The following is a 144,179-nucleotide window of genomic DNA, read 5'->3' on the forward strand; positions in this document are numbered from 1 at the left end:
ACTATCAATCCAGCCTGACTTAGCACTGGTGCCACCTTGGGTCTGGGAACCATCATGCGTATCGTGGATTTTCAGGAGCCAGCCGGCAACTCCCTGCCACAGTACGTAAAACACAAACCACAACCCCATTCTCTGCCAAAAAAAAGTCACCTGCACCGTTTCTGGATGGCAGATTTCAGGACCCACTCCCTGCCACAGGCCCCCAAAAAGAAACAAAGGTCCTTTTCCCTAGCAAACAAAACTCAGCAGCCCCGCTTCTGGATGGAAGATTGCAGGAGCCACTCGTTACTACAGAACCAGTTTGATTTGGCACTGGTGCGACCTTGGGTCCTGGAACCATCCTGAGTATCGTGGATTTTCAGGAGCCAGGCGGAAATTCCCCTACACAGGCCCCCAAACACAAACCACTGCCTTTTTCCCTGGAAAAAACAACTCAGCTGCCCTGCCTCTGGATGGCATATTGCAGGATCCACTTGGCACTGTCAAACCAGCCCGACTTGGCACTGGTGCCACGTTGGGTCTGGGAAAACTCCTGCGTATCGTGGAGCCAGCCGGGCGCTCCCAGCCACAGGCCCCCAAACACAAACCACGGCGCCTTTCTCTGGAAACAAAACTTAGCTTCCCAGCTTCTGCGTTGCAGATTGCAGGAGCCTCTGGATACTATCAAACCAGCCCAACATGGCAGTCGTGCAAACTTGGGTCTGGCAAACATCCAGCCTCTCGTAGATTTTCAGAAGCCAGCCGAGCGACCAAGCTATAGGCCCCCAGACACAAACCTGGGCACGTTTCCCTGGCAAGCAAAATTCACCTGCCCCCTTCTGGATGGCAGATTGCAGGAGACACTTGGTACTATCAAACCAGCCTGACTTGGCACTGGTGCCACCTTGGGTCTGGGAACCATCCTGTGTATCGTGGATTTTCAGGAGCTAGCCGGCCACGCCCAGCCACAGACCTGTAAACACAAACCTCGGCAATATTCTCTGGCAAACAAAACTCACCTGCCCCGCTTCTGGTTGGCAGATTTCAGGCCCCACTTGGTACTATCAAAAAAGGCTGACTTGACACTGGTGCCACCTCGGGTCTGGGAACCATCCTGCGTATCATGGATTTTCAGAGGCCAGCCGGCCACTCCCAGCCACAGGCCCTCCAACACAAACCTCGGCCCTTTTCTGTGGCAAAGAAAACTCACCTGACCTGCTTCTGGATGGCAGATTTCAGGCCCCACTTGGTACTATCAATTGAAGACTGACTTGGCACGGGTGCCATCTGGGGACTGGGGACTGTCCTACGTATCGTGGATTTTCAGGGGACAGCGGGCCACTCCGGGCCATAGGCCCCCAACCACAAACCACGGCCCTATACCCTTGCAAACAAAACTCAACTGCCCCCTTCTGAATGGCAGACTGCAGGAGCCACTTGGTACTATCAAACCAGCCCGACTTGGCACAGGTGCCACCTTGCGTCTGGCAACTGTTCTGCATATCATGGTTTTTAAGGAGCCAGCCGGCCACTGCCACCCACAGTCAACCCAAAAAAATACCACGGTCCTTTTGCATTGCAAACATAAGTCAGCTGCCCTGCATCTGCATGGCAGATTGCAGGAGCCACTTGGTACTATCAAACCAGCCCGACTGGGCCCTGGTGCCCCCTTGGGTCTGGGAACCATCCTTAGTATCGTGGATTTTCAGGAGCCATCCGGCCACTCCCATCCACAGGCCACGGAACACAAACAACGGCCCTTTTCCCTGGCAAACAAAACTCACCTGCCCCGCTTCTGGTTGGCAGATTGCAGGAGCCACTTGGTACTATCAAACCAGCCTGATTTGGCACTGGTGCCACCTTGGGTCTGGGAACCATCCTGCGTATCGTGGATTGAGATGGGCCAGCCGGCCACTCCCGGCCACAGGCCAGCAAACACAATCCACGGCCATTTGCCCTGGCAAACAAAACTCACCTGCCCCACTTGTGCGTGGCGGATTGCACAAGACTCTTGGTACTATCAAACCAGCCTGACTTGGCGGTGTTGCCACCTTGGGTCTGGGAACCATCCTGCGTATCGTGGAATTTTAGGGGTCAGCCGGCCACTCCCAGCCACAGGCCGCAAAAAACAAACCTCGGCCAGTTTCCCTTGCAAACAAAACTCAGCTGCCCCGCTTCTGGATGGTAGATTTCTGGAGCCACTTGGAAATGTCAAATCAGCCTGACTAGACAGTTTTGCCACCTTGGCTCTGGGAGCCATCTTGCATATCAAAGATTTTAAGGAGCCAGCCGGCCACTCTCAGCCACAGGCCCCCAAACACAAACCTCGGCCCTATTCCCTTGCTAAAAAAACCCACCTCTTCCACATCTAGATGGTAGATTTCAGGAGCAACTTGGTACTATCAAACCAGCCTGACTCGGCACTGGTGGCACCTTTTGTTAGGAAACCATCCTGCGTATCGTGGATTTTCAGGGGCCAGCCGGACACTCCCGGCCACAGGCACCCAAAAACAAACCTCGGACATTTTGCCTTGAAAACAAAACTCAGGTGCCCCGCCTCTGGATGGCAGATTGCTGGAGCCACTTTGTACTATGAAACCAGCCAGACTTGTCACTGGTGCCACCTTGGGTCTGGCAACAATCCTGGGTATCGTGGATATTTGGGAGCTAGCCGGACACTCCCAGCCACAGGCCCCAAAACACAAACCACAGCCCTTTTCCCTGGCAAACAAAACTGACCAGCCCCGCTTCAGGATGGCAGATTGCAGGAGCCACTTGGTACTATCAAACCAGCCCGACTTGGCACTGGTTCCACCTTGGGTCTGGCAACCATCCTGTGTATCGTGAATTTTCAGGAGCCAGCCAGCCTCTCCATTCCACAGGCCACCAAACACAAACCACGACCATTTTGTCTGGCAAACAAAACTCAGCTGCCCCGCTTCTGGATGGCAGATTGCAGGAGCCACTTGGTACTATCAAACCATTCCGACTTGGCTGTTTTGCCACCATGGGTCTGGGAACCATCCAGCGTATCAAAGAATATGAGGAGCCAGCTGTCCCCTCCAGGCCCCTGAACACCCACCTCAGCACGTTTCCCTGGCAAACAAAACTCACCTGCAGTGCTTCTGGATGGCAGATGAAAGAAGCCACTTTTCATTGTCAAACCTGCCCGACAGGGTACTGGTGTCACCTTGGGTCTGGACGCATCCTGCGTATCGTGGATTTTCAGGAGGCAGGCGGCCACTCCCAGCCACAAACCCCCCAAACACAAACCTTGGCCATTTTTCCTTGCAAACAAAACTCACCTGCAAAGCTTCTGGATTGCAGACTGCAGGAGCCACTTGCCACTGTCAAACCAGCCCGACTTGGCACTGGTGCCACCTTGGATCTGGGAATCATCCAGCGTATGGTGGATTTTCAGGAGCAAGATGGCCACTCCCGGCCAGAGTCCCCCAAACAAAAACCTCGGCCGTTTTCCCAGGGAAACAAAACTCACCTGCCCAGCTTCTGGATGGCAGATTGCAGGAGCCAATTGCTACTATCAAAAAGCCCGATTTGGCAGCGATGCCCATTTGGGTCCAGGAACCATCCTGCGTATCGTGGATTTTCAGGAGCCAGCCGTCCACTCTCAGCCACAGGCCCTCAAACACAAACCACGGCCCTTTTCCCTGGCAAACAAAACTCACCTGCATCGCTTCTGGATGGCAGATAGCAGGAGTCACATGGTACTATGAAACCAACCCGACCTGGCAGTGTGGCCACCATGGCTCTTGGAACCATCCTGCTTATCGTAGATTTTCAGGAGCCAGCCGGTCTCTCCCTGCCAGAGGTCCCCAAAACCAACCTCGACTCTTTTCCCTGGCAAACAAAACTCACCGGCCCTGCGACTGGATGGCAGATTGCAGGAGCCACTTGGTACTATCAAACAAGCCCGACTTGGCACTGGTGCCACCATGGGTCTGGGAACCATCCTGCATATCAATGATTTTCAGGAGCCAGCCAGCCACCATTACACACGGTTGTTGAATGAAAAACCACGGCCCTTTTCTCTGGCAAACAAAACTCAGCTTCCACGCTCCTGGATGGCAGATTGCAGGAGCCAATTGCTACTATCAAAAAAGCCTGACTTGGCACTGGTGCCACCTGAGGTCTGTGAAACCGTCTTGCGTATCGTGGATTTTCAGGGGCCAGCAGGCTACTCCCAGCCATAGATGCCCAAACACAAACCACGGCCCTTTTCCCTGGCAATCAAAACTCACCTGCCCCTCTTCTGGACGGCAGATTGCAGGAGCCATTTGGTAATATCAATCCAGCCCGACTTGGAACTGGTGCCACCTTGGGTCTGGGAACCATCCTGCCTATCATGGATTTTCAGGAGCCAGCTGGCCTCTCCCGGCCACAGAACTGAAACCATAACCACGGCCCTATTCCCTCGCAAACTAAACTCAGCTGTCTTGCTTCTGGATGGCAGATTGCAGGAGCCACTTGTTACTATCAATCCAGCCTGACTTGGCACTGGTGCCACCTTGGCTCTGGGGACCATCCTGCGTATCGTGGATTTTCAGGAGCTAGCTGGCCACTACAGGCCATAGGCCCCCAAACAAAAACCTCGGCCCGTTTCCCTGGCAAGCAACAGTCATCTGCCCCGCTTCTGGATGGGAGATTTCAGGCGCCACGTGGTACTATCAAACCAGCCCCACTTGGCAATGGTGCCCCCATGCGTCTGGCAACTGTTCAGCATATCATGGTTTTTAAGGAGCCAGCCAGCCACTGCCACCCACAGCCAACCCAAAAAAATGCCACGGTCCTTTTGCATTGCAAACATAAGTCAGCTGCCCTGCATCTGCATGGCAGATTGCAGGAGCCACTTGGTACTATCAAACCAGCCCGACTGGGCCCTGGTGCCCCCTTGGGTCTGGGAACCATCCTTAGTATCGTAGATTTTCAGGAGCCATCCGGCCACTCCCATCCACAGGCCACGGAACACAAACAACGGCCCTTTTCCCTGGCAAACAAAACTCACCTGCCCCGCTTCTGGTTGGCAGATTGCAGGAGCCACTTGGTACTATCAAACCAGCCTGATTTGGCACTGGTGCCACCTTGGGTCTGGGAACCATCCTGCGTATCGTGGATTGAGATGGGCCAGCCGGCCACTCCCGGCCACAGGCCAGCAAACACAATCCACGGCCATTTGCCCTGGCAAACAAAACTCACCTGCCCCACTTGTGCGTGGCGGATTGCACAAGACTCTTGGTACTATCAAACCAGCCCGACTTGGCGGTGTTGCCACCTTGGGTCTGGGAACCATCCTGCGTATCGTGGATTTTTAGGGGTCAGCCGGCCACTCCCAGCCACAGGCTGCAAAAAACAAACCTCGGCCAGTTTCCCTTGCAAACAAAACTCAGCTGCCCCGCTTCTGGATGGTAGATTTCCAGAGCCACATGGAAATGTCAAATCAGCCTGACTAGACAGTTTTGCCACCTTGGCTCTGGGAGCCATCTTGCATATCAAAGATTTTAAGGAGCCAGCCGGCCACTCTCAGCCACAGGCCCCCAAACACAAACCTCGGCCCTATTCCCTTGCTAAAGAAACTCACCTCTTCCACATCTAGATGGTAGATTTCAGGAGCAACTTGGTACTATCAAACCAGCCTGACTCGGCACTGGTGGCACCTTTTGTTAGGAAACCATCCTGCGTATCGTGGATTTTCAGGGGCCAGCCGGACACTCCCGGCCACAGGCCCCCAAAAACAAACCTCGGACATTTTGCCTTGAAAACAAAACTCAGGTGCCCCGCCTCTGGATGGCAGATTGCTGGAGCCACTTTGTACTATCAAACCAGCCAGACTTGTCACTGGTGCCACCTTGGGTCTGGCAACAATCCTGGGTATCGTGGATATTTGGGAGCTAGCCGGACACTCCCAGCCACAGGCCCCAAAACACAAACCACGGCCCTTTTCCCTGGCAAACAAAACTGACCAGCCCCGCTTCTGGATGGCAGATTGCAGGAGCCACTTGGTACTATCAAACCAGCCCGACTTGGCACTGGTTCCACCTTGGGTCTGGCAACCATCCTGCGTATCGTGGATTTTCAGGAGCCAGCCAGCCTCTCCATTCCACAGGCCACCAAACACAAACCACGACCATTTTGTCTGGCAAACAAAACTCAGCTGCCCCGCTTCTGGATGGCAGATTGCAGGAGCCACTTGGTACTATCAAACCATTCCGACTTGGCTGTTTTGCCACCATGGGTCTGGGAACCATCCAGCGTATCGAAGAATATGAGGAGCCAGCTGTCCCCTCCAGGCCCCTGAAAACCCACCTCAGCACGTTTCCCTGGCAAACAAAACTCACCTGCAGTGCTTCTGGATGGCAGATGAAAGAAGCCACTTTTCACTGTCAAACCTGCCCGACAGGGTACTGGTGTCACCTTGGGTCTGGACGCATCCTGCGTATCGTGGATTTTCAGGAGGCAGGCGGCCACTCCCAGCCACAAACCCCCCAAACACAAACCTTGGCCATTTTTCCTTGCAAACAAAACTCACCTGCAAAGCTTCTGGATTGCAGACTGCAGGAGCCACTTGCCACTGTCAAACCAGCCCGACTTGGCACTGGTGCCACCTTGGATCTGGGAATCATCCAGCGTATCGTGGATTTTCAGGAGCAAGATGGCCACTCCCGGCCAGAGTCCCCCAAACAAAAACCTCGGCGGTTTTCCCAGGGAAACAAAATTCACTTGGCCAGCTTCAGGATGACAGATTGCAGGAACAACTTGGTACTATCAAACCAGCCCTACTTGGCACTGGTGCCACCTTTTGTCTAGGAACCATCCCGCATATCAAGGATTTTCAGGAGCCAGCCGGCCACTCTCAGCCACAGGCCCCCAAACACAAACCTCAGCGCGTGTCCCTGAAAAAAAAAACTCAGCTACCCCACTTCTGGATGGCAGATTGCAGGAGTCACTTGGTACTATCAAACCAGCCCGACTTGGCAGCGGTGCCCATTTGGGTCCGGAAACCATCCTGCCTATCGTGGATTTTCAGGAGCTAGCCGGTCACTCCCTGCTAGAGGTCCCCAAAAACAAACCTCGACTCTTTTCCCTGCCAAACAAAACTCACCGGCCCCGCGACTGGATGGCAGATTGCAGGAGGCACTTGGTACTATCAAACCAGCCCGACTTGGCACTGGTGCCACCTTTGGTCTGGGAACCATCCTGCTTATCAATGATTTTCAGGAGCCAGCCGGCCACCCTTAGACACAGTTGTTGAAACAAAAACCATGGCCCTTTTCTCTGGCAAACAAAACTTACCTGCCCAGCTTCTGGATGGCAGATTGCAGGAGCCAATTGCTAATATCATAAAAGCCCGACTTGGCAGCGATGCCCATTTGGGTCCGGGAACCATCCTGCGTATCGTGGATTTTCAGGAGCCAGCCGTCCACTCTCAGCCACAGGCCCTCAAACACAAACCACGGCCCTTTTCCCTGGCAAACCAAACTCACCTGTCCTGCTTCTGGATGGCATATTGCAGGAGTCACATGGTACTATGAAACCAACCCGACCTGGCAGTGTGGCCACCATGGCTCTTGGAACCATCCTGCGTATCGTAGATTTTCAGGAGCTAGCCGGTTACTCCCTGCTAGAGGTCCCCAAAAACAAACCTCGACTCTTTTCCCTGCCAAACAAAACTCACCGGCCCCGCGACTGGATGGCAGATTGCAGGAGGCACTTGGTACTATCAAACCAGCCAGACTTGCCACTGGTGCCACCTTGGGTCTGGCAACAATCCTGGGTATCGTGGATATTTGGGAGCTAGCCGGCCACTCTCAGCCACAGGCCCCCAAACACAAACCTCGGCACGTTTCCCTGGCAAACAAAACTCACCTGCCCCGCTTCTGAATGGCAGATTGCAGGAGTCACTTGGTATTATCAAACCAGCCCGAATTGGCAGCGGTGCCCATTTGGCTGCGGGAACCATCCTGCCTATCGTGGATTTTCAGGGGCTAGCCAGTCACTCCCTGCCAGAGGTCCCCAAAAACAAACCTCGACTCTTTTCCCTGGCAAACAAAACTCACCGGCCCCGCGACTGGATGGCAGATTGCAGGAGGCACTTGGTACTATCAGACCAGCCCGACTTGGCACTGGTGCCACCTTGGGTCTGGGAACCATCCTGCTTATCAATGATTTTCAGGAGCCAGCCGGCCACCCTTAGACACAGTTGTTGAAACAAAAACCACGGCCCTTTCCTGTGGCAAACAAAACTGACCAGCCCCGCTTCTGGATGGCAGATTGCAGGAGCCACTTGGTACTATCAAACCAGCCCGACTGTTCAGCGGTGCCCATTTGGGTCTGGGAACCATCCTGCGTATCGTGGATTTTCAGGAGCCAGCCGTCCACTCTCAGCCACAGGCCGTCAAACACAAACCACGGCTCTTTTCCCTGGCAAACAAAACTCACCTGCCCCGCTTCTGAATGGCAGGTTGCAGGAGCCACTTGGTACTATCAAACCATTCCGACTTGGCTGTTTTGCCACCATGGGTCTGGGAACCATCCAGCGTATCAAAGAATATGAGGAGCCAGCTGTCCCCTCCAGGCCCCTGAACACCCACCTCAGCACGTTTCCCTGGCAAACAAAACTCACCTGCAGTGCTTCTGGATGGCAGATCTAAGAAACCACTTTTCACTGTCAAACCTGCCCGACAGGGTACTGGTGTCACCTTGGGTCTGGACGCATCCTGCGTATCGTGGATTTTCAGGAGGCAGGCGGCCACTCCCAGCCACAAACCCCCCAAACACAAACCTTGGCCATTTTTCCTTGCAAACAAAACTCACCTGCAAAGCTTCTGGATTGCAGACTGCAGGAGCCCCTTGCCACTGTCAAACCAGCCCGACTTGGCACTGGTGCCACCTTGGGTCTGGGAATCATCCAGCATATTGTGGATTTTCAGGAGCAAGACGGCCACTCCCGGCCAGAGTCCCCCAAAGAAAAACCTCGGCCGTTTTCCCAGGGAAAAAAAAATCACCTGCCCTGCTTCAGGATGACAGATTGCAGGAACCACTTGGTACTATCAAACCAGCCGGCCACCCTTAGAAACAGTTGTTGAAACAAAAACCACGGCCCTTTTCTCTGGCAAACAAAACTCAGCTTCCACGCTCCTGGATGGCAGATTGCAGGAGCCAATTGCTACTATCAAAAAAGCCCGACTTGGCACTGGTGCCACCTTGGGTCTGCGAAACCGTCTTGCGTATTGTGGATTTTCAGGGGCCAGCAGGCTACTCCCAGCCATAGATGCCCAAACACAAACCACGGCCCTTTTCCCTGGCAATCAAAACTCACCTGCCCCTCTTCTGGACGGCAGATTGCAGGAGCCATTTGGTAATATCAATCCAGCCCGACTTGGAACTGGTGCCACCTTGGGTCTGGGAACCATCCTGCCTATCGTGGATTTTCAGGAGCCAGCCGGCCTCTCCCGGCCACAGAACTGAAACCATAACCACGGCCCTATTCCCTCGCAAACTAAACTCAGCTGTCCCGCTTCTGGATGGCAGATTGCAGGAGCCACTTGTTACTATCAATCCAGCCTGACTTAGCACTGGTGCCACCTTGGGTCTGGGAACCATCATGCGTATCGTGGATTTTCAGGAGCCAGCCGGCAACTCCCTGCCACAGTACGTAAAACACAAACCACGACCCCATTCTCTGCCAAAAAAAAGTCACCTGCACCGTTTCTGGATGGCAGATTTCAGGACCCACTCCCTGCCACAGGCCCCCAAAAAGAAACAAAGGTCCTTTTCCCTAGCAAACAAAACTCAGCAGCCCCGCTTCTGGATGGAAGATTGCAGGAGCCACTCGTTACTACAGAACCAGTTTGATTTGGCACTGGTGCGACCTTGGGTCCTGGAACCATCCTGAGTATCGTGGATTTTCAGGAGCCAGGCGGAAATTCCCCTACACAGGCCCCCAAACACAAACCACTGCCTTTTTCCCTGGAAAAAACAACTCAGCTGCCCTGCCTCTGGATGGCATATTGCAGGATCCACTTGGCACTGTCAAACCAGCCCGACTTGGCACTGGTGCCACGTTGGGTCTGGGAAAACTCCTGCGTATCGTGGAGCCAGCCGGGCGCTCCCAGCCACAGGCCCCCAAGCTCAAACCACGGCGCCTTTCTCTGGAAACAAAACTTAGCTTCCCAGCTTCTGCGTTGCAGATTGCAGGAGCCTCTGGATACTATCAAACCAGCCCAACATGGCAGTCGTGCAAACTTGGGTCTGGCAAACATCCAGCCTCTCGTAGATTTTCAGAAGCCAGCCAAGCGACCAAGCTATAGGCCCCCAGACACAAACCTGGGCACGTTTCCCTGGCAAGCAAAATTCACCTGCCCCCTTCTGGATGGCAGATTGCAGGAGACACTTGGTACTATCAAACCAGCCTGACTTGGCACTGGTGCCACCTTGGGTCTGGGAACCATCCTGTGTATCGTGGATTTTCAGGAGCTAGCCGGCCACGCCCAGCCACAGACCTGTAAACACAAACCTCGGCAATATTCTCTGGCAAACAAAACTCACCTGCCCCGCTTCTGGTTGGCAGATTTCAGGCCCCACTTGGTACTATCAAAAAAGGCTGACTTGACACTGGTGCCACCTCGGGTCTGGGAACCATCCTGCGTATCATGGATTTTCAGAGGCCAGCCGGCCACTCCCAGCCACAGGCCCTCCAACACAAACCTCGGCCCTTTTCTGTGGCAAAGAAAACTCACCTGACCTGCTTCTGGATGGCAGATTTCAGGCCCCACTTGGGACTATCAATTGAAGACTGACTTGGCACGGGTGCCATCTTGAGACTGGGGACCGTCCTACGTATCGTGGATTTTCAGGGGACAGCGGGCCACTCCTGGCCATAGGCCCCCAACCACAAACCACGGCCCTATACCCTTGCAAACAAAACTCAACTGCCCCCTTCTGGATGGCAGACTGCAGGAGCCACTTGGTACTATCAAACCAGCCCGACTTGGCACAGGTGCCACCTTGCGTCTGGCAACTGTTCTGCATATCATGGTTTTTAAGGAGCCAGCCGGCCACTGCCACCCACAGCCAACCCAAAAAAATACCACGGTCCTTTTGCATTGCAAACATAAGTCAGCTGCCCTGCATCTGCATGGCAGATTGCAGGAGCCACTTGGTACTATCAAACCAGCCCGACTGGGCCCTGGTGCCCCCTTGGGTCTGGGAACCATCCTTAGTATCGTGGATTTTCAGGAGCCATCCGGCCACTCCCATCCACAGGCCACGGAACACAAACAACGGCCCTTTTCCCTGGCAAACAAAACTCACCTGCCCCGCTTCTGGTTGGCAGATTGCAGGAGCCACTTGGTACTATCAAACCAGCCTGATTTGGCACTGGTGCCACCTTGGGTCTGGGAACCATCCTGCGTATCGTGGATTGAGATGGGCCAGCCGGCCACTCCCGGCCACAGGCTCCCAAACACAAACCTCGGCCCTATTCCCTTGCTAAAAAAACTCACCTCTTCCACATCTAGATGGTAGATTTCAGGAGCAACTTGGTACTATCAAACCAGCCTGACTCGGCACTGGTGGCACCTTTTGTTAGGAAACCATCCTGCGTATCGTGGATTTTCAGGGGCCAGCCGGACACTCCCGGCCACAGGCCCCCAAAAACAAACCTCGGACATTTTGCCTTGAAAACAAAACTCAGGTGCCCCGCCTCTGGATGGCAGATTGCTGGAGCCACTTTGTACTATCAAACCAGCCAGACTTGTCACTGGTGCCACCTTGGGTCTGGCAACAATCCTGGGTATCGTGGATATTTGGGAGCTAGCCGGACACTCCCAGCCACAGGCCCCAAAACACAAACCACGGCCCTTTTCCCTGGCAAACAAAACTGACCAGCCCCGCTTCTGGATGGCAGATTGCAGGAGCCACTTGGTACTATCAAACCAGCCCGACTTGGCACTGGTTCCACCTTGGGTCTGGCAACCATCCTGCGTATCGTGGATTTTCAGGAGCCAGCCAGCCTCTCCATTCCACAGGCCACCAAACACAAACCACGACCATTTTGTCTGGCAAACAAAACTCAGCTGCCCCGCTTCTGGATGGCAGATTGCAGGAGCCACTTGGTACTATCAAACCATTCCGACTTGGCTGTTTTGCCACCATGGGTCTGGGAACCATCCAGCGTATCAAAGAATATGAGGAGCCAGCTGTCTCCTCCAGGCCCCTGACCACGCAACTCAGCACGTTTCCCTGGCAAACAAAACTCACCTGCAGTGCTTCTGGATGGCAGAAGAAAGAAGCCACTTTTCACTGTCAAACCTGCCCGACAGGGTACTGGTGTCACCTTGGGTCTGGACGCATCCTGCGTATCGTGGATTTTCAGGAGGCAGGCGGCCACTCCCAGCCACAAACCCCCCAAACACAAACCTTGGCCATTTTTCCTTGCAAACAAAACTCACCTGCAAAGCTTCTGGATTGCAGACTGCAGGAGCCACTTGCCACTGTCAAACCAGCCCGACTTGGCACTGGTGCCACCTTGGGTCTGGGAATCATCCAGCATATTGTGGATTTTCAGGAGCAAGACGGCCACTCCCAGCCAGAGTCCCCCAAACAAAAACCTCGGCCGTTTTCCCAGGGAAAAAAAAATCACCTGCCCTGCTTCAGGATGACAGATTGCAGGAACCACTTGGTACTATCAAACCAGCCCGACTTGGCACTGGTGCCACCTTTTGTCTGGGAACCATCCCGCATATCAATGATTTTCAGGAGCCAGCCGGCCACCCTTAGAAACAGTTGTTGAAACAAAAACCACGGCCCTTTTCTCTGGCAAACAAAACTCAGCTTCCACGCTCCTGGATGGCAGATTGCAGGAGCCAATTGCTACTATCAAAAAAGCCTGACTTGGCACTGGTGCCACCTTGGGTCTGTGAAACCGTCTTGCGTATCGTGGATTTTCAGGGGCCAGCAGGCTACTCCCAGCCATAGATGCCCAAACACAAACCACGGCCCTTTTCCCTGGCAATCAAAACTCACCTGCCCCTCTTCTGGACGGCAGATTGCAGGAGCCATTTGGTAATATCAATCCAGCCCGACTTGGAACTGGTGCCACCTTGGGTCTGGGAACCATCCTGCCTATCGTGGATTTTCAGGAGCTAGCCGGCCTCTCCCGGCCACAGAACTGAAACCATAACCACGGCCCTATTCCCTCGCAAACTAAACTCAGCTGTCCCGCTTCTGGATGGCAGATTGCAGGAGCCACTTGTTACAATCAATCCAGCCTGACTTAGCACTGGTGCCACCTTGGGTCTGGGAACCATCCTGCGTATCATGGATTTTCAGAGGCCAGCCGGCCACTGCCAGCCACAGGCCCTCCAACACAAACCTCGCCCCTTTTCTCTGGCAAAGAAAACTCACCTGACCTGCTTCTGGATGGCAGATTGAAGGGGCCACTTGGTACAATCAATTGAAGACTGACTTGGCACGGGTGCCATCTTGGGACTGGGGACCGTCCTACGTATCGTGGATTTTCAGGGGACAGCGGGCCACTCCTGGCCATAGGCCCTCAACCACAAACCACGGCCCTATACCCTTGCAAACAAAACTCAACTGCCCCGCTTCTGGATGGCAGATTGCAGGAGCCACTTGGTACTATCAAACCAGCCCGACTTGGCACAGGTGCCACCTTGCGTCTGGCAACTGTTCTGCATATCATGGTTTTTAAGGAGCCAGCCGGCCACTGCCACCCACAGCCAACCCAAAAAAATACCACGGTCCTTTTGCATTGCAAACATAAGTCAGCTGCCCTGCATCTGCATGGCAGATTGCAGGAGCCACTTGGTACTATCAAACCAGCCCGACTGGGCCCTGGTGCCCCCTTGGGTCTGGGAACCATCCTTAGTATCGTAGATTTTCAGGAGCCATCCGGCCACTCCCATCCACAGGCCACGGAACACAAACAACGGCCCTTTTCCCTGGCAAACAAAACTCACCTGCCCCGCTTCTGGTTGGCAGATTGCAGGAGCCACTTGGTACTATCAAACCAGCCTGATTTGGCACTGGTGCCACCTTGGGTCTGGGAACCATCCTGCGTATCGTGGATTGAGATGGGCCAGCCGGCCACTCCCAGCCACAGGCCAGCAAACCCAATCCACGGCCATTTGCCCTGGCAAACAAAACTCACCTGCCCCACTTGTGCGTGGCGGATTGCACAAGACTCTTGGTACTATCAAACCAGCCCGACTTGGCGGTGTTGCCACCTTGGGTCTGGGAACCATCCTGCGTATCGTGGATTTTTAGGGGTCAGCCGGCCACTCCCAGCCACAGGCCGCAAAAAACAAACCTCGGCCAGTTTCCCTTGCAAACAAAACTCAGCTGCCCCGCTTCTGGATGGTAGATTTCTGGAGCCACTTGGAAATGTCAAGTCAGCCTGACTAGACAGTTTTGCCACCTTGGCTCTGGGAGCCATCTTGCATATCAAAGATTTTAAGGAGCCAGCCGGCCACTCTCAGCCACAGGCCCCCAAACACAAACCTCGGCCCTATTCCCTTGCTAAAGAAACTCACCTCTTCCACATCTAGATGGTAGATTTCAGGAGCAACTTGGTACTATCAAACCAGCCTGACTCGGCACTGGTGGCACCTTTTGTTAGGAAACCATCCTGCGTATCGTGGATTTTCAGGGGCCAGCCGGACACTCCCGGCCACAGGCCCCCAAAAACAAACCTCGGACATTTTGCCTTGAAAACAAAACTCAGGTGCCCCGCCTCTGGATGGCAGATTGCTGGAGCCACTTTGTACTATCAAACCAGCCAGACTTGTCACTGGTGCCACCTTGGGTCTGGCAACAATCCTGGGTATCGTGGATATTTGGGAGCTAGCCGGACACTCCCAGCCACAGGCCCCAAAACACAAACCACGGCCCTTTTCCCTGGCAAACAAAACTGACCAGCCCCGCTTCTGGATGGCAGATTGCAGGAGCCACTTGGTACTATCAAACCAGCCCGACTTGGCACTGGTTCCACCTTGGGTCTGGCAACCATCCTGCGTATCGTGGATTTTCAGGAGCCAGCCAGCCTCTCCATTCCACAGGCCACCAAACACAAACCACGACCATTTTGTCTGGCAAACAAAACTCAGCTGCCCCGCTTCTGGATGGCAGATTGCAGGAGCCACTTGGTACTATCAAACCATTCCGACTTGGCTGTTTTGCCACCATGGGTCTGGGAACCATCCAGCGTATCAAAGAATATGAGGAGCCAGCTGTCCCCTCCAGGCCCCTGAACACCCACCTCAGCACGTTTCCCTGGCAAACAAAACTCACCTGCAGTGCTTCTGGATGGCAGATGAAAGAAGCCACTTTTCACTGTCAAACCTGCCCGACAGGGTACTGGTGTCACCTTGGGTCTGGACGCATCCTGCGTATCGTGGATTTTCAGGAGGCAGGCGGCCACTCCCAGCCACAAACCCCCCAAACACAAACCTTGGCCATTTTTCCTTGCAAACAAAACTCACCTGCAAAGCTTCTGGATTGCAGACTGCAGGAGCCACTTGCCACTGTCAAACCAGCCCGACTTGGCACTGGTGCCACCTTGGGTCTGGGAATCATCCAGCATATTGTGGATTTTCAGGAGCAAGACGGCCACTCCCGGCCAGAGTCCCCCAAACAAAAACCTCGTCCGTTTTCCCAGGGAAAAAAAAATCACCTGCCCTGCTTCAGGATGACAGATTGCAGGAACCACTTGGTACTATCAAACCAGCCCGACTTGGCACTGGTGCCACCTTTTGTCTGGGAACCATCCCGCATATCAATGATTTTCAGGAGCCAGCCGGCCACCCTTAGAAACAGTTGTTGAAACAAAAACCACGGCCCTTTTCTCTGGCAAACAAAACTCAGCTTCCACGCTCCTGGATGGCAGATTGCAGGAGCCAATTGCTACTATCAAAAAAGCCTGACTTGGCACTGGTGCCACCTTGGGTCTGTGAAACCGTCTTGCGTATCGTGGATTTTCAGGGGCCAGCAGGCTACTCCCAGCCATAGATGCCCAAACACAAACCACGGCCCTTTTCCCTGGCAATCAAAACTCACCTGCCCCTCTTCTGGACGGCAGATTGCAGGAGCCATTTGGTAATATCAATCCAGCCCGACTTGGAACTGGTGCCACCTTGGGTCTGGGAACCATCCTGCCTATCGTGGATTTTCAGGAGCTAGCCGGCCTCTCCCGGCCACAGAACTGAAACCATAACCACGGCCCTATTCCCTCGCAAACTAAACTCAGCTGTCCCGCTTCTGGATGGCAGATTGCAGGAGCCACTTGTTACAATCAATCCAGCCTGACTTAGCACTGGTGCCACCTTGGGTCTGGGAACCATCCTGCGTATCATGGATTTTCAGAGGCCAGCCGGCCACTGCCAGCCACAGGCCCTCCAACACAAACCTCGCCCCTTTTCTCTGGCAAAGAAAACTCACCTGACCTGCTTCTGGATGGCAGATTGAAGGGGCCACTTGGTACAATCAATTGAAGACTGACTTGGCACGGGTGCCATCTTGGGACTGGGGACCGTCCTACGTATCGTGGATTTTCAGGGGACAGCGGGCCACTCCTGGCCATAGGCCCTCAACCACAAACCACGGCCCTATACCCTTGCAAACAAAACTCAACTGCCCCGCTTCTGGATGGCAGATTGCAGGAGCCACTTGGTACTATCAAACCAGCCCGACTTGGCACAGGTGCCACCTTGCGTCTGGCAACTGTTCTGCATATCATGGTTTTTAAGGAGCCAGCCGGCCACTGCCACCCACAGCCAACCCAAAAAAATACCACGGTCCTTTTGCATTGCAAACATAAGTCAGCTGCCCTGCATCTGCATGGCAGATTGCAGGAGCCACTTGGTACTATCAAACCAGCCCGACTGGGCCCTGGTGCCCCCTTGGGTCTGGGAACCATCCTTAGTATCGTAGATTTTCAGGAGCCATCCGGCCACTCCCATCCACAGGCCACGGAACACAAACAACGGCCCTTTTCCCTGGCAAACAAAACTCACCTGCCCCGCTTCTGGTTGGCAGATTGCAGGAGCCACTTGGTACTATCAAACCAGCCTGATTTGGCACTGGTGCCACCTTGGGTCTGGGAACCATCCTGCGTATCGTGGATTGAGATGGGCCAGCCGGCCACTCCCGGCCACAGGCCAGCAAACCCAATCCACGGCCATTTGCCCTGGCAAACAAAACTCACCTGCCCCACTTGTGCGTGGCGGATTGCACAAGACTCTTGGTACTATCAAACCAGCCCGACTTGGCGGTGTTGCCACCTTGGGTCTGGGAACCATCCTGCGTATCGTGGATTTTTAGGGGTCAGCCGGCCACTCCCAGCCACAGGCCGCAAAAAACAAACCTCGGCCAGTTTCCCTTGCAAACAAAACTCAGCTGCCCCGCTTCTGGATGGTAGATTTCTGGAGCCACTTGGAAATGTCAAGTCAGCCTGACTAGACAGTTTTGCCACCTTGGCTCTGGGAGCCATCTTGCATATCAAAGATTTTAAGGAGCCAGCCGGCCACTCTCAGCCACAGGCCCCCAAACACAAACCTCGGCCCTATTCCCTTGCTAAAGAAACTCACCTCTTCCACATCTAGATGGTAGATTTCAGGAGCAACTTGGTACTATCAAACCAGCCTGACTCGGCACTGGTGGCACCTTTTGTTAGGAAACCATCCTGCGTATCGTGGATTTTCAGGGGCCAGCCGGACACTCCCGGCCACAGGCCCCCAAAAACAAACCTCGGACATTTTGCCTTGAAAACAAAACTCAGGTGCCCCGCCTCTGGATGGCAGATTGCTGGAGCCACTTTGTACTATCAAACCAGCCAGACTTGTCACTGGTGCCACCTTGGGTCTGGCAACAATCCTGGGTATCGTGGATATTTGGGAGCTAGCCGGACACTCCCAGCCACAGGCCCCAAAACACAAACCACGGCCCTTTTCCCTGGCAAACAAAACTGACCAGCCCCGCTTCTGGATGGCAGATTGCAGGAGCCACTTGGTACTATCAAACCAGCCCGACTTGGCACTGGTTCCACCTTGGGTCTGGCAACCATCCTGCGTATCGTGGATTTTCAGGAGCCAGCCAGCCTCTCCATTCCACAGGCCACCAAACACAAACCACGACCATTTTGTCTGGCAAACAAAACTCAGCTGCCCCGCTTCTGGATGGCAGATTGCAGGAGCCACTTGGTACTATCAAACCATTCCGACTTGGCTGTTTTGCCACCATGGGTCTGGGAACCATCCAGCGTATCAAAGAATATGAGGAGCCAGCTGTCCCCTCCAGGCCCCTGAACACCCACCTCAGCACGTTTCCCTGGCAAACAAAACTCACCTGCAGTGCTTCTGGATGGCAGATGAAAGAAGCCACTTTTCACTGTCAAACCTGCCCGACAGGGTACTGGTGTCACCTTGGGTCTGGACGCATCCTGCGTATCGTGGATTTTCAGGAGGCAGGCGGCCACTCCCAGCCACAAACCCCCCAAACACAAACCTTGGCCATTTTTCCTTGCAAACAAAACTCACCTGCAAAGCTTCTGGATTGCAGACTGCAGGAGCCACTTGCCACTGTCAAACCAGCCCGACTTGGCACTGGTGCCACCTTGGATCTGGGAATCATCCAGCGTATGGTGGATTTTCAAGAGCAAGATGGCCACTCCCGGCCAGAGTCCCCCAAACAAAAACCTCGGCGGTTTTCCCAGGGAAACAAAACTCACCTGCCCAGCTTCTGGATGGCAGATTGCAGGAGCCAATTGCTACTATCAAAAAAGCCCGATTTGGCAGCGATGCCCATTTGGGTCCGGGAACCATCCTGCGTATCGTGGATTTTCAGGAGCCAGCCGTCCACTCTCAGCCACAGGCCCTCAAACACAAACCACAGCCCTTTTCCCTGGCAAACACAACTCACCTGCCTCGCTTCTAGATGGCAGATAGCAGGAGTCACATGGTACTATGAAACCAACCCGACCTGGCAGTGTGGCCACCATGGCTCTTGGAACCATCCTGCGTATCGTAGATTTTCAGGAGCCAGCCGGTCACTCCCTGCCAGAGTTCCCCAAAAACAACCTCGACTCTTTTCCCTGGCAAACAAAACTCACCTGCCCCGCTTCTGGTTGGCAGATTGCAGGAGCCACTTGGTACTATCAAACCAGCCCGACTTGGCACTGGTGCCACCATGGGTCTGGGAACCATCCTGCATATCAATGATTTTCAGGAGCCAGCCGGCCACCATAACACACGGTTGTTGAATGAAAAACCACGGCCCTTTTCTCTGGCAAACAAAACTCAGCTTCCACGCTCCTGGATGGCAGATTGCAGGAGCCAATTGCTACTATCAAAAAAGCCTGACTTGGCACTGGTGCCACCTGAGGTCTGCGAAACCGTCTTGCGTATCGTGGATTTTCAGGGGCCAGCAGGCTACTCCCAGCCATAGATGCCCAAACACAAACCACAGCCCTTTTCTCTGGCAAACAAAACTCACCTGCCCCTCTTCTGGACGGCAGATTGCAGGAGCCATTTGGTAATATCAATCCAGCCCGACTTGGAACTGGTGCCACCTTGGGTCTGGGAACCATCCTGCCTATCATGGATTTTCAGGGGCCAGCTGGCCTCTCCCGGCCACAGAACTGAAACCATAACCACGGCCCTATTCCCTCGCAAACTAAACTCAGCTGTCCCGCTTCTGGATGGCAGATTGCAGGAGCCACTTGTTACTATCAATCCAGCCTGACTTAGCACTGGTGCCACCTTGGGTCTGGGAACCATCATGCGTATCGTGGATTTTCAGGAGCCAGGCGGAAATTCCCCTACACAGGCCCCCAAACACAAACCACTGCCTTTTTCCCTGGAAAAAAAAACTCAGCTGCCCTGCCTCTGGATGGCATATTGCAGGATCCACTTGGCACTGTCAAACCAGCCCGACTTGGCACTGGTGCCACCTTGGGTCTGGGAAAACTCCCGCGTATCATGGAATTTCAGGAGCCAGCCGTGCGCTCACAGCCACAGGCCCCCAAACACAAACCACGGCGCCTTTCTCTGGAAACAAAACTTAGCTTCCCAGCTTCTGCGTTGCAGATTGCAGGAGCCTCTGGATACTATCAAACCAGCCCAACATGGCAGTCGTGCAAACTTGGGTCTGGCAAACATCCAGCCTCTCGTAGATTTTCAGAAGCCAGCCGAGCGACCAAGCTATAGGCCCCCAGACACAAACCTGGGCACGTTTCCCTGGCAAGCAAAATTCACCTGCCCCCTTCTGGATGGCAGATTGCAGGAGACACTTGGTACTATCAAACCAGCCTGACTTGGCACTGGTGCCACCTTGGGTCTGGGAACCATCCTGTGTATCGTGGATTTTCAGGAGCTAGCCGGCCACGCCCAGCCACAGACCTGTAAACACAAACCTCGGCAATATTCTCTGGCAAACAAAACTCACCTGCCCCGCTTCTGGTTGGCAGATTTCAGGCCCCACTTGGTACTATCAAAAAAGGCTGACTTGACACTGGTGCCACCTCGGGTCTGGGAACCATCCTGCGTATCATGGATTTTCAGAGGCCAGCCGGCCACTCCCAGCCACAGGCCCTCCAACACAAACCTCGGCCCTTTTCTGTGGCAAAGAAAACTCACCTGACCTGCTTCTGGATGGCAGATTGAAGGAGCCACTGGTACTATCAATTGAAGACTGACTTGGCACGGGTGCCATCTTGGGACTGGGGACTGTCCTACGTATCGTGGATTTTCAGGGGACAGCGGGCCACTCCTGGCCATAGGCCCCCACCCACAAACCACGGCTCTATACCCTTGCAAACAAAACTCAACTGCCCCGCTTCTGGATGGCAGATTGCAGGAGCCTCTTGGTACTATCAAACCAGCCCGACTTGGCACAGGTGCCACCTTGCATCTGGCAACTGTTCTGCATATCATGGTTTTTAAGGAGCCAGCCGGCCACTGCCACCCACAGCCAACCCAAAAAAATACCACGGTCCTTTTGCATTGCAAACATAAGTCAGCTGCCCTGCATCTGCATGGCAGATTGCAGGAGCCACTTGGTACTATCAAACCAGCCCGACTGGGCCCTGGTGCCCCCTTGGGTCTGGGAACCATCCTTTGTATCGTAGATTTTCAGGAGCCATCCAGCCACTCCCATCCACAGGCCACGGAACACAAACAACGGCCCTTTTCCCTGGCAAACAAAACTCACCTGCCCCGCTTCTGGTTGGCAGATTGCAGGAGCCACTTGGTACTATCAAACCAGCCTGATTTGGCACTGGTGCCACCTTGGGTCTGGGAACCATCCTGCGTATCATGGATTGAGATGGGTCAGCCGGCCACTCCCGGCCACAGGCCCGCAAACACAATCCACGGCCATTTGCCCTGGCAAACAAAACTCACCTGCCCCGCTTCTGGATGGCAGATTGCAGGAGTCACTTGGTACTATCAAACCAGCCCGACTTGGCAGCGGTGCCCATTTCGGTCCGGGAACCATCCTGCCTATCGTGGATTTTCAGGAGCTAGCCGGTCACTCCCTGCTAGAGGTCCCCAAAAACAAACCTCGACTCTTTTCCCTGGCAAACAAAACTCACCGGCCCCGCGACTGGATGGCAGATTGCAGGTGGCACTTGGTACTATCAAACCAGCCTGACTTGGAACTGGTGCCACCTTGGGTCTGGGAACCATCCTGCTTATCAATGATTTTCAGGAGCCAGCCGGCCACCCTTAGACACAGTTGTTGAAACAAAAACCATGGCCCTTTTCTCTGGCAAACAAAACTCACCTGCCCCTCTTCTGGACGGCAGATTGCAGGAGCCATTTGGTAATATCAATCCAGCCCGACTTGGAACTGGTGCCACCTTGGGTCTGGGAACCATCCTGCCTATCGTGGATTTTCAGGAGCTAGCCGGCCTCTCCCGGCCACAGAACCGAAACCATAACCACGGCCCTATTCCCTCGCAAACTAAACTCAGCTGTCCCGCTTCTGGATGGCAGATTGCAGGAGCCACTTGTTACTATCAATCCAGCCTGACTTAGCACTGGTGCCACCTTGGGTCTGGGAACCATCATGCGTATCGTGGATTTTCAGGAGCCAGCCGGCAACTCCCTGCCACAGTACGTAAAACACAAACCACGACCCCATTCTCTGCCAAAAAAAAGTCACCTGCACCATTTCTGGATGGCAGATTTCAGGACCCACTCCCTGCCACAGGCCCCCAAAAAGAAACAAAGGTCCTTTTCCCTAGCAAACAAAACTCAGCAGCCCCGCTTCTGGATGGAAGATTGCAGGAGCCACTCGTTACTATAGAACCAGTTTGATTTGGCACTGGTGCGACCTTGGGTCTGGGAACCATCCTGCGTATCGTGCATTTTAAGGAGTCAGCCGGCCACTCCCAGCCACAGGCCCCCAAACACAAACCACGGCCATTTACTTTGCCAAACGAAACTCAACTGCCCCTCTTCTGGATGGGAAATTGCAGGAGGCACTTGGTACTATCAAACCAGCCCGACCTCGCACTGATGCCACCTTGAGTCTGGGAACGATCCTGCGTATCGTGGATTTTCAGGAGCCAGGCGGCCAGTCCCAGACAGAGGGCCTCAAACACAAACCACGGCCCATTTCCCTGGCAAACAAAACTCAGCTTGCAACTTTTGGATGGCAGATTGCTGGAGCCACTTGGTACTATCAAACCAGCCTGACTTGGCACTGGTGCCACCTTTGCTCTGGGGACCATCCTGCGTATCGTGGATTTTCAGGAGCTAGCTGGCCACTACCGGCCATAGGCCCCCAAACACAAACCTCGGCCCATTTCCCTGGCAAGCAACAGTCATCTGCCCGGCTTCTGGATGGCAGATTTCAGGCGCCACGTGGTACTATGAAACCAGCCCCACTTGGCAATGGTGCCACCTTGCGTCTGGCAACTGTTCAGCATATCATGGTTTTTAAGGAGCCAGCCGGCCACTGCCACCCACAGCCAACCCAAAAAAATACCACGGTCCTTTTGCATTGCAAACATAAGTCAGCTGCCCTGCATCTGCATGGCAGATTGCAGGAGCCACTTGGTACTATCAAACCAGCCCGACTGGGCCCTGTGGCCCCCTTGGGTCTGGGAACCATCCTTAGTATCGTAGATTTTCAGGAGCCATCCGGCCACTCCCATCCACAGGCCACGGAACACAAACAACGGCCCTTTTCCCTGGCAAACAAAACTCACCTGCCCCGCTTCTGGTTGGCAGATTGCAGGAGCCACTTAGTACTATCAAACCAGCCTGATTTGGCACTGGTGCCACCTTGGGTCTGGGAACCATCCTGCGTATCGTGGATTGAGATGGGCCAGCCGGCCACTCCCTGCCACAGGCCCCCAAACACAAACCTCGGCCCTTTTCCCCGGCAAACAAAACTCACCTGCCCCACTTCTTCATAGCAGATTGCAGGAGTCACTTGGTACTATCAAGCCAGCCCGACTTGGCACTGGTGCCACCTTGGGTCTGGGAACCATACAGAATATGAAAGAATTTCAGGAGCTAGCTGGCCCCTCCCGGGCCACAGGCCCCCAAAAACAAACCTCGGCCCGTTACCCTGGCAAACAAAACTCACCTGCCCCGTTTCTGCATGGAAGATTGAAGGAGCCTCTAGACAAGTTCAAGCCAGCCCGACTTGGCAGTGGTGCCAGCTTGGGTCTGGGAGCAATCCTGTGTATGGTGGAATATCAGAAGCCAGACGGCTCCTCCCAGACCTACGTCCCCGAATGAAATAATTGGTCCTCTTCCCTGGCAAAGAAAACTCACCTGTCTCGATTATGGATGGAAATTTACAGGAGCCACTAGCCACTGTAAAACCAGCCCAACATGGCACTGGTTCCAGCTTAGGTTTCGGAACCATGAGGCGTATCGTGGAATTTCAGGAGCCAGCTGGCCACTTGGCGCCCGAACACAAACCTCTGCCTTTTTCCCTGGCAACGAAAATTCAGCTGTCCCGCTTCTGGATGGCAGATTGCAGGAGCCACTTGGCACTGTCAAACCATCCCGACATAGCACTGGTGCCTGCTTGGGTCTGGGAACCATCCTGCTTATCATGGACCTTCAGGAGCCAGCCGGCCACTCCATGCCACATACTCCCAAATGAAATAATCAGTCTTCTTCTCTGTAAAACAAAATTCACCTGCCCCACTTGTGGAGGGCACAATAATGGAGCCACATGGCATCGTAAAACCAGCCCGACTTGGCAGTGGTTGCAGCTTGCGTCAGGGATTCATCCTGCGTATTGTGGAATTTAGGGAGCATGTCGGCCACTCATTGGCAAAGGTATTCGAGCACAAACCTCGGACCTTTTCCCAGGGAAACAAAACTCATCGGCCCCGCTTCTGAATGGCAGATTGCAGGAGCCACTTGGTACTGTAAACCCGGCCGACATGGCACTGGTGCCAGCGTGGGTCTGGGAACCATCCTGCGTATCGTGGAATTTCAGGAGCCAGTTGGCCATTTCCGGACACTGTTTCCTAAAGAAAATAACCGGTCCTCTTCCCTGGCCAAGAAAATTCACCTGCCCCGCTTCTGGATGGCAGATTGCAGGAGCAACTTGGTACTATCAAACCAGCCCAACTTGGCACTGGTGCCAGCTTGAGTCTGGAAACCATCCTGCGTATCATGGACCTTCAGGAGCCAGCCGGCCACTCCACGCCACAGGATCCATTATAAAATATTCAGTCCTATTCCCTGGCAAACAAAACTCACCTGCCCCGCTTCGGGATGGCAGACTTCAGGAGACAATTGGCACTGTCAAACCAGCGCGTCTTGGCAGTGGTTGCAGCTTGGGTCTGGGAATCATACTGCGTATCATGGAATTCCAGGAGCCAGCCGGCCACTCATGGCCACAGGCCCCCGAACAAAAACCTAAGCCCTTTTCCCTGGCAAACAAAACTCATCTGCCCCGCTTCTGGATGGCAGATTGAAGCAGCCACTTGGCATTGTAAAACCATCCCGACTTGGTAGTGATTGCAGCTTGGGTCAGGGAATCATCCTGCGTGTCGTTCAATTTCAGGAGCTAGCCAGGCCACTCCGGGCCACAAGCCCCCAAACACAAACCTCGGCCCTTTTCCCTGGCAAAACAAATTCACCTGCACCGCTTCCGGATGGCAGATTGCAGGAACCACTTGGCACTGTCAAACCAGCCCAAATTTACATTGGTGCAAGCTGGAGTCTGGGATCCATCCTGAGTATGGGTGGAATTGCAGGAGCCATCCGGCCATTACCGCCCACAGGCACCAAAACACAGACTTCTTGTCTTTATCCTGTCAAACAAAAATCACCCGCCCTGGTTCTGAATGGCAGATTGCAGGAGCCACTTGGTAATGTAAACCAGCCCAACATGGCACTGGTGCCGGCATGGGTCTGGGAACCATCCTGCGTACCATGGAATTTCAGGAGCCACCTGGCCATTATAAGACTCAGGTTCCCAAAGTAAATAATCGGTCCTCTTCCCTGGCCAAGAAAATTCATCTGCCCTGCTTCTGCATGACTGATTGCAGGAGCAACTTGGCACTGTCAAACCAGCCTGACTTGGAACTGTATCACCTTGAGTCTGGGAACCATCCTGCGTATCATGGAATTTCAGTAGCGAGCTGGCCACTCATTGCCACAGGTGTTCGAACACAAACCTTGGCCCTTTTCCCTGGGGAAAAAAACTCATCTGCCCTGCTTCTGGATGGCAGGTGCAGGACCACTTGGTACTGTCAAACCAGCCCGACTTGGCATTGGTGCCAGCTTGGGTCTGGGAACCATGAGGCGTATCATAGAATTTCAGAAGCCAGCCGGCCGCTTCCGTCCTAGGCGCCCGAACACAAACCTCAGCCATTTTCCCTGGAAAAGAAAATTCAACTTTCCTGCTTCTGGATGGCAGATTGCAGGAGCCACTTGGCACCATATAACCAGCCCGACTTGGCAGTGGTTGCATGTGGGATCTCAGCACCTCAGGACTGAGGTGCAGAGTGACCGAGAGCACCCTTGGGGGGCTCGGGAGTCCTGGAATGTTGCCAGAAGTGTCTGGTGGCAGGACTTTGATCCTACACAGGAGATGACACCTGTATGAGGACTGGGAGGATTTCACTGGGTGAATGGTGAAGGGATAAGTTAATTAAGGTGTAGAACACAGGGTTTAGGATTTCTGTACAGGGGGGTCTAAAGAAGTAAGATGGAGGAATTGGGGCGTGTCCTGTCCTTCTTCTTCTTGGCCTCCATCTTCTGTGGTGATGGTGGCACTTTGGGATTGGTCTTTACTAGAAGTGCACCGGTTAATAAGAGTAGAAGGTATTGGAGAAAAATCATAAATATTGTACACGTAACTTCGGGTATAAAGATAAGTGACCGCCCCAGGGGCTGCGGGAGTGTGCCCATGGCTGACTTGCTGTGCAGACCTCTGTCGGGCTGAAAGAAAATCTTTTAGATAAACAATTAATAAACACTGAGACCGAAACAAGATCAGAAGTCTCTCCTCGTCCTTTGAAGCGCGGGCTGTCCAAGGCCACTCTGAGAATTCCAGGTCTTTGAAACAGCCGAGAAACCGAGCAAGTGGCATCCCTGAGAATCTCCGGACATAAATCAGCCAGCAGGAGAAACAGAAAACCAACAAGCATAAATCAACCATAAAACAGAAGAGAAAGAGAAAAATGGGATCCGACAGTTGCAGATTAGGTCTGGGAATCTTCCTGCATATCGTGGAATTTCAGGAGCTAGCCAGGCCACTCCCGGCCACAGGCACCCGAACACAATCCTCGGCCATTTTCCCGCGCAAAACAAACTCACCTGCTGCGCTTCTGGATGGCAGATTGCAGGAGCCCCTTGGCACTGTAAAACCAGCGTGAATTTACAGTGGTGCCAGCTTGGGTCTTGGAACAATCCTTAGAAGAGTGCAATTTCAGGAGCCAGCAAGCCATTCCCGCCCACAGGCCACAAAACAAAGGCTTCTTGTCTTTACCCTGGCAAACAAAACTCACCAGCACTTGTTTTAAATGGCAGACTTTAGGAGACAATTGACACTGTCAAACCAGCCCTATATGGCACTGGTGCCAGCTTGGGTCTGGGAATCATCCTGTGTATGGTGGAATTTCAGAAGCGCGATGGCCCCTCTCAGACCAATGTCCCCTAATAAAAAAGTTGGTCCTCTTCCCTGGCAAAGAAAACTCACCTGTCCCGCTTCTGGATGGCAGACAGCAGGAGCCACGTGGCACTGTCAAACCAGCCCAACTTGGCACTGGTGCCACCTTGGGTCTGGGAACCATCCTGCGTATCATGGACCTTCAGGAGCCAGCCGGCCACTCCAGGCCACAGGCTCCCAAATAAAAATATCAGTGCTATTCCCTGGCAAACAAAACTCACCTGCCCACTTCTGGATGGCAGATTGCAGGAGCCACTTGGAACTGTCAAACCAGCCCGACTTGGCACTGGTGCCAGCTTGGGTGTGGGAACCATCCTGCCTATCGTGGAATTTCAGGAGCCAGCCGGCCACTCATGGACACAGGCCCCCGAACACAAACTTCGGCCCTTTTCCCTGGCAAACAAAACTCACCTGCCGCGTGTCTGAATGGCACATTGAAGCAGCGACTTGGAATTGTCAAACCAGCCCGACTTGGCAGTGGTGCAAGCTTGGGTCTGGGAACCATTATGCGTATCCTGAAATTTCAGGAGCAAGCCGGCCACTCATTGCCACAGATGTTTGAACACAAACCTCTGCCCTTGCCCCTGGCAAAGACAATTCATCTGCCCCGCTTCTGGATGGCAGATTGCAGGAGCCACATGGCACTGTCAAACCAGCCCGACTTGGCACTGGTTCCAGCCTGCGTCTGGGAATCATCCTGCGTATCGTGGAATTTCATGAGCCAGCCAGGCCACTCCGGGCCACAGGCCCCCGAACACAAACCTCGAGCCTTTTCCCTGGCAAAGCAAACCTACCTGCCCCGCTTCAGGATGGCAGGTTGCAGGAGCCACTTGGCACTTTCAAATCAGCCCAAATTTAAAGTGGTGCTAGCTTGGGTCTGGGAACAATCCTTAGTAGAATGGAATTTCAGGAGCCAGCCGGCCATTCCTGCCCACAGGACCCCGAACACAAACCTCGGTCCTGTCGCAGACATTTCTTCAAAGAAATCCTTTCTTTCAGATTTCTGTGTTTTCTGGAGGCCAGAGTCCTCGGAAGACAAGGTAAACAATTATTATCAGCTGCTGTGGAATGTAATGGGACGCACCTTTATTGGCTCATTTTCTTCGTTTATAATTAAGGGCCAATCACAAAGTGTAAGCCAGGGACTCAGTCCTTGGACACAATTTTGTTATGGATTCTTTCTATCGATTGTTAGCCTAGCCTAGCTGCTCTGCAAAACGTCTCTCTATATTCTATTAGTATAGTAATAATGTATTATATATGATATCTTAAAAAACCAAGCCTTCTGATCAAGAAACCAGGTTCACCGTCTATCTCACACCAGCTGCAACCCACTGAGACACAGTAATACAGTCTTTTTCCCTGGCAAAAACCACTCACCTGCCGCGCTTCTGGATGGCAGATTGCACGAGCCACTTGGCATTGTCAAACCAGCCCGACTTGGCAGTGGTTGCAGCTTGGGTCTGGGAATCATCCTGCGTATCGTGGAATTTCAGGAGCCAGCCGGCCACTCATGGACACATACCTCGGCCCTTTTCCTGGGAAACAAAAATCATCTGCCCCGCTTCTGGATGGCAGGTTGCAGGAGCCACTTGGCACTGTCAAACCAGCCCAAATTTAAACTGGTGCCAACTTGGGTCTGGGAACAATCCTTAGTAGAGTGGAATTTCAGGAGCCAGCCGGCCATTCCCGCACACAGGCCTCAAAACACAGACTTCTAATCTTTACCCTGGCAAACAAAACTCGCCTGCCCTGGTTCTGAATGGCAGATTGCAGGAGCCACTTGGCACTGTAAACCAGCCCGACATGTCACAGGTGCCAGCGTGGGTCTGGGAACCATCCTGCATATCGTGGAATTTCAGGAGCCAGTCAGCCACTCCCACCCACAGGCCCCCGAACACAAACCTCGGTATTTTTCCCTGGCAAAATACACTCACCTGCCCTGCTACTGAAAGGCAGATTGCATGAGCAACTTGGCACTGTCAAACCAGCCCAACATAGCACTGGTGCCCGCTTGGGTCTGGGAATCATCCTGCGTATCGTGGAATTTTAGGAGCAAGCCAGCCACTCATTGCCACAGGTGTTCGAACACAAACTTTGGCACTTTTCCCAGGGAAACAAAACTCATCTGCCCCTCTTCTGAGTGGCAGATTGCAGGAGCCACTTGGTACTGTCAAACCAGCCCTACTTGGCACTGGTGCCAGCGTGGGTCTGGAAACCATCCTGCATATCATGGAATTTCAGGAGCCAGCTGGCCATTTCCGGACTCTGGTTCCTGAAGAAAACAATCGGTCCTCTTCCCTGGCCAAGAAAATTCACCTGCCCCGCCTCTGGATGGCAGATTGCAGGAGACACTTGGCACTGTCTGACCAGCCAGACATAGCACTGGTGCCCGCTTGGGTCTGGCAACCATCCTGCATATCATGGAATTTCAGGAGCTAGCTGGCCACTCCCACCCACAGGCCCCCGAACACAAACCTCAGCCCTTTTCCCTGGGAAACAAAATTCATCTGCCGCGCTTCTGGATGGCAGATTGAAGCAGCCACTTGGCATTGTCAAGCCAGCCCAGCTTGGCAGTGGTGTTGTTGGAAAAGAAATGAAATTTAGCAAAATATTTAATTATAGTGAGTCGTGTGTGAACTGGTTTGTTAAAAAGTAGTTTTGTAGCCATTGAAAGTGTGTGTTGGTTTTTGTGTGTTACCTAGCAGGTAGTCTTAGAGATTTAATAAATAATTAAACTAGTGCAAGGAAGTAAGAATGCTAACCTGTCTAGAGGCAGCATACAATGCTCTTAGAATAAGATAAGCAGAGGATTAATGATCTTGTTTGTGAACCAAGGAATGTATCACAAGGGGTCTGTGACCAGGCAAGGGGAACGGGAAACTGTTCCTTGGAGACTTTGTTGTGAATCGCATGTATAAGAGGGAAGCACCCATACGTGAATTTGGGGGCTCGGACTTTGGGACGTGAGTCCCCCAGTTCCCCGGGCCCTTAATAAAGCACCCACAAAACTTATCCGAGTTTTGTGTCATTTATCAATCGGGCAACCTGGGTGTCAGCCTGGGTCTGGGAACCATCCTATGTATGATGGAATTTCAGAAGCGAGACGGCCCCTCCCCTTCCTAGGTCCCCGAATAATATGATTGGTCCTCTTCCCTGGCAAAGAAAACTCACCTTTCCCACTTGTGGATGGCAGTTTGCAGGACCCACTTGGCACTGTCAAACCAGCCCGACTTGGCACTGGGGCCAGCATGGGTCTGGGAACCATCCTGCGTATCATGGAATTTAAGGGGCCATCCAGCCACTCATGGCCACAGGTTTTCGAACACATACCTCGGCACTTTTTCCCTGGAAAACAAAACTCAGGTGCCCCGCTTCTGGATGGCAGATTACAGGAGCCGCTTGGCACTGTCAATCCAGCCCGACTGGGCACTGGTGCCAGCTTGGGGCTGGGAACTATCACGCGTATTGCGGAATTTCAGGAGCCAGCCGGCGACTCCAGCCGCGGGCGCCCCAACAGAAATACTGGCCCATTTTCCCTGGGAAACTAAACACCCCTGTTCTGGTTTGTGATCGAAAAGTGCAGGAGTCACTTGGCACAGTCAAACGAGACCGCATTGCAACCGATTCCACCTTGGGTCTGGAAACCATCCTGTGTTTTGTGGAATTTCAGGAGCCAGCCACCCACCCCAGCCTTGGGCCCCGAACAAAAACCTCGCCTCTTTTCCCAGGCAAACAAAACTCATCATCTCCTATGATTGACGGCAGATTGCAGGAGTCACTTGGCATTATCAAACTAGCTCCAGTTACAACTGGCGCCAGCTTGGGTCTGAGAACCATCCCGCCTATTGTGGAATTTCATCAGCCAGCCTGCCACTCCTGCCACATGCCCCGGAATGAAAACCTCGCACCTTTTCCCTGGCAAACAAAACTCATCTGCTCCGGTTCTAGATGGGAGACGGCAGTAGTTACCTGGTACTACCAAATCAGCTTGACTTTTCATTGGTGATAGGTTATATCTGTGAACCAGCCTGCGTAATGCGGAATTTCAGGAGCAAGCCGGCCACTCCCGGCCACAGGCCCCTGAAGTCAAACCTCGGCCATCTTCCTTTGAATACTCACCTGCACTGGTTTTTGATGGCCAATTGCATGAGCCACTTGGCACTGTCAAACCAGCCAAACTTGCCGCTGGTGCCAGCTTTGGTCTGGGAACCATACTGCATATTGCGGGTTTTCAGGAGACAGCCGGTCACTCTAGACCATAGGCCCCCAAACAGAAATGCTGAATCATTTTTCCTGGCAAACAAAACTCACCTGCTCCGGTTCTTGATGGCAGATCGCAGGAGCCATTTTGTGCTATCAAACCAGCCCGAGTTGCAACTGGTTCCATTTGGTTCTGGGAATCATCCTGGCGTATTGCGGAATTTCAGGTGACAGCTAAAAACTCTGGCCAAAGGCCATGGACTAAAAACCTTGCTCCTTTACCCTGGCAAACTAAATTCACCATCCTCGCTTCTGGATGGCAGATTGCAGGAGCCACTTGGTAGTCTCAAACCAGCCCGACTTGGCAGTGTTGCCACCTTGGGTCTGGGAACCATCCTGCATATCGTGGAATTTCAGGAGCCAGCTGGCCATTCCCAGACTCTGGTTACCAAAGAAAATAATCGGTCCTCTTCCCTGGCAAAGAAAACTCAACTGCCCTGCTTCTGGATGGCAGATTGCAGGAGCCACTTGGCACTGTCAAACCAGCCTGACTTGGCACTGGTGCCGGCTTGGGTCTGGGAACAATCTTGTGTATCGCGGGATTTCAGGAGCCAGCGGGCCACTCGTGGCCACAGGCGCACAAACACAAACCTCGATCCTATTTCTTGGAAACAAAACTCACCTGGCCCGCTTCGGGATGCTAGATTGCAGGAGCCACTTGGCACTGTAAAACCAGCCTCAGATGGCACTGGTGCCAGCTTGGGTCTGGGAACCATCCTGCATTATTGTGAAATTTCAGGAGCCAGCCAGCCACTCTCAGCCACATGCTTTCGAACACAAACCTTGGCCCTCTCCCCTGGCAAGGAAAACTCACCTGCCACGCTTCTGGACGGGAGATTGCAGGAGCCACGCAGCATTGTCAAACCAGCCCGGCTTGGCAGTGGTGCCATCTTGGGTCTGGGAACCATCCTGCATATCGTGGAAGTTCAGGAGCCAGCCGGCCGCTCATACCCACAGGTTTTCAAACACAAACCTCGGCACTTTTCCGTGGCAAACAAAACTCATCTGCCCAGCTTCTGGATGGCAGATTGCAGGAGCCACTTGGCACCATATAACCAGCCCAACTTGGCACTGGTTGCAGCTTGGGTCTGGGAACCATGAGGCGTATCGTGGAATTCCAGGAGCCAGCTGGCCACTACCGTCATGGGCGCCCAAACACAAACCTCTGCCTTGTTCCCTGGCAAAGAAAACTGACCTGCCACGCTTGTGGATGGCAGTTTGCAGGAGCCACTTGGCACTGTCAAACCAGCCCGAATTTGTAGTGGTGCAACTTGGGTCTGGGATCCATCCTGAGTATCATGGAATTTCAGGAGCCAGCCGGCCACTCCTGCCCACAGGCCCTAAAACACAGACCTCTTGTCTTTACCCTGGCAAACAAAACTCACCTGCCCTGGTTCTGAATGGCAGATTTCAGGAGGCACTTGGCACCGTAAACCTGCCCGACATGTCACTGGTGCCACCTTGGGTCTGGGAACCATCCTGCTTATCGTGGAATTTCAGGAGCCAGCCGGCCATTCCTGGACTCTGGTTCCCGTTGAAAATAATCGGTCCTCTTCCCTGGCAAAGAAAATTCACCTGCCCCACTTCTGGATGTCAGATTGCAGGTGACACTTGGCACTGTCTAACCAGCCCGACTTGGCATTGGTGCCAGCTTGGGTCTGGGAACCATCCTACGTATCGTGGAATTTCAGGAGTCATGTGGCCACTCCAGCCACAGGCCCCCAGATAAACACTTCACTTCATTTTCTTGGCAAACAGAACTCATCTGCCCTGTATCTTGATGGCAGATTGCAGGAGCCACTTGGCACTGTCAAACCAGCCTGAGATGGCACTGGTGCCAGCTTGGGTCTGGGAACCATCCTCCTATTCCTGAATTTCAGGACCCAGCAAGCCATTCTAGCCACAGGCCCCCAGATATAAACCTTGCTCTTTTTTCCTGGCAAACCAAACTGACTTTCTCCAGTTGTTGATGGGAGATAGCAGGAGCTACTTGGCACTGTCAAATCAGCCCGAGTTTAAACTGATGCCAGCTTGGGTCTGGGAACCTTCCTGCGTATAGCGAACTCTCAGGAGCTGGCCGGCCACTCCAGCCACAGGCGCATGAACACAAACCTCAGTTCTTTTCCCTGGCAAACTAAACTCACCATCTCTGGTTCTTGATGGTAGATTGCAGGAGCCACTTGGCACTGTCAAACCAGCCCGACTTGGCACTGGTGCCAGCTTGGGTCTGGGAACCATCCTGCGTATTGTGGAATTTCAGGAGGCAGCAGGCCATTCCAGCACATGCCCCTGAATAAAAACCGTGCTCCTCTTTCCTGGCAAACTAATTTCACTTGGCCCGGCTCTTGATGGCCTATTTCAGGAGTTACCGAGGGCACCACGACCATTGCCATGCCCTACATGGCAAAATGCTCTTCGAGACAAGAAGCCAGCCACTTCTCTTTCGGGAGATGGAGATAGTGTTAGCTTTCGAACGGGGAACAACAAAGCCGCACATCACTGACATTCTGTGCTCAGCTACCAACAGCACCTTGCCACTCTACTGCCTTTTACATTCACATTAATATTCGTATGAAAGAGTTTTGGACAACTTTTCTTTTGCCCCTTACGAAGCACACTGCAGACCTGTGTGCAACGTCTGGAACACAATCTGAGATGTTTTTTCCTGAACAAGCAGAGTTTCTCCTTGCGAGACATAGTGGAAAAACTTTTTACTTAGATATAGGCAAGAGGAGATGCTAAAGAAGAAGTTACGAAGTTTTCCGAAGCTATGCACTTGTCCCAGGAGTCTTTCGGCACAACCCACGCTCCGGTCAGGAGCTGGCCTCATCGTCTGCCGAATTGTGCAGCTATGGCTTTAGTAGAAACCAAAGCCCAAAAACTGATGACAGGAGAATGTTTTATGAGACTCATGTAAGTGTCACATCAAATTAAAGTTTTGTGAACTGAAAAAGCCTCTAAGTGGTTGTCCACGGCTTGGTTAATACAGTCTAAAATTTATTGAATGGAACAAAAAGATTTAGTATTTAGAAGTGGGGAAGGGTTTAACCCAGTCTCCTGTTAAACAAGGACTTTGAACAGTCCTCGAGAGGGGGTCCGGGAAGAAACCCATGACTGCATTCAAATGGCAGATCTCCCGACTTGGTTTAGGGAAAATTTAGGAGACACCCCCTGGCTTAATGGAGGAAATGCATTTACTAATGAGCATTTCACAGGTAGGGAAGCGAGTTACAGGAAACGCAATAATCAAGGGAGGGGAATTAGAAGAAGGGAGGATGTTGCTGTGAATTAACATTCATACTGATTCTAAGCTTGCATGTGGAGTGGCATTCACATTTAGAAATCTGTGGGAGGAAAGAGGTTTAACTTGCAGGGGAAAAAATATTAGTGCATGACAGCTTAATTACTCCTCTCTTGGAGCTGGTGAATTTACCAGAAAGAGGGGTAATGATGTGCATTAGGGGACATCAGGCAAGGTACTTGGAGCAGGCAATAGGCAATTGACTGGCGGATGAAGAAACTCAAAGGAATACTTTTGCCAGAACTCTCAAAGACCCTCTCTTTGCTCCCAGTGACTCAATCACTGCCAGAGAAACTGTCTTTTCCACCAGAGGAGCTGGAGATATTTAAAAAGAGTGAGGCAGAGAGAAAAAGGGAATAATTGGTTTACAAGGGATGGCAAACAATGGAGACCAGAAGCTCTGGCCATACAAATATTATAACAACTTCATGAAGGGAATCATTGGAGTTCTCGAGGATTGGCAGAAGCCTTCCTCAAGATGTATTTTGCTGTGAATCTTTTTAGTCTGGCAAAAGCAGCTGTTAAAGTTTGCTTGATTTGTGCGGAAGCCAGTGACAGGGTTACCAAGAAAGCTGCCAGGGGAGGGAGGCCTCGGGCTGTATGCCCCTTCTAAAAATGCTAAGTGGATTTTACCAAGATGTCCCAAGTGGGAAGGCTTAAATATCTTCTGATAATAGTATTACCACCTAACAAGGTGGCCAGAAGCATTCCCAACTCCTTCCACAGCTACAGTGTCACATCATTATGGTATTTTTGAAACAAATTATTCCAAGATACAGGATTGTAGAAGCAACAGACTCAGCGGAGCTAATTTTACAGGAAAGTTCCTTCAAGGGGTTATGGCTACTTCAGGAAAACAATGGATCTTCCATATTCCCTGGCACAGAGCTTGTGTCAGGTAGAAAAAAAATGAAGAGCGAAATAAAGAAACACCTTTTGAAGCTGGTAATAGGCACCAAGATGCCATGGGTAGGGCTTTTTCCATTGGCTTTGGCAAGAATGGAGGCCAGACCCAGAAGAGAGAATCAGTTCTCTTCCTTTGAATTACTGTTTGGAATTCCTCACCCAGGTAATTCTCAACCTATCAGGATGTAGAGGTAAGTGATGTATATTTAAAAGAATATGTGGCCAGGATACCGTCTCTCGTGAAATCCCTTCAACCAGAAGCTCAGTTGGCATAGTCCCTGCCTTTGGACTTTGTCTGTTCATAACATCCAACCAGGGGATTTAGTCCTGCTTAAGGAGTGGAAAGATGCACCAATGGTGCCAAAGTGGCATGGAACTTTCCAAGTGTTACTGACTACAGAAACAGCCATCAAGACAGCTGAATCCATCACACTCTAAGGTCAAGGTCTCTAAGGCCCCAGAGATTTGGACATCTCAACTGGAAAAGAAGGACAGCAGGCTCTAACTGACAGACCACTCCACGGGAATGGTGTGGAGCAGCAGCCAGTGCATTGACACTAGGGCAAGCCACACGTACCTATCCACAGACTGTCTGCTGAAATAGTTTGGATGGGTATCCCTCTTTTAGAATCTCCACTCACTGGGGGGCTACTACTTGTTGTCATTGTTTTCTTTATCTTAGGTGGTTTCTGTGCATTCACTGGCCACAGGTGGCGCAGAAGACAAGATGAGATATTGCGAACTCAAACTACATTTACTTGTCAAAGAGTAATTATGACTGAGTTCTTTGTATGAGGCAGTGCAGTGCTGGAATTCATATGAAGATGAAAAAGCACAAGCAGCATCAGCTTTACTCAGTAACTGGCAATAGCCATGGTCTGGTTGAAGACTGAACCAGTAGCCTCTCCAGCAGTGCAGAGGGGTTGGGCTGACTGGGGACAGGGACCAGCCCACCTGCTGCCAAGAAACTGTTGGAGACAGAGCATGATCCCATGTAACTCACAAACAACCCTGGCATTTCCAGACTGCAGATGAATCAGATACAAGGTAGGGGTTAACAGCAAACAGACTGAGTAATAGGTACATACAATTTATTTAAAATACTTTTTAACATATAAAATCCCCTCACTATTTATACAGTCTAAGTCCTAGCAACATATACAGATACTGAGCAACTACAATACATGCTGAGGTAAGAACATACATTCTGGGAGAATATTCAAGCCAAATAAGATTGAAATACATTTTATATACATGTCTTCACATGTAAGAGAGATCCATGAAATGTACCTTCCCTTTATTGTACACAGGGAAATTCTAGTCTTAGTGTGCCACGCAATTTAAACCCAACTGTTACATGTTCAAATGTATCTTGCCCCTAGTGGACAACATGTCCAAAGTCTGAAGTAGGAGCAAAACCTAGGACCAAATTCCTTCCAAAAAGGGGCTTGCATTTTAAAAACATCCATTTCTTTAACAGCTTATGCTCCTCAGAGAATGAAATTGCATTATGTTTGCTTAAAAAATAACCCACTGCAGAGAAACAGCATAATTCTTACAACACCTTAGCCTTTAGCTCTCCACAGTTCTACCATTCCTGGTCTGCAGTAAAAATCAAATCCAGGTGTGTTATTTATACTGACATCCATTTATTTTTATGATAAATTAATTTTTCTAAGCCTAAACTGGTACAGGTTGAGAACGGAAAAGATTCTTAACTTGGCTGTAACCGTACTGTCACATCTTAGTGGAAAGTAAGAACTTCCCACTCCTTGAAATAAAACCAGCTCAGATAATTTCAGTCATAGTTGCTGCTGATAGCTAGGAACAGTTACTTACATGTTTAAGCAAAACTACAAAGATTGCAGACTAGTTTCGTCAGTCAGAAAAAGTTGCAGCAACAAAAAAGTACAATCATAGGCAGGAATTTGCTGTTCACAAATGGGTCTTATTTACCATCCTTACATTCACATTCAGGCTTAAGACACGAAGCTCTAAAACAAATAACTAAAAAATGTCATTCTCAATTAATGAGAATGAATGATCAGAAATTCTACAACTGGCTTCAAGGTAGCACAGAGAACGTTCAGCATCTTTGTTGGTGACAGGGACAGTGGGATTGAGCACACCTTCAGTGAGTTTGCCCACAGCACCAAACTGTGAGGCACCATCAACATGCTGGAGGGAAGGGATGCCATCCAGAGGGACTGGACAGCCCTGAGAGGTGGCACCTCCTGGAGTTGAAAAAGGTAATGTCCTACACTTGAGTCAGGGCAACCCCAGGCTCACAGACAGCTTGGGCAGAGAAGTGACTGAGAGGAGCCCTGTAGAGAAGGACAGGGGTGATGGTTGATGAAAAACTCAACATGAGCCAGCAATGTGCTCTCACAGCCCAGAAAGCCAATGGGATCTTGAGCTGCATCAAGAGGAGGATGGACAGAAGGGTGATAGATTCTCCTCTGCTCAGGTGAGACCCTACCTGGAGTGCTGCACTCAGCTCTGGTGCCCCCAATATAAGAAGGACATGGAACTACTAGAGCAAGTCCAGAGGAGGCCACGAGGTTGGTAAGAGGACGGGAGCACCTCCCCTGTGGAGACAGACCAGAAAGGTTGGGGCTGCTCAGCCTGGAGAAAAGGAGATTGTGTGGGAACCTCATTACAACCTTCCAGTACCGGAAGGAACCCATAGGGAAGCTGGAGAGGGACTCCTTGTCCCAAACTGCAGTGGCAAAATAAGGGGAAATAAGTACAGACTGAAAGAGGGGAAGTTTAGGTTAGATAAATGGAAGAAATTCTTTACTGTGAGGATGGTGAGACACTGGAACAGGTTGCTCAAAGAAATTATGCATACTCCCATCCCTGGAAGTGTTCAAGACCAAGTTTAGTGGAGCTCTGACCTAGTGGAAGGTGTCCTTGCCCATGGCAGGGGATTGGAAGTAGATGATCTTTAAGGTCTCCAACCCCAGCCATTCTATGATTCTACATAAGATCATATTTTAGATGCTGAACAGGCCACAAGTGATTTTTGACTCCAGAGTTTATATACAGCCCCTCTACAAACAGATTTTCAGGGGTAAGTGAGGATACTTTACTGGTGATAAGGCATGGTGGCAGCCCCTTGAACAGCACTGCAGCTTCCATTCAGACGTTGTCCGCAGCATTTAAGGACCTGGGCAGTAAACAACGCTTTGAATTTCATCACGAACAAACAGTAACACCTGAAGTCCATAAAACTGGGCTACTGTGTAGGGAGGGGGTCCACATGTCTGCGTTGATTCAGCACCCTTCCAATAGTGCTGTTAGAAAAATAGAGCATTTTTATAGTGGAGTTTTCTCCTACTTAGGTGAGAAAGCTGTGGGGATTTTTCCTAACAAGATAAAAAATATGTCATTCCGACTGTTTTCATTTTGTGATAACCTAGCTAAAATGAGTCTACATTACCCCAGTAAATGACTGATTAGGATATTTTCATAGTACAGAACACTGGAACAGTCAAACGACACAAATTTCAATAAATAAGTTTGAAATGGACTCTTTGGAATAGTACTCATTCATTTGCAAAAGTTTTGGAATCTTTCATGCTTCTAATAAGAACAATCATAAAAAAAGCCCTAAGGCTAAATTTCGCAGTTGTGCTAAAACATACCATACATGCTAAATGCATGTCTAACACAAACTGTGCACCATTAGAATATTTGTGTGCTTCCTTAAGCACTCACAAAAGTATGTACAGATCTTTTTTGTATAAGCTCACACCTGAACACAGAATAATGGACACTCTGGGGGAGGGGAGGGCAGGGCAGGGTCTTTCTCAATGCAAGTCACCTCCAAGATCTGAATGCTTCTTGCACAGAGCATTAGAGAAGTCTGACTTGGAGGCAGATGATATTCAAGTGGCCCTCACAAGCATAGGGAATAATGTAAAAGCAGTTCCCAGGTAGTTTGCTTTGTCAGTCTGTGCCTCCTGGATGCCTAGGAAGAAATACAACTGAGTGGCTTAAGGTGAAGAGGCAGAAAAGAGATTATACAAGACAGCATCTTCTAGTTTTAGAAGGCTAACCTAACCAAAAAGGCAGGAACCTTCTGAGGAACACACAGCTAGCTGAAAACTGCCAATTCTATTAACAAAAGCTGAAATAATGTAATTCAGAATCAAAACTATTTTATGTCATGAAGCTAAAGGGATTTTTGCCATCAGTCCTGATAGCAGCTTGTCAAGTCCAAAGTTGTGCAGACATTTTACAATGAAAAGAGGAATTTTAGAAACTGTAGTGCTTGCACAGAAATTAAGAGCTTTGGGTATTGAGGTGGGTTCCCCCCCCCCCCCCCCCCCAAAAAATAGTACCATTGGGAAGAAATAACTGGCTTTTGTACTTAAATTGTTTCTCCTAATTTATCACATCTATGAATTACTGGAGCTAATCATGAAGAGTTCTTCTCTCATGTCTGACAGACAATTATACAGTAGTAATAAAAAAGTCCACAGTTTTGCAGGAGACAAGCTGTTAATTGTCCATACAGCTTAAGGAAAAGCAGAATCACAGTTTTCCCAGACCTCGCATACCAAGTCTTTTGGTTCAATGTTGTATTATTTAAGACTAACAATACCAAAACAATGGAATTAAAAAATTGAAGCTGTGAGCTTTATGGAACTGGCTTTTAGAAACAAGCCATCATTCTACCCTACTAACTTTGCTCATCCTTACTCACAGTGGGAAGGGCCACGCTCTGTGGCACCTGGTACACAAGCTGGTCGGCACTGCCAGGCCCTGGCTGCCCCTTTGGTATATCGTACAGTGCCTGTGCTGAGGATGCACTGTCTGTCCTGAATAACAGTTTATTGCACATTCCAACCAGTGGAGAAGCTTGATTTCCAGCAGCTTTGAAGGTGGAAACAGAAGGAGCGCCGAGAGGGGTGCTGGGATGGCTGGACACGTCCATGATTATTGGAGTCGCATACTCAGGTCCGGTTACGGGCAGTGGCTTGGCATAGGCATGGTAAACTTCTTGGATGGGGGAATTGTAAGGGTCCAAGTCAGCATAACTGGCTTCTTTTCCTTCCTCTGGTTTGAAGGTTGATCTTTGGTGAAGTGTGCCCACAATTCTCCGTACCAGAGGCTGAGCATATTCTGTGTTGCAAGCCCCAACAAAACAAAACATAAATACACTTACTGGGGTTGTTTTATAGTGGCATCACATTAAATACAGCCTGTCAATAGTCTGCCAGAGATCACTATCCTACATCAAACCAGTGGTCCATCTCTGTCCACCAATGCCAATTGCTTTGGAAAAGGATTCCTTTCCACCCAATAGGTAAAGTCTTTGAGATAGCCAAAACCAAAACATCTCCACTTCTCAGATTTATACTTCTTCCCAAGTGAGCTGCAACTTCCCATGCTGCAAATCTGCCTGTAAACGAAGCAGACTGAAGTGTTCTTCTATTTACATTAGGTTTAAATAAAATTGTTCTGCCTAGATCTCGATAAAAAGTGGTCCTTGGGGTGGAGTGTTTGTCCTTTGAGGGGAAACCTGCATGTAGTCTGAGATATTTTAGCTCAACAGATAATCTGAGTTACAAAAGCTGGAGGTGAAAAGCCTGAGTAGCTGGGGTAAAACAGACAAGCAGCAAAACAAGAAAGCTAATTCTGCCTGCAATGAAGCTGTAATTCCTGCACATCTGCCCAATTCTGCCATCAGCAGGTAAGTGCAGAATCAAAGGCACATTCAGTCATCCTCCTACCATGCCTAGCTCACCAGGGAAAGGGTATTCGGAGCTATCCATAAACTCTCCTTTTCCAGATCCCAAGTGTGATTTAACCCATAGAGTAAAGATAGAGAATCAAGTGCCATATTTCAAATTTTTGCATAAAAATACTGTGACAAAACTATTTCCAGTGCATGAAAAAAAAACCAAAAGAATTCTTTCACCCTTTATGAGGTTTAAAAACAAGTAAGCAACCTTTCAGCTACTGCATTAACTTGGGCAAGTGTCTATCTATAGCACATGAAATGAGAGAGCAGACACAAAAAAGCCTGCATTTTAAGAGATATGCTTATCCACAGAATGACTCATTTCTCCTCCGTGCCCCTCCAAAACCAGGAAATAACTAAATGTAGCCAGATTCCTGACATTTTTGGCATGTCATTCATATACATACATACATACATACATACATATATATACATATATATACATATATATACATATATGTGTATATATATATATATATATATATATATATATATATATATATATATATATATATAAACATGGCCCACAAAGTACCTGTAGACTCTGTCTGCAACATTGTTGGGACTTCTCTTGGTCTTAGGCGACTGATTTCACTGCTGCTGTAGCATACAGGAGTTTCTTCATGTTCTGCTGATTTGATCGGGAAAAACTGCTTCATCCCTTTCCACCATCCTTCACATGAATTTAAAAAAGCAAAAAAACCCACACAAGATTGCATATATACTGTATTTTAAGCTAATAAAATACTTTTCACAAAGCTTGTATTTTGTTGAAATAGGTAAATAACTCAATTATCACGATTTTGAGTAATACCCTAAGACATCAGAGCTGTGAGCTATCAGAAACAGATACGTAGTAAATGAAAGAGATTAAAAGGTTCCTTGTCTAAAGCGTAAGACATACTTAAGACTGCCAGTGAGCAGGCACACAGGTGTGCAAGTTTTCAACAGAGGCTGAAGAAGCGAAGCACACACAGCAGTACCAACCCAACAGCTGCAGCTACCCTTTGCACCTGGGGCACAGGTGGTTTCAGGACCATTGCAAAGAGCTGCCTGGTGCAATTGTCTGATCTTAAGTTTATGAGGCACAAGACAGTTGGCTAGAAGATATACCTAAATCCCACGTGCTTACTAGGGCAATGAAAACAAAATTTTTGACCCAACTTATACGCTAAGATAAAAGATTTTTTTTCCAGGACAAAAAAGTACCAAATAAATGGTTATCAAATGTATAGAGACATTCCTTATAAATTAATTTTTCTCCTTGTGTTGCATAATTAAAAGGTTTTCTACTTCGTTCACAAAAAACCCTGAAGTGGTGAGATCTAACAGGAGACATGACATTTTACTATATAAAAAAAAAAAAGAAATCAGAGAAAGAAGCAGTACAATTTAGTCGGTCCACAAAAGAAATTCAGTTTGTTATGCCTCCCTCAGTTAGCATTAGAGTTTCCACTAGCATTTCTGCTAGTGGAAACTGTAAGCGCAATGTGAAATAAACATCAAACAAAAAACCACTGAACAAATGGCTTCAAAAAACCATTTTGTTACCTGCGCGATTCCAGTAAGGTAGATCATATGTGTCCTCAGTTTTTTTCTTGCTGTGAGAAAAAAAAAGGAAAAAAGTGTTATTTTAACTAGTCTGCTTATCAAAAGATGCAATAAGTAATGCTCAGCAACTATCACCTTGGCTGTAACTGGTCCTCAAATTTAATGTGTTAGCACCAGTAACCTGGCTTCCCATCACCAGTCTGCTGCTAACAGAGAAACCAGTTTTCAGTCAAAGCATTTCCAATGAAAAAAGTTACAAAAAGCTGTTATGTCCTCGCTAGTCAAGTGATTTTTTTTCTCAGAAAGAATGCAATTCTTTCTACAAGTGCAGACCACAGAGTTCCCACAGCAATACATGCAGCATTTCATTCCCACACACCAGGCTAACAGACATTTAAAGCACTTTCATCCATCTATTAATTTACCGGTTTCTCCAATGCCATGCACAAACTAAGATAAGAATCAGGGTAGTGAAGACCATCACCAGCACTGGAACCAGAACTGCTGCCAATGCCACATCTGAAAGCCATTAAATTAAGTGGTGTCAGAGAGAAAGAGCTTCTCATAAATCAGTTTTTGATTTGAAAATTACTTGAGTAGAGCACACAGTTTTAACGTTTAGTGTCCATCACAACAGATCCCCCAGCTAAGCTACTTTGCTGGATGCTCCCACAGCGCAACTTCAATTAACATCTGGCTCTTCGACATGCATGCAAAGCTGGTGGCTTTGCAGGGTTTTTCATCAAAATCAGTTTGTTTTAATATATGGTTTTTCTGTTACAATAATGTATTCTATTATTTATGCAGAAAATCCCTTAATGTCACCTTATAAGTTCAAACTTCATCTAAGAAGTAAATTCTACAGTACCTTAACAGTTAATCCCAATCAGTCAGTGCTGGGTCTGTGTGTGATCCTGTCCCCTGCCATCCAAAGGACACTTCAGCAGTGCCCACATCTGCAGTGACTTTGCTCCCTTTTCTGACCATTTTCTTTGATAAACAAAATGATTATGCCAGGTGACATTTTTCAAATTTCACTTCAAAAGAATTGCTCCAGAGAAGATTTGCTACATCAAAGGTATTTTGTTCTAAGAAATTAGAACAGCTACACCTGATTAATTCAGACGGGAAGTCCAAGTTACAACTTTTCCTTCTGACAAAGTTTGTTCAGTGATAAAAAGCTGAACACTGCTTGAACAAGCTCTGGAAGACGGAACTATTATATATCTATAAAATATATATTTTATATACGTTTATATTATATATATATTACTTGGCAGATTGGTTTTGTTTCCTCATGCAGCATACAACTGCACAACTTTTATCATTTGTGTATTTAATAACTGGTAAATACTAGAAATAAAATATTGACAACCTGCTGTAATTTGTTGTTTTGAGAAAATTTCAATGCAGAAAGCACATTTAGTATACGTCAAATCACTATAAGGAGCTCCAAACATTTTCACTGTTTAACAATGGATACCTTTGGTTACACTTGGAGTCACTGTAGTGTTTTTTATCTCAGGTGTGAAAGTTGTTTTATCTGTCTGCAGCGAAGTCTTCACTGAATGAATGAAGTCATCCATGAAGTCAGCATTCTTATCATTCTTGTTCTGAGGTGGTGCTGGCAAAGTGATTTTAGGAGCACGACCTTCAGAAGAAAAGGATTTATAAGGCAAGTTCTTTGAGTGCTAGTTTTCCATATCTCATTTTCAGGAGAAGACAGCTGGAAGAGTTTGCTAGAAAGCTTTTGTTCATGTCATATAACGAGGAAACCCCCTACCAGGAATCCATGACATGAAAAGCAAGTGATTGGCATCTTATGACACACTTATTTTGTAAATTACCTTGTGTACACCTAAATTCAGTATTTTTCTGGTTAAGGTAACTTTTGGATAACCTTTAAATACCAATTAAAGAAGGATTACGCAGCCAAGAAGTACTTATCAAAAATAAACCCATGATGTAACTTTTAATCTTAGTAATTTCATGTACAACCTTAATAGTTTCACTTCTTGTCTTGCACAATTGAAAGTTTTCAGTTGTCTTACCTATACTAAACTGACATCCTAGCAATTCTACTTTCATTGCAATTTTCTGGTGCCATTTTAAGGGGTTAATCCTAAAAAAACGCGCAATTATAGGTGGAATGAAATTATTGCGAACTTCCTGGTACAATTCAGTATTCCCTTGAAATATCTAGAAAAGAAGGAGAAAAAAAGAGAGAAACATTACGTTCTACAAATACAATAGTAATTGAGTAAGTACTACCAATTTTGATGTTTTATTGAGGAAGAATAAACAGTGAAGGATTCAATTCACCCCAGAACAGCGCTGCTGCCTGCCCTATTACGTTTACAACTAAATAAAACAAAGAAAGATGTATATGCACACAGCTACACAGTTCAGAGTAAAGGTACCATGGAATATCCTAATGATGCTCCCCAGGCACAGCCTACTGTTACACACATGTTTATGGCACCGAGTCATTCTAACTCCTTCTTGGTATTTTACGCTTAGTCTTCAAATATACAGGGATAGCAAGGACTTGTGACACTGCAAGGTGGAATTAAATGGTGCCTTCACACAGTCCAGCAGTTCAGCACAGCCTGTCCTTAGAAAGCACTGGGGGGCACCCTCAAGTGTGGAACCACACTGTCCTCTCGTGGCTGTTGCCTGCAAGTGCTGAGCCACAACAAAATAGAAGAATTGAGGTTCAGAATGTGAAAGCTCTCCTCAGTCTCACACTGAGCCATGAGGTTCTGAAGAGAAGAGCACAGACTTTGCGTGAAGGATGAGCTCAAGCTGGTCCTTCACTGCTATCCTTGCACACAAAGAACTCATCAAAATGTGACAACACACAATGAGTCTGGCTGAAGTTTAAAAGCAGTGAGCAGAGTCCCTGTGAGATGCAGTGTAAGCACACTGACAGATTTACAGCCAACTGCGGGTTTGCCACTCCTGAGCTGCTTAAAACAATACAGCAGCTTGGCCCAGTACTCCAACCCTCCCCCTCCTTCAGGAAGACTGGTTTGGCACCATGTCTTTTGGTAGGAAGTGAGCTGCCTCTTCATGCTCGTGCACAGCAGTGAGGCTTTGGTCCTGCACATGCAGCTCTGTGGTGCTGTTGCAACACAGGTCACCACTGGGATGACAGTGAACAAGTTCTTTCATTTGAAGCACCGATATAGACACTGCAAATCATGGTGGACACAATGCAAAACACAATTATGGCACTTGCCTGAAAAAAGTCAGTATTACAAGGAGTTTTCTTCTCACTCACACCACTTGGTAAGAAATAAAGCACCCTGCCATTCTTAAAGATAAGCACTGCATTGTGCAGCAGATTATATGTCTGCATAACATGAAGCAGTTGAGAGCTTTTAGCACATCTCTGTTATCACTGCTGTTTCAATCTTGATACATGAGAGAAGAGATTTTTGTATTGCACTGCTGAGTTTTTGAAAAAAATGACTAGAATATCCCAAGAGGCCTGAAATAATTATTCCAGGAAACTATCCATTCAGAACAAGTGCCTGCTCTGAATTTAAGCTTCCTGTTCTCAAATATATTCAGTAGCATCAAATGAAGACACAGTAAATGCAGGGGCAAGCCTATGATGCTATTTTGGAAATAAGTAACACCAAGTAGTTGAAGTTCATGTGCCCACAGCAGACTGGGTTCTAATTTACAGCCACTTTTCCCTTACTAGTTTGTTTTGGTTTGATTTTTTGATTTTTTTTTTTTTCAATGACAGGCTTGTAGCATCCTTACCAAAACAAATTTTTTGTTTTGGTAAGGATGCAAGTGAGAAGCAAAATAAGGGAGGTGACTTCCTGAGGGGAGGCACCCAGACTGAATTGCTGTACTGTATCCTTGCTCGTGCTATGCTTGCCAGCACCAAAAGAAGGCACATCTGGCTGCCCAAGCAATATATGCAGATGTTACAGAGCAGGGACACAACTCTGAAAGCTGAATCTCATGTCAGGTTTCTGAGGCTGAGCATGTAACCGCAAGGGCAAAAAGAATCAAAATCAACTCTTACCTTCAAGAAAGATTAACAGTAAAGATCTTTACTCCAGGCTTTTATCAGTCAAGCTTTTGACATCCAGTGTTACAGAAGTAACTTAACCTTACCTGCAGCTCTGTATTTTTTGTTACCCTAACTTTTGCATTAAAAAATAATTTGCTTCTGAGCTCAATACAGCACTAACTTTTTAATGAGAAATCACTTTCATAGTCTTTTTATTATCAAACTCTTTCCACTTCTCTCTGTGCTGTTAAACAAAGCTTTTCCAACACTGCAACTCTCATTTGTCCTTCTTCTCCAATGCAAGCATTTACTCTTTTTTTAATCCATGAAAAATTAAGAAAAGTTTTTCTTGAGTACTGCCAAATCTCTAAAAGGTATTTGCAAAAAAGACTACAGGAAAGGCTTGGAAAAGCTTCTAGTCTCCTGAAAAATGTTAGGAATTCCAAACATGTTTCAAAAAGACAGGGACTAGCACCTCCCAGCTAGTCGGGCAAGCTAAAAGGGAGAACCCTGCAAGCAGATGCATTCAAAAGTAAACCTGTATCACGCGAGGTGATGGCAGAGAGAAAATCTGCTATCTTGAAATAGAAAAAAACTCATTACATTTATTCTAACCATAAGAGGATAAAAAAGTAAAGCTTAATTTTAAAACACATAGCCTGTTTTAAAAGAAATAGAATTATTCTTGAAGAGATGCAGTACCAGAAAACCTACCAGTGGCAACAGAAGTTTCTTGTATAGAATGTTCCCACCCCAAATACTAATAAAAATAACACCTGAATTTTAGAACTGTTCAAATCCTTACATATTTGCATATTGTCATATTTTCCTCTGCTTATCTGCTCTTTATGATTCAAAATAACACTGAAAGTGAAAGTTATTTAATGATTCCTCACCATACCGAAATTGACTTATATTTACAATTGTGAAATCTCCTTAGAACATACCTAGAAAGTATATGGTAATTTTACCTTATCTTTACCCATGCCAGGTTCTCTGTATGCTGTCCATTTCTGTGCATCATCGCTATATAAAATTCTGTAGGCTGAGACATAATAGTAGTGCTCTGCTAAAGTTGATCCAGTAGTTATAATACCTGTGAAAATTAAGGCACCCAGTAAGGACAAAAAACAGGTACCACTTCGTAAAAATTAACAGATTGGTTTTTGAATCCAGAGCTGTATAATGCAGAGTCTTAACTGGTCCAGTTAACTTCAAGAAGTTTATCCAAAGGGCCAGGTGTGAAGCTTCCAGTGACTGAAACTTAGTCAACTCATTGTACTTACTTTGTATTTTAATTTTCATGGTATAACCTTGCTAAGCCCTTTCACCCACACCCCACTTCTTGATGGAAACCCTTCATTTGACCACAGCTCACTCCTGTCTCCAGCTGCTGACACAGCTTTTCCCTGCTCTTGTACTGCCAACCTAAAGGCACCATTGAAAAAACTGCAGCTCTGCAGCACAACTCATACAGTAAAGCTTTTTTGGAAAGGCTTGTTAGCACAAGAATTAGAGGAGTAATGCAAAATCCAAAGAGTCTCCAGGGAGGAAATAACAAAGGCAACTGGTAAATCCAAGATGCTTAATGATAGCAAGCCACGCTGCTGATAGCAAAGTATGCAGCTGAGGTTACAGAGACCAACTCAGGCATTTTGGAAAGAGACAAACACCAACTGATCAGTGGAACATGTTTCACAATAGCCTTAAAGCCCTAGACACTATGAAGCACTGAACCTAAATCCAATTTATTTTGATTTACATCAGATGACAAACATGCCCATTAACAACAGCAAATCACTGAAGGATTAAACCAGAAAACAGTAACACTGGCACTGCAGGTACAACTGCTGCACAGCTACCCTGGAGATTAAACCCAAAATGCCAACACCTCAGTGTTGATATTGGAGTCACTGTGGTCATGACAGGCACTAGGGAAAATCTAAGAAACAAGTCACTACACCTGCATCAGAGGTACCAGCAGGCTGAGCTGACTAGATTTTGATCTGCATCTCCAAGGAGTCAATGAGCAGGAAAAGGGAAGAATCAAGAATCCAATAAAATCACGGGAAACACTTCAACAAATTCTGAGGGAAGAGATGTCTATGAAACTACATCTCTTCAGCTCCAGGCTCCTCAGTGTGTTAGCTAGGACATGGAAGCAAATTAAGTGTAATGGTAATTAAGTGACACCTGAGCTTTATCTAAGGCCCAACACTGGAAAAAAGAATATCAGTAACCAAAAATTTTGAATGCTGCTGAGAAGTCACATCAGATTCACTTACCTGTTATTTTCTTTCCTTTATTCAAGTCAATCTGCAACCACTGATGTTCATCACTGATAAAAGCAGCCCAAGGAGGTCCAATCCTTTTTAGTCTGGCATTTTCAGGTTTCCAAATGTTTACTTGTCCTGTTTGGTTAGGCCACTCGAGAATTGATGATGATGTGATATGGGAATCAGGAATCACCCCAGACTCCATCCCCAGTGTCCCATAGCAACCTGAGCAACAGAAAAGGGGAGGACTGCAAATGAGAACTGAAGTTACGCTGCTTGGATTTCAAGACTTTATATGCAAATATTACACAGCCATCTAAATTTATTCCATAACAACAATACCAACAAAACACACTGTCTTTTGCTTTCTAACAGGGATACTAGAACTAAACCAGTCACGAGAATGCTATGATTTGTGCTTGCTCCAAGGGTAATATGGATATTCTCTCAGTCCCCTCCCTCAGAGAGAGTCATTCTCTCACTCACACAGAGCACTCAAGGAGAAGCACTGGGGAACCTTCATGGTCTAAGAGTATCTCTGGTTGCTGCAGGAATGGGAAACAGGCTACTGGTTCATTAGTTCCTTTTGTGTGTCTGTAGAACTTCTTGAGTTTACAAATCATCCCCAGCACCACAGTGTTAATTTGAACAAAACCAAAGCATGTAGGAAGTCATGTCATAATCCTGGCCTTGAGCTCAAACACATCCTTGAAATTAGTTACATTTTTCTGGTTACCATTCTTATTAAATGTTTCTTCCCATGTTGCCTTCTGCGGGTAGCTGAAAAACATTTCCTAAATTCAGGGTTAGATTTCTTGTTCTTGTTATACTATCTCTCTCCCATGCACAGTCCCCAGAAGTATCAGCAGAGAGCAATCTGTGCCTTCAGTCAGGCAGGCTGAACAACCCAGCCTAGTTTCCCTTCTCCTGTGAACTTCCCCTCTCCACCAAGGGGGGCACTCATCCCTCAAGGAAGGCACAGGTGGCAGAGCCCAAATGTGACTGGACACCAGAGAAAGTCTTGCCCATGTCCTGAGAGATGGCATTAGTAGTTTACTGTCTCTGCTGAATGTATGTCACCTGCCACAGCACAGGATCACTTCACTAAGGGAATTCTTTCCCTCATCAGTCATTTTCCATCTAACATGCTGCCACTTGGCAGAAAAATGCCTCAGTCTCTAAATACCTGCTACATTCCACTCTTTGCTCCGTGATGCTTCAGTTAATTTCTATTGACTCTCAAAGTCAGGCAGTTTTTCCTGTATAAGCAGACTCATCTTCCTCTGCACTGACCATGCCTCTAGCCTTAATAACACACTCCTCTACTTCATACCAAGTCATAAAACCAACTGCAACAGCAGGAACACACTAGGACCTTCACCACAGTCTGATAAACCTCATTTGAGCATACTACAGGGTTTCTTTTCCCCTCACCTAACTCCTAGACAACCCAACTACAGACATTTTAATCTAGAGCTGCATCTTGTCTCTCGCTTATTCAATAATTTCTCACGTGTCACTGAAGTTCACAAAGTCTAGATCAGCATTTTTTCCTCTCTCTTCCAATTTCCAGGCCATTTAATTACTTTCATACATACTATCAGATCACATTGTGAAAGACAAAAAAACCCAGCAAACCCTGCCTGGATCACTGTGTTTAATATTCTTTATGCATAAGGATACTAGACCTGTAATTCCTTCTCTCAGCTCTTGCAGATACCTGAGAGAGAAATAATTTTAAAATTTTTATTAATTATTAATATGTGCACTGTATTTTCTAATTTTTGTTTATTTATACACTTCCATCATCAAACACTCCTTCCCATCAGATTCCTGTCTTTATATCCTCCTTCACTGTGCCTCTGATTTATGTATTAGGAAAAGCATTTATTTATTTTGAGAAGTATGTGCATGATTCCCCCTCCCTTTCTTTTTTTATCTTTATGAAAAACAGATGTGATGGTTTTATGGTTTTTAAATTGTTATTAAAACAGTTAAAGAGACTAAAGAAAGGCCACAGTCTTCACAGTATTTCCAACATCCACTCAAAGATGGCATTTAAAGTGACTTACAGAAAACCTAGCTTGCACTAAGAAAACTACAGCTAATTTATTTAATTAGACTGAAACAATCTCTTTCTGTACATAAGCAAGGCTTACTTGAAACACTGCTGTACCTATAAATTAGTGATGATTAATCATCAAGTTGACATAGTAAAACAATACAAAAATAGACATTTTTTATTGAAGAATACAGTAAGGAAAGGTCTCACAAATAAGAACAAAAATTAAGAAATCAAATATCTGCACACCCACTTCTATCCACAAACTTTGTATGAAAGTAGTAACATGTAACACATGTGATACCACTTACCACTTGTCTTAAAGGTGAAGAGATTTGTAGACAAGGGTCCCCTGCAGAGAAGAAAAGATGATGTTTTGCAGTACCCAGTGAGAAAAATTGAAACAAACTGTCTTCAATTTATTTTTCTTGTCTGACTGCTTGCCACTGAAATATATACACATGTGTCTGAACAAGCACTTGATGATTAACACATCCTGCCAGTGAGTTGCAGCACTTTCAGTACAGACACCTTCCCAAATGAAATAAAGTCCAGAGATGCTGGGTTAAATACTTTCAAACAAACATCTACCCAGCAAAATGCAAGACTTCATTAAAATGCTTTCTTTTCAAATTAAGCTAATCATAGTAACACAAATCAATCTCCTGTGATTGCTTTCATTTGTGGGTCTTGAGATACAATGACAAGCCACAGTCTTTTCCTAAAAATGAAAAGCTGCAATTAAATTACTGTTTTGCTGCAGACCAGTAGGAATTAATAGCCAAGAAGGTAAAAACTCCTTGCAGAATTTGGAAAATGAAAATTCCTGGTCTAGAGATTAAACAATTGGTAAAACAATTTGGTAAAACAATTACACTACAGCAAAAGTCTGAGAAACTTAGAGAAGAGAAGCTGTCCAGGGAACATATAGCTCCACGAGCTGAAATTTATCCCACAATGAGACACAACCAAGACCTAAGGTGCTAAAGATAAGGAAATACACTTACACTTTTGAGGTGACATTGTTAGCCAAGGAGCCTTCATAGTATCGAATGCCCTTGCTGATTACAACATTAATTTGACCACCCAGAGTATTTGACACGACACCTGCATGAACACCGGCCATACAAAGTGATGACGACTTGAAGAAGGAAGGGAAAGAAAATTTCATACTACTAAGTGAATAAATTAAACACCACACCATATATTGTAAATGCTACACTGTCCAGCTACAGTTTTTGTTATTATTACATTAAAATACTATTTTTAGTTAAGTGTTGTCTTGGTTATTTAGAAAGTACTCATCTTTATTATGAATTTATGAAAACACAAGAAGAAGGCCCTACATTTCACTGTGTCCTCCCCAGCTGCATTTAGAATGTAACTGTTGTAATTAAATGACCTCAAACCAACACCAAGGTGAATCAGTCTGAAAAAGCCAGACAGCCAGGCTCAGCCTATAATAAATTATATTTGACAACAAAACATGTAAACACATAGAAAAAATTTTAATAGAACATTGAGAGTATGTTTGTTTATTTTCTCACAATTAAGGGGTGAGGCACTGCAGATTTTGTAGCTTTCAGCCAAGGGGTTTTTTATTATATCTTGTGTTTAAACATGGTTTAACCATCCAGCACTGATCCATGTAAAGCCACAGTAATACATGCATACAACTCATCTTAAACAAGTCAATTACCTATGTTGTACAAGTCAGTGGAGACAAGTAATAAAAAATGTTTTTGCAGGGTGTTGTGGGTTGACAGGGAAGTGAGTTCTTGACAGGGAGGTTGTGGCTAAACCAATCAGTGGTCAGATTTGAATATTGGTACCTGGTGTGGCCATTGAAGACATGACTGCTTCTGAGAAAACAGGGGTTAAAGCAGAGCACTCCCAGGGGAACTTTCTCTTCTTGGTTCTAGTGGTGAAGTAGTTTCACCGCCCCTCCCCAGTAGCTGGGTGGGGGTGGGGGAAGCCATGCACCCTGGCTGAGGGGCGGTGATGAACTGAGAGTTGATTATCTGAGGGGTGGCAGCTGGATTGAGAATATAAGGTTTTATCTCACTGTGCTGTGGTGGGAACTGGGGGGAGGAGGAGCAATGTTTTGGGAAGGTTTTTATTCTGAGTTCTGTGTGTTCCTTTTTACATATTGTAAGTTAATAAAGTTTTTTCCTTTATTCCTAAGCTGAAGCCTGCTTTGATCTATTTCTGGTCACATCTCACAGCAGCCACTGGGGAGAATATATTTTCATGGGGGCACTGGTGTTGCGCCAGTGTCAAACCATGACATAGGGTATCATGTTCTTGCCTTTTCTCCTTGGATGACAGAATCTACTAACAAACGTCATAGTGACACTTCCCTGGCTTGCAGGCTACAGGTGCCACAGTGAGCAGCCCTTATCACACGAAGTCCATCAGGCTTGCCCAGAGTAAGCTCACATCCAAAACGTCTAGGATCAACATAGCTCCCCTCTCCATTAAAGTAAGAGCATGGGATTTAGTAGGAGATGCAGCTCTCTCCTCCCTGCTCACCAGATGTCAGTAGTGAGAGCTCCAAGCCCTCAAGGACTCTGAACATTAGGGTCACACAGAAAGGAATCAAGATTTTGTATATTTTTTAAAGCAGCAAACAGTTCCCATACATTTGAAAGAGATGCATAAGAAACCTCAACCTGAAATTTGGTCTAAAGTGCTGGAAAATTTCATTTTTTTCCACACAGCCTGACTTCTGGGAAATTCACAGCCTTTTTTCGTTGATAAAGTACACAAAAATAAAGTCATAGGGCATTTATTTCATTAAGTTTCCTTATGAAAAGGTTTCATTTTCCTCCATAGAAAACAATGATTCCAGATTTTGTAAAAAAAGTCCCAACAAGCAGAACTCCTGCAGATGCTGCAAATTTGTGAGGCAGAGAATCAATTTAATATTGTTATTAGCTACAAAAATTACCTTGCAGCCACTTAGTGAGGACTCACTGGGGGACCAGAACATGTAACAAAGTTACACTGTGGTGACATTTTTACATGCGGGTGATTAAGCAAGTAGCCTGGGATTTACAACTATTTGGGGAAGAAAAGAAACAGGCACATTTTAAGTTTGTATTTAATACTAAAATCTTTGGCTACTAACATTTTTACATTGTCTTACCTCTGTGCTACATCTAAGGGCTTATTAAAAGAGTATTTTAAAATAAAAACCAAGGATTTAATGTAATTTTTAGTAGGCTGCTAGTAAAATTATAATCACTTATAATAAACAAAGCAAACATCCCCCCATCCTATGGCAAGTTCATTATTTGACCGGCAAAGGCTTACATTAGAATAATACTGTATGGGGTTTTGCATTATTTTAAGTAAACAATACATTATTAAAGATGTTAATTACCAATTTACAGAAATACTCTTACAGTATTAAATTTGTTTTGCAAATTATTTTATAGCTGCTCAGCATAAACAGTATTTCATCTCTAAAGTGTAACAAAAATTAAGATCACCACTAAGACACTGCTGAAAGAGGAATTACAGTGTCAAAAATAAAACGACATAATTAAAATAACTGGTTCTTTCTTTATAAATCTCAATTTCCCAACCTAAGAAAACCAACCAGAAGAAAACAGGAAGTAGAAAAAACCCAATCTTTTGATTGATCCACCCTTCTCTGCAGGACTTATGAAAGTATTTGAGACTCCACTACGCTACTCCACTTCTTGGAGATGGCAAGATCTGAAGCACCTGTCATTTAGCACCAGTGCTAAAAAATGAGTACCATGTTATTCACTTTTAGAAGGCACAAATCCCAGCATACAGGAAGCACAACCAATGCAAACAACTACAACTGACTTGCATTATCTACCATGTGTTTTATGAAAATTCATTTGAGCCCATGGTATTTTCACTTACATCTCTGTATCCATGAGGAATAGTGCCTGAAATATCAGCAAAAGGAATCACACATCCAGCTGGACAATACTTACTGAAAGAGAAGAAACTATCAAGTCAGGATAGGCATGCACCTACAACTCTCTTACAGTTATAAAAAAGTTGTGGTTTTGATTTACAAGACTCTGCTATTCATGTATCACTATGTAATGATATCTTCTAACTGAAGATCTATCAAATCAGACCAAAAATACTCACATGTACACAACAGGAGGACAGACGTTTGAAAATGTTTTAAAATAAGTCCCAGCTGAAAGTACAGTTCCAGTCTCAATATGATGAACTAATAAGGCCAGCATTTTATATTATGAATACTATGTGGCTCCTGTAAATTCAAAGTCATATAACTAAAAATATTAAAGAATTTTATTTTATGAACTAGAGGCCTTCATATCTATTTGTTTGGCACCCTTAAATAAAGCATCTGAAAAGTAATGCTATTCTGTAACAGCTTTTGGCAATGCTTAGATCATAAACACTGGCCAAATTACCACTAGCACATAAAAAGCACAAGGCAAGACACCAGCACCTCTGGAGCAGGCCTGTGTTCATGTTCTAGGACCATTTCATACTGCACACATGAAAATTATTACATCTTCAAGAGCTAAAAGTAGAGTGGAGCAAACACATCAACATTTTCACCCCAACTCAGCAACAACTGAAGCAATGCTGTAGGTTCCATGAAAATAGGGGGATTCAGAGACTTTGTCACACATTGACTAAGGCCACAACCTACAACAAGAGCCCTATTCTGGAACTGGGAAAAATGAAGGAGAAATGCAAAGGTTGCACTTTGAAATGTTCCAGGTTGCTACAGCTTAAGTTCTCCAAAAATTAAGCTTTGACACTTCACAGTAGTCTGCAGCTTTAAACAGACTGGCCTTGCATTAGATGGAAACAGGGAAGGAGACAACAGGAAAACGTTCCCCTTCAGAATGTAGAGCATTCCATGTCTCCACGGAACCTCATTAATGAGCACCAAACTCTGAAATGGGTCTGCAATTTCTAACACATGTCATCATTTAATGGTGACATTAGGTAACTGTAGGTAACTGTAATACAAATTTCAGTAATTAAGTTGTGTACCTGCTAAAATGTATTCATAAAAGCAATATTTTTTCTATGAAAATGAGATATTAGCTCCTATGTGTTAGTGCAAATTAACAAGGTTCTACTGTATACTGCATGTAAATAACACAAATGGGAGAGACAGGAGGAGGAAGGAGGAGTGCAAATGTCAAAATTCTTCAGCTCTAACCCCTAATTAGTTTGTGTCTCAAGTTGTCTGGATGGCCAATTTTCAAGCTGCATCAGAATATGTGACAAAGCAAAGTAGAAACACTTAAATTACTTAATTAAAGAGACTGGGAGGAAAAAAGGTAAAAATCAGTCTTACTTGAATTCTGGTTCGGAAAAGTGACTTGCATTGTCTAAACAGGTAATTAAGTCTGGAAAGAAAAAATGTAAGTCAAAAGGATGAAAAAGACAAAAGGTTGAATATGCTTTTTAAACTGCACAAATACATACATTTGAGCCTCTGAGGCTTAACAAAGTCTCAGAATGAAAAAACACCTTCCTACTAAATTTTCTTGCAACAGATTTTGTATCACAGTAGAACCTTGCTAATTGTCTGAGTCACTGGGAAATCTACTGAGAATATGACTCTAGATAATACTACAAAATTCATTTTCTTTGTAGCTTAATTTTAATTTATAGCTATATTTCAGAGACAAATCTGAAACAGAAACATATGTTCTTTTCATAACATTAAATTAATAAGATAAAGAGGCCTGTGTTCTCACCATTTAATTGTTCTGCAGTGCTGAACACAAGCACCATAGAGAACAAATGTTAGAATGCTGTGTTACTGGCATCCATGACTGATACCACAAATTTCTTGGTTTTGTCTGCTGTGTATCAACATACAGTCCAAAATACAGAGAGGAAAGCATCAAATACTCTACAAAATTAAAAACTGAGACTCTTTATCTGCTCTTTTTAAAATAACTTCCAGATAGGATTTTTTGCCTCCTGAGGCAGTTGTTGCTGCTCCTTCATTTCCTTGCAGACCACGTGTTATCACTCACCTTTACAATGAGTGGGAGGAGATGCAAAACAAATGCAGCAGCCTCTTTCAGAGGCTTAGAAGAACCAAAACCAGGGGGAAAAAACCCAAGAAAAAGACAAAAAATCTAGTCCATAGATTATGACATGAAAGTTAAAGGAGTACAGGATGCTGCTACTGAAATAAAAATTTCCACGAGGTTAGTCTGTGTAAAATATATACAGTTTGATAAGAAAACTTGTTAGCTATCTGCCACCTTGACTACTACCTGAAAAAATGCATTTTTGTCCTGAATCTGAAGCAGTCCTTTCATTTATAACAGACAACTGACATTTTTCCTCTGCTATTCAAGGTAAGCTTTGTTACCATTTCTTTAGAACTACAGCAACTTTTAGGTAGGCAGTCAAATTTCCTACACAGAAGTATCATGAAGAATGTACTAAATTTTTAGAAGTTAATTTGTAAGAATGTGGGAGTAAATGAACTGGTTCTGTTTTTACTAGACAGCTCTAATTCTGCCAGCAGAGAAAAATCACCGAATAATCATAAATACCTAATTTGCCAGTGGTTGAATAAGCTGCAAGAAATCCACGTCCAGAAGTGTGAATTCCACTCATGAACTGTACTGTGACTTCATTACTTTTTGAAGTAATTAAACCATCCATTTGAAAGCCAAATCCACAGTATTTTCCTGTGGAGAGAAGGAGGAGAATAAATATTGACCCAAAACAACACATGTAATAAGCATCTTATGCAATTTCCAGCCTCTTATTTCATCTGCAGTGTAGGCTCACATTAGTTCTGGTGTATATTCAAAAGCAAATACATGAGAATGACACTAAATAACGCTTAGCAGTCATTTAAAGCAAATGGCAGACTGTGCGTTCCACATTTGTTTTGTCACTGTCAAAGGTCTGGAATACCCCAATATCTGCAGATAAATGTGACCTCGTCCCATTCATCTCTAGCCATGCATAACCTCCACACTCAGAGCTTCAAAGAACATGAGGAATCTCACAAGGAAAAGGATCAAGTTAGGACAATGAGAAGCATCTACCAAAGCAAATGAGAAAAAAGTCCTCCTTTTCCCAAAGCTGCTGAAGCATTTCCTCCTCATAGACTCCTGCATGGCTTTTGTCACATACTTTCCCTAATTCTGGACAGCAGCAGGCACAGCTCACTGCATTTCAGCAGTATCATACATACATCATATCACAGGTAAGCACCATCAACATAAATTACCAGTTAGCTCACTTTCGATTTTGTCACACCTAAAAAACCTAACTGTGGTATTCACATATTCTTTGAACAGAGAGAGACTTAATTCTCTCTCCCAGGATTTTCCTGGGAAGCTGAAAGTCTGTGAGAAAGCTCAGACAAAGAAGAAAAATAGTTCTTATTTTCACTTGCTGCATCTGTTGTATGGCACATGGGGAATGTGTTATGGAGATTGTTTACCAAAAGGGATTTGTTAATTGGACACTGGTGATGGTGTTTTGGACTGATTGACCAGTTAGGTCAAAGCTGTGTCATGACTGTCTGTAAGGGTCACAGGTTTTTCTTTAGTATAGTATAGTATTAGTGTAGTATGTAGTATAATATAGTATAACTTAATAAAGCATTTGCTCAGCCTTCTGCAATCATGGAGTCAATGCACGTTACTCCTTGGTCGGGGATCCGCCTGAGACAATACATAACAAAGGTTCTGTACCTGGGTGCTTCTCTTGTCATAAAAAATGAACAAAAATAACACCATTTCAACTGCTGGAGTCCACAGATATTGACAGTATTCGCCCTATGAAGTTCTAGAATTGATACCACATTAATGGATGAATGGCTGTTAAACACGTCCCAGTCAATATGGAATTCTACAGTCCTACTAACTAGAAGCTTTAGTAAAGATACTGACCAGTTAATTAACTTGTTTAGAAAAAATAATCTTCTGTTCTACAGGCTACCATGATCATTCGATATTGTAGAAACCATCTATACCCCTATTTAAGATTCTGCAGTGGATAAGCAAAGTGGATAATCACCAGCAGTAAATGACGCTGCCTCTGTTTCAGCTCATTATTCCACTTGCTTTCCTCATAATGAGTATGTTATCATATAGCAGAAATAGCAGAAAAAGAGGCAAGACTCCTTCCTCAAATAAAGGCAAATTACCATACTAATGTAGAGGAAGTGGATTTACAGAGTCCTCCCGGAACAGTTCTTAAAAAATATAATACAAAATAAATATAAGACGTACGGCAATTTCCTTTAAAAAGTGAACTGCACTCCCAAACACTATCAAAATAATTTTAAAAAATTTAAAAGTTAAAATACAAATTCCTGTCATTATTCAGAGCTTTCTAGATGTTGCTTAGTGAGATTTTTTTTAACAAAGCAAGGGTATCTTCTAATAAAAAAACCAGAAAACTTTCTTTTAAAGTTTTGTTTCCAGCCACTGGATCTTGTTACATTGGTGACCATCATGAGACTCCTCTTAAAACCCCTTCTTCAGGCAAATACAAAATGCAAGCTATTTAAATCCAGCTTGGATAAACTCTCCAGTGCTGCTTGCCCCATGGACATACAGCCTTTGAAAAACTGTAGAGTGATGCTCTTCATGATTCATAGCACGGCATACTTTTGAGACTACAAATCATTTTTCTAACTCTTCTCTGGCCTCTTGCCTGATTTTTTACAATCTTTTAAAAAGGAAGCACTAGGAATGGACAAAGCATGATGACAGCAACACCTTTGTCAGAAGGTGTGTGCAGAAGATGTAATATTGCTATTTTGTCTGTACTTACGCATTGAAGGATCCCGAGTGCTTTTGTACAGCTACAATACAGCACGAGAGGAAACTCTCATGTCTTAAATAAGTACATCTGACTGCAGATGCATAGTGATTTGACTGTACTGAAATTTCACAAACTCCTCTAGATCTCACTTACACTAGAGACAAACCTAACACTGAGCATTTGAATCTTCTTTTTATTTCTTTATAAATACTCAACAGGCTCGGAATAAGCACTAGCCCTTAAAAGTTTCATTAGAAACCCTCTCTGTTTATCAATGAACCCACTAACAATTTATTTTTTAATCTAACCAGCCAACTTTTAAGTCATTTTGGGTTAAAAAAGGTATGACCGAATTTCAGATTTTACGTAAAACAAGTATTTTAATGGTAGACCATGCCAGCAGTCTTGAATGGAAAAACTTGGGATAAGTCCAGAATTTTCCCAAGAAAATTCAAGTCACTGTTTAATCTCTCCAGTGTCTGTTGCTTCAAACATTAAAAAAACACCCCAAATCTTGCCTCATCTGCATTTGCCACTGTTAACATCACTGTCTGTCCTTTGACTTAATTTATTAAGAGCAGAACAACACACACATTTCCCAACATGCTGTGCTGCTCCACGAACAGGCCACAGCTGAAAAGCAAGGGAAACAAATAAAGCAGGAATTTACTTGAACCCATTAAGTCCCTTGTAAAAGTGAGTAATAGACTTATCAGAACTTGATATTCCTTGCCATTTAAGGTATTCAGTGTTTCCTATTTTACACCAAGTCTGGCTCAACAGCTCCAAGCACATACTTATTTTCACACACACTTACCTAGGTAACAGTCGGAAAAGAGGGTTAATAAACCTAACACTCCACTAGCCTCTTTAGAAAAAGACTCAATTTACTGGGATCAGCATTTGATTTGCACAAAAACAGTCTCAGTGAAGTAAACCTTTTTCTCCCTCTCCAAATTAAAGTTTTAGGAAAGAAAATAAAGTTCATCTGCATAATAGCTAATTTTAGAAAAAGAAGAATGACAATTCATTTTCAGTTTTATGCAAAGTAACTGTTAGAGTCTAAACACCCTACATACACCTTGATGTAGATGAGAACATCATACTGCTATTTGAAAAAAAAACACTGACTTCTAGTGGTGAAATTATCCCCGAAGAAAATGAAACGAAAAACATTATCAGAGGATGGAGGATATTTGGACTATATGCCTTTTGAAGCCTGTCATCCTTTAACACCACCAAGATGAACAGCTGAAATCAGAGTAAATCCATTTAAAAAGAAAGGCCTTTCAGGTAAGATAAAGATAGATAGATTAGACAGATAGACAGATAGATAGATAGACAGACAGACAGACAGACAGACAGACAGACAGACAGATAGATAGATAGATAGATAGACAGATAGATAGATAGATAGATAGATAGATATTTGCACCTTTTTTTTTAATTAAGATGATTCTAGTTTTACAGTTCCCTCTTCACTGTTTTCAAGAACTTTGCAATCTACTAGGAAATGTCAAGAGAAAATAAACCCACATTGCAGTGGAGCTTCCTTTGAGAATCTCAAGAATCTAAGATTATTACAGGATCTGTGTTGCATTTATGATGCAGCTGGTGTTAAAAAGTAACAAAAGTAACACAATACACCTGAGTTCTCTACAAGACAACAGTTCTCAAATACTGACAATTAAAGCTCCTACCTATTTCTGTCCTGTTGGGGCCAATGCCATTATGAACTCTCAGGTAACTGGAATGACAGGAATCGGTGTCATCAATGTCAAAATCACCAAACTTGAGCTGAACTTGCTGCCCAGGCTTCACACGGATTTCCCACTCACACACAGTGCTATTGGGAGAGGTCTGGGGGTAGTTTATGGAGGCCAGGGTCCCGCTCTCAGGGCCCAGCACAGTATGTCCACACCCATCACCTAGGAAAGAACAGACAGAAATCAGCTCCCATGTTCATCTTCAAAGCCTCATACCACACCATGCAAACCACATTGTGAGAAAACTCCAAGGTAACTCACACGCAAATGACACAGCAATGGTGACAAATACCACTCAACTACCATTGCCTTTTGCTTAGCTTATCATCACAGGCAACCACAGAACTGCTACAACTTCCTCAATGAGATGGAAAGTCATCCATAATGACTTACAAAACAGCATGGACAGTAAAGGAAGTGTCCCTGCTATTTTGTATTTCCTCAACACCTCAGTACAGAAGGAAACAGGTGCAGAAAAGGACACAGAAACCTGACAATAAAACAAGAGCACATTGGTTTTTCTGAGTTACTGTACTCACAATACAATGAAAAAGAAGTACAAAGCCAGTGGACAGCAAATAAAATACAGCATATTAAATAAAGCTCTGACTACTACCAAACTACAAATTATGTTGTTTTCTACTGTACCACTATTTTAATCCTGCAATTCACTCCTATTTGGAGAACACACTCAATTTTTTTGAATTTTCCTGTGACTCCAACCTGGAGCCTTCTACCTAATATTTGAGTATTAATTTTAAACAGCAATAACAGTACTAAAACTAATTTAATGGAAAACAACATCACAAATTGTGTATTGTCAACACTAAATTATAAAGAGCAAACTGATAAATTCTATTACTCAACAGCTATACATGCATTTCACCCGATATGTAGCACAAATAGAGCAATTTCTGTGCTGGTTTAGAAATGTGAATGTTCTTAGAGTAATGTTCACAATGCTCAGCATGATTCCTATTGACAGAAATTTGTTGTGACAGTTAAGTGTTTAATATTACACAATAATACATGTAGTTCCTCTACTGAATATGAAAAGGCAAGCTGAGCTTTAGGTCCAAAAACTGTACGTACACTTAAGAAATTTAACTAAATTTCAAAATTCTTAAATGTATTACATGTAAGGCTGAGTGGAAAAGTAAGTCCAATGCACTGAAGCAATGCAGAAAAAACAAACCCCTGTGTTGAAGTTAATTAGGTCTGATTAATCTATTTGTAAACACAACTAATTTTTGCTAACAAAAACTATTCTCCTTATAATCTGAGCACATTGAAAGATAGCTGCAGGTTACAAATCTAAAGTACTGCTAGCATACACAGAATCATAAATGGATGCAGATGCAAACTGCAGCTGTTTATCTTGCTAGCAGTCTGGAATGAAAATTATACATACTCGGAAAAGTTAACTGGAATATCTGCTTAGTAAAATCAAAACTTGTATTTGTGAAGCTGTTCTTCAGCCATATTTTCAATAATGCAATTTGCTTTAAAACACTTTGTTCTATCTCATAGCAAATATGATTTCTATTTGGATGACAGCTGATCAATTACTTTTCTAAGTTAGAGTTTTTCTAACACAACACACCATTGTTCAACATTACAAAGAGATAACCTACACCGCATGTTTTATATATCACTATAATCCTGGTTTCTTTCTAAAGGCATGTTATAACCCAAAGAAAAGTGAAAGCTTTATCATGCAGAGTCTGTATGGCCTTGGTTTATTAGCTGCCATGCATTCAAATGTCAGATTTCTGATTAGTCTTAACACGCTAACACTTAACAATAAAAGACTCCTTTTCTAGTAAAATGGCTTTTCACAAGCAAATACACACACTATAAAGTGCATGGAATTTTTTTACATAAATAACAAATTTTTTTACATAAATAACAAATACATTCATGGTGATACATGGAATTAGCATTTCAAAACTCTTTATACTGCAGATATAAAAATAATTATCAACACAAGCAGCAGTCAGTTTCAGGCTATGTCCTAAACAAAAGCAATGAGCCGTTAACCAGTTCTGTCCTTTTCCTTTCCTGTGATGGGGTAAGCAATTGCTTATTCATTCACAGATTGAAAATACTGTGCAAATACACTGACACAGTGCCCTTCTGAATATGAAATCATACTAGCATTCACCTGTATGGGCAGATACACTGTTCTGAATGCATTTTAAGAGAAATAAAAATCCCTGCATGAACTATAATGCATAGAAGTTAATTATTTCTCATTTCAATAGGCCTGTTATTGCAATGCAGTCACCACACAAATAGTATTTCTTAAATGTTCATGATGAACAACGCACAGCTTTCTGACGAGAAAAGCAAAAGAACTCCAAAACACATTTAGGTGAGAAAATGCAAATAAAATACTTAAAGTTTTAAAAATTGTGACTTTTCTTTTAAAGACACATCAAAAATAAAAAATTACAACATCACCTCTTGTAGTTTGGAACAATGTATTGTTACCCATGGCTAGAGAGAAAAACTTTCTGATTTCCTTCACACAATTCAATGGAAACATCAATCTCAAACCTCCCTTTTGTTGCAGAGGAGTATTTTTCCTTTCAGTTTCTTAAAAACATGAAAGGAAAAATACTCCTCTATGCATATTAAAGAACCTGCTGTCCAATCATACTAGAAAGTCAGGGAAAGGAACAGCAGTTGTGCTGAACTGCTATAAAGTAGATTTTTTAAAGTAGCTTATTCTGAATGGACACTTTAGATCTTTTTATTGTATTTCACTTAGGTTAGAAATGCCAGACACTTCATGTCTGAAGAATCTGAAGATTACCATGGCATATACAGTCTGCCAAGGGCAGCAGCATCACACACAAGCTATTTGGAAAATTTTAAAAAGCACAATTCCAGTGAAACTTGCAGATCCGTGAACCCACATCCTGCTGTATTGGTACTATAAAAGGGCAGTTCTTGAGCCTCTCTATGTAACGTGGCACTTCATCATTTCTACCACACTTCTTTATACATCACTGATGAATTCCAGAGACACATACACACAACCAGCTTCAAGGGAGCAATCTGCAATACTCAGCAATTTCTCCAAGAAAAAGTGCAATTCTTTTCACTATGGCAGCATACAGGACAGTAGCCACTTCATTCATTTGCAAGTCATGAAGTGCCACAGAATCTTTTGCTTCTGTTAACCTGTGAGAGTAGAATATCTAAGAACACACAGAAGACAGACATCAATCCCCTAGTCAATTATTCCTGGATGGGCTGACAACCTGTGTTGTCAGTACACACCTGAACAAGTCTCCTGCTTTCTTTCAGAGTTCTCTGTCACACCACAGGCCTCCCACACTTGCAGGATAGATTAAGTCCTTTGTGGAAGCACCAGGTCACTGGGTGCACAGTGTGCACACATCACACCTGACATGTGGAGGGGCTGCAGATGTGCATCCAATCTCACATGTCCCGGGGACCAAGTTCACAGCAAAGAGGAAAAATTCAGCTCGTCACCAAAACTTGTGTTAGAAACATGGACATCTCTTAAGCAGCTGGCAGAGGAAGGCAGACTGCTGCCATCAGGAGAAGGATCCATCTGCTCTCCAGGCACCTCTGAATGCAGCCTGGATGAACCCTCCTGACAGAGCTCATATGAGCCCTGGGCCATGGCACACTGATGTCTGATGCAACATGCCAATGGTTGAAAACAATTTCTTAGAGCCAAGTTCTTTACATCAACAAAACAGAGGAGTCAGACCAACACAAACATAACAAATCCTAAGGATTTTGATAGTTGAAGAAAATGTGGAATTTAATAAAACGAAAGAATACTGAACATGCAGGAGTGGGTGCTAAGTTATTAATACCCACCAAAAAAAATTAACTGTACTTTTTAGTTATGGAAGACTAAAACAGTGCTTTTCCTCCTGGAGAACAGTTGCTATTAGTGACCACTAAACTTCTTCTCACTATCAAAACATGTTTAAAATAATTTTTTAGACCAGTGAATACTTTTCCTTTCTTTACTTGGAGAAGAGTGAATGATAAAGACATTAGACAGTTCAATATTATAACCTATAAAGAATAGCCGATGCATATCAAAACACCAATCTCAATTTTAACACATGGCACTAGCTTTTGAACAGACTCAATTTAACCAGGGGGTTTCCTGAGAAGATTTTACATATATAAGCTATTATTTTCTGTATGATTGAGACTAAATATTGGATGTAATTGAAAGTTTAACTAAACAAATGTAGAACCAAATCTATAAGAGTCATGTAAGCAAGAAAGGGTATTTTAAAACATTCATTTTAACTTCAAATACACAACTCTCTCTGATTCAATGCATTACTATAATTTCCCCTGTTCTGTTCAGCTCCTGTGCTCTGCATTTCCTTACTTTTTCTCAGCATACCACTAAAAGACACACACATGCTTTTTGCTTTTCTCAGTGTGGGCAAGAAAGTTTACACAAAGACAAAAGAGTTCCATGAATAAGAAACACTGAGGAATTAAATCACAGAGACATCAAAGTCTAAATAGCTTTTTCAAGTATTTTCAAATGCCCTTATTTGCATCCTCCAAACTCACTGCTGTTTCCACCAAATTCCACAGAGTGATGTTTTTCAGGAAGCAAACTGTTCCACTGTCAGAATTAATTTTCTTACCAAGCCAGGAAGCACACAGTCCACTTTGATCTTAATGCCATTTGCTTTCCTCAGTAACACACTGGTTTGGGAATTTCATTCCATTACAGACGTTTCACAACATAAAATAGCCCACAGTGTCACAAGCAAGGCCATAGCTCAATAAACACTTGAAAGCACTTTAAATTAGCACAGCCACAGACAAAAGCAAGCCTTGTCTACCTCTCACTTTTGGCCACATGTTCTCACACCCTTCCTGGTAATGGAGGCAACATTTACGAAACAACCTGACCAACCAGAGCAGGGACTTGGCATAAAAATAGCTGTTGGTTTTAACCGAGAGCACTCCTCAAATTTATTTGAGTGTGCATATGCAGCAGTGCCTTCCTTGACAGAGGGGTAAGACAGTAGGGGAACACCAGCAACTGCTTCTTTCATCAGCATTGCCAACCCATGCTTGCATTTTAAACAATCTTGAACACCAACCAGAGAGGCAGAAACCATCCCAACCCTGAGAAGAGCAGTCACACCAGAGTGGTGCACAGGAACATGGCACAAGGAACAAGCTGGCTGCAGAGTGTCCCCCAATCCACTGCCACCACACAGTGCTGGGTTGCATCAACCCACCTCTCTGAGGAGGCAGCTCTTGGTGCCACTGCCAATGGCAGGGCAAGAAGTGGACGACAGGTGGAATTATGACTGCCCCAGCTTGGATTGATTTATCTGCTGTGGGGCACCCTTAGACAGTTAATGAAATTATGGGAAAAGACAGAAACAGGACAAAAGCACAGTAAGCATTTTGTTTTTTAAAATGTTGGCAGCTCAGTGGGGTGACAGGAGAGGGTGAGAGGAGACAGAGGCTGATTCTTGTTTTTACAGCAAAAGTACAAAATTTAATAAGTCATTACAACAAAATTTCACTGTTTTTATTTACAATACAGGCCACATGCTGGGCTAGTGATAATTAGCACTTTATAATTTTAATCTGTACAACCAGCTTTACAATCATCCTGTCTGGAACTCCAGTCTTAGCTTTCAGCCACCGAATTTTACACAAAAGAGTAACACTTAGGAATCCTAAATTTAGCATCCAAAATATAATACCATTTTAAAATAATGATCTAAAATTATTAAGTTGTCAGAGCAGGTAAGATATGTGTTTCCTGTGCTGTGATGTACTAACTAAACTGACAACTACTAAAAGAACAGTAGGGACATCAGCTGTGTAAGACTGTGCTGCAAGACTTTCACTTACTGACGCTATGGAAACTATGTGAGTAAGATGCCAGGGACAGGTATGACTTGCTTAAATAGTATGCTGGCAAAAGGAGCCTACAAGGACAGGCTAGGCACAGCGAAAAGTGATTTACATGAGAAGTCTGTGAGAGGACTGTGTGCTCAGTGGTACATGATGCAGAAGCCCCTCTGATCTGCTGGCTAGGCTGATTCACAATGACAACTCATGCTCTGTGTCTTTGTTTGGCTGGCACATACAGGTTGCCCACTTCCCAAGACACAGCATTTACTTTACAATCTGCACCAACACGTTCTTAAAAATAAACACTGCTGTGCTTCAGTGCTTTAAGTGCTACACAACAGAAACAGATGATGAATAAATGAAAAAATAACACACAGACGGTCATGCAAAAAACACTATGACAATAAGCAATGGTCATGGTCAGGATGGGCTTCAAACCTTCTGGAACGTCTTCAAACTCCTCCCCACACTAGGACCACATGAAATTTCACAAGCCTCACATATGTCAACTAAGAGGCAAAAATATTGTCCAATCATACTAATAATTCACATGCTAAATTAACACTACACTCAACACTTCCCACTTCCTTTTCCAGTTCATAAATGAGACTGCATAGTCTAACCTGCAGATCCATGGTGGCAGCACCATCTTGCCTCTGGAGAGCAGCTGCCCCTCCCCTGCCCCACTCTCTGCTAGTGCTCACTGTACCCCTGTTGGGCTGCAGCCCAGGTTCCCATCCCAGCTGCCCTTTGCTGGGTCAAGGATGGGCATCGCCTACCAGCCAGTGGAGCCTGAGCAACGCAGGGGATGCAAGGTAGGGAGAGGGAAGAAACAGCAGCAGCCACAGGTAAAAATAGTTTTTGGTACCATGGAATCAACAGAAGCTGTCAAGGAGGAAGCTCCTGGTTTGGGTACCTGAACAAAAAAAAAAAAAAAAAAAAAAAAAAAAGAAGAAAGACTTATATATATTTCTAACCCTCTTTCCCTCTTTAAAGGTTGTCATCCAACTGATGAAACAGTCCCAATCCACATCTGTGCACCAGCAAGCTCCTTCTCCTGGTGTAGGTGGCATACAGTATCATCTTGATTTCTAACATTAATTTTCTAATCTAATTTCAAAATTACAGCGGGGACTATTTGGAGTTTCCCCATTTTGAATGACTTGGCGTCATTCTAGCATCATAAAGTTTAACACACAATCTGTTTTAAAAGGCACTTCATTCCTAATTTTGCCCTGTAGATATTCCATCAAAACAAAGATGTTGCTGCACTTCTGACCCTCTATGAATACAACCAATAAAATAAGCATTATGTATTACTGATTAACAAGATTATGAACTAGGAGATAGCAGAAAATTTGAATTTTTAAGTGCCAAATTTATCATTAGAAGTATAGTGAGAGCATGTAGGAGGTCAGTATGTGAAAACTCAGTCAGTAAAAACTGTCTGTGAACTTTATACTTCTCCATCAGTGTTGAAAGTGAAGGGAGACGACCCATCTTGTTGTTGATCAGCATCGACTCCGATTTATTGATCAAATCAGTCATCTTTTATAATAGTGTTAATTGACTTCATGTATATTGCAAAATCCGAGCTCACGATAGGTTACAGAGAAAACTCTAACCCCTCCTTTTGTTTACAATACCCGTGGTTGTTTATTGAAACCAAAATTAGTGTTCTCACTGTGATATGAAAAGTTCTCAAAACCTTCATATCTGTTCTCAAAACCTTCATATCTGTTCCCAGAGCAGCCAAAGACTGTTATGAGAAGACTGTCTGAGAATCCTGCTGTTTATAGAAAAGGTGCCTGAGAACCTAGTTATTCACAAAATCAAGCCTGGGAACTGCTGCTTCACAGTTGCCTTTTACCCCTCCATCAGCTGTATATTTTCATGGCCTCATTCTTTAAGCCATGCTTGAACCAGGCTCTCCACTTCCCCCGTTTTTTTTTTTCTCTTTTTGAGAAAGGAGGTTAGTTTGCCAAGTTTTGTCTATCATCCTACCAACCATATTTTGGATACAACTACAAAGACAAGGTAAAATAAGTACAAGCATTTAAAAGCACACTCAGTATCTCTATAAGGTTCCCAACAAATGCAAATCATAAAATAAACACCTAGCATAAATCAAACTTAACAGCACTTAAAGCACTTAAAATAATTTAAACTTAACAGACTTATTTGTAAATCATGTAAAATCACTTAAATCTAATAGAACTTTAACAAAATCAACTGACTTTAAATGCTACACAACTTAAACCAAATATAATTCAAACTTAACAGAATCTAACTTAACTTAAACCTAATATAATTTAATCTTAACAGTATTTAATTTTTAATGACACTTAATAGACAATCCAACTTCAACTACTTAACAACAAATAAAACTTATAAAAATAAAATATAGCATTTACTATAACTTACTTACAGGCCTGATTCTAAAATACTAAGCTAAAACAACTTTTTTCACGTGTTTGCTATAGCATTTCTATACCAAAAAGCACACTCATACAATCTCACTCATGCAATCAATCCAACACATCTTAACATTTTTAAATTTTTCAAAATACAGTTTTGGAGTCTGATGTTCCACCGATTAAAGTCTATGCTTCTGATGTTTAAAGTCTATGTTAATACAGGTGATATCAAGACAGCATAACCAATGCTGAGCCAAAATCGACCGAAATTTGTCTCCCGCATTCATTTACGCGCATTTCTCTTTCACAGTCTGCTGGGAAGAACAAAAGTCCCTTTGACTTAGGTGGAAAACGTCCTGATAGCCTTTGGTGTCGTTTGTTTATTATCACTGGTTTCCCGTTTGCAGCAGGGATCTTTTCTTTTGTTGACAGGAATCACATTTATTATGCTGTTAGGTCTCACGCTGAAGCTTTTGCCGGCTGCAGAGCGGAGGGAGAAGCACTCCCGCTGTAAAAGTGCTCTGGTCCCGCGGCGCTTGTGTCGGAGCAGGTGAAAAATCCCCCCCCCGCGCTGGGCTTTTTGTTTCGCAAGATTCATCGGCGGGCTGAATCACAGCGTGCGCTGCAGACACCGCTGGTTGGGTCGCTCCCCCCACAGCGGCGCGGCTCCCACAGCGGCGGCTCCGCTCCCGCACAGCGGCTCCGCTCTCCCTGCCACTGCCTCCGCTCCTGCCGCTACAGCGCAACATTTCAGGCGGTCGCTCGCCGCGGCTGCTCCCCATGGCGGAGCGCCCATGCCGAGTTTGGAGTAGCCCAGCGCCACAGGCGCCACGAGCTGCGGCCGCTGTCTTGCACTCAGAGACATAGTGAAACAGTGCACCGTACATCACCCGCCATGGCTTGCTTGGCTTCTTGGCAGTTTTATCACTCGCTAAACTAGCCTCCCATAATACATCACCAAATTCACGCCATTCCGTTAACTCGTAAACCATATGGGGTTTAAGGAAAACCCCTCCAGCATAGCCGTAAGTCCAAAGTCCTGTTAAATCCTTTTGCCAATCTACCCCCTTAACTTGCCTTTTTTGTAAAAAGACAGTCAATAATTCATATGCTGCTTGCCTTTCCATACCTAATTAATCAGCGCTGAACGCAGCCTCTTCAAGGTCGCGGCAGCACGCATCAGTCAGGCTCACCTTTACGATCACCTGAGGCACGACGCGTCTTCAGCTTCTTTTTGCGTTTCTGCCGTCCCGCTGCTTAGGACCTGACCCGTTTCTTCGCTTCTTCGTGGTACATTGCTGTATCACGTCGGAGAGGTCACCATTATGTTGAAAGCGAAGGGAGACGACCCATCTTGTTGTTGATCAGCATCGACTCCGATTTATTGATCAAATCAGTCATCTTTTATAATAGTGTTAATTGACTTCATGTATATTGCAAAATCCGAGCTCACGATAGGTTACAGAGAAAACTCTAACCCCTCCTTTTGTTTACAATACCCGTGGTTGTTTATTGAAACCAAAATTAGTGTTCTCACTGTGATATGAAAAGTTCTCAAAACCTTCATATCTGTTCTCAAAACCTTCATATCTGTTCCCAGAGCAGCCAAGGACTGTTATGAGAAGACTGTCTGAGAATCCTGCTGTTTATAGAAAAGGTGCCTGAGAACCTAGTTATTCACAAAATCAAGCCTGGGAACTGCTGCTTCACAGTTGCCTTTTACCCCTCCATCAGCTGTATATTTTCATGGCCTCATTCTTTAAGCCATGCTTGAACCAGGCTCTCCACACATCAGCTTTGCTGTACCTTCTTCCTAGCAAGAAGGAAATGATGCTTTATGTAGGAGGACTGGAGAACTTCTCTTTAAAAATGAAGATATAAAGTAATGGAAACGCTTTATTTTAAATTTTCAAATATATTTAGGAAAAAGACAAAAACTGATCATCACTAAACTTAGTACAAAAGTGTTCAAAAAAATTCAATTTAATGCATTCCTCTTTCTACTCTTGTGATAATGAGATGTATTTTGACACGTGTACACAATTGCCATAAAAATAGAATTTAACAGACAGTTTGGTTTAAGACTTCTTGGTTTATCACAAAACTCACAGATTTGCAAAAGAAAAATTGAGCACCAGCGGCTTCTTTGCACCACATTGAACAAGGCAAGATGTTTTTCTTCATATTTTAACCATTCTGGAGCCAAGTTAAAATAACCAGATATAGGCTTTAACTGGCTACAGTCCTGCTGAAGATGCAGCAGCTGCTAGCTGTGAAACCCTGTGTGGTCCTGAAGGCAACCATACATGCACAACATACTCAGCATACATGCTATAGCTCTGTAGTGCACTATCCTTTCAGAGGCTAAAGCTCTGAACTCTGAGGAGTAACCATGCAAAACTGCACCACTAATTCTTCTTTCCACTCAAGATCCTGAGGATCTTCCACCTGCCTCATTCCTGTAAGGTTTCTCTCCAGAAAAACCTCCATGTTTACATGCAAGTAGCTATACAAGTGGCTTGTCTTGCCAAGTCTAATTAAAACACTTTACACATTCTATTTTTGCATTTTTAATTTTATATCGGGGTAAAACTAAACAGAGATGTGGCACAACTGCTAAAATAGTTCATTGTTATCCTTCAACATCGAAAGCAGCAACTGGCACTGAAACAGGTACTCCTTCTACCCCAAACTGCAAGAATTTGCAATTAAGAGACCTGAAAAGATTTCCTCTTCGCAGTTAAGCAACATTTAGGTCTTATGATGGCCTGATCTAAGTTTAGGAAAATCACAAATGGATCGCTGAGGAGGAGGAGAGAAGGGTACTTAGGGACGAAAGTTAATTATCCTCTTGCACATCTGGAATAATTTTACAGAATATGTATACACAAATCTTGATTAAATGCCAGGTCACAATAAACAGTACTAGTGTGATGACTGACAGCATCACTCTGGGAAGCGTTTACACCATTCTCCTGTTTAGAAAACATGACAGAAGAACTATCTGCTCACAACCATTCTCAGAAGCATGTCAAGCTTTTCAAGTTCCCTTTTCCACCATTAGCAGTATTCACAAAGATGCATCATATTATTACCTCTGACAGCAATTAAAGTAAGGAAACAAGAAAATGAGAGGGGTTGCTTTAAACAAGTGGTTCCATCAGTAAAATCACTTTGGGGAAAAAAATTTAAGAGAATCCACGTGACCTCATGCACAATCCATCAAATTCCTGTAAGACTGACAAGCCGAAGATAAGTAGCTGGAAAGAATTGTCATTCTGATGGATAATATTCCAATCCTAGATAATAAAACCTCTTCCTTGAGCTAAAAGTATATTTAGAAAACTTCAATATCTGGGAGGGAGATTTAGAGGGGGGATTAACTAGTGAAGAAGTGAAGTGGAAAAGGGAGTGCTTAATAAAGCATATAGAGTGTCTGACCATTGATTTTATTTCCACTTTTCAGCCTATAAACAATGCATGATCTATGGAATGTGGTTAATAAGGCAGTCCCCTGTGATTTGTTGAAATGAGTTTTCACATAATGAAGAATGTTAAAACATTATACACTAATTTAAAACTTTTAATGAACAATGAAAAATGTTAACAAAATCAAATATTCCCACACAGAAAATAAAAAACCTTTGGTTTTTTTCTTTAATACTTAACAAAACCACTGTAGTACATTTTTGCCAATGAAAGAGAAACTATGGCATAAAGAAAATGCCAGAGAAATATTAAAAAATAAAAAGAAGCATTGAAGAACTACACAAATAAAAAACCTCTAGACACTCTCAAAAAGAAAAAAGCATCAAGTTTGAGCCTGTGTGATCCTAATTTATAAGTAATTTTGCACAATGATGGTTTCATAATGTAGTGAAGCGCAGAAAGGCCCTTGAAAGTTTGATTTCTTGTACACCTTGAGTACTTAAATTTGGCTAGTCACTATTCTAACGAAGGGGAATTCAGGAAGTTGCATTAAATTTCTTTCCAGAAAGTTTTCAGGCTTGAGCAAAGGCATCCTAAAAAAGACTTTCTAACTATTTCTAAAGCTACCATGCTTTAAACACCTGGAGAAGAAAACAAATAAAATACAAAAACAACCCCCCATCCCCACCCTATCTGCTTCTAAGACATTCTTAAAAACACATCTACTGGTATTGCTAGGAATGACACAACTGAGCTCACCAACTTGGTTTGGCTTCCACAACATTGACTAATGTGATAGCAATGTACACAACCATTGCAGCCGTGGTGCAGAACTGGGACCTCCTAACTGTGACACCACTCAAAAGCAAGAGGCGTTGGATACTCTCAGGACAGAAGTTAGCATTTTCAGTAAGGTACTGAGAACAGAGTATATTTACATATATCTTAAGATAGAGAATATAACAGAGTATATATATATATTAATATCAGTAGTCAATTAACTGTAGGGAAATAATGATTACCGGAGTCACAATGCGCAACATCTCTTGTACAGAGACAGTGACCAGGCCAATGCATCCTCCTCACATCAGCAAACACCAAAAACAAGCATGCCTGACATGTACATAGTCAGCCCTTGTTTACACATTTTCTACTTCCAGCAATCCTTTTTCTTCTAAAGAATGTACTTTTTTAGAAGCAACTGCCAAAGGCTGCTAAGAATCCTTGCACTTCTAATGGTTCGTGGACTTGCATTTCACATGGCTACTGCAAACATATTCCAGTTGTTTTATAGTTAGAGAGGTCACCTCAAATCAGTCTCACTGCAAACTTGCAACAAAATATGAGCTGTCACTTACTACAAAGATGAACACTTATATACTTGATTTTCAGGATGCAACTAAACACACCAAAATCAAAGAGACAACTAATCACTGAGCTTCACCAGTATCCACCAGCTGTGCTGGTTCAACCATACAGACTGCTAACTCAATGAAAATTATTTTTATTTTGATATTGACAGAGAAAAAAAGCATATAACCCAAACAGAAGCGAAAACTCCAAACACAGAGATTTTGAAGAAATGCCAACAGGAAGCATGCAAATGCCATAAGCAGTACCAACTGACTGTGTTACAATTCCATGATCCAATTGATTGTAATAGTGGGATATCTAAACAAGTACAAACTATCTGCTTTAATTTAATTTTTGCAGAGTTAGTAACCATAGAGAAATGTTATCCTCTTTCAACTCTTCACCAAATGAAACTAAGAGGTCATGCAGGGAAACACCAGAAGTTACATGCTAGAAAAGAAAGCATAGGTTAAACGCTTTTTACCCATTCAAGGGCTGGTGTTCAGGTTTTTGATTTTTTTTTCATGCACTAGACAAAAAAAATCCATCAACCAGAAACCATTTTCAAAATCTGTCTTATTCTGTGGTCCAAAGGTCAAGTCACTATCAAATTTTCAGGTATATTTTTTGTTTCAAATAACAAAGCATTCAGTTATAAAGCAACAAGCTCAAACCGACTACAAATAGCACAACTCAAGCCGTTTGCCTCCAGTAATGGATGGCAAAGGATGCTGTTTAGCAAAATTTGGTATTTCATTACTGCATTAATGAACAAGCTTCACAGATAACAATCCACCATTCTGTATAAAAAAAACCCAGGACTGAAAATTCTATCTTAATACTAAGTTACCACATGGCCTTTTACATCAATATTACTTCTGCTCTCCCTCTCCACCTCTCCGAACTTCAGTTTACAAATCCACACTCTGTGCTTGGACAGTGGTTTCAACTACACTGTTTTAAATGAAATGATGCTGAATGTTCCATAATATTTGATTTAGAGAAATTAATCTAACAGCAACTCAGTCAGAAAATGCAGGAGGGAAGGAAATACTTTGATTACAAAACAAATTCCAGGTTTTCCCAAAGCACAGGGTACAGTTATAAGAGAAGGGGTGACAAACAACAGGTTTTTTTAATGCCTTTCAAAATATGAATAAAATAACCAATATAGAAACATTTCACAATATGCAGAGCAGCAATTCTAACAAGGACTGCATTTGAACTGCTGACTATCTGCCCTATAAAAGCTGATGCATTCAAGGCAGCCCTTAACCAGTTGATGACTTAAACTACACAGAGCAGCAGTGATCGCATTAAAAAACCTAATGCATCATTTCCCACAGCACAAAGCAGGATTGCAGAATTGCAGAGAAACAAGATATCTATTTTTCTGTTATATTAATAAGGTAAGAAAACACTCCTGAAAACCTTGAAAGCTGAACATCTCCATACAGTAGCAGGAAAATAATTTGCTAGAAGGTCACTGGCTTGAGACAGTAACAGCATACAAGCTTCTGAAAGAACACTTACACTGCTTTTTTAACACCAGCTCAGATGCTTGATTTTTATAGCCACAGACATATAGTTTATATATAAAATCAACATATAAAATCTGCTTATATCCAAACTGCAGAACGTTCTCCTGAGCATGAGAGCTACAAAGGGTACTTACACAAAAGGGTGATTCCTGCATTCTTTACAGTAACTAGGCTAGCACGACCTCAACAGGCTTCCAGATGAGCTGGGCTGAACCAAGCCAGTACTGAGAGGCACCCTCCCAAAAAAGATGCTCTGCAGAACACATGGGTGCACGTTTTGCCTACCAGATTCCCACAGCCACTTCAAATAAGGCTCATTAACTGGAGGGGGAAAAATAATGTAACTGAGATTCTTGTTTTCAAGAGCAAAGAATATCCACTCTTGTTAGGTCTATACTTCCAGTACCGGCTTACTTCTCTTCAGGAAGTGCATTCTCCCACAAAATTCTTTACAGCACTGTTCCTCCTCTCTAAATCCATCTTCAAAGTGCAATGCTGGGAAGTTAAAAAAGAGCATCAGAAAACCTGAAAAAGCCTACTGTAACTTTGAGCCCTGGTCTTGAAAAAATTCTTCCATACTTCTCAACACAGGGATGAAAGGGATTTGGCTCAGCAGTCCTGCCTAAATGGTACCAATCCCTGAATCCTCAGGCTGCACAACTGCATCTTCAAAACATTTTGCACTCTTAAGTAAAACTGTCCCGTTAAAAAAGCGAAACAGTTCATTAGAGCACTGCCCTCCTCCTCATAAAACACTTAATCTAATGTTAATTTGAGGGACAATAAATCTGTCATGCAAAGATCTGAGGGTCTTTTTAATCAAAATAATTCCTTTTGGGTTTGACTGTGACTCCCTTTCTTCCAGAAAGGACAGCCAAGGACAACATATACAAAGAGTAGTGAGACACCACCCAATCTAATTTAGCAAGAATAGAAACTGGCACTTGTGTGCTTGGCAGCACATGGCAATCGCTCATGTGACAGACAGCTGTGTCGCAGTGCTTTGTATTCACATGCCCAGAGCTCTCTGCAGCAGAAAAAGACACACCTGCAATGGGCTGCCCCAGCAGCTGGAACTCTCATCAGCACCTGGCATAGCAGGAGATCATCTCTTCCAGGACCCTGAGGGAGAAGTTTCAGTCTCCCTCCATCTTGCTCAGCCGCTGGATATGCAGCTAGAGCCATCTTCTCTTTGCCTGATTGCTTCTCCCCAAACTACAGCTGACGGATCAGCACCTGCCCAGTTCTGGACTGGCCACAGCCCGAACCACCACTGCCTATTCCCTATGGGAGGGACAAGCAGAGGTGAGACCAGGAACGTTGTGGAGAGGAGAACACACCAAGGAACTGATGAGAAACAAGGAAAACACAAACGATCCACAAATACTGCGGCTGAGTCCCTGAACACAAGGCCATGGAAAACCATTTCAATGTGCACAGGGACATTAATTCTTCCAATTCAGTTTTCAGATGATGGTAACTCAGCACCAGACATTCAGAAATTCTATTTCTCTGCTACACCGCAGCAAATATTTTTAAGCTACAGTGGTTGAATCAGTTCTTTGCACTTTCTTCAACAAAGCTTGAGAATATAACAACACCCTGATGGGCTGTTGATTGTTTAGAACAAAATATGGGAATCTCATTCAAAAACAAGCATTCACTGCTAATTAAAAAAAAAAAACAAAACAGTAAATAAATCTGCTTCAAGCCACTAGGGATTCAGCTTCAGAATAAAAGGCCCTTTCTAACTTTAGGCATTTTTTCCCATTATATAGGTACATTGGTATCCACTTGGAATCCCAACAGATGGGTACCAAACTAATTTGTGTGGTAACCAAGTTCTTACTCTACAGACCCTACAAGCTTCATATCTTCAGAATTACTGACATGTTATTCAACTTCTACTTTGATGAAAGCTAAGCAACCATTCCTCCTCTAGCTGTGTTTTTCTAAATTAAAATAAAAGGTTAATGAACAGACCGTACCAAATTTATGTCAAGACCTAAACATCTGCTAAGAACACTTTCTCAGAATTCAATCCACAAAGAGCAGCAAGCTTATGTGCTGACTTGCTTTCATTCACACCTGCTTAATTACAAGAAAAACCAAAAAAATGCTCTAAGTACTTTTCAAATATCAATTTCCTTGCAACCAGAATCTATAATCACTACACAACTGTTTCAAAAATCACAAGAGCTGACTTGCACAGCCATCAGCTAGACAGTCTCCAAGGCACAAGATTATGAAATGCAGCACAAGGCACTTTTGAAGGTGTTAGAGCTAATACAAAATGCTCAGTTTTCGAAGATAGCAACACACTCAAGTTCAAGTCCTTGAACGAGGAATTCTGAATTACATAAATAATGATTTTAATGATAGACTGAAAAAATTTCACTTGAGTCCTACAAGATAATACAGTGGGCTAGTGTGAAAAACATATATTCACCACAGCAATACCTGCACTTTTTCATTTCTCAACTTGCTGCTGTCTGGAGAGGAGCACCATTTGACCCAATATTAAAAACAAGTTTCATGTTGACCAAAATAATGCTATTTTTAAATCAGTTCACACCAGAAAGGTGCTCTACAGAAAAGCATGTGAGAAATGAAAACACTATCTTCAGAAAAAGATTTAAATACCATGTCTAATGTGATGCTTGGAGCTGCTGAACAGTAGAAAAGAAAATGAACAATTACTAAGTAACAGAGGATCAGCCTTGCTAAGGTAATGAATGAAGCTAGGTTCCTACATATTATCACTCACTGTACTTTTATAAAAGAGCCTAAAAGCAACTTTAATTGTGGAATTTCCCAATACTTGGCTACTTTCATTGTCAATCAAGATATTCTCTTAGAAGCCTGATCATATATTTAATGCCCAAATTGAGTAGTAACTTTGTGCAGACCTTCAAGAGCTAGACAGCAGCTTCATTTCTATATGGGATTCCTTACCCAAATTGGAATTATGCCAGTATTTAGAGATACAGGACATGGGCTCTCCAACCTTCTGTAGAATAAGATAAATGAAAATATTTTGGCAAGGAAACAGCCCCTCACCAGCAGAACTCTTCTTAGAAACTCCAGCAGTTTCTCATATTGAAGCATTGAATTCAACGATACCAGAGTCCCCCACCTTACAACAAGCTCTGCTTTTGCTAGCAAATAAAATGAGGCTGGTCAATAGAAAGGTTCCCCTCCTACTCAAAAGTGCAACTTCTGAGCTAACTTTAGGCATTAACACTGCAACTTGAAGCTCTTCAGCAGTTACCCAAAGTACAGAAAGATGAAGTCTGACACATACCTAAAAGCCTGCTGTCCTCGCAAGCTCCTTTTCTTGCTGCATGGTCCCACCCCCTCTAACACATCCCTGACTAATCAGTGAGCCAGTTTGATTCAATCATCTGCACATAAATTATGACTCTTCCCTACCCCTACAGCTATTTCAGTCTTCTCCTAGAATAACAAACTCAGTCTGCTTACCAAAAGGTCACACAAGTGTCAGGTCAGCACAAGCATGATGCTCCTACACGATGAACGAACACCTTGCTGCTGCTTGTCTCATCCAGCAGCTACCTTCAAAAGACAGGCTATTAAAACAGTCCAATTTCCTCTCAAAAGCAAATGGGTCTTCTCCAGCTCCATTATAAATTACAGGAAAACAAACTCAGCTGTGTCAAATGCTTATTAGCATTTGTTTTGTAGGTGTATAGGAACATAAATGCAATCATCTGGAAATAAGAGGAAAAGGTCCACACAACTACCTTGCTCCATGGATGCAACACTGAGCTTCTCCCATTCAATTAATTAATTTTAATTAACTAAATGTTTAATTTAGATGCATAAACAATAAAGTGCATTTAGTTCCTATTTTCTTTGTGCATTTAAATGCAGCATTTCTGAAATTCAACCATATTTCCACCTCTGAGATAGAAAGAAAAAGTTATGTGCCAAAACAGTTTCTGAGGAGATCCGTTTCTGAAACGATGCAAGACCAGTGCAAGAATCAAGTGGAATTGACAACCACAAACCTGATCTTCCCAAACCCAGAAGTGAGTTTCAAGTTGCTGTTAAAACACTCACTCCCACCACTTTGTCCCAAGCACATGATCGAAGTGACAGTCACAGTGGCATCCTCTGATCTTCTGCCATGAAGTGACCAAATTGGGCCTCGTAATTTTCACAGTGCTAAAGCCTGGTCATTAATTCCAACCGAGGAGAAATCTCGTCGATTTCTCTAGACAAAAAAACCCCAAACTAAAACAAACAAACAAAAACCAAACAAACAAAAAAAAAACCACCAAAAACAAAAAACCAAACCCCCCCAAGCAAAAAACAAAACAAACCCACCAAAAAAACCACAAAACCTCCACCAAAAAAACCAACAAAACAACAACAAAAAACCAAACAAACAAAAAAACCCGAACTAAAAAAAAAAAAAAAAAAAAAAAAAACCCAAGCCAAAATAGCAAAACCCAACAACGCCTACTACTCTGTCACACGTTTCTCTCCTATATACTTTGCATATTCTCAGGCGACCGTAAGTTTCTTTTCACACCAAGCAGAATCTTTCCTTTATCCGCTGCTCGCTCACACCGAACACTCCACAGCCTGCAGAGAGGGTCACCCGCGGGCCGGGCGTGCCGACCCCACACAACCCCTGTCCTGCCCCAGCGCCCGGAACTGCCTCCACAGCCCCAGCTCTCCTCCGAGCCGCGGTCACGCCCCGCCCGGGTGAAGCCCTCCTTCCACCAGCTTCCCGTGGCAGTGCCAGAGCGGGAAGGAAAAAAATGTTTCTTGTTTAGTTTTGGTTTTGTTTTTTTGTTTAAAAACAGGGCTCTTCTCTCGTCCTTTGTGGGCCAGGCCGGGGACAGGTTCGGCGTGAAGAGCCATATGCCGAGAGGCGCCCCCTCCCAGCGGCAGAGCCCCGGAGGACTGGTTTTCCCTCCCCCGGCCGCCAAGGCTGAGGGGCTCGCCCGCCGCCGCGCTTGCACCCACCTTTCTGCGCCTCGGTGCCCAGCAGCAGCAGGAGAAGGAGGAGGCTGGGGCGGAGCAGCGAGGCCGCCCGCCGGGTCCCCGCGGGAAGCGGCCGCCCCGGCCTCACCATGCCCCGCGGCGTGGCCGGCGCGCCCAGCGATCCCAGGGCATCACGGGCTGCGGGGCGGCCGCGCTGGACCGCGTCTGAGCGCTGCGCTCCCGCCAGCCCGCCCGTCCCCTGCGGCCGCCCAACCGCTTCCGGGGGCGCACGGGACCGCCCCGCTTCCTGCCGCCCCCTCCGCCCCGCACGGCCGGGCCCAGGCGCTGCGGAGCCCCAGGCGGCGGGGGCGGCAGCGGCGTGGCCCCGCCGAGCGTGGGGCCCCTTCCGCTCCCGCCCTGAACCGCGCCCTCCCGGGCCGCTTGCGCGGGGCTTACGTCCCCAGACCGAGTCCCAGGGACCCAGCGCCTGAATTCCCGCTCTGTTCCACATCCGACCTCCTCTGCGAGCTGGCTACGAATATTTCCCTTTTTTGAGCTTTTTTCCCTTCTAGAAGTAGAGATTAAGACAAAATATCTGGGGAAAACTCAAATAAAAGCCCTTGGAAACACGAGTATTGCTGTTGTGAAAGGATAATAATAGTGCTCCCCACGCTAACGTGAATTCAGCTCTAGATGTGGGAGGGCTTGGCTTGTGTGAGCCATTGCAGCTTTAGCCCTTGTCCCCCAGCTTTTGAGCACACACCAGTGTGCAGCTGTTGCACTGTAGGACTTTAGGACGAAATTGTTCTCCACTTCTCCCAAACAGTTCTACATCACAGATACTGGTTCCTGGCTAGAAGTGTCCAGTGCTGGCTCCACCAAAATGGCAGGAAATCGTCTCAGGAGCCTGTTTTACCCAATCCACAGAGTTGCTTGAAGAAGTATTTTGATTATGTTTAGTAATTGTTTTAACATTACTATTCCTTATTAAGATGCTGAAAACTTAACTATGTCCAAGTGCATGCCTATAGCTTATTTAAGGCTTCATATAAGGGCTATTATAGCCTGTTGACAAAGAAACATGGAGGGCATTACCTTTCCTTCCTTGAGCGTATCATCCATACCACTTGTGCCAAATCTTAGAAGATTCCAGAACAGATCTGGATGCTCAGACTAAAGACAGCAGAATTTTGTTACACATATTTTGTTTGGCCCATAGTTGTGCCACAGCTACTAGAAGGTGGCTTCTCATATAATTAGGGAATTATAAGCCTTTTAGGAAACATGAGCATTTTAGAACATTTTATATTTTTCCTTTTTTTGAAACCTTTTAATGACATGGGAAGAGACCGCAATGAAAGCCAAGTCAAGGAAGTGTATTACAGATGAATCTTTTTAGTCATCTTGTAAGATGTAATAGCCACCAATACATCCTGCAACACATAATGGAAGGTGAATCAAAAATAATTTATATATGTTGCTTTGTCTTCCATTCACCAGACACAGAAGTTCATGCCATAGGTCACATGAAGCAGTTATATCACTATAATAACATCCTTTCTGTACTACAGGGATCACATTCCTAAGACTACCAGTCATTGGTGGTATTTGCTGTGTACTGGAAAAATCACTCCTTGAATAATTTATGACTTAATGGTGCCATGCATTAAGAGGAGCATCTGAACATGTTACATGTAATTCAGTAACAGTTCTAGTGGACCTGACAGAGGTTTCCTCCTGTGTTATCTTCTGTTGTAAAGGTAATTTGTGAACTTGATTTAGCTCTTCTAAATTTAGGCCAGATTTGCCTAATCATTCTTAGAAATGTATCCCAAAGCTACTTTCCCTGACTACAAATGGTTTTTGTGGACCCTAGCTTACATATTTTGCAAAGGGAGCACCACCATCCTGACAGAAAAAATAATAAACTATTAAAAGTTATACACCTCAAAAGACTCAAAGATTTATAGAATCTACAGAGCCCAAGGATTACCAATGCAATGGTTTGAAAGACTTGTCTTAATACATGGTTTTCATGTGCAATGTAAGAAATAAACAGGGCCAGGAGACTTCTCCTTTTTAATGCCTTTATTAAAAGTGATCAGCTCAGGATTGGGCGGCTCGACAGGTCTGCAGCGTCCGTCATCTCTCCCAGGGTGACTCAGAAGAGGAGGATATGCACAGCTCTATCCTCTAGGGGCAGGGCTGGGGGAATCCGGTCCTCGTGGGAGCCTTTAGGGTGTGATGTCCCCATCAGATGGTTGTTCGGTCTGAGTTTCGCTCCCCTCCCAGACCTGGCCCAGGGGATCTCCAAGACAGGGTGAGGAACAATGAAGCTTTCCAGCATCTCTTGCAGGCCCAGCACTCCGCTCCTCATATCCAGACATCACTCCAGTCTCTCAACTCTTAGGTGGCTCGTTGTTTTTGGGGTTTCTCCGTGAGTTTGGAGTCGTGGGTCCCACAAAGCATTCTGGTCTTGGGAGTCACTTTGCATAACGCCTCCCCTCCAGGTCTCTTCTCCTCACTGTTCGGGGAGGTCCCCACCCGTTACTGTCTCAGGAGAAGGGCCATTAACTCGCCCCAGCCAGGGCTTTTACTAATACAAAAACAACCATTAACGACAATGACCCGTGATTACCGTAACACAGGCAGCAGCCCAGCAGTAATGGTAACTTTTTCTCACAAAAAAAATATTAACCAAATTTTTGTTCATAACAACGTATATTAGAAATAATTCATGCTATAAAATAATGTATTTTATAAAGATTGTGAAATCCAAACGTGTCTCTGGCCACAAGCAGCCTGAGAGGCGGATGTCTATTCAAACTCCGAAATTCCTGAAGGCGACCAGATAATGATCGGCATTTAGCTTATAATTAGACGCACCCAGTGCAATGATCACTGTTATCCCGAGTCATTGGAAGACGCCTAAGAGTGATCATCGCCCTGTTGATAACATCGATTGTGATAGCCGAAGTCGCCAGAAAGATACATGTGAATACTCGACTTCCCGGGATACAATCAGCGCTGGCTATCAACCAGGGCGATTGTCCAAGCTCTGAAAGAACCAACTATGAATATGCAGAGTTACAAAAGAAACTTGGACTCCATCACCTCGGGCATAATAAACTGTATAAAACATCCCTGCTAGAAGCGACTCTTGTGAACGAGGCGGGGGTCCTATTGCGATAGAGGTCGGATCCAGGTTCACCCAGTGCTGATCCTGGGCTCCATGCTGTCTCTTTGGCTGTGGTGGTTTTGAGGACCGTATTTTGGTTACAGAAAAAGATAAATAAATCTTTTCGCATTTTTGATAATTTGGCTTTCAATTGATAATTTATAACACATGTAATAGAGCAGTCTGAAGAATTTGATAAATCAAGATGGTAACTACAGCTTTCAGGATCTTCCTTCTGAGAAGATTCCAGCACAAAATGAACTTAGGTACACCAGCTGCACAGTACTGCATATTTTGGTCTCTGAGAGTTCCCAGGCAGCTCCTCTGGGGCAAAAAATTTTGTAAGAAAGACTTGGTTTTAGTTGGTGACTTAGAACTGTCACTGCCATCAAATCAAAATGGATACAAAATTAAAATGTTGTGGGAAGCAAACACAAATATAATAACATGATATCAATCTCATAAGGCAGATTGTCAATACCTCTTACGAAATTAGCACAAATACAGTTTTTTAATATGGCAAGACAGAAGACCAAACCAACTCCTTAGTGCTGATAGAAGAATGTTTAGCCAACTAAGCATTTCTGTAATGTTTCCTTCCCATTGTGAGTAACTTCTAGAGATAACTGAAACTGTCATCTCCATCTGGTTCTCTCATTTCCCTCAAGAAACTTCTGAGTGCTGGGCTTCTTTCCCACCATAGCTCTCTAGATTTTACATTCTTTTGTTGCATTTCAAAAGCTGAATTCAGCTTGAAGGCAGGGCTGCTATTCAGAGAGAGCTCCACCAGGGCAATTCCAAGGTCTTGCATCTGGGAAGGAATAGCCCCATGCAGTACAGGCTGGGAGCTGTTTGGAAGCAGAAAAGGACCTCTGTGTCCTAGAGGACAGTTTGAATGTGTGTCAGCCCTGTGCCCTTGCAGCCAAGGTGGCCAACAGTATCTTGAGCTGTATTAACAAGAGGGCCAGGGGAATTATCTTTCATAACACCTCATCTCAGTACTGTCACTGGTTTTAGGCTCCCTCCAGTACAAGAGCAATATTGACACATGGAACAGAGTCAATCAAAAGGCCTCCAAAACAGTCAGGCACTGGAGAACATGATGCATGTGAAGAGGCTGATAGAGCTGCATATTTTCAGCTTGGAGAAAAGGAGACCTTCTTGCTTCTTACAACTACCTGACTGCAGGACAGGACTGGAAAATGGAACCAGTCTCTTCTCATGGATGCACCACGATTGCACAAGAGCCAACAGACACAAGTTACAGTAAATTTCATATTCTAGGTAAAAAGGATGCTCAAATACTGGACTAGGTTGCTCAAAGATGTTGTAGAATCTCCATATTTAGAGATGTTCAGGACTCCCTTAGCCCTGATCAACTTGATCTGATGAGACCTGTTTGAGCAAGGAGTTGAACTAGATAACCCATGAAGGTCCCTTCTGACCTGTTATGACTGTATGATTCTAAGGCATCAAGTGATGTGCTATGGGTGAAAGTCCTATACTTCCAGGTCTAGATGTTCTAGAACCTAGCTTTCGTTGCTTTTGGCAACTTTTTTAAATCTCATTTGGAATTTCTAGGTTTTATTATAGATTTCAGTAAAATCATTCTACTCCTCTCTTTGCTCTCATTTTTTCTTTGCTCCAGTTTTTATTGCCTATTATGCTAATTATTTTTTAAGAATAGCAACAAAATCTTAGTTGCAGAATGGGTTTAAATTCTTTTAGAAAGAAAAATGGGTATTGATTATATATGCCTCACATCAATTTTACGTAATTAGTCTCATCCTCAGAAACACAATTATAAAGCCACCATTACATATTTACCTGAGGTTCATTATTAATTCGCTTCAGATAGGAGCCTTATGAATGAACATAAAACACATTTATTTGACACCCTAGAGTTATTTGGTTGCTGAGTGGTTTGTGGTTTTGAAATAGAATAAACACTTAACGTTTAGTTCTGGATTATTGAAGTAAGAAACATCTTAATTTTACTGTGCTGAAAGTCATTATCTGGGGAAAACAGTAGCATAAATTCCAAGAATGATTTTTTTTTTTTACATTTTTACTGCACTTTTTATATGAAACAATTCAGGAATGCTGATGATAAGAAAAAAACCTCTTTTTTCTTATTTAAACACTGTAAATAGAGAAGGAAAATGTTTGGGAGGATCTCTTACTGTCTTCTACTCGCAAACAAGTTCATGTTTATCAGATCAATGGCCAGTACTACAAAGATCCTTCAAGCAAGAACAGTTAAAAGAATGTGAAAGACTAATTCTATCTTATAACTGTGAGTCTTATACATTTAAACAAGAGCACTATTTCAAAGCATCAAGCAATTTAAATTCTCAGGCTACAATGAATCCTGTGGCTCAGTGAAAACTGAAGGAGGACCTTATGATTATTATAGGATTAATTAAGCACTTAAGCACAGGTAATATTTTAATCATGGCTTTAGTTTCTGTGGGAATTAAGAGCATACCTAAGTCTATATCGATTTTGCTTAATCAGGAACTATGAATCTTCTACTTCAATTATTTCCATACATTTCCTCTCTATTTCATAGTTAAGAGATTGCTCTTCAAATTCACTTTAATGTATTGCATTTTTGTCAGGATTTAGTTTTGTCTTTTAGTTTACTTCTTTTAGCTTTTCTTCTTGCATGCAAACCCCAGTTTGAAACAATCTTTCATGACTTGCACCTGCTCCAAATTCTGTATCTTGTCTATATTGTTCTAGCTCTCTTCTCTGCCTGAATTCTTATTTGTTATTAGCTCTGAATTGATTTAGTCACTATACCATGTTGAATCATTATTTGATTTACACTGATTTCTGCTTCCAACCTCATTGGCCAGTGGCAAATAGAAAAACTTTGGATGTCGGGCTCCTCAAATGCTGCAGCTTTTTACTGATACATTTACATGCTTGAGGAGAACAGATCACATTTATGACGAGGAAAATAATTAAGAGCACCCTTTCTTTTGTCCTGATAGTGGAACCCTGGAAAAAGTTAAAGATAGAATCTAAAATGTTAGGCTTTGTTCTTTCCCAGATCAACTGCACCTCCGTAAGCAGTATGATAAATTATATAATTGTTAGATGTGATGATTGTTTAGTAATTAAATGTAATTATTATATAACCATAAGAAGAATAGTGAGAAACTATGTTGGAAATTCAGAGAGGGGCTAAATTTATGTATACAATAGAACAGTATAAGTTTAATAATTAACATGAAAGTTATGTAACAATAGAGTATAAAACATGATCATTTTGGATGTATGGTCAGAGTCAGATTTGGGTTGAATATACCCCGATTCTCAGAGCTCTTAATAAAAAGCACCGCATATAATCGCTCCGTGATTATGTGTTTTTGAACGCTAACATTTTGGCGACCCAGATGGGACCCTTGTGAGTGCTGCTGAGCGAGTTCGCGACTCGATCATGCTCCAGCCGGCACCGAGGGATTCTCGGGGAGCCCATCGGCCACAACCGCTTCCGCCACTCACAAACGTCCCCGGGAGAAAGGTAAGGTGCTTTTTACTTTGGTTTGGATGCCTGCCAATAAGACGCAGCGAAAGCTACGCTTGGTTGGGCTAAAGGAATTCCTGTTGGTGTAAGCCTAGGCGCCGTTCCGTAAGACAATCACGAAAGCGTTGCAGGTTCGGCATTTGTGGTACTTTTGAAATGGAGAAACTTAAAGGGATTTTGGGCAGTAACACCCCTGTCCCGCAAAATTCTCCTTTGGGGTGCTTATTAGCACATTAGAAACAAGGTAACTTTGGGGAAGGATTACGTAAAACTAAATTGATTGATTATTGTAATTCATGGTGGCCAGAATATGGCTTGGAGAACGGTGAAAAATGGCCAAAATACAGTACTCTGCAATATAACACTATTTCGCAGTTAATGTCGTTTTGTAAACAAGAAGGAAAATGGGATGAAGTCCCATATGTTGATCTGTTTTTCTACTTACGGGGAAAGCCAGAATGGCAGAATGAATGTAGATTATTAATGGTTAAAACATCTGCAAAGTGTGGGGTTTGTGAGGAACGTTGTTTAAAACACTTGGCGTTAAGAGAAAGCTTGAGTAGAGAAAATTATACAGATATTGATTTACAAGTAGCTCCAATAGGAACAAGAGAACGTAACCCTATCCCACCTGTTTCATCTGTCCCTATCCCACTACCTGCTCCTCACCCACCTACCCCTGAACCTGTTTCATCTAGTACACCTTTCCCTCTTTATCCTCCTCTCCCATCATCACCCGATCCCTCTTCCTCGGAAGATGAGCAAAACCTAACTGTGATACAAAGGGGAAAGAGGTATGCGAGTGAAAAAGATAGCAATGGTAATGAATCAGTGACCCCAATCGCTCATAGAACCCGGGTCGGGCAAAGCTTGCTCCAGTTGTGCATAGAGATGGCATAAGCAAACAAAAACGGACTGTGATTGCCCCCTTGCAACAAGGTGTCGGAGTGGAAGGGCCAGTATTTGTAAAAGTGCCTTTTTCCCCGGCAGACTTAGTAATTTAGAAACAGTCAGCCAGAACTTATAGAGAAAATCCTGATAAAGTGGCATGTGTAGTAAAAATAGTTATGAAAATGCAAAATCCTAACTGGGATGACATACAGGTGATATTAGATACTCTGATGGATTCTACTGAAAAAGAAATGGTACTCAAGGCAGCCAAAGAGAGGGCAAGAGAAGATATTAGAAATGGGCTGGTAACAGGGAACTTAGATGTGAATTTCCCAATTGAGGATCCAAATTGGGACCCTAATTTATTGTGCGATATGAGGAAATTACAGAAATATCAAGAGTGGATCCAAATAAGAGTTCAGAACGCTGTGCCCAAAACTATAAATTAGTCCAAACTATATGAGGTTTGACAGGAAAAGAAGGAATCTCCCACTGCATTTTTGGAGAGGCTTAAGGAAGTAGCAAAGAAATATACAGACCTCCAAATGGATACAGAGCAAGCAAAGGTTCAGCTTGCTCTCATATTCTTGGGCCAATCACAGGATGACATTTGTAGAAAATTGCAAAAATTAGAAGGGGAAGAATTAAAGAATTTGGATAAGTTACTCGAGATCGCTTGGAAGGTATACAACAATCGAGAAAAAGAAGCTAGTAAAAGGCAGCAGCAGAATCTTTTGGCAGTAATACAGGGGAGAGGGAACCCAAATTTCAGGGGGCGTAACTGGAATGGTCGGAGTAGGAGACCAGTTACCCAGGAGTTAAGCCTGAATCAATGTGCATATTGTAAGCAGGAGGGGCATTGGAAGCGAAATTGCCCAAGTTTGAATAACCAGTTTGACCAGGGCAATCAGTTCCAGCAGGCTACCAAGGAGATGGTCCTGGGGGAGTATACCAGCTGACTAGACGTAGAACCGGTAGAACAAGTTAAGGAACCTGTTGTAAATATACAGTTAGGGCATAAAGAGGTCAGATTTCTAATAGATACGGGAGCTACTTTTTCTGTATTGAATGATTTGGAAGGACAAATTGGAGACAAAGAAACGACAATAGTCGGCGCTACAGGGAAAGAGGAAAAACAGCTTTCCTGCAACCCCTAAATTTTGGGAACAAGGTCACACACGAATTCTTATATGTACCTGAGTGTCCAATTCCGCTTTTAGGGAGAGATTTGCTAGCAAAACTTGATGCGGTAATAACTTTTGAAAATGGAGAGCTTATAATGAAAATACCTGAATCAAAGACGGGACAGATATTAATGATCAAAGAAAAACCTGTCCCCTCTATCCCTAGAGAGGTAGAAGATGCAGTGATTCCCTCTGTATGGGAGACGGATATACCAGAGAAATCTAAATTGGCACAACCAGTGCATGTAGAGTTAAAAGAAGAGGCAAGGGCTGTACAAGTCAAACAATATCCCATAAAACCAGAAGCACGGCAAGGAATAGTAAAGATTATTGAGAAATTCCTGAAATACCAAATTTTAGAAGAATGTGAATCAGAATTTAATACACCAATATTTCCAGTAAAGAAGCCAAATGGTGAATATAGATTAGTGCAGGATTTGAGAGCAATAAATAAAATAAGAAAGGACATTTATCCAGTGGTAACAAATCCTTATACATTGCTAATATCCGTAAAGGAGATATATAAATGGTTTACCGTAATTGATTTAAAAGATGCCTTTTTCTGCATCCCCCTTGACAAAGAAAGAAGGAAACTATTTGCCTTTGAGTGAGAAAACCCAGGGAACGGAAGAAAGACCCAGCTCACCTGGACACGATTGCCACAAGGCTACAAGAACTCGCCGACCCTATTCGGAAACCAACTGGCAAAGGAACTAGAGATTTGGACTGAAAATGGGCAAGTACCAAGAGACCAATACTTATTGTTGCAGTATGTTGATGATATACTAATAGCTACAGAAGAAAGAGCAACCTGTATAAAAGTAACCATTGAGATTTTAAATTCACTGGAGATGGGAGGCTATAAAGTATCCAGAGGAAAGGCAAAAATTGCACAACAGACTGTGATTTACCTGAGATGTGAAATTTCACAAGGGCAACGAAAACTAGGTACTAATCGTATCCAAGCTATTTGTGCTATTCCAGAGCCCCAGAATTTACATGAGCTGCGAGTCTTCCTCGAGATGGCAGGATGGTGTTGCCTGTGGATCATGGACTATGGACTGATTGCAAAACCCCTGTATGAAGCTCAGAAGACGCAGCGATTCACCTGGGGCAAACCACAGAAAGAAGCCTTCCTAAAATTAAAGGAAGCACTGACAACTGCTCCAGCATTAGGGTTACCTGATCTGTCTAAAGATTTTCAGCTGTTTGTACATGAAAGGCTGCGCCTAGCACTAGGAGTCCTGACCCAACATCTAGGAAGCTGGAAAAGGCCGGTGGGCTACTTTTCCAAACAACTCGACAACATAAGTGCCGGGTGGTCCCCATGTCTGTGAGCAGTCGCAGCTACTGTGATCCTGATACAAGAAGCCAAGAAACTTACTATGGGAAGGCACATAGATGTCTATGTACCACACATGGTAACCACTGTCTTAGAATAAAAAGGAGGCCATTGGCTATCTCCCAGCAGGATGATGAAATTCCAGGTAGTCCTGACTGAGCAGGACGATGTCACATTAAAAACAACTAACCTTTTGAATCCAGCTTTGTTCCTAGGTGCCACAACTGAAGAAGGCCCATTAGAACACGACTGTGTAGAAGTAATAGAGTACACATATTCAGCAAGAGAAGACCTGAAAGACGTCCCACTAGAGCAGCCAGAGTGGGAGCTGTTTACAGATGAGAGCAGCTTCGTAGAAAATAGAATCAGATACGCTAGATATGCGGTAACAACAGTCAATACAGTGGTGTCAAAAACAGTCAATACAACAGTCAAAAACATCTGCCCAGAGGGCAGAACTGGTTGCTTTAACCAGGGCACTAGAATTAAATGAAGGGAAAAAGGTAAATATCTGACTGACTCAAAATATGCTTTTGGAGTGATGCATGTACACGGAGCACTGTGGAAAGAAAGAAGACTGTTATCTTCTCGGGGTACGCACATTAAACATCAAGATGCAGTCCTGCAATTGATAAAAGCAGTACAAAAACCTGAACAAGTAGCAATTATTCACTGCAAAGCACACCAATCAAGAAACTCCAAAATCTGTGAGAGAAATCGAAAGGCAGACTGGGCAGCCCGACAGGTTGCTCGAAAAGTACAAACAACAATGGCATTGATACCTTTGAAGCTTTTCAAATTCAATTTGCAAATTCAATTTATCCCAATTCAATTTGCCTCCAAAACCAAAATATTCAGTAGAAGACGAGAGACTGGCACGTTTGCTAAATGCACAAAAGAATTCAGAGAGATGGTATGTAACTGCACAAAGACAAATAGTGGTACCCCCCTTGATAATGAGAGAAGTTCTACAAATTAAACATAACGAATGTCACTGGGGAGCAGAGGCATTGGTAAAATTGCTAAAGCAGAGTTTAATTTCAGTACGGATGTTAACAATGGCAAAATCAGTAATGTCAAAATGTGATATCTGCTTGAAAAACAACCCAGTGGCCAGGCGACAGGCACAGCTAGGAAGAATTCGGATAAGAATAGAGCAAAGAGACTATTGGCAAGTAGATTTTGTAGAACTACCAAGGACTCGAGGATACAAATACCTGTTAGTGGGAGTTGACACATTCTCTGGGTGGCCAGAAGCCCTTCGCACGAACCAAGCAAAGGAAACAGTTAAGTGGTTGCTACAGGAGATTATTCCCAAGTTTGGGGTACCCCTAGGGGTATCATCAGATAGGAGACCCAATTTCATAGCTACAGTAGTAAGAGAGGTAAGTAGATTGCTGGGGATAAATTGAGACCTCCACACACCGTGGAGACCCCAGTCAAGTGGACAGGTAGAGAGGATGAATCAGACACTAAAAAGGCAAATCAGTAAAATATGCCAAGAAGCCAAATTGCAGTGGCCGCAAGCTTTGCCAATAGCACTGTTGAAGATTCGAATAAAGCCTAGGAGTGAGATGTCAGTCAGTCCTTATGAGATATTGTATGAGAAACCATATGAATGTCCTGAGCCTAACCCTAATGTACATGTCACAGGAAAGCAGGAAGTGTATAATTATGTTCTGTCTCTTGGGAAAACTTTAGCTCGGCTCCGGAGTATCCTCGTGTACAATAGACCACTGACTCTCGAGAACCCAGTTCATAACATACATCCAGGAGACGAGGTGTACATCAAGAACTGGAACGAAGAACTGCTGAAAGAAAAGTGGAGTGGACCCCATCAGGTACTACTGACCACCTTTACAGCAGTCAAAGTAGCCAGCGTGGAACCCTGGATCCACTATACCTGAGTGAAGAAAGTCCATCCTGGATCACAGACTGTATAAACCCTGGAATGAACAAAGCCTGCAGATAAGACGTGTTTAATTGCTTTCAAAATGCTATCAGTAATTGTGCTAACGTTATGGTTATTAATATCTTTGGGATGTGGAATGCAAAATGATCAACCAACCACTCTTCATTCTAGAATGAAGAGTTTGTACCTCTCTCTTCATTCTAGAATGAAGAGAGAGGTACAAACGGAAACACAGGTGATAAAGGTTTCTAATGCAGTTCGAGCTGAGAATGTAATGATTGGATTAGTCAAAGATTTTGCCAAAATGCAAAACACCAGCCGAATAACTGCCTGTCTGCCAATACCAAAGGCAGCAGGAGACCCAGTAAATTGGGGAATCATAACATCAAAACTACCTGAAATACAAAAGAACAAAACAATTACATGTAAACTGGTACCCGAATCGAGGCAAGTTACAGAAACAACTCTGGTATGAGAATGTGAGGCCAAGGATAAGAAAGATCAAATAGAACCTTGGGACAGTGCGTGGTCTGTGAGTATTCTTCAAAGATTCCAATATATGGCAAACACCCCTTGGTGTATTAAGTGAGAAGGCCCCAAGAATGAAACAGATCCAGCAATAACGAACACTGACACTAGTAGCAGAACGAGGGCAGACAAAGTAAATTGGTGGGCATGTAATAAAACTTACGACTGCACTTCAGATGATGAAGAGATAAAACAGATGCCACCCCTGGCAATAGCCCTACAAATTAGTTGTGCTTGCAGAAGGATCAAACATAAACAAGGCAGAGTGAATTATAAAGTAATTATAGAGTGTACCAGGATTACGATCCGAGGTCCAGGACAATTTGTATGGGCAGCAAGTGATGGTACCTAGACAACACATCTGCCTATAGATGGGAAAGTAAAGGAGATTACTTTAAGCCTGCCAACCTTATGTCCAATTTGGAAAAAGTCCCCATTTAATGGAAAACATGAACTTCTGCAGATAAGAGCAAGACGAGAAGTTCTAGACAATGAAAATCCAGATGACACTTGGCAAGAACCCTCTAGTGGAGTGAAATTTAGATGGGCCCTAGAGTCATTGCTTAGTCCTATAGCAAACAATAAGAGCAGAGAGATGCTGTACAAACTTACAGGTCAGGTAGGTAAACTGGCAAGAGTCACCCGAGAAAGATTTAAAGAATTAAATATACAATTACAAGCCACCACAAAAATGACTTTACAAAATCAATTGGCCCTAGATACGTTACTCCTGAAAGAGCATAGAGTATGTGGATTTTTAAAAGGACAAGTTGATCATTCCTGCGTTCATATCCCAAATGTAACTGCAGATGTAGAATATGACATCAATCAGTTGAAACAAATAGATCATGAAGCACAAGAAGAGAAAAAGGATTTGGCTACAAGTTAGTTAAGAAAAATCTTTAAAAGATTAGAGTAGAATGTGAGTTCATGGATTAAATCTATCACTGAGAGTGTGATAATCTTACTAATTGTATTCTTAGCAATTTGGTTAGTTTACAGCATCTTAAAGAGAGAGATACAGAAGAAAACATCCTGGAACCAGAGGATAATAAAGGCACTAACACGAGATCCATGCCCACCATCTTCTAGTTCTCTGCGGGGGACTGGACAGGTCTAAGTCCAATGGTGTCAGGAACCCACGCCTTAAAAAAGGAACCCACTAGGCCGCGGCAAAATATCCAAATATGGATAACATGGTAACCAGAGCAGTGAAGAGATTTTTGCTTTTATTTCCAGCACATCAGTCTCAAAATACAAAATGGAGACGTGACAGCTCACTGATCCACACCAAAAAAATGTCTCCTCCAACAGGGCTCATACAGCAATACATAAAATCATCTCAGACTAGAATTCAGCCAATCAGACACAGAAAACACATCTTGACAAGCATTCCATCCAATCTTATAAAACATACGTAATCGTAGCTAAAACAAAGACTAGTTGATAAGAGACAAAGAACAGAGTTCTATTCATGCTAACCTTCTAAAGATATACATTAAATAACCTTGTTGCCATCCTAAAGCCAATTCCACAAAGACCTATTGTTATTTTGTCACGTCTACTGCTTGGGAAACTTTTCTGCTTGCATGGGAAACTTTTCTGCTGTATTTGCAATGCTAACAAAACTTCAGTCTGAGGCCTACATACTTCTTTTAACCATTTCCTAAAAACCCTCAAACCTTATAGATTCCAACATTCTCCAGTTCGTAACAGCATCCACGACAACGTTTACATCAACCCTAGATTTGAAGAACCAAGTACGAACTGAGGAATAAAGGACTGTATTAAGTGAAAACATTTACACCTACAGTGAAGTGAAGTGAAAATGCTTTCAAAGGGGGGAGAATGATAGTGGAACCCTGGAAAAAGTTAAAGATAGAATCTAAAATGTTAGGCTTTGTTCTTTCCCAGATCAACTGCACCTCCGTAAGCAGTATGATAAATTATGTAATTGTTAGATGTGATGATTGTTTAGTAATTAAATGTAATTATTATATAACCATAAAAAGAATAGTGACAAACTATGTTGGAAATTCAGAGAGGGGCTAAATTTATGTATACAATAGAACAATATAAGTTTAATAATTAACATGAAAGTTATGTAACGATAGAGTATAAAACATGATCATTTCGGATGTATGGTCAGAGTCAGATTTGGGTTGAATATACCCCGATTCCCAGAGCTCTTAATAAAAAGCACCGCATATAATCGCTCTGTGATTATGGGTTTTTGAACGCTAACAGTCCTTTTGAAGGCGAAAGAGAGGAATAAAGTGTGGCATGTTTCAGGGCTTTGTATCCAGACTAAAGGAAATACTATGTCCATTCATCACTCTCAGAGACCAATGTAATGTTTAGTTGTAATATATTTCTGCCTAATGCTGTCCACAGGGGAGCCTCAGATGCAAACAGAACCTTGTAACAACCTGGGACCTGTGAAGACAATGTGTAGAAGCTGAGATCCAAAAGGAAGAGCTTCAAGCAAATTTTCTGTTTCAAAAATTATGCAAATGAGATTGGTCATTTCCTTAACAAATAAATTAATTTGTTTCAAGAATTTGTACTTTGCCTGTTCTTAAAATTGTGACTTTGAGTATAAAATTGTTGATATCAGCTTTTCTCTTCCAGATAAAGAAACTGGAAAGCAGCTTGATTTTGTCTGATCTTTTGTTGCAGTCCCACCAACTGAGCTGAGCTGAGCTGCAACCATATCAGCACAGTGCAGAGTAAAACTGTAGTGAAAAGTAGAGAATCAAAATGTAAAAGTATATTTTAGAAAGATCAGATTAATGATTAAAATCTTGATATCCTTTGTGCAGATTTAAGTAATGTGCTCTGATGGACAGCCCTAACTGGTGCTGTTGAAATTCAGAACTAGAACTGCAGACAAAAATGACTCAACCTCAAACAAATTGTGTCGCATTTAACTGAAACTGAATTATAATTTTAAGTGGAAGAAAGCCTGAAAATTTTAAAAGCTTTAAAGAAAATATTACACTTTGCTAATAAAGACATACAGAAATACTAGAGATTTTGATCAAATTTGAAGAAGAAATAGGATTGTTTTATGCGAGATCCAAGTTTTCTGCACAGGGCTGATTCTTCTCTCTGAAGAACCACATGGCCAGTTACTAAAAAACGCACAAACTTGGGAGGTTTTTTTCTGTTATTGCAAGCACTTGGATGCTGGCAAGCAATGACTGTGCAAGGATTTTAAGAGTCAAAATCCAAATTAAAAAATAAGAGAGATAGAGATAGATAAATGATGCTACAAAAGGGTAGGTTTCTTGTCCTTTTGATTGTTAAAATAATTTTAAAAGATTTCAAAATCAACCACAACGTTTGATAAAAACAAAATATAGAAGAAAGACTCCCTAACCCTGCATCTTCTTTAAATAGTATTGTCTTTTCAAGCCTAGTTATTTTTTGGGGGGTTTTTAAAATTTGTTACTGGCAATACTCAGTTCCCCTGTCTTTTTGCATTTTCAGACATAAGGGGCAAGTGACACCCACTCCTCTTGAGATGCAACACCACAACCTCTGTGCCAATACAGGCCCTGAAGTGCTCTTTGGCCAAGACTTTGTGAGAAAGATGTGAGTTGTTGGATGAGATTGCAACCTCGTAGGGTCAATCTCTCCTGTGAATGAGATAGGAGTAATACAAATGTTAGTGAAAATGGATTTGGAGAGACTCCTGAAGTACTTGGACAGCCAGTTGCAGCAGATGGGAAGGAAATGGTTCACTATATCATATCTCATGGGCAAATATAAAGAGAAGGAGTTACCATGTTGAATACCAGAAGGTTGAAGCAGTAACTCACAGGCATCCTGAGATGAGGCCCAGCAACACATATATGCAATATTTTCCTGGGAAGTCCTGGACCGAGATGTATCTGCAATAATTCTGTTAATGCACAGATAGAGGAAGCATGGCAACCCAGCTTGTTCTAGCAAAAGTAAAAGTTAGGGAATCCTTGTCAAAAAGGTTGAGTAAGTATGGAACCTATACTTCTCAGTATATTTCTAAATGTTAGGAATTAAAGCCTGCAGCTGCTTGTATGTTGAGAAGGAAAAGAGTGTCTTTCCAGACAGAAACATAAATAAATATATAAAATATATACATAATATATGTAATATATATTTTACATTATATAAAATAATAGATATAATTTTATATACATACACATATAGTTATAAAATAAATATAAATTAAACACATAAATATATAAACATATTTTAAGCAGAATGGCTCAATAAAATGTTGCAGATCAGGAGGGTCTTTTTGTTAGGTTGGTGACCATTAAGTACATGATTACATCTCAGTGTAACGTGAAATCTTCCTGTTTGGAGCCCAGTTAAGTCCATGAGGATATCAAAATTGGGATGACTTTGGTGGTAAGTTATATACGGAGATATGAAATCTTTTAAACAGCTTCATAGCAATGGGAGAAAGGAGGTGAACTAAAAGAAGCCCTTCTTTCAGCATGACCGTGAAAATCTCCTGCAACCTCCCATGCAAGCTGTAACAACGAGAATCAATCAGCGACATTGAAGGGCTTCTTTTTCACCTTCAGTATCCTTAGACAGCAATAGCACATTTATTTTTATGTCAGTGAGCAGTGTTCTCTCAGATGTATTTTATGTTTCAGTAATGATTTGTGTTCAATCTGCTGTAATAAAGGCCAGATGATCAACTCTGTTATGCAAATGGAAGCACGGAAGCAAGGAAGCAAGGAAGACCTCAACTTGAAGCGGCAGAAGGAACAAATGCCATTCTCTTCATGGGGATGCTTTTCTTCATCCCTTGACCTTTCAGTAGCTATTTTGCCCGCAAGTTCTTGTTCAAGGGGAAGGATGAAGTCAGCTGGAAGGTGATAAATGTTAGAAACCACTTAATGCCACAACTGAGACTGATACTAAAGGTATCCAATAAGTAAAGGCCTTGTTACTTTTAGGCTTTTAGTGCATATAAACTCTCAAAAGTTTAAGCAAACAGGTTGCAATGCATTGGTTGTTAAGACAGAGGCTTATTTTAATAATATGCAAGTAAATTAGATACCTATGCTTAGGGAAAAAAATACAGTCTACATGTAATTAACAGAAAATATACTTAATATAGGCCATAGTTCAGGTGTATTTATATGTCATTGTTGTTTTACATTTGTCTTTCTAGAGATGTGAATAAAATATTGAACAAAATCTTAGTCATACCTTCAAAAGCAGACAGTGACTGTGGACCTCCAGGGCTGAACCCATTCTCTTCAGCATAAGCTAAATAACTAAGCTCCCAGGAACTTGTGAGACAAAAACAGCTGTAAAGTTAGAGTTTTTCCCCACCAGAAGACTCATGTAAATATAATTGTGTCATTCTAGCTGATGTAGCTTACATTCAAAATTGGATGCCATAAAAATGATAGTATAATACTTCTGTTATTTAAATATTACAAATACTAAAAATTGTTTTATAAAATCTGTTTTGGAGATTTAATACTGGGTGTTAGAGATTCACTTGGGAGTCAAGACTTGAGCCTTAGGGAAGGCTGTAAGATCTGAGAGCATTGTGAGTAACATATCTGGCATCCACTGAAATAGATTCAGTTTTACCTGCATGGGATTAATGCATGCATTTTTGATTTTCTTTCTTCTTTTTGGCAAGGATGAAGAAAGAATTCTGGGGAAAAACAAACAATAACAAACATCCCACATGCAAATTAACAAATTGTTGTATTGATATTTGCATATATACATATAAAATTAATACATTAGTAAATTAAATACAATTAACAACTCCACTGAATTTTCAGAAGGTAGGGAGATAAGGAGATAATAATTTTATTTCTATCTGTGAGAGTATATTCATATTCAGAATCTTTTTCCCAGGACAACAAATAATGTAGGCGTGCAGCCTCCATTTTTTAATGTAAAAACTCTGGTTTTGAATACATCCTGAGCTTTGGGAAGCTTCATACCTGACTTAAAATTCATGGCACAATGTTTCTGACATTTATATCAATGCTCTTGATTCTCTTCTGCCAGCTGTAGTCCTCCTTCAGTGGATTAATTTATGAAGTTTAGCCCATGTTGGAGGTAAATGCTTATGTATGGCTTATTATTCCTTTTCTTGCTAACATTTAGTTTTCTTCCTAGGTCTACTTACCCAGATTTTTTTGAAGAACATTTTCTTCATCCCTTCTCACTCTCTATTGAGCTTGAAGTTTGTCATTTCCATTTCACACCTAAAGAGGGATTTGCATGCCTAAAACATTATTTTTTTACATCTTACTGCCTTAATGAAAAGACATTACCTCTCCCTACAGCACTTGCCTGCATGCCTCCTGAGAGAAAAAATGCAAACTGTAATGACAGCACCCCACAACTGGCTCAACAAGGAAACCTTCACAGAAAAGATTACCCTTACAGTGAGCCAATGTTTTGCCTAGTCTGACATGCCAGGTTTTGACCCTGTGCTTCTAATATAAAGTGCTCCCAGAAGAACTGAATCAAAATATCTCAGCTTAATCAACATCATGTTTATGTATAAAACAGACTTATTGACCTTTTGGTAAGTGACCTAGTAATAAAAGCAAGGTCTCAAAGGATTTGCCCCTTCATGCTCAGTGTGGGCCAACAAGCCAATATAACATCTGCTCAGTATGTGTTGCAAAGTAAATGAACACTGCTGACACCATTAATCAGCTTGTCCAAGGGAATAAAATTTCAAAAGCTGTTGTAAAAGCTTGGCTTTCAAACCAAATATTTCATGTGGATCTGCATGTGTTCATCTAATGATGGATTAGTTAACCCTGAGAGATGAACAATGACTCCAGCCCTATATTTGAGGGGGCAATGCATGTAAGTCTGGCAATGTACAGAAAAAGATTGTAAAGAAATTAGAGATATGGGAAGTAGTTTACAAAAATTGATCACCTGCCATTGGTGCCTCAAACTTCTGTGTGTGACATTAAACACAATGAATAAAAAACACCTTGTTTTGAGTCCTATCCACAGGCTGCAAGCTGTGATTAAATGTATGTTGGTTTCATTCACAGAACTGTTAAAATGCAGGTAGCATTTTTTCTTCCTTTCCCTCCTTTGCTGGGCCATGGATAGGAACTGTACATCAGAGAGAAAAATTACCTAGAATTAATTTCAGTGGAATAGATCAAAGCAGTGCAGCAGCAATTTAAAGCTGGGGTTATATTATGAGTGAAAACTGAGGAAAAATCAGTCAAAGGATCTGATACTTCCTTGTTTAATGAGGAGTAGAACATCTGTCAGGGAAAGAGAAGACAGACACATGGAAGCTACACAGGGAAGCTACAGATGGAAAAAGTCTCTGCTAGCCAGCTTAAAAATATAGGCCCTATTCTATTGCTTTGTCAAACCTGCTTTTGAAAGTCTAAGACTTTTCTGGTTCCAAGATTCCCTTCGGAAGATGTCTCCAGACTGTAGTGTATTTTGGTCTTAGTATATTTTTTGCTGATATCCTTTTTTTAACCTGAATTTCTTTCCATAATTACTAGCACACTCCTTTGCAATACAATAAAAATTCACATCCCTCAGCAACCATCACTGCCTTTTTTTAGGACCTGATTCTCTTATGTCTTCTCAGAATATCATGCCCAAAACTTAGTCCATTGAAAATTATCAGGATTATTCAAGTGGCAGGGCTCTAGCCTCAAAGAATAAAGTGGGCATTACTGGAATGGGTAAAATGTGTCTTTAAGGAAACTGAGATAATGTTTTTTCATTGTGGAGAAAAGACTATATATTGAATGCATCAGTCTCTTATTCACTATAAATCAAAGACTGGGTAAAAAGAGTGCCCATCACATGAACTGAAAGATGGGCTGTTCTAATAGAAGAAATACATTCCTTTTCTGTTGTATTTTTTTCATTTAGCTTAGGAAATAAAAAGTTTGAGAATTTACTGAAAAAATGCTGCTGAGTAAGCATTGTGTCTTTGCCCCAACTTGCTACAACAGTAGCATAAAATAATTTTGAGTCTGAGGACTATGACTTACATCAGATCAATATAAATTAAATTATTGTTGATAACCAAAAAGAACTGTTAGGAAAAAAAAGGAAGATATTTTATAAAAGAAACAGAGCTATTTGGAGAAGTAGGGTGGACAGAATAATTTGGAGTCCTGAATGTTGAGAAAGTTTGGGAGGATTGGTAAGTAGGAGATTTAAAAACCCTCCATAACTCTTATAGAAGGGATCTTACAGTAAATGGATGAGCAGCTACCTGAAAAAATATGTTAGAAATAAACAAAAACTTAAGAAAAAATCTGCCTTGGAGATGAGAAAAAATAACAACGAAGTACAAATTATCAAAAGACAAAAAACAAAAAGGGAGGTGGAAGGAGACTTTGTTTAAAAAATGGATCACTGTGCAATGTTAGTAAGTCAGAAATGAATGATTATCTGCCAAAGACACCAAAAGAAAATGGGGGCTATTTTTTCCATCTTATATAGGAAACAAACTTCTGAATTTAAGAATACAGAAAGTACATGTTGATGCACTTGTAAACTTAGTATAGTATACAAGGCTTTAGAACATGTTGCAAAGGAAAATATTCTACAAGGATAAAATAGAGTTTGGGTTTATGAAATAAATGGATTCTGCTGCCATTGTTTTAGACAGCAATCAGCTTTTTTTAGGGAAAGAAAATACAGTAAATTTATCATGACTTCTGTAAAGTATTCTCATACAGTTCATAAATTAAAGTGGAAAAGATATGAAATAGCATAGGAATCACCTGAGTATGTGAATAAAAATGAGTATGGTAATAGCAAGAGGATTTGGCAAGGAGAGTAGGAGAAAGAGAGAATGAGGATTTATCACTGAGAGTTCAAGGAAGATTGCAGAGATGCATCTTCCAGGACTGTTTGTCAAACTCAGTATTATAAAATACTCTCATGGATGGTCTTGGCACCAAGAATAGGAGGAAATTAATGAAATCTGCTGATGATACAGAGGGAGGCATTTTCAGTATAGTGATAAAATATTGTATAAGGAGCGGGAAAAGATTATCATACAAGAAAGATAGCTTTATAACTCAGGAGTAATAGAAATGTGATGAACTACAATTAAAAAGACTAATAAGTATTTCTCATTTAAGTTAGCAATTTATCATTTGAAGGCAGGGACAATGACCTGCTTGTTAGGTTAATGGCCTAACTATGAGATATGACTGACAGGAAGATATGAAAAAGACAAATGTATTGCTCAGCTAAGAGATTAGACATTTTAACAGAGACAAAGAAATATTCAATTAATTTTATTTAAAATAATAAAATGTCTCCTGGAATGGGTCACCATTATTAAAGGAATTAACTTAATCTGAATTGGGTACACAGAGAACACCTTCAGAGATGGGGTCCTAGGCTGCTCAGGAGACTGAATTCTACATTCGTGAAGAACCTATCTGGATAAGGTACCTAAATGAGTGATGTTCAAATGAGCAAATATGTAAGGTCATAGATAAGAGGAATTTGTTCTTCACTGCACAAGATGGTACTGGGAAAAGCAGAGGTAAAAGATTTCTAAAGATTTCTAAAGAGCAGAGCAGTCATACCAAACTGGATTTCTGATATTTCTGTCCTGGGTTGACTATATGATGCTTTTATCCCCAGTCGTCTTGTTCTGTTATGCTGAATAATAAGTTTTGCACCTTTAAGACTTGTTGCAAAAAGTGAAGGGGGGGGGGGGAGAGAAGAAGTGCACAGTTTTTTTTCCAGACACTGCTCTCACTCTCCACATTCCTGTTCCTGGACTGTGTTGTCAGCAGATGGACAGACAGCAGGACAGAGCTCTTCTTTTGCTCTTTAGTTAGTTTTTAGCTAGCTGAGGCAAAGAATTTCCCTGGACTGTGGTTTTTTCCCTTTTCTTTGGACTTCTTGAAACCTTCTCTGGACTGAACACCCAGGGGAGCACCGGCAGATGCATCTGTGGCCCACTAGGCCGGGCCTGGCCCGTGACATTTCCAGCACTGGAGGGACTGATCAGAGACTGAGTGAGCTGAGCTGCAACCCGGGGACGGGGTTTTCTCAGTTTGTCATCTCTTTTGGAGTGGCAAGGGATTTTATTGTTTAATATTGTTTTGGTTTTATTGTTTAATAAACAGGTTTTTTCCACTTTTCTCCAAGGAGGTATTTTCTCCTGGACCAGTTGGGAGGAGGGGCCGACTGAATTTGCTTCCCTACCGGAGCCCCTTTGGGGATTCTCTCCCAAATTTGCTCTAAACCAGGACAAGGTGCAAGAAGATTAATTATGTTTTTAAAGGACTGTCAACAGTTTGTGAGTAGATTTTTATAAAATATTATTATAAAATAAGATTTATATTTATATTATTTATAAATCTTATTGCTATAGCAGCTGATTGCACTTTGTGGACCTCAAGGTTTTTATACAGAACCTCACAACATTTTTTCCCTTCACTTTCTTCCAATGGAAAGCAAAAAAAGCAAAGAGGAAGAAAGATTTTTAAAATTGGCATTGCTGTTTAGAACTGAGGAGCCTACTTAAATGCAGACAGTTTGAAACACTCTCTATGGCCTCAAAAAGCTGTAAGTAGTGTTTAGCTTCCCCTCAGGCTCTAGTGAGTTCACTACTTGTTCTTTGACTCCTCAATACCTCTTTGCATTGTTCTGTAGAACTCCCATTCCTTGTTATAGTGCTCATCTAAGTTGAACTTTTTCTGGTGAGGCTCAAATAGTTCTTGTCTAGGCTGTGTTCAGTCACAATTTTGAGCGAGTTTGGAAACTCTACAACATCCTCTGACTATGTCTGAACATGGTCTACTGATGATATCAGATGCTCCCTTGGCTTTTGCCTTCCCAAGGCAACAGGTCCCTGTTTTAGCTTTCTTGACCTAACTGTATTCACTTTGAGAGCTGCTGAGTGTCTCCCAAACACACACTAACCCAATCATGGCCAGACAATGACAGCTCCTTCAGTGGAGCTGTGCTAGTCTGGAATGCCATCAGTCAAATTTGAGATTCCTATAATCATGGTTAGAAGAATAAGGCAGAGACATATCCACAAATGTGCTTTCCACACATCACAAACTGACTCTTAGAAAGCTGCAGCAGAGATGGGGAAAGTAATTCAAGGACGTGCCCTTGCAAAGTGCAGTGCCAAGCTCACTGAACTGGACTGCTGGTAATTAACTCCGCTTGATTAACAGTGATTACTTCCATTCTGTTGGCTTCATCTTCCCCTCCTTGGGCCCCCAGGCTCTGCACATGTGCCCTGGTGTGATGCAGTGGATGCTGTTTCTAAAGTCTCTTCCCAAGCTGAGGAACCACAATGTAAAGGTAACCAATAAACATGTCAAAATGAAAATAAAATGAGAAAAGAACAATCTGGGCTTCTGTTTACACCACAAAATATTATCAGAAGGGAGAGTGAATGTTCTCAGACATGCTAAATGAGAGTTGCAAATTGAAATTTAAAATAAATCTTTTAAAAGAAGTCAGATTTAAATAGAATGTAAGATCTGATTAATTAAAAATCATCATGTTAGATGTGTACCTAAGAACTCAGTATGAAACATTCTGGAATATTAGAAATCTCACAACTCTTTCATTTATATTTTGATGAGCAAGAGTTTCTCAAAAAATGTTTTGAGCATTGACTCAAACAGTCCAAAGAAGCTCTTCAGTTTCATACTCATTAAAATATATTTTTTCATATTCAGCTATTGGCAGTTACATTTGCATGACAAACTTCTGTAATGGTTGGAGGGGCAGCCCGGGCTTATGGGATGAGTATGACTAGAAATCAGAGTTAGAGGATTACTCTGCAGTCAGACGGTTAATTGTTCCATTTCTAAAGAGAATTTTTCCTTTCCAAATTTGCCTTCCATCCCTTCCAGATGATCAGAGCTCATTCTTCTCACAGTTAACACTAAAGCATAGTTCAGTACACTGATGATGCTTGGCTGGCACTGTTAAAGGTATTTTAATACTCATACACACTTGAATGTTACTCACTTTGTAAGCCATTACCACCTCCCATTTTCTTGGTTATTAATTTTTTTCTTTTCAGGTGTGTGTGTGTTTGTGGTTTATTTTTTTATCTTTTAATCACAGCTGTTGCATCTAGCTTGGTGATTTACATCTTCAGGTGCAGTTCCTGTTCTAGAATCTGTGTTCATTTACTAAATAGATGTCTGCAAAGTGCCCACTACAGAGACTTCCCTGACAACTTCCAAATTCTTTCCCATTCTCTTTTATATAATGACTAATAAAAAGCAGGAGTCAGGACCACAAATCTTCAGCAAATTCCATTGCTATGGAATCACAATATACACAAGGCTCTGATATTATTTTGTATATAATTTTTTTTCTAGACAACTGCGCACAGGGCCAGATGCCTTGGGAGTTTAAATCATTGTGTTTCCTATGCATTATCTATGTGAGGAATTGCATGCAGGCACAGATTGCCTCCCATGTTATCAGGGAGCATCTTGAAATTTGACCTATGTTTGAGAATGAACTTCTCTGCACTGAATTTCTGATGTAAAAGTCCTGCCTGCTCACAATATTTGTCTCCACACTTTATTACTAGATCTACTTTTTATCAGCTGTCTAGATACTGTCTTAGTTTTTAATTATACTTTCACACCACTCTTATGCATTCAAATCTATATAACTATCTGGATCAATGTTCTGAAACAACTTCCTGAAACTCTCCTTAACAGTACTCTCAAAGAAGGACCCAGGCCTGATTTACTTCACGTAAATAAAAAGAAACTCTACTGAAGTTGCTGGAGATCCATAGATTTCACAGGCCGGTCCTTTATACCCTTTCTGATTCAGGAGTACCTAACAGCATTAAAATGTAGCAGCGTTGCTGTAGCTACAATAGGCTACAAAGGAAGTGACCTTTTTCTAGACCAGCTGGTAAAGCTAGCAAAACCCAAACTGGTTTGCATATTACAAACGTTTTCCTCTGGATAGTCTGATGAAAGACATGACTTTCTAAAAACTGTGCGTGGTACTTAAGAGCAGCTCCTAAGCAATAGTTTTTCCTAGACCCACCCCGCCCTGCTCATTTGATTGTTTACTAAACATTTCTAGACTGGTGAGAAAGGAGTTTTGTCTCATATTGAATATGCACTGCACTTATTCACACATTCCCAATCCCTGCTGCACCCTGTTGTCTTCTATTTATATTCTGTTTTACATAAGCAGTTGTGTTGTATGATCTTATAATCTTCTCTCAAAACTCACCTCAAAAAATTATTAGCAATTATTCCCCCAGGGATAAGGGGAAACATGAAAAAATCCCTCAGCATTTCTTGTTTCAGAACAAACTTTGAGTTATCCTTGGGTGGGATCCTGAGGAACCCCACAACTTGTGGTGTGCTTCTAGACAACATATGACCAGATCTGCATACAATTTCTTGATATCCCAGGCATTTTTCGAAACATCTAATTTATCATTTCAATCAACGCAAATAGACATTCATAAATTACTAGAAAATGTTTGTTCAAGAGAAAGCAGTGTGCTCTGTATTTGTCAGGAACAGGTTGGAATTGTAGAATGTGTATTGCTCTGAGTTAGAATCCTGGAGTGAAAAGCTGAATCCTTCTTCAAAAGCCTGCTTGCTTGCTTTCCTTTTGTTTTGTGGTTTTTTTTGGGGTTGTTTTTTTTTTTTTTTTTTTTTGTCTCAAGAAGGATATTGACACAATTTGCTGAGCCTTCTTGCATTACTGTGAAAAGAATTCCCTCATCACAGAAAAACACACTCCTTCAGTTAGGAGGCAGTAAAAGAACCAGCACACAGTTTACAGAAATACTGCATAAACAGACTGTAAAACATTTGAATCTGTAATTTGAGAATACAATTCTGTGATTTTCAGTGAAAGATTGAAAGGAAAGATTCTTATGATATAAGAGCAGCACCAGATAATTGGCACATTTACATTTGGGAAAGTTGTGGTCCTGTGTAGCAATTTAGTAGCTTTCCCTCAACTAACTGTCAACAGAAATGATCAGCCTAAAGGAGATGTCTGCAGAATTTGTTCAAAAAAATCTGCTCCCTTACAGAAAAGTAGAGTCCTCAGAAACTTGTCTGTTTACCACAGATCATTTTCAGCTAGAATCAATCTCCTGGTGCTTTGTAGACTGAGATTGCAGTCTTGCTGGAAAACTGTTAGGAAGCTACAGAAACAATGAAATCTTTGGAAGAAAAGATGTATCCCAGAGTGGATGATAGAAAGACTTCATTGCCTGTGACTGCTCCACCTATTTCAGGAGCTGACTCAAAAACTTCTCCTGTTTCATGACTTGATTTTCTGCTGGGCTGTTGGCCAAGGGCCAGCGCTCCAATTAGGCTTGAGCTGGAAGAGGGCCCACAGGTCAGTGCCTTTCCCTGGACACCAAAGGCAGTGGTAAGATAAAGTCTTAGCTGAGTTCTGGCCAACTTCAGACTGCAACTATCATTTTCTCATTCCTCATCTTTCACGATGTTGCAGCTGGATTTGTACATCTGAAAATTAGGGGATAGTAATGTGTGAAGCCTGAATGGACTTTTTCATGTATAGGAAACAACAGGGAAGAAGCTCTATGAACAGGAGCAGCAAAAAACAGACTCTCTTTCCAAAAGATAGCTTAGTGGATGGAGTTCACATGACTGAAATAATTTCCATCTTTACAGCATGTTTTTGGAAGCATTGTAAACAACTTATTCAAATAACTGCCATTGGAAGTAAGAAAGCAACATTTTTCTCATATTATGAATGGCAATATTGGAAAAAATAATTTGAAGGCACAGAAAACAGTGATAGAGCTGGGACTGGATAATCAAATATTAAGTAATCAACCACTGTACACAGCTTAAAGTCACATTTTCATTGAACTGGGCCATGCAGGCACTCACATAACTCCATGAACTGACCACCTCTGTAAAACAAGAAAACAACATGATCCCTACCTTGCAGATGGGGAATTGAAATGCAAATATATATTGTCACACAGGAAAAGCAGGATCTGAACCACATGTTCAAAGATCTGGCCCAGCGCCTTAAGCACAAAATAATGCTTTTAACTGATAAAAGTACTCAGACAAAACTGTTCTTTCTCACCTTTTATGACCTGGTTTAGTAAAGAAATAGAGAAAGATCAATAAGCATGCTGTTAACTCAAAGCCAGCTTGTTGATAAGAGAACATGCTTTGATGACTGTGGAATGTTATTTGACTTTTTGTTAAATTTGGGTGGTGGGGGGGAGGAGGGGGGAAAGAAAGTGTCTGTTTTGCATAGAGACAACTTCCAGACTTGAATCCTTTCCCTCTGTAAACCTCTTTTTTCCTTTGATACATCTTTTCCAAAATTACCCAGGGTCAACCCGTATGGATGGCACTGTATAAACTGCCTCAGCTGCTTTCCAAACTGCAAATTGTTGTGAAAGCTTAGTAGGACAACTACATGGATCCATTATCTACACTTTCCCATCTGCACTGGGAAAATGTGTTTCAAAAGCATTGTTTCTCCAGAATGTGTAAATAAATTTGACTAGGGCAGTTGTGCAGAGAAATGCTGTTGTGCTGTCATCTCCTCACGCCTCTGGATGCTGGATGCCTTGGCCCTGATAATTAGCCTCAGCTCCTGTGGGAGCAGAAATGTGCTGACTAAATAATTGTTCCTGTTATCTGGGTTTCCTGCTGTGCTGGGAGTTCTTTGCTTTAATTCCATTAACCACCTTAAAGCCCAGCCATGTGCAAAATGTCATGGATTTTTCAGCAAAATCTGCATTAAGGCAAAAGACACTGTTTAATAACCTAGTTAGCGGGGTGAACAAAGAGCTGCATGACAGGTTCTTCATGTGAGTGAGTGCCAGTGCAAATCTATTTACCACTGTAAATTAATTTGAAGGCAGCACCAGATACGCCACTAGATTTTCATTTATTCCTCACCAAAAGTCAGTTAAATGCATATTGTCTGGAAATTGTTCCAGGGAAGCAGATGTGATATGTTTCTCAAGGCTTTGACAGAAGACCATTTTTTGAAGTTTCAGACAGGAGTTAAGGGTGCTCAGCATCTCCCAAGAGACTCACAGCATAATGGCTGGCCAGTGTAAGTGGAATCTGCTTTGAGTAATATGACTTAGATTCAAGAAGTCTTTTGAGTAATTCTGTGAATTGAAAACTAAAATCAAATCAGATATTTAAACCATAATAATCCTTTCCTACAGAATGCAGATGAAACTACTTTGCTTCAATAATCACCATCATAATTCTTCAGTTCTATTTTATTTTGCAATGTTCATTTCCTGTGGCCATTTTCTAAGATCTCAGCATTTACAGGAAACCTAACTCCCGAACACATCCACTTGGAGAGAGTGCTGCTCACAAAAAGGTACTGAAAGGTGCAAAAGTTCAAACATATTCAGCTGCAAATGAGCTCACCCTTACCAGTTCTCTGCAGCTGATTATAATAAAAACATCGCCTCCCATGTGACCAGCTCTTGCCATTGAAAAGTAATAATGTCATCTCCAGTGGGATCCTAGATGACATACAGCTAGTATTAAAACACACATATTTCTCCAGATTTCTCTACAGCCTTTAGGGGAACAGCTTTGTGATTGGGCAGAGTTTAAAGAGGGTAAAGGAATAAACACTCTGTTAATATTAAAAGGAAACAAAAAAGATGACTACTGTAGTAAAAGAGATTGTAGCTTGGCAGCTGGGGTAAACATATCGGGCAGCACTGATAATAAAAGTTGATATCTATACTTATTTATAATATAGGAAGTTATTAGGAAATTATATGGTTTTGAATTTAAAAAGTTACTATTAGCATTATTCCTTCAAGCTGAAGATGTTGTCAAGTCTGATCAAACAGTCCATGGAAATATTTGCTTTATGGGGCATTAGATCAAGTGATCAGAACATTTAGATTAGCATCTGTTGTGTAAGAAATTTTCCTTTCTGTGCAAGAATGCTATCTCCAAGAAATATCACAGACTTCTCCTAAATTCTATTGTGCTGGTGGCCTCAAGCAAGACCAGAGGTATTCCTGCAAAAATAATAAAGCCCAAAATACTTGCTGTGTACCTGTCCTTTCTCATTATAGATGCATGATTACTTGCCTAGCATTTAATTTTTGGCAGTGTTTCTTTCCAGGAAAAAACCAACCAAACAAACCAAACATTATATTATAAATATCTGTCATGAAAGAGAAGATTAAATACTATTACTTGTAGACAAACGAGTTTAGAAACCTTATGAAACATCAGATAAGAATGACAATATACCCCAGAGTTTGCCTAGGACAACCAAAGCTGGAAGAAGCTATGCACTTTCCAGACACTACTCTCAGCTAGATTCCATCACCAGGCAGAGGGATGTATTGTAATAAAAATTTTAATATCATCCCTCATAGTTTTAAGAATCTATCTCCCATCTTTTGGGAAGACAGTAACATAAAGCTAAGAAAGGAATCTCCTCAGAAACATCCCACCTAAACTAGAGAGTCTGAATGCAAGAAACATGGTTGCTAAAAATATTCACATTGTCGGACTCTTTTTGAACACAGACAGCGTATTTTCAAAATAAGGGATACTGTGTTATTTTAACAGAGCATAAGGAATTGCTAGCATTGCAGAATTATCAGTGCACTGGAAATTACTGAGTCAGTACTGTTTTATCTTCACAAAACCCAAACAGACCTTAGAATGTGTATTAGCTGCTAATGGTTTCACTAACTTCCTTAAAGTCATCTATAGCTCTTCCCAGCTCTTTATTATTTCTTTAGGAAGAGAAATAGTCACAGAACTAAGTTGGCCTGAGATGATTAATAGCTTACAGTGTACTATCTGTCATGACTTCTTAGGATTACTTTTAGGAGGTAAGGGCTACAGAAAGCATAATGTAGGCCTACACCTGACACAGCTCAAAATGTGAGAAGATATGGGACATTTCAAGGTTATTGCTGCCCATATCATTATTGCTGAGGCAACACTTGGGATGCTTTAGAGATCATGAAAAAGGAGGATTAAAAGGCAAAGTCTTGGTCCATTGAGATTCCCCTGTAGGAACTCAAGGAGAACCTGTAAGTCAGGTTAAGTAGAACTTTTTATTCAGAATCAATACCCAGAGTCCTCTGTAGGCAATATCCATACACAAATTAGCTCTTAGAAATTGTTGCATCTCAACTGAAGTAACACCACAATTTCTCTGAACTTTGGATGGCAAGAAGTGGCCACCCATAATTCAGCTTCACTTCAAAACTGACACAAGTTCTTTGGTTTTTTCCCCCGGAGCTAATGAGACATGTTCTGTGTAAACAGTCTGTCCCTGAACTGTCCAGGGCTCATCAATGTTCACCAAGCAAATGGACATTTGCCTAGTGACAAGGCAAGGCTGAAACAGCATTTCTGTGACAGAAGTTTTTCTGTAGGGCTTAGAAGATGCAGGAAGAGTGAGATGAGCTTGAAAATAGGCATGGCTTTTCTGAAGTTAACTAAGAGATACTTTGTAGTAGAGTCTTGCGATCTGAATTACAGATACTTAATTATGTGCTGTTCCAAACAACTGCAAAACCATTTTTGAAAAGCTGCTTAATAGATATCAGTTTTACTGCTCTGAGGAAAAGTGGCTGTGAGTGTTACATGTGTACTCAACATGGCGCAGACAAACATTACAATTCAAATTCTAGTAGAGACAAACCCTGAATTCTCTGTGAGAGCTGAGGGTGACCAGACAGTGCATTACAGTGAGTACCAGCAGAAAAGCAGGAGCACATGTGGCAAATGCTGTAGATATAAAACTGAAAGACAGAAATACAGGCACAGGCAAATACAGAAATACAGTGCTACAGGCTCTTGGCTCTGCTTGTTGAATGAACACAAGACAATCCAAGGCACCATCAGAAGGGGTTCCCCTAAATGTCCTATTACCAACTCTATTTTTTTCAAAAAACAGAAATTCTCTTATGAACCAAAAGAGATTTAGGGTTTGATAATTTCTTGCCAAGTTGACAATGTTGTGCTTCATACCCTTGTAGAAGCTCACAACAGAAACCCAAAGTACAGAAGGTAAAGCTGAATTAAATGTGTAATAAAACTTGCAGTTTTCTGTGTCGCATTCTAACCTGGCTTTCACTCATCTCATTTAGACTTAGCTGCCCTCAATCATACAAAAACTTCAAAGCTTTGCCAGAGTCTAATTTGTTGCCAGCAACTTGCCCACTACAGCTAACAGGAGAGCATTGTGACAAACTTAAACCTTGGGTGGTTAGAAATCATCCTGCAATTTCATCTTAAATATTCATAGTTAAGCAGCTTTAGTAAACTCAATAATTCCCTAACAATACCTACGCCATTATCTATACCTAGACATAGTGCATATGTGCAACTCCAAATCTGCATTTCATAGATGTTGAGCAGTTTTGAATTTTTCAGTATAAAGAGTGGGAGTAGGCTTTTTTTCAAGTCACAAAAGAGTCCATTTGAAAGAAAGAATTATTTTTAAAACAATCTTTTCATTAAAGCAGCCTAACTTGGAAAAATTCTTGTCACTCACTTTTAAAAAAGAAACTACAAGTTTAGACAAGTAGGACTCATAAGCAGGGATATAGAAGTACTACCCAGGCAATATTCAAAGAAAAACTTATATGTTTTTTGTGTGTAATTTTTCTGCAGATTTTGAGCCACTTTGAGGTGGCTGAGTGTGAGGAACAGCAAAGTCCAGCTGTTCTCCAACACTGGGGAGCAGCTGGAAGCCAAGCATAACAATAGGGCAGAAGCTGTCAGCCCCATGCTACTGGAGTAAACCCAATAGGGCCAGCCAGGCATGGCAGCCAGAGACAGCCCAGAGCTCAGATCATACATAGGGGTGAGCTAGGCCTAAGGAACACAAACAAGAACTAAGGCAAAATCTGAAGTAATGAGTGATTTAGAGCAATTCATTGCATCTTATGAATTAGGCAGTAAGTGTAAGCTCTCCTTGTCAATCCCTAAATAGAAAGGAAGAACCCACCACCTCCCATGGTGATCCGCTGTGAATGGCAGCTTATCCCCTTACCAGCATCCTTTCTACCTGCCTGAATGGGTCAGATATGTCTAAGGTATGATAAAATATGTTTTAGGACAAAGATCCCATTTTCCTTTGTGCTCTTCAAAGCTGATGCAGTTTCTGTGCTTCCCGAAAACAAACTTAAGAAAAGAGCAAACTGCAGGCTGGTGACATCTGCAAACTGCAGTAGAACATAGCTTGTTTATCTGTCAGCCTGTCAGGTTCGCCTATGATTTAACTTCTGTATTTTCTGTGTCCATGAGAAATGTTAGAGGATCTCCCAGGTCAAAGGTATCTTGGAAGGAAGAAAACAGGCACAACAGCATCTTTGTGAGTACGTTGATAATTAGAGATTTCTGCCAGTGATAAAGCATATGCTTAAATTTTATTTTACTGAAAAACATTTAGTAAGGAGACCAGGTATTCCTCTTGAGAAAAAGGTAGCGAGGAAACTTCCATTGACTTTAGCTCTTGGGTGGAGAAATGAGGGAAAAAGGTGGAGCAGCTTTTGGGACTATAGCTAGCTTTGTGCTGTCCTCTACTGGTGAAGAACATAAGTTATGGTACTTGTTTAAGCAGTGCTCAAATACTATGAGATATTTTAATAAACCTTTAAAGAAACAAAAGGTGTAATAGCTGTACAAACTAATATATTTTCAGTATAGAAATTAAATACTTGTGTGTATGTGTGTCTAAAAGCACAGTCTTCTGACTGCAAATCCTTCAAGTAAATCTGTCAGTTTACATTAAACTTTCTGCCATCACTGTGTATGCAGGATAGACATTAAGAAGTGTCCTGCAGAGCCTTGTTTAACTGCAAGAGTAAACAGCAGATGAGGAGAAGGACATGGCACACAGGCAGCGTTCATCACAACAGATTGCTCATTGTTTTACCTAAAGTGAGATCCAGAAATTTTAAACATCTGCCTCTCTCCTGGAAAGCTTGGGTCGCAAAGTCTCTTATGGGTCTCTGTACAGATCTGAAGAATTCATAGTAAATGAATTCTTATCTTTTGGAGAGGCTCAAGCACAGTCTGATTTCTAAATCTATATAATGATTTTACATCTTTTTTGACTTACACACTTGATGGCTGGGATACAAGTTTAGCTCTCTGTTCTACCTTCCTCTACAGCAGCCCCACTTCTTTCCATCCTCAGTAAGGATTCACAGGGATTAAGAGCAAACTTACAGTCTCTTCTATGGTAATCATGGCAGTATACCAGGGCTGATGAGAAATTCTGAGAGTTCAAAAAAGAGTTGCCCCTGCTGTGATGCAGTGTAAGACTAGTCAACCTTTTCCCCTACTTATCTGGAGGCTCCTGTGCTATACCAATACCCAGAAACAGCCCAGAAACAGCTGCAAACCACCACTAGAAAGGGACAGTTTTGCCTCAGGGCAATCCAGAGGGAGCATGAGATGACATAACCTTCCTTCACAGATCCTTGAACTGTTTTTGCAGTAAACAGTTACACCCTAAGGACAGAAATGGAACTGATGCAAAGGTCATCTTTGTTGCATTTGCTTTCTGAGCAAAAACCCCATCGATTAAAGGTTATCAGGGAAGGAATTTTATTTTTAGAATGCTCTTGTTCCCATGAAACTCAAGAGAATTATCTTTGATTTGAAGGAGAACAAAATACTGCCCTTGGGGAATGACTTCTTGCATTATCAAAAAAGAAATATGATTAGTAAAACTTGTAGAAAACTCCAGGAAATTACTGTCAAAGAAATTTATATATAGAGATAAGTGTTCATGTTAATTCTGGAACATTATTTTGTCATGCTGTTAGTTTTAAAAGGGTCTGGTTTACAGTATCTTCCAGAACCTATTAAAATTAACGGGGATCACGCTTTTAAAGTTAGCACTGGATTAGAAGTGTGAGAATGTTACAGAGGAAAAAAGAGAATATGATTTCATAAATTTATTTAAATTTTTGTTTGCAATAAGTGAAAATATCTTCCAGCACATACAAATGCAATTAAAGACAAAGAAAAAATCCCATCCAACAAAGCTCTATACAGCTTAGATCTGGTAAAGCATTTGCACATTTACTGGAGACTGTGTATTTGTCCTTGCGCTATGTTTCTGATATTGAAGAAGCCTTCATGTAGTTTTCCTTTTGCTATTGAGCTGCAAATGAAGATTTTCTATTAGCTCTAGGTTGGAAAAGCACTAAAACTAAAATTCATTTCTTCAAACAAAACCAGTTGAAACTGACATCAGTACCTTTAAAAATTGTTTTCAAGCAACAATTGAGAAAAAGGAGCATATCACTGGATGACAGTTTTCCTGTATTGGCATTTTTGCTGCCCTGTAAGCCTAATTTCACAGGTTTTCCATCTAGCAGTGGAGATATGATTAGTCTGCAGGTGATTAATTCTGTGGAGGAGAGGACTGGTTACAGTTAAAGTTACAATTATGGCTGGTGCTCTGGAGTGGCTGGGTTGAGCTGTATGGCTACAGTGGGGGTTAGGGTTCAGGAGAGGAAGAGCTGAAAAAATACATTTACTGCAGGACCTTGTCAGTGTGGTGTGTCTAGGATGAGGACTGGTGGTGTCAAGGATTTATAGCTTCTGGCTAGTTGCAATAGGAATGTTAGACCAACAGTTTCAGTACTAGTTCTCTCAGTAATGAATAATGTGTAATTCATCCTCTGACAGAAAATAGTGACTGGGCTAAGGATGCAAGAGTATTCACTGTCAGGAATGGTCTTAGGTGGCTTAGAATCACAGGTCCCATAAAAGATGGCTAAAGTCTTGGGTTTATGTTAGTTTCTTCAAAAGCTAAGGAAAACCAGCAAACTTTGATATGAGATAAGCCACTCACGGTGGTATGAACTCAGTAGAACTTATTGGTATTGTATTTTTAAAAAACCATCCTGATCTTGAATGTTATGGGCCAGGAAAGGGGAGGCTACAAGAGCAAGTTAATAGGTGGACCTACAAAATTCTGCAGGAATCATGTATGAGCTACGATTTGTAGTGAGCTGTGTGGTTCTCTCAAAACTTAATTTTTAGCCTGTCTGGGTTGGTGGACTTTTATTTTGTTTATTGGCTAACATTGTGTTCAAGATAAAGAAAGATGAATGTAGAAAATTTTCTTTAAGGATCCTGACAGGTTGTGGCTGATCCTTCCTGTGAGTAGTGAATGGTAGGAGACACTGACAATGTTTTGGATATGATAACCAATAGGATTGAATTTGAAACTAGGGATCTGTGAAGTAAAATTTAAATACTAGTATGGTTTCAAATATTAGTGTGGTTTCTTGCAGGACATTTAGACCTAGAACAACAAGACTGAAATTTAGACAAAGTTAAAACTGCAGTTCAGGAAAGCAGGGGCAGCAGAGGTCAGTTTATTACTGGAGTCCTTCAGTTCTCTAGGCAGGATAAAAGCCATGGTTAGGAAGGGTGTGTGCTCTCTGCATGGCTGAGTAAGGCTTCTGCTGAGAGGGGAGCAACAGCTGGTGCTGTGTTTTAAACAAAGCCTGAGAAACATCAACTGTGCCTGGGTTCTCTGAGACCAATAATTCCCATTTCACTGTTGATCTAAGTCATGAAGAGCAGGAATGTAATCTGTGAAAGAAGGTGGGCCATGGATAAAACTCTGGACAAGACTTTAAGTTGGGATTTGCTTTAGGTCTTTAGTAGTTGCTCCATGTTCAACGTGAGTTTTGATCAAGATGAGGTAAAGTTTGACATCAAGAAAGGTTAACTAATATTTATTTCAGTATCGCTGGAAAGGAGGATCTGGAGAAATGTGATGTGCCAGTTCTGTTGGGATAGGATAAGGATTGGACTTCAGGATAGACATTGGATTTATGCCTTCTGGTTATTTTTGGAGAGGGGCAGGTATTAACAGGGGTCTGATGAATGCTAAGATGATTCCTTTATAGATTATTTTGAGACTGGGTAGAATTATGTGCTGTAAAAAAAAAGCAAGCAAGCAAGAAATCACAGTTTTGAGCTGTTTGTGAGGCTGCTAAATAGCATTGCAATTGTTTCATCCCTTCATGTATGTTTTATTTGAAAATTTAAAGATTCTTTCCTTTTTATTTTATTTGAAATGCATATACATGTTAAAATGTAAAAAAAGTTTTTTAAATTAAACACTATATTAAATACTGATGACTGAGACAAATTATTTTGCTTTTATTATTGGTAATTTTTTAATTCTTGTGACAGGCTTTCCAAAATAGATATTTCTCCCCAACTTTTGCATTTGACTAAATAGCCTAAAATCCTCTTTCATAGTGCTAAATTCCTTTGCCATACCAGATTTAACTTCATGTATGGAGACAGATACAGACAGAAAAATTAAAGAGAAAAATATAAACATTGCTAATATTAGTGATCAAAGTAAATGCTTCAGGTGTTTAATGTATCACTGTGGCAGAGCACAGGGGAGCACAATAAGTGTGTTAATGGGATTTTTCTGCCTAGGCTTCCAGTGTTCACCTCTGTTGTTTTCCTTGTTTAGCAGATGAATGCAAAGTTTCAACATTCAGAATTGCCCTCCTGGCAAGCATTATGAATATTAAATATTCATGTATGAAGTCTGTTTAGATACAACCTTGGAATAATTTTGAGTTTGTTTATGACCAATTAAAATGCCATATAAATTTCAGATTCTTCCATCTGAGTAGGCTGAATGCAGAGAATGTAGGACAATATCCTGTACTTCTAATTTAATTTTCCCATCAGTGTTTGTTTGAACTCTATCTGTAGGTCAGGACAGTGAATATCTGTGCAAATATTTTCTGCTTACATCAGCCAGGACTGTGTTCATAATTCCAGTTGAAATTTCAGCAATAGTTTATAATCAGTTAAGATGAAATTTTCCACATAGAAAATAACACTTTCAGATTGAGAACTTTATTAATGAGATATATGTGTCACTTGCCTGTGGCAGAAATTTGTATTTAGGCAGTCTGGACCTCCTTCGGTCTCCAGATCTGGACTGGAGTTTGAAGAATCTTATAATCTTCAGAAAATTAAATTTTATTGAACTTGGAACTGTCCCAAGAGCATCAGAGATTTGCTGTGCACACAGAGAAAACAGAAGATAAGTAATTGGCAGAAGAATATAGTGAGTCAACCTGCAGAAAGAACGTAAAACATATAGAAGAAGACAGCAGCAGGTAGAGGACTCAGTTCCCCTTTGGGTCAGTTGGATGTGTTTTTCCATCACTGTTAAGTTTTGTCTTTCATTCCAAGTGTGATCAGCCTTACTTATGAGTGACAGGGAGGCAGAAAGAGGTGGAAAAGGCACTTCCATGATTCTCAGCTTGGAAAAACAAAGAGGGAATATCTGCCAAAGAAATCTGGACACTTTTTCTTGCAAGATCCAAACACTGTTATTTCCTCTCTGATTTTGTATGCAGTATCTGAAAGAGAGTGACTTGTAAGTGTTCCCATGGTCTTAGCATACACAAAGAGGAATGAGATATTTTCAATGGCTTTTTTTTTAGATTGATGGAAGGAACAAGGAGCCAGGAAGTTTCCAGGAGGGTGTTTCCATAGTGTGACCCTGAACATGGTTTGAGAACAGTCTAGCTGCTCCCTCTGAGCAAGACACAGCTCCTGGAAAATGAAAAGGTGCGTGCTATCTGCAGTAGATAGACATAGCAAGCTCATGCAGCGAAATTCAGATATTAACAGGGAAATGTCCTCAAAACAGGGAAAGCTGGACTCAGGATTTTGGGTTTGATCACTGAGAGCCCCATTGGAGAGACAGGCCCATTTGCAAAAGCTGAATGAGTAGTCAGATTGCAGCTTTGAACACTCCAAAGATACTCAGAAATGGGCAGTGGATTCAGATACAGCATCAAGTGAGTTTATATTTTTACTACCAGTCCTGGGTATGGAATAAATGTGAAATAAATTCAGATGACCCCCATTACAAAAGAGAAAATAAATTGGTTTCCTGGACTGTCTCATATCAAGACCACTTTGAGTACTGATCACTTCAAACCTGAGATGCAGCTGTTTGTAAACAGTTTCAGGCCCAGTTTGCTCAGTCTGTATTTCACATCACCTCAGTTTTTTGCGTAACAGTCCATACTGCTTTAGGTAAATACCCCATCCAATCCCTGCCTGAAATTATATTATTCTTTTGGTTCCCTCATAAATTACACAGAAACTAACAGATATGTAATAAATCTATTGTAAGTCTTCACCTATTGAAACACTAACATCCAGAGCAACCAGAAGACTTACACAATCCTCCAGATATAGACTTGCTATGAAGATTGTGGTAGTTTTACTTTTATCCATGACAGAGCAGAACACAAAGAAAATGTGTCGTGTAAGAGAAACCCCAAAACATTTAAACTGTTCATTGCCCAGCTTACTTCTCCAATTATAGAGAAGTTATTTCATGGCTAAAATCCTATTTCCAAATAATCCAGATTCTTTCAGAGCATTTTTTCCAATGTCAGTTTACTGGGCCTTTTGTGATGATTTGACTCTTCCCATGCTGAGAGCTGGGACTGGATGATCTTTAAGGTCCCTTCTAACACTTGACATGCTATGATTCTGTGATTCCATGTTGCTGAACTGTGGAGTTTTTTTCCCCAGTCATGGTTTTCTTTAGGATGGAAACTGAAGAGTGATGGAGTGGACAGGAAAATGGAAACAATACCACCTCAGACAAGACAGGAAATCTGAAGTTTGTTTTGGAAGAGAAAATACAAAAAATCCCATAATCTAAACATTACATTTTGGCAGTATCAAATGAAAATTATCTTTACTGTAGACTCAGAGATCTTTGGCTCTGTTTACATTCTTAAACTTCTATATATATTTGAAGTCTAGAAAGAATGAATCCTGGAAGACTGAGTTTTCAAATTGTAAGAGGGAGCCTTGAAGCTGTCCAGATTCTGAAAAAGAATTGCCCAAGACCTTACATACTCCACCTTCAACACTGCTGTCCCCAAAGCTATTCAGATAGCTGTGACTCAGGAAATGATGGCTCCCAGGGAGTTTTTCTCACTGAATAAATGCAGCCAAAATCTAGGTTTAGCACCAGAGCAGGCTTCTATTAGAAGTGTGTTAGTGGAATGATGGATCCCTCTGAGACACGTTAGGATGACATCCATGGTGATAAGGGCTCTCCCCAGTCAGTTTTTCTCCACCTCTGTTCAGTGACCCTCAGAAAAACAACATGAAAGCTGACAAACACATTCCAGGAACATTACTTATGGTACATTTTAATGACTTCAGCTACAAATATTTCCTCCTATTTTTCTCATTTTTGTAATCATTGCATGACCAAATAGCTCTAAGTATTCGCTATCAGAATTGATTTAACCTGTTTTATATGAGCCAACCTATCTGCTTCTAATTTCATTTTGCTTTCAAAACAAGATTATATAACAGGCAAAGATGGATTTTTGTAATTTCCAACAACTCCAGACAACCAATCTAGACTTCTGTGGATCTCAATCACTTGAAGATATAATGGGATAATATCTCTGAAGGAACTTTTGTCATGACAGCATTGTGGTGGGCCAAATTGCATAGATGGAGGGGCTTCAGAGCAATACTTGGCAGAAAAAAACAGTGTATTGGGGACTTACAACTGTTCAGTTCAGTATAATAGGACTGAAGTCCAAATAAAAAAGGGGTGACATTAATAATTTTGGAATTGGAAGGGGAGGTCTGACTTCAGCTCATTTAATTTGTCAGGATTTCGGATTCTTTGATGGCAAGCTCTGCAGAATGTCAGATATAGCTTTTAAATGCATTCAAAAACATTAAAATGCAGTGGAATGGCAGCATGTTTTTCTGAGAGGTACAATTTCTGACAAAAGCAGAGAGAGGAAGCCATGTCATTTATACCGGATGGCATCCTTCTAAAGCTACCACACTCTCTTTGCAGCTACAAAAGTAACTCTATTCTTTGGAATAGAGGGATTTGAAATATTAAGAGCCAGCATAGTTGTCTTTTATTTCCCTTACTCTGTCCTTTCCAGGTTTGTACCTTCCTTATTACTCTGCATGTCTCTGAATACACTCTTTTCTCAGGTACTGAATACCATTTTCTCAGGTACTGAATGCAGAACTTTGTAAGAAATCCTTAAAACTATCATTCTGGGTAAACTGAATTACAGATTGAAGAGCAAAACAAACCCATATCTCAAAAGTTCTTTATCTCTATGATCTTCGGAAGCATTTCAGGACAGCGTCCAAAATGTGTAATGCAATTAAGATACTGTCTTCTGGCAATGGTGCAGCTGGGACTGATCCTCTTCAACGCTTTGACTCAATGATAAATATTTCTAATGGCTATGTTTATTGCAAACCTGGGGCTCCTTCTATCTGGACATGAATTCCTATCAGACTTGGATTAACCTTCAAGCAATCAAAGCATTAACACTTTTTGATTGTGAAGAGCTAACTTCCCCAGACATAAGTAAGTATATGGCTCTTGACTGGTTCTTAGATATATTTTACATTTTACAAATGCAGACAGGAAGACAGAAAAGCTTGGGCAAGGTTCACAGTCAGTAAGAAGCTGCAGTGATCACAACTCCAGGAGAGCCTTGCTCCCCATTCATACTGCCTTTGGACAGGCCAGACTCAAGCTGTTTGTATGTTCTTGTTTTGGTATGAAACAAAAAGACATGAAGAGACCAACTGTGGAGAGCAAGAGCTTGTAGAAAATTGCATGTTTTAGTTTACTGCACCAATATTCTGCAATTAAAAATGTTGATTGTTTATGTGCCTAGATTTTCAAACATAAACAAAATACATTCAGTTGTGCCCAGAACTACCTGATGCAACTGAGATGTACCATTTATTTTCGTTAAATAAACCAAGCTTCTTGTCCTCATTTTTTCTTTAATTTTTTATATGGTCCTATATTGTAAATTGTAAAAAAATTACATGATGAATGGAAGCCTCTCCAGGGTGTTCCACTGCAAAGAATGCATCTGCCATTTGGTAATGAAAGAAGAAAGAGCTTTTTCTTTCTTCACAAACCAGATGCAACAGCATTGGATACTGAAACTGCAAATATAGTAGGGACAAATGTAGATTTTTATAGGTTGTGCTTTTCACCTTTTAGGCAAGATTTTTTATTAAATTCTGAAATTTAAACTGAACATAAAAGTGTTTGAAGTACAGATACTGAGGCTGTCATTAAGTGAATCTCATTAGAGTTAAGGTGAGATTCCCTGGAATGCAAGCCCTTGGAATAACATTTTACCACTTAGTCTGAAGCTTAGACCTGTTTACAATAGTGAGTTGATCGGAGATAATTTTTGGCCAAACAAATGTTCAAGAAGATTAATGGCAAACACATGTTATATTTTGTTATCTAAAACAACACCCAAATTCTCAACTGAAATCTTGGTTATGTGATGACATGGAGTGCTGGTTAGGGGTATTTCATGTTTTTGGAGTGTTAACACAGTGTTCATTTTTGTTGCATTTTGGAGAATGCAGTTGGGTTTTTTGTAGAAGAATTTCACTCAATTACTACAGAAAGCGTGCTCCAAGGATGTATGTAGAGATCACAGAATTGTTTTATCCACAAGGACAATAAGATTACTAGCAAATGCCGCTCCTCCCTCAATTCTAGTGATTCTGTGGTGTTACGATGCCAATAAAGCTTACGGCACAGCAAGAGATACGGTATTACCCTGGTTGACCAGAAATCACAGTAATGTGCTGCTGTTTCTGTCAGCTCTAGGTAGTTGATTACATTCTGCTGAATTGATCAACAGCCTGGAAGCCTTATTAGAGCTCCCAGTGCTACTGAATAATTAAATAGCACTGATGCAGAAACAGTCCATGATGCATAACAGACCAGGCATGTTTACCTTCATATTAAAGAGCAACTCAAGCCATTAAATCAAGGAAGCTAAAGAAAGCTACAGCTGGAACTAGCCATTAATATGGAACTGGACATCAGATAGATGTCCTAGTAGACAAACAGTTGAAGCTGAACTAGAGATGTGCTTTTGCAGCAAAGGTAGCTGCTGTTGCTGCGTAAGGGAAGAACATGGTCAGTAATTTAAAGAAGGTGATTCCTCACTCAGCCTGGTGAGGCCACACCTGGAGCGCTGGGCCCAGTGCTGGGCTCCTCACTGTAAGAGGAACGTGGGCATAATTCAGCTAGTCCAGGGAAGCTCCACAGAAATCACAAGTGGATTGGAGCATCTGACATAGTAGGAAAGGCTGAGGGAAGGGATTGTTTTACTTTGGTAAGAGTAGCATTAGAAGTAATTCTTAATAGCATTAATGGATACCTTATATAGTGGGTGTAAAGAAAATAGAACCAGACTCTTCTCAGTGGTATCTAGTGGAAGGACAAGAGGCAATGAGCACAAACTGAAATACAAGAAATTTCATTTGAACATCAGAAACCTTTTTATTTTTTAGCTGAAGAATGATTCAGGATTTTCACAAGTTGCCTAGTGAGGTTGAGAGTCTCTGTCCTTGAAGATATTCAAACCCAATTGAGTATGGTCCTGAGCAACCTGCTATAGTTGAGCCTGCTTTAACCAAGGGGTTTAGACTGAACAATCTCTAGAGATTCGTTTTCACCCTAACCATTGTGTGATTCTGCAATTGCAGGCTTAGCCATGCAAGTGAGTGTGATACACTGGGGATTCATTGTCCACATCTCAGCTTCACTCAATACAGATACTAGCTTAAAAATCACATTCTAGCTGAGCATTCAAACTCCTGTGTGAGTGAATATCACCTACAAATTTACTCCTCAGTGTGTCTCTGACAGCTGCTTTCTACCTTACAGTTGTTGTGTCCTATCTGTCAGTAGGAGAATAGTGAAAATGCAAGAGCAAGAGATAGAAGAGGTTCTAGGATATGTACCCACATAACATAGACTGCAGCAGATTGTCCTGCCTGGCATAAGAATGTTCAAACACATCATCATTGCTGGATCTACAGACCAAAGTCATGTTTTCAATTTGGCACTTCAAAAACTCTGCCTTCACTGGTTCTGTCCATGACTGCATTACCTATTTCAGACTACAGAGTTGTTTCTCTTCAGTGAAGACTGAAGCCCTTGGCTCACACCAGGGACTTCAAACAACTTTGTCATTCACCAGTTGGTGGCCATCTCCATTTTATATAGGGAAAACCAAAGTCAAAATATAATCTATGGCCTCCAACTCATGGCTACAAGTGTTTCTAGGAGTGACAGCTGAATGTCAGCCCCACAGGTGACAAGTTGCAGCTCTGTACTAAAAAAACCACAGTCAGATTTAGGATGACAAAGGCTAGGCCTGCTTTTGTCAGAGGAGCACAGGAAATGTATGGTACAGTGGAAAAAGAACCTAGGGGTCCCTGTTGCTGATCTCCACTTTATATTTTGTCCAACAGTATGTCAATCCCTTGCCAACTAAGTTCTAAATTATTCATTTTGTTACTGGATAGTCATATTTTTTTGGGTAGCCACTAGTCAGTTCAAATTATTCACTTCTACAAAATACTTCCTCTAGAAGGTACTGTAAACAGAATTAATTTTTAAATAGTTTAAGTTGCTTGAAAGCCATGAGCAATGGTTATTAATATTGGCACAGAATAGATCACATGCTGATGATTCAAGGCATAGAAACTGGAACATTTTGGACAGAACTGATGTTTTTATATTCACTTGCCTTATATTCAGACACTTTGGTGGTATAAGTGTTAATTATACTCAAGACAGTAAAGTGGGGAAGTTACAGGTACTAATATGTGTGGTAAAATAAATCTTTAGATGAAGCAAACCTTGTATATTCAAGTAATTTAGTTTCCATTTCTCAGTTACAACATACAATTTTGTAATGCATCTCTTCTGCATGACAGAGGAGGAGGAAGGAGTTTGTCTTATTGAAGGCAGTGGAAAGTATGCTTGATATAGCATGCACAAATATGGACATGAAGCTGTGAGGCTGCACTGCTAACAGCCCTTACAGATGCAAAGAAGCATGCAGTCAGATTCCCGAACAACCTACAATGATGTTTTCCTTTGAAATTTTTTGCATTGAAGCTCATTCTTGTGATACAAAACAGGCAGTCCCCAGCCAGCTGGCTAAACAAACCAAGAAATCTGGCCATTTGGGTGATTGCAGCCTAGTTACGATGAGCACAACTGTACATGGTTCTGCTTCCCTAAAAAAAAAAAATAAATTAAAAAATCTCCAAGGCTTGCCACTGTTTGGAAAGAACCTATAATTTTTTTGCACATGTCTAGACTGGTTTACTGCTTTTCAGTGTGACTTCTTGTCATGGTATCAGCCAGCTGGTAACAGCTAGTACTTTTTGACTGCTGCTGACCAAGGCAGACTCTGAGAAGTCTTCAAAAGCAAAAGAATTTGCCAGTAACTGAGTCAGTTTCAGCAGCCTACCAGGAATTTGTAGCATGCCATACAATACATTTTTGAGTCACCATCTGAAAACAGCCTTGATGAATAAGTACTTGACAAGAAAGTGACTCTGAAATTCCCAGCTGGTCTTATGCTAGGATTCTGCCATGCTCCCTTTGTCTCCAAAGTCAAGGCACTTGAAGTGATCTCAGTATAAATGACTATTCAAAATATCCTGTTCAATAAGGGCCATAACCTGGGGCTGCACAGGGGCTTTGACAATGTCACCTTCTGTGGAGACACACGGAAGTCTAATGCAACAAGGCACACACACACACACACACACACATATTGCCAGGGACTGTAACAGAAACGAGGAGCTGCTTGGATGTCCAGAGCCGTGAGTGAGGATAATACCTACTTCTCTCACATTGCAGTCTGACTAAGAACAACATACCTGTGGAAAACACTCACAAATTCTAAGGGAAATAGAAATGATTAGTGTTTAATTCACCACTAGGTGTCACGACACCTTCATTTTTAGGCAGACTGCTGAGATTTTCTATGTCTACAGAAAAGAAAAACGCTCAAGGTGAAGGCAGGAAGCCAGTGTATTAGTCAAATACTTAGGCCACCTCCAATATAATTTTTTTTAATAAAGTCAGGTTGGTAGATAGGACATTCAAAAGAAATAAAAATTGAGAAATCATCTCCCTCCCTTTTGCATATTAGTTCTATCCCACACCATAGTGAAACACTAAGAATGTCATGAGTGCAGGTGGTTGTAGCATTCCGCATGCTTAATACATCATGGGATACTTCTTTATATTTGTTTGTGTTACCCTGCCAGAAATGAGCCCCAGATGCAGTAGAACTACAGGTGTATAGAAGTGAAAAAGGTTTTCCCCACACTTACAATATGATTCTTCTTTCCAGATTGTCTCAGAACAGCTGATTTTTTTGAAAGTCCATCCCTGTTGTTCCTGACAAATGTTGCAATTTTTTGAGTCTTTGTTGACCAACAAATACACAGAAACAAATCTATGTACATAGTTTAATATAGATTTACAGGAAAAACATGGGTCAGGAAGAGTTAATGCAACTACCCCTCCCATTGCCATGTAATTTTCCTATGCTGCCATGTTCTCCAGGGAGGTTTTGCCAACTTCTGCTCTGCCAGCTTTTCTACTGAAGAAGCTGGCTTTATCTTCTCCATTGAGATGAGAATTTTATCTCCTTTCTTGCAAGTAGACAAATTCTCTTCAGGGTAAGGCTAGAACATATTTGATTTTTGAGTGTGTGGACTTGAGGTAACAAGCAAAGGTGTGAGGAGCTCTGTCTCCCTCTCCATAGTTTCCACAATCCCCTTCCAACTGGGATAAAAAACTTAAGAGTTATGGCCTTGTCAGGGGAAGGACAAACAAATGGTTAATGAGTGCTTTGCCCCTTCTCTCTACATATTACATGCCACATTTAATGCACAAGGATCTGGGTGGACATGAACCCACCAGCCCAGGAAGAGGCAGGAGACCTGATGCATTAGCCTAGATGCTTCTGGGCTCTTTTAGGAATTTGGCAACAAGAGGGGGCTGAAGCAACGGCTCAGTATGGGGAGATGTTTTTTCCTCTGACCCCTTGTAAAGTACACATTTACTGGATGATGTACAGCTTGTTTCTGAGCCAAAGGAAAAATCCAAACATTGCTGGCTGCAGTCAGATTTTATTTGACCTCTTAAGTAGTTTAACATGGTACTGGCCTTCTTTCCCATTTTAGGTCTTTCCTTTCCTAAAGAGCAGAAAGTATTTAATGATACAGCTTCTCATGCACCTACCTAATGCCCTGAGCTGGATTTGTCATAATTGTTTTTAGGATAAAAGGTCTTTTGTTCACTTTTTGGGACATCCTAGAGAAGCACAGGGAAATACAGAAGGGAACCTCACAAATGAATTTTTCTCTTCTAGGTGCAAAGGGTGTTTTTATTGCAATATGCTATGAATTTCCATCTTCCTATTTTTTAAGTTAGGAATTTGAGAATCAGTGTTTGCATGAGAATTTAAGACTCTACAGTTTCCTGCATCCTTCACAGTAAAGTCACGGTGGTCTTGGCACTGAGCTCTCATATGGGCCACTAAAGGTGGCTTTTATAACTGCAGAAACTGAGAGATCTGATTCACATTAAAAACGTGTAACTAATCTACTCCATAAATTAAGATTGATTCCTATTCCATAGTTCGTGTTGAAGCAACACAGAAAGACTTCACCCCTTAGGATTCAGTGGGCATTTTAGCTATTTGTTTAAAAGGGAGGCTGTTCCACTTTTTACTTTTCTTTTCAGAATTGTCTCTTAATTTAATATTATTCACTTAATATTCCCTTCGCTATTACAAAAATTCATATAAAATTTTCTTAATATTTTTCCAGTTTATTTGCCTTGGGCATTTGACAATACTTTCTGTCTAGTCTGCCTCACTTTTTTAGAATTGGAAAGTGTTGTAGTAAAGCCACAGAAAAGCAGGGAAATTCAACAGCAGGTGTTAGAACCAAGAATATTTTCCACGCATTCTCTAAATTAATGGAGTGTATTTCAAACTGCTGGAGTCTTTAATCCATAGATTTAGTTTATTAATCACCATTCTTAACAAATACAGAGCAAACTGAATGTCATATTTATTTATTTGTTTATTGCATCTGATAGAAAATGGGAATTTCCTATAAATATTTATTTATTTGTTTATTGTATCTGATAGGAAATGGGAATATAATGCTTCCATTTATTTTCTGACCCCTCATTTTCAGGTGCTGAAACATAGCTCCATGCATCCTAGATTGAAGAACCTGCCATTTTATAGCTGCATGTTCCTTCTCTTCCAAATCTGTTCTAGCTATGTCTTCTCTTGTGCAGATGTGTGGTTTCTGGTTTACTAAATACTTGTTGACTTGCATAAGGACAAATTGTTCTTGAGCATTTTTGCCCTACAGGAAGTAATGCTGGTCTAGTGAGAATATAATGGAAATAACCTCACGATATCCAGATGCTTTACTTTAGTCAAAATTATATCTGAACATCAAGTATGAGTAAAAGAAATAAGTTATTTTTCAAGAATTTCACATGAACTAGATTATGTATTGAGGAGGAAATGCTAGAGATCTCCTAATGTTCCTACAGAAATATTATTAACACTAAAAATTGATTAAATAATTGGAATAATAATTGGCAGGAATAAATCCTGCCAATGTCAGTTTCCAAATTCTACTCAAACTGTAGTAGAAGGCTGGGATGGGAATTACCAGAGACATCAGATTAAACTCTTGAACAGCAGATATAGGAGTGGATGAGTCTTGCCAAATCAGAAGCTCTTCTGAGCATATGCAGAAACACGGGTTTAGTGCTTGGGAGATACTTTCATGGCAAGGCTAGAGGATGTGAATGCTTAACAGAGTCAGATTCCACACCTGGACTTGGCATCTAAACTCCATTTAAATCTCACTTCAGAGCTAAGAAAGGACATTATGCACTTGGTCTGCACTCTTGTCTTTGTTTCCATTGGAAAACAGGGAAACTGTTTCATAGTGCTCCTCTAAATCTACTGCCAGAACCCACCTTAGGAAAGGTAGGGATTATTACCGGTGAGCAGAGAGCTCACACATCAGCAAAGGAAGGGGAGCTGTCCTAGGGACTATGAAGTACTTGTACACTGTGACAAAAGGGACAATGACAACAATCTCAGATTTACATGGATCTGCTCGTGTTGTCTTGTATATTAATAGTTCTATTATCATTATAGTGCAAGGATTCCATATCACTAGTTTCATACCTCCTCAATGTTTCTCATAGGCCACTCCTCCAAGCACTGACTGTTCCTGATCCTTGCAGTAGTCATCTGGCTCCTGATCCACCAATCCACTCTTTTATCCTACTGTTCTTATTGGCTACAGGTGTGGCCTGTTAATATTAGGCCTGGTCCTAATTTTTAGTAATTGGTTCAGCTGCAACTCTTTGGGGGATATGATTACATTCTATGCCACCTTCATACTGTATCCCCCTACATGCTCTTATCTCTTTCTCACACATCACAACCTGAACTTGAGGAGTTGAACTTGAAGGGAAGTAGAAAAACACCTAGAGGGCAAATAGTAAGGTTTCCTTGTATCCTTAAAGATAGACAAGTGCTGATTCTGAAGGAGAATTTTGACTGCTTAGGAACAAATTTGCTTAAATGTAGGAAATGCACAAACATAGAAAGACTATTTTATTGACAGAAGTCCTTGAAAAGTTATACCTTAAAAGAACTGACTGTAGGATAAGGGAGGCTCTAGTATTTTCATTAGACACAGAGGGGTCTGAAACACTGTGAGATCAAATGACAAAGAGAGAAACATAAGAATATGGCCTGGAAAACTATGAGTTGAACACCAGTCCCCGGAGACTTGGAGTAGGCAGCTGGACTGCTCTTCTCTTGCAAACTTTTTCCAGTGCTGAATGGAGATGTGTGCATCTCTTCATGAGATGGTTGCAAACTAGGAGATCACTCTGCCTTGTAGAAATTTAATTAACACGATTCACTTGCTGCTGTGTAGTGCTTTTTGGGACATGAACCAACAAGTAACCCATGGATATGGTTAATTATAATGCCTCTGAAAAAAATAAAAGCTAGTCAGGATTGAATTACTAGAACACTGTAATCTGTAACATGGTGAAGTTAGAAAGTATCTTTAGGAAGCAAAAGAATGTTGCTAAGAATTAAAGCCACCAAAAGGGGTTTCTTTCAGGGAGCTAAAAACCCACTGAAGTAGTTCAGCGACCGCAGCAGCATGCAGTCAGAGCTATGTCTTGGAGGACCTACTTAACCCTAGAACATGTCACTCCATCAGTACAAGCATCTGTGTCAAAAATGCATGTCATCAAAGAGGCCACTGAGATGACATTTCAACTATTGGCCAAACACATGCTTCATAAAATATGCACTCAAAGCACAGAACTCAAACTAAAAAACCCCCAAGTTCTCACTGTTGCTCTATAATGTTCCTTAAATAGTGACTGGGAAAATCAGTTGACTGCTAATCTGTCCTGGTTTGAAAAGGAAGTGAGTTTTTTGGGATGCTGTGGTCAAACAAAAAGGTGCTCCGATTTGAATATTGGCACCTGGTGTGGCCACTGAGGACATGGATATGCCTCTGAGAACAGGGGGGGTTAAAAGCAGGAACTTCTAGGGGGAAGCTCTCTTGGGTTCTGGTCCATGAAAGAGGTCAGAGCTGCCCTGCCTGGCTGTGGGCTGGGCCAGGGAGGGGAGGCCATGTGGCCGGGTGAGGTAGGCCGGGCCTTGGACAGAGAAGGGAGGTGAAGGTCCCTGCAGGATGGAAGGATGGAGGAGCGATGGAGGAGTGACTGAGAGATATCAGGCAGCCACCCCCCACCAGGAGAGAGAGAGAGAGCCTGTGCCTATGCTTGTGCCACCTTGAAATTTGATAGCATGGCCAGCCGAGAAGGAGAAGGGAGGGGGACGGTAAGAAGGTGCCCAGCAGGGCAGAGTGGGAGCTCTGGACAGGCAGAGACTGAGATTTTAACCCTTTTCTTGGATGATGGAAACCTTACAAATGCTGATCCTCCTGGAGCTGAACGACAAGAGAGATAAAGATGAAATGGAAGGAAGTGGGCCAGTGTGATGCAAGTTTGTGCAAATGAAAGATGTCCAAAGAAGTTGAGAAGAATCTTAGGTGGGAGGAGATGATGGAGTGGCCTTTGGCTGGACTTTTCTTGTATAGCCATGGGCAGAACTATTTATTCTTCCTGTTACACAGAGACTGAATTTAGGGAGAGGCAATGGCTTGGAGCCAAGGGAGTGCAGTGATGTTATGTGAAGGAGTGCATGAACAGAGACAATGGGTGAGGAGGGTGGTTGGTGCCCTCGATCTTCAGGGAAGAAGAAGAAGATCTCTGTTCTCAAGACCCCTCGGCCCCAGGGGGTGAATCTGGGGGGGACAGGTGTCCCGAAAGTGAGAGACTATGCTCTTTTTGGAACTGGGCAAAGAATCCTTAAAAGGGGATTCTAGAAGCAGCTCTAGTCCATGCGCAGTGAGAGCACTGTACATGGAAGGAAGATGTCACGATGGCAAATGATCTCCAGGCAGTGCCACGTGTGACATGGAAACACAAGAGGTCTCAACTGTGTTTCCAGGGGAAGCCTGTGGTACAAGAGGGACTCCTCTCTTCTTGATGAACTGAGAATTGATTATCTGAAGGGTGGTGATGGACTGAGTTGGTGATCTGAGGGGTGGTAACTGAATTGAGAATCCAAGATTTTGTCCTACTGTGATGTATTGGAAATTTGGTGGGGGGAGGAGGAATGTTTTTGGAAGGTTTTCAGTCTGAGTTCTGTGTGTGTTTCTTTTTACGTATAGTTGTAGGTTAATAGAGTTTTTTTCTTTATTTCTAAGTTGGACCCTGCTTTGCTCTATTTCTGATTGCATCTCACAGTGGACACCAGGGAGAGTATATTTTCATGGGGGAACTGGCATTGTGCCAGCATCAAACCATGACATAGTCTTAAGGAATGAAATCTCAACTTGCTATCTCCAAGTTTTTGAGTGAATGCCAGTGGTGGGTCATTCACCAATTATATTGTTCAGTTTATTGGCCTTTTTATTCCAGACTTGTGTATCTAAAGCAGTCATTTATGACAATGGTCTGATTTTCACAGCAAGTGTTCCCATATGCTTCTGCTGAAATTGTAGTTTTCAGAGTCTCTAAACAAGCCTGCTTTTTTGAGTGGTTAAAGATGGCTTTTAGTTGTGTAACTTTCAGGCATCCCATATCAGAGAGTTTAGGCCAAGTGGAGAAAGTTACAGCAGATTTCAGGCAGTTACTAAGTCCTGCCAAACCCCAGGGGCCAGCTTATTCATCCAATTTTACATACTGAAAGCTTTGTGTCTTTGCTATGTGGGAGTCACACAGTCAGTCACAAATCTTGTCAGGAATGAGCACTGCAAGCAGCACCAAAAACAGTGTGGGGGTTTTCTGTTTGTTTGTGGTTTTTTTAAATGGCATGTCTCCAACCAGCTGGACTAAACATCCTGAGCAGCCCTAATGGGGACTGGTCTCCCTGATGACCGCAGAAACTGCTGATGCTCAAGCAGAGCACACAGAGAAATAATCTGCTGAATGGCAAACAGCTGACCAATGCAATCACTGAGCAGCTTGTTCTTGATTAACATTTTGCCAGTCAGTGTTAATTGGTCAAGCTTTAGTACAACTTCATTTTGGACAATCTTTCCTTGCTTTGATTATATCTTTTGGCTTTGTAGAACTGTGTTGTCACATTAATAAAAAGCTGTTCAGGGAATTCAGGTGGTATTCACATTATTTGAGATTTCCATGGTAAATGGCATAAATTTCAACCTGCTTGTTTTGTCCTTGACCAGGAATTTTTCTTTGCACTTTATCTTCCTTCTTTTGTCAAGGAGGGCAAGGCAGATGTCCTGGTACTTGACTTTAAGAAATAGTCATTTGGTTGACCTCACAAGGATCAACCTGTCAAAGTAATGGACTACCTGATGGACATCCATTCAGGAGCAGGTAGTGAAGATGGGACTTGCTGTTTTCAGACTTTTTTGGGCAGCATGCCTTTGCCAGGCTGTCAAAGTTTGTGCGTGCTGAGCTTACTGTAGAGGAAATACCTCCTATATAGCCTGAAAGAAATCACATTTTTAAAATAACATCTCTAATTTATTGGGCTATCTAAGGCATACATGTAGAAATGCCACTTTGGAGCTGGTGTCACAGTTCTGGGACATGAGCTCTTCTTACTGCCAATTTGCCCCTAACTGGATAAACACCATACCTATTTTTGCTCTCACGCCACTCCATCGCAGTTAGTACTGGTGAGTACCTATCCATGGATGCTCCTGGGCTGAGCAATAACAGCTCCAATAGGCCACCAAAATCCTGCACACAGTATCCTAACTTTATGGAACAAGAGCTGAAACCTGTCTAGCTCTGCTTCATGTGTTTGACAGATATCATGTGTTCTGTCCCTTAATATACCATTGTACAATTCAATATATGGCTTTGATACCATTAGGGGAGCCAAAGGGAAAGGAAGTTACTCTTTTCACAGAAACACAAAGACTTGGTGATTTCACTCCCTTATGAAAACGAGGTCAAAGAGAAAGAGTGTCAGTGAAGAAATGCAGAAGCTCTCTTGAATCTACTGGGCAAGCACCCACTGGCAGCAATGCTTCAAATCCCAAACATTTCACTATTTTCAGCAGACTGAGGTTCCTATAATCCCCTGACAATACTGTAATGGATGAATGCCCAGTTTTAAAATCCAGAGAATAACAGTTTTCAAGAAGTGGAATGTATGAGAAGTATTACATGCCTTCCTTACAATTTACCTATACTATCTTTATGATGATTAGGTAACATTTCCCTGAGGGCCAACTGGGTCATATGAGGTAAATCATTAATTGAGCAGGGGTTTCTTTCACCAAACATTGGCAACAAGAATTGAATCTGACATGTTTTACTAGACATTAGACTCTGGTTCTCTGGCTCTGACTCGCAAATGTGTTGCCAAGAAGCTTTCCCATTCTTCTATAACTAGTATTATTCAGAGTTATAATTTATTGGAGCTTCTGTGCTCTTCTTGTCTTGACTGGAATCAAATAAAATCCAGAAATGTCCATTTCTGTTTATGACCAATAAAAATATTGTCAATGTAGAGAGGTAGACAAGACAAAATACCTAGAAATAACAGGAGGAAATTTTAGGAAATTAAATCTATGTGAATAGCTTACACAGGAGTCTTTTTGACAAGGACATTTTAAAAAGAGGGTTCTCATATGCTTGAAAGGGCAGGACAAAGTGATGTTAATATGAAAAATACACTTAATAGTAATGAAGCAGATTTGCTTTTTGAATCGATGCTTGAATGTATTCTGTGAGCAGTTAATTCCATTGATGGACTGTGTCCACAGATTGAAACGTGAGAGTTTATTGGAAACGTGTTTCTGCAAAAATTAATTCAACACTGATTAAAAAAATTATCTATGTACCCTGTCCTTTACCTTTACTTCCTCAGTCAAAATGAATTGAAAATCTAAAAAAACTTGTCTTTTATCTAGTTTGCTATTTGTGTACTACTCTCATTTTTCTTTTGGTGGTATCATTAAAAAAAATTGATATACCTTCTTAATCAATATTCCTAGTTGTAGGACTGCTTCTGAGCTCACTCTCTGGTAATCAGGTGCATGATTCTAAAGCAGTTTTCAGTATATGTTTTGCACATTGCGGTTCATATGATTCTATCTATCCTTAAGAAAACCTCCTTGTAGTCAATCTGGAATTGTTAACTTTTCCACATTGTGCAGAGGACTGACTAAAAGCATGGCACGGATGAATGCTTTGTTTATATTTGTTCCAGGTCTTTTCAAGTATCACCAGAGACAATCACTAAAAGGTAGTTCTTCGAATCCAGGTTCGTCTGCATTTCAGTCAAAATGCCTTGATTATTACAAACTCTTTGTCAGTCTCTCAAAAAATGTTTTGAGGGCACAGTCTCCAAAAAGCAAGAAGTTGTTGCAAAGAGAAAATGTGTATGTTTTTCTCTGCATGTTCTCCAGTGCACTGGAGCTGGAAAAAATACTGAGATTCAGAAAAAACACCAGAAAACATTTTAAAGCATCAAATAATTTCAGCCTGGGATACATGGCAAGGGAAAGCAGCAGAGTTCCTATGGCACAATTTTAGTATCATTAGTATGATTTTTTTCCATCAGCCATAGCTAGAAGAAGTACAGTACAGTGTAGTTCATCCTGCATATGATAATGGGTAGACTAAGTAACCTTCTACAGTCCCTTTTCATTTCTGTGAGTTTGCAATTGCAAGGACCAAGAATGTCTACACATTGCAACTCAATCTTTTGATTCAGTACCAGGTTTGAAAATATTCCCATGTAACTATAGGAAGTGGGGATCAGTCAGTTTCACAGACATTTCTATGTGTATTCAATGATTCCTCAATGATGTGTTGGAAAGAATTCTGTTAACTCAGACAAAATAAGATAGACATTGATCAACCATTGTTATTGTTCCAAGGACTTTGGCTTAGACTCCTGGTGAATACTCAAACCAAATGTTATCTATGTAACTTTTAATTACAGAATAATTTCATGTGGGATCTCAGCACCTCAGGACGGAGGTGCAGAGTGGCCGAGACCACCCTTGGGGGGCTCGAGAGTCCTGGAATGTTGCCAGAAGTGTCTGGTGGCAGGACTTTGATCCTACACAGGAGACGACACCTGTATGAGGATGGGAGGATTTCACTGGGTGAATGGTGGAGGGATAAGTTAATTAGAGTGTAAAACACAGAGTTTAGGATTTCTGTACAGGGGGGTCTAAAGAAGTAAGATGGAGGAATTGGGGCGTGTCCTGTTCTTCTTCTTCTTCTTCTTGGCCTCCATCTTCTGTGGTGATGGTGGCACTTTGGGATTGGTTATTACTAGAAGTGCACCGGTTAATAAGGGTAGAAGGTATTGGGGAAAAATTATAAATATTGTATACGTAACTTCGGGTATAAAGATAAGTGACCGCCCCGGGGGATCGCAGTGTGCTCATGGCTGGCTTGCTGTGCAGACCTCTGTTGGGCTGAAAGAAAATCTTTTAGATAAACAATTAATAAACACCGAGACCGAGAAAAGATCTTAAGTCTCTCCTCGTCCTTTGAAGCGCCGGACTGTCCAAGGCCACCCTGGGCCTTTCCAGGCCACCTAAACAGCTGAGAAACCGACAATTTCACACACAAACAACAGGCCCAGCATGCCAGTTTTTGATAGGCATAATAATGGGAAATTAGCAGAACATCTGTGAAGTCATATATCATGACAAGAATTATGCTCAAGAAAAGAATGCAGAGTAAGATCTATAAATCTCCACTTAATATACTTTATGTGTGCACATATGAGGGGGAAAAAAGGAACATACAGCTCTTCACCAATGTTGCTGGTATTTTTAGGGGGCACCATGTTTAATACATGCCCTACCTGTTCTACAGCTTCTGAGAAAGAGATTAGCAACAAGTTTGTGTCATGCCTCAATACAAATATAGAAAAAAACTTATTGATGTTGATTGTGTGTGATGGATTAAATTTGGTGCAAAATGAAACTTTGACTCTGTATCTGCACTAAAAATATAGCTGTAGAGGGAAAAATAGGACATTTATAACAACTTAGCATTTGTTGGACAAGTAGAGGTCTGAAGAGTGCAGAATGGAAAATGGCAAACATCTTTCACAAAAATAAGAATTGCCTCTCCTTCATAGGCCTGGATAGCTTGTGTGTGTGTTACAAAAATGTGTAATGGAAATCTGGGAAACAAAGAAGTCTTTTCAGCTGAGGATTCCAGCTGTTCGCAGACTGTGGAAGAGAAAACAGACTTTATTCAATGTCTGCAGATGTTTCCAAACTTTCATAGTTCTAAAATTTAAATTCAGTTACCTAATCAATATTAAAGATCTGAGGGAATATATGTTGCCCATTGGATACGGTTTAGGTGGTGAGGAATACAAAGGATTCAAACATTCTCAGGCAGAAAGATCTGGTGGCTCAGAGGCAGCCGCAGATGAAAACAATGACTGGAGACAGCCATGCAGAATCATAAATGAACATTCATTTCTCAGCTGCCCTGATGCAACCTCTCTGGCTTTAATGGAGTGTGGTATAACTCAAATGTAGTTTACCTACAAGGCCTGATCATCTGGAAATGAGGGCAAATTCCAACTTCAGTGGTGCTAAGATGTAATTCTGTGCCTACAGAATTCACAGCTGACAAAAGAGCATCAGCAATGTGTTTTGAAAATTTGGCAACACAATCATGTGAAGCCTGAGATTAAAACATATGGATTTTCTGCTGTCCACTCAAACAGGCACTAAGTTTGACATTTTACAGGCAGTAATTTGACATTTTCATATAGCATCAGCAATACAAACTTGTTTTACTGAAAAAGCACACACAGAAGCAGCAATGCCTCTTTTCATCTGACAAGTAAAGGTAATTTTGGCTGGTTTCCTCAACATTCCATTGCCACATATCTGACTTATGCATGCAATCTTTTACAATGTCTGTGCTGACTACTGTTATCACTGTTCATCCCTCAAAGTTTGGTTCTTGAAGCACTCCATTTTATAGAAACAATTCAAGCATATCCCTTTACTAAATTATTCCCAAATGCAGATGGTGGTCCATTAATAAAAGAGGCCTAAATATATCTCATATCAACTCCAACACACTAGGCTGCATTATGGGATAGAAAAAATTCTTCCCTCTCTACCATCTCACATGATGACATCAGAACGGAGATAAAAAGATGGGAAATGGTGCCCTTAGCAATTTCTAAGATTTTTGGTTGATAGTATTATGGAAACTAAAGAAACTTCCATTTCTTTGGTTCTGAAAAGGACCAAGCACTGCATGAGTTAAAGCCTCTGGATAAGAGTAGTCTAGGTAAGTAGATGTTCTATGGAAAGCCAAAGTCATATGAGAATGAATCCAGAAGTTTTAATATAATTTAGATGAGGTAGTTCAGTAAAACAATACAGGCTCACTTGGTCTATTGTTATATCTAGTTTAACTTAAAGGTTTTTCATTTTCTTCATGTGTAAGAAAAATTAGTTTGAATCACCCATATCTGCACTTGGGATTCAAATCAATATTATATTGCTGAAGATCAGAATTTTTAAAATATTTGTTAGAAAATAACAGAGAAAAAAATGACAATGCAGAAGTGTGCTGCTTGCCATTCAGGGGAGATTAGATGGGGAGATTAGATGAGGGGAGAAATCAGAGTGTGCTGTTCTGTGTACATGGATTAGCAGATAGCTTTATATGCCTGGCTTTTAATGATGGTGTGGAGCATCTTTCTGCCCCATCACTGTGTAAGAAGGGAGGAAAGTAGAGGAAATTTACTTTATGCTCTGTCCAAGATTCATTTAGAAAACTCAAGCTGCTAAGAGAAACAGGCTTCAGCTTGTCTAACTTCAAATGTGTTAAAACAAGTTCTGTATTATAACTGGACAACCCCTAAAGATTTAATGCTTTTTGGCGAAGGAACTTTTTCTTCTCTGTGTTTGTACAAAACCTAGTATGCCCAGAAGTGGCACTTCCTTCTAATAATGAACATGGAAACATGTAACCAGTCTTAACCCAAATCCTGAATTACATTACCTCAGTCCAAGATCTCTTCCCACAGTCCTGCCTGTGTGCATGTATTTATCACTCTCTAAAAGTTAAACTCAAATTTGTATTTTTTTAGAGCAATCAATGAGAAAGCCACCAACTAAATCCTTGTCCTGCAGATGTCATAAATGGCTTTGTACAGCACTTGATCTTTTGACTGAATAACCTCTGTTCTGTTGCCAAAAATATCTGATGAGTAACTTTCTTTTGTTTTTAGTGGGCTCCTTAAGGATCAAGGTAGCTGGGAACTGAAAATCCTGCTGTGGTTAAGACAGCAACATACTTTACTTATTGTATTTTCCGAGATCTTAGAAACATGTTGATTTGCTCCTCACCTCAGATGGCCTGTCTTACATCTCATCTTCTAACAAGTTCTCCAATTCCTAAGCATTTTTGGGCCATTGTTTATTATCTTTTTATATTTAGACCTTCCCTTCCCCAAAAATCTAAATTTTCTTACTGCTTCACAGTCCAATATTGGCACAATTATTTCAAATGATCTGCTTTTCAGATGATTCCCACATCATTCCCAGACTGTGAGACAGCCTGTTTATGTGATGGAAAGTACCAGAGGGAACCTTCCACTGATAGGCTATTTGTTTAAATGAGTGGGAAAAAAAATCAAAGTAATTTGACTTTCATACTCTGCAAGTTCCCATGCTTCTGTCTGATTGTGTCATCTGTGGTTTCCTGTGCTGAGCATCTCTCCATCAAGTTCCTTTCTTCCCCTTCACCTCTTCACTCTGGTATATGCTCCCTGTACAGGACCACCTTGATTTCTGGAAGATCTCATGCTTTCTAAGCAAGGAGCTAAGCAGATGGCATACTTACCATCTCAGTATTTTTGTGGGAAAGACAGGACAGCTATAAGGAAGTAGCAGAGTGATGACACTGAATGGAGAGTGAACTAATGCAGGCAAAAAAAAAAAAGAACTGAACCGTGCTAGGAAGCTAAAGGATAGGGCATTTATGCAGCTAAAAACAAGAAGTCATTGCTAGCCAGCTGGACAAAAATCATGTACCTGTCTGTGCCCCAGTTCCTTTATTGGATATCATCGATTTCTCTGCCTCATCCTTTGTTTTTGAGACTATTAAGATCCATGTGAGAGGGATAATTCCTCTGCTTGTGAAAAGCACCTTTTTACACTGCTGTGATACTCTTCCCAGGACATTGGGCTCTGAGACTATTAAAATTTAAGCAAACTGGAATCTCCCACTGGTGTTGATTGAAGTTTGTCTTACTAAGTCTGAAGGAAAAAAATTCCCAGTTTTCCTTTGTAGTCTGGCATGTACATTTCACTCTTCACTTGGAACTGTTTCTTTCTTATTTACCTACTTCCTTCATTCTCAGAGCTAAATTTAGTTTATCCAGATGTTTCTTTTCTGAGACTACTAATCTATCTCTACTTAGTCTGTCACTCATTGTTTATGGAGTTGGCAAGGAAAAGGAAAAGGAAAACCTCGAAAGTGAGGTACTGCTGAAGAGGATGAGAAAGATAAAGCTAGACAATAAAAAAAGATAAAGAAAGATAAAGTTAGACTGTCTTGCAGTGGAGCAAAATGAGTATCAGTGGAAGTTCTATGCTAAATATATGTTTCTGGGAATGTTTAGAAACAAAAATGGAATTGATAGTACATTAAATCTTTTATAAAGAATTTTAGGAGATTTTTGAGGATTGGGCCAAAAAAAACCTCTTGCCACTCACCTTATTTGTTTTTCTGTGTGGACTCAACTATTGGAAATCTTTCTTTGGTTTGTTTATTCTTATTTTTTTCTGTTTATTCTTATTTTTTCAGCACTTACATAATTTTAGACCATGCTTTATAAATTATATGAGTGCTGAAAACAAGGTAGAGGAAACAAAGTTGTCTTGGAATGGGGGAAAGAACCATTTCAAAAGTTCTAGCCTAGCTGGCTTCTGCATTAATTAGCTTCTCTGTGGTAAGGGGAGCGAGAAAAGCAAAGGAGAGGACAAACACATTTCAGCTGAATTAGTCATGACAGCTGAATATGCACTGGTTCGGTGAAACTTAAATTGCGTAATTCCATTCCATGTACAGTTGGAATAATCAGAAATGCTCAACCTCTCAAGGCTTGCACAAACTTCTACTGCTCAATAAACGGAATTGCACCTTGATGACATACACTTCCACAGGAAAATTTTAGCAAAATGGGTTTCATTGCTCAGTTTTAATGCCCCTTGGTGAGGTTGGATTTTTGTCCCAACCCTGGAGCACAAAGCAGTATGTAACAGCAATGCTGCAGTGGCCCAGCAATGACTCTCTGGGGTTCCCCTTGCTCTTTATAAGTAATAACCACAAGCTGCCCCACTGATTCAGTAAGCACTGTGATATTCAAAAGAAACAAAAGGAAATAACACTGGCCAATAAAATTGCCTGACTTTTTAAGTCTTACAAGTAAACACTAAGGGCTACTATATTTATGCTCTAGCTACTGCAGAGGAAGGATAATATCCTTTGTCTCCTAGAATTAAAATAATAATAACAACAACAATAATAATAAGTTTTAATTTATAGAAATAATTACTACAAAAAGTGTTATTTTAATTCATTCTAATTGAAGGAAATGTGATTCTGGAATGGGACTTAACAGTTAGTCTGAAATGTGTAGGACACACAGTGCTGGGACAATACAGTGGTGACTATGACAGCTACAATTATATCTGAGAGTGTCTGAAGTTATGCTCATAAATCCATATTTAAGCAATTAAATAAGTGTTTTGATTTTCAAAAATGCTTCTGACCCAGCTCCCCCAGCTGACTTCAATAAAAAGGGTGCACCTTCACTTCAAGAATGAAGCCACATATTTAGATGCTTAAATTTAAGCATCTAAGACTTGAAAATGCTGCCAATGTTAATTCTCCTGGCTTCACCATGGGGATAACACACCAAGTGGATTTTAAATACAGGTGTTTCTACAGGAGAATAAGCAATGTTATCAGAGGGATCTAATGTAACTCCTGTTTTTTTGGTTCCTTCTGAAACAGTTAGGGATGTTTTTGAAACATCAGCATGGTTATTCCTACATCTGAGCAAACAGCCCATAGGAAAGCTGTCACAGAGAATTCTCTGACTCCCTGGCTCATCCTTCTGACCAAACCAGTCTTAATACTTTGCATTGCACTAATAACATGTAACAACAGAAAATGTTTCCTCAAACCATTTTGTTATCATAATGTTTGAAGGAAACTCTCCTTAAAAACCCCTCATCCACAGATATTCATGCCTAGTCTTCAGGTTCAAGGAAAAATAGTTTTACCATTTTTAAACAGGACACACATTTTATTAAAATTTCATGGACTTCTATATACACTTCTAGGAAATGGCTGAATAGTTATTTCGGAAATAATTCAGCTGTAAACTTAATCTTGGAGCCTTGTGCTGAGAAACCTAAATTTACTCTGTGACTTCTAGTAGCAGCTATACAGACCTGATTGCTGTGGAACAGTTTACAACCAAAAGGAAGAATACAATTTTTGAGTTGAAGGTAAAATAGAAGTCTCATAATAATATTTGAATACTAGTTCTCTATATGTAAAATAATCTGCTCATTTCTGTGAGTCAGGTCATCTTTAGGATAATGCACAATGGAAAACATTGTGCTTCAGGTTAAAAACATGATGTGCTCAAGCAGAAGGTACTTGGCAGAATTTGCCAAACACTGACCAACTTCCCACGACACTCTTCTTATTTGAAGCTAAACTCAGTGAAAAAAATTCAGCAGGACTGTATAGACCAATCTGGCTTCTGGTTTTGTTGGAATTAGAAAGCTTTTAAGTTTTATTATGAAAAAAACTCTTCCAAGAAAAATAACAAACATTTCTAATTTTATACTGAGAGAATTGTTCCACTGGAAAAATTATGTGAAGCCTAAGCACAGGTATTCAAGAACAGCTGTAATCAAGCTTACCACAGAAGGCACTTAAACTAAGAGGCTAGTGTCTGCAAAACTCATGTTTCTTTCATTTCCTCCTGGGAGACTGATGCCAGTGAGAAGCAGGCCAGCATTCTCCTTACTCCTTATTGTGCTTTCTTTTTATATCCTCTTTTCCATGCTCTGTTTTAAGATCAAATCCCCAGACAGCACAGAGATGGATGGGGTAAACACAACTACCCTGGTAACCCAGGGATCACAGTCAGAATATCAGCATAGGGTAGATTTACTCCTTATACAAATGCACAGGATGCCCAACAGGCAGTGCTACCAGACAATTTGCCCAAGACAATACGTAATATCAGTGGCAAACTGGATGCTGGTTGTGACAACTCCTGCCACTTGACCTTGTTCTCAAATCATTGGCTGCACAACTTCTCCCAGCGTAAGCAATATATTTTAAGTGAAAAGGAAAACAATGTGCAAAGCAGCCATGAAGGTAATGAATAATATTAAAAAGGCAGATATGCAAATAATATTTTTGAAATCAAAGCACCCAAATGAGAACTGAAAGAATAATCACATTTGTGTTTTTAGCATTTTCAGTTGCCAGGAGGGCATTAGTCTTCCTGAGTTCTAGCAGCAGGAAGTCCTTACATT

At 42.5% G+C, this 144,179-nt stretch overlaps 1 protein-coding gene across 2 annotated transcripts; it reads right to left on the minus strand.

The window, feature by feature from the left end:
• Nucleotides 1-36,706: 36,706 nt before the first annotated feature.
• Nucleotides 36,707-81,610, minus strand: DCBLD2 (discoidin, CUB and LCCL domain containing 2). 2 transcript variants are annotated; one of them, XM_063148260.1, is made up of 16 exons: nucleotides 81,502-81,610; nucleotides 61,800-62,027; nucleotides 57,864-58,001; nucleotides 56,642-56,693; nucleotides 55,207-55,279; nucleotides 52,314-52,447; nucleotides 51,618-51,658; nucleotides 49,254-49,469; nucleotides 47,940-48,064; nucleotides 44,987-45,134; nucleotides 44,419-44,586; nucleotides 43,361-43,454; nucleotides 42,936-42,985; nucleotides 41,920-42,057; nucleotides 40,344-40,762; nucleotides 36,707-38,801 (listed from the first exon to the last, which is right to left on the minus strand). In XM_063148260.1, the coding sequence occupies exons 1-16, from the start codon at nucleotides 81,608-81,610 to the stop codon at nucleotides 38,721-38,723; spliced, it is 2,214 nt and encodes a 737-aa protein (XP_063004330.1). In that variant the 3' UTR covers nucleotides 36,707-38,720. The 2 variants fall into 2 exon arrangements, with proteins under 2 accessions (XP_063004330.1, XP_063004329.1); XM_063148259.1 differs by lacking the exon at nucleotides 36,707-38,801 and having other exon boundaries at nucleotides 40,043-40,762.
• Nucleotides 81,611-144,179: the final 62,569 nt, after the last annotated feature.

This window comes from Melospiza melodia, chromosome 2 (assembly GCF_035770615.1).
Source record: "Melospiza melodia melodia isolate bMelMel2 chromosome 2, bMelMel2.pri, whole genome shotgun sequence".
NCBI classification, from domain to species: Eukaryota; Metazoa; Chordata; class Aves; order Passeriformes; family Passerellidae; genus Melospiza; species Melospiza melodia.

Excerpts from the sequence above, each read along its gene's own strand:
- DCBLD2 (XM_063148260.1), bottom strand. The coding sequence starts at position 81,610 with ATGGTGAGGCCGGGGCGGCCGCTTCCCGCGGGGACCCGGCGGGCGGCC. Across the intron at positions 55,280-56,641 it reads TTTTCCGAACCAGAATTCAA|TAAGTATTGTCCAGCTGGAT; the intron begins GTAAGACTGATT and ends CTTCTCTTTCAG. Across the intron at positions 38,802-40,343 it reads AGAGCGTGGCCCTTCCCACT|GTCCTTAAATGCTGCGGACA; the intron begins GTGAGTAAGGAT and ends TTTACTGCCCAG.